This window comes from Agelaius phoeniceus, chromosome 17, assembly GCF_051311805.1.
Source record: "Agelaius phoeniceus isolate bAgePho1 chromosome 17, bAgePho1.hap1, whole genome shotgun sequence".
Classification (NCBI taxonomy): domain Eukaryota; kingdom Metazoa; phylum Chordata; class Aves; order Passeriformes; family Icteridae; genus Agelaius; species Agelaius phoeniceus.
Genome location: NC_135281.1, coordinates 1,989,799 through 2,133,376, shown reverse-complemented (window position 1 = coordinate 2,133,376; position 143,578 = coordinate 1,989,799). Strand labels below are relative to the sequence as shown.

The window sequence follows — 143,578 nt, the reverse complement described above, 5'->3', positions numbered from 1 at the left end:
CACCAATAAAACTGAACAAGGACATCAAAGTAAAACTATTTATCAATATAAATGAGTCCTCTGAGCTGCGTGTGTCTCGCTGAGGAGGCACACCTCCCCCTGAAACGCACACACTTTTACACCCTTCCCCAGCCAGTGGGGGTCCCTGTCCCCTTTCCCACTGGCTGGGTTTTCAATAACTCACATTCTTTCCAACCACCTACTGCGCTCAAACAACTCCTTTCCTCTCCCCTTTCTCTCCCTAGTGATAAGCTACATCTTTCCCTATGTGAAATAAGTGTACATTCTTAGGGCTGAAGAAAAACATTATTTTATCCCTCACAATCCACCCCCTTTTTATTTATCACCTTTTTGCTGAAGCCCTTGGTTTGGTTATCTGTCTGGCCGCTGCAGGCCAGTTCCTGTTTGTGAAATCTAATTCAAATGTAACAGTTACACTCCAGTCCTAGTATTTTTCAAACTCTTATTTGTGCTGAGCTATGCTTATTCCAAAGTTTTAAGTTTGCATTTCATGCTGAGGCCCATAGCTCTGGTCTAATGTGTGTAGAATAAGCTGTAGGTCTTCTTGTTACTCTCTTTTTTGATCCTGCCTCCTTAGAACCATAATCTTCTGGATTCTATTCTTTGTCTAGCATCATTTGTTTCAGGAGTTGGCAACCCTTCCTTCCTTCCCAGATAAGGTAATTCAAATAGTATTTCCTAAGGAGATACTCCCATATCTTTCCTGGGAGTGGTTCTAATTCTTAGTAATGCTAAAGGTAAACATTTGGTCCATGGTAGTTTAGCTTCTATCATTAATTTACTTATATGGGTTTCAGTTGCAGCATTCATCCTTTCAACACATCCCAAACTTTGGGGATGCCAAGGAGTGTGGAAGTTCCAATTTATATCTAAAGCCACACACAGAGTCTGTGAGATTTCGGAGGTGAAGTGCCCTTACTGGAGTATATACTCTTGATTACTCTATATCCAGGAATGATCAGTTCTAACAGAATTTTAGCCACCTTATAGGTGGTAGCAGTTGCAATGGGAAAAGCCTCTACCCAGTAAGATGACTGACTATTAGCAGTAGGTATCTCCATTGCTGTTCCTTGGGGAGTTCAGTACAATTTACCTGTATATTCTGAAAGGTCTAAGAGCCAAGGTCTTTTCCCCACTATGTGTTTTTCTCATCACTTTCTTATTTATCTTTTGACAAATCAAGTATTCTTCAGTCACATGTTTGGCTACCGTGTAAACTCACACACAGCAGTAAGTTCTTAAAAACTGATCACATACTGCTTGAGTTTTCCAGTGTGTTCCTTGGTATAGCTCAATTAATTTCTCTAGTAATGGCTTTATTCAATATTTGCCTCCCATCTGGTAATAGCCACATTACTTCCTGAGTCTTTAACTCCCATCTTCTGTAAGAATTCCTCTTCCACCTTAGTAAACAATGGGAATTTTAGATCTTTTTTTTTTTTTACTTTGCTGCTAGGTATTAAAGCAAGCATTTTGGTTTTTTTCCATGGTGGCTTCCTTAGCTAGTTCATTAGCCAACTGATTTCCCCTTATTTCCAGAGTCTCTTCTTTCTGATGCCCCATTACATGAACTACAATAATCTCCTCTGGCAAATCAAGAGTTTCCAGAACTTCTAAGACTACCTGCTCATGTAATAATTCCTTCCCTCTAGAGAAAATTAATCCATGCTCTTTCCAGATTTTTAATTTTTTATTTTTAATTAGTTCACCACAGGGTGAACTAATTAAAAATTAGTTATTAATTAATAATTTAATTTTTAATTAGTTCACCACAGGGAAAAGGAATCCTTCCTTTTTAACGCCAATTATTTTGGTCTGCTCAGTTCCTGCCTCACATCCTTGGGGCACCAACTGATGGTGGACTCACAACTGACATGAGTGTCAATCCCTTATTATCTAAAAACTCTGATACCTTTCCCCTGATTGACAGTGGGCTTGAATGACTGATGCCAAAGATGGTGGCAAGCATCTGCCCTTTATTATCCTACAGTAAAACTTTCATACCTTCTCTCTGTAAACTTCTCACGGCCAGTGCCATGCAATAATGACTTCTTCTCTCCATCCTACTTCTGACTTCCACCTTCTCTCCTTCCTACTTCCTCCACATGACTGGCCAACCCACATCCTTATTGAACATAGCTGCAACATTATTGGACATAGCTGCAACCTATTACCGGGCAAGGCTGTTTCCACTCTTTGGTAATTAGTACAGCTGGAAGTCATCAGGGGCAAGACTGCCTACAGCACTATGTCTATCTCTTACAATCCATTGTCCCACAGCTCCCCCTTTTTCTTTTAATTACAAAGTTGCGGCATCTCCAGAAAGACCTGTTCAAGTAAATTGACATTATGACACATTCATATATTTCACTTAGCCTAACAGTTATACAAATGTTTAGGCAACATGTCACAGTAAGAACATAAACCTAAGGGTTTTCGTAAACTAATGCCATGTTTACAATCTTCTGCAGGGCCCTTTCCAGAAGATAGCAAACACAGTACAGTCATCTTCTGTGTAATTTCCAATAACTCCTGAATATGTCTGTGAATTGACCTTGATTCATTCCCCAAATTCATACAGCATACATCATAATCTTCACACCTATGCCTATGGGATAATAACAAAAATTAACAGCTGCACGATTTTATGAAGTAACATGCAAAAAATAAGCTAGCAGCTATGCATTCCCATCACCCAAACATTTTTGCTATTCATACACCAGTCCCAATATTCAGAGGTTTAGGTACAGTCATAAGAGCTGCCTCTTGCACTGACAGTTGTACCTGAGCACGCATCCCCGTTTCCTGACAGCATCTAGGTGACAGCACTCATCCCTGGTTATCAGCCTTGGAGCAGCATTGTTGGCACAGCGTCCTGACTGGCTGCAGTGTACACACAGCCTGACAGCATGTTGCTTGCTGTTCACTTAGCACTGAATAGCCACGAGGCTGGTTGGGGTAATTTCCATTTAAATGCTCTCCTTGACTATATCAAAAACAACTCTTGGAAACTTGCATGACTGCAGCAACTTGCTTTGCAAGTTGCTCCACCTGATAGTTTGTCAAAACAGGCTCAGGTTGTGGATGAGATCTGCCAGCAGCTTCTGCCTGTGGGGAGCCTGTTCATCCATTGGTAGCCTCCACACAGCCTCCACCACAGCACTCTGCTGGCTGCAGAGCGCAGCCAGGAGCTGCTTGATGATGCAAGCACAGCTCCACCAGCTCTCCCTGGAGCCCAGCAGCACCAGCTCCATCCGCGGCAGCAGCGTTTGGAAGCAGCTCTCAGTCAGCTCCGTGCTGCCCTTGTAGAGACAGAGGGGGCTGCCTACAAAGGGAAGCTGCAGCAGCCAGCAGCCCTTCCTCAACAACCCACACAGGCTCCCGGGCGCCACCCCAAACCTCTGCAGGCCACACCTGCACAGGCGGAAGGGCCGCAAGGGCTCCACCATGGCCAGGCCAGTGCCGCTTCCCAAGACACTGGAATGTTGTCATCGATATCCGGGGGAAGAGAGCAACTTTCAGGCAATACTGACAGGATAGGACTCTTCACAGAAGGAGCAGTCATGAAGGGAGGAGACGACAAAGGGGACATGGCCACAGTGGGGGGGGTCAGCGGCTGGAATGGTGGCTGCAGCCAGGACTGGGGGAGCAGCAGCAGAGACAACAATAGCAATGAGTCCCAAACTAAATGCCATGTCATGAGCAACCCTGTAGCAGTTTCATCCTCCCTCACAGCTGCCTCCCACAACACATCCCTTATTATCTAAATTCTCATACCTTTCCTGTGATTGATGGAGGACTCAAATGATTGACCAAAGAGGGTGGCAAGTGTCAGCCCTTTATTATCCTACAGTAAAACTTTCATACCTTCTCTCTATAAACTTGTCATGGGCAGCTCCATGCAGCACTGACTGCTTGACTCCTTCCTACTGACTCCTTCCTGTGGGAAGCCCTGGGCAGGTGCTGTCGGGGTGATGACCCTCCCGAGAGCGATCCCCTCCCAGTCCGGACAACCAGCTCCCTCAGCCCACCTTGCACTCAGGCCCAGATGTAGCAAAGCACACATGACCAGAAGATGAAGGAGAGCTCTTGACACAAAGGATCCAACTGGGCTTTATTGAAGGAACAGAAAAGGGTCCAGGGAAGGTAGGGAGCGAGTGAGGTGAAAGGCAGGGCAGGCAAGAAGGTCCACAGCCACAGCTGAAGGGTTTCAGGGTCAAGAAGCCAAGGAGAGAGGGTGCTGATCTCTCTCTCGGAGCTGCAGGCACACAGGCTCAACAGGCTCAAGGCACTGAGAGCTCACAGCACCCCCAGCAAGGGAGGGGATTGGGTATATAACTGGGGAAGGGTAGGAGGGGTTAGGGTACAAACAAGCCAATAGAGTTGGGGGAATGGGGAGGAGCTAGGATGGGGTGACACAACAGCAACCAATGGGGAAAGGAGAGGGGAGTAGTTTGAGGCAGAGGCCAATGAGCATACAAGGGACACAGAACTTTCTAGAACAGGGGAATTACATATCTTTTGAGTGGCAGGGCTGTTTTACATAGAAGAAACAGAGGGCTCTGGGTAAAATCCAAGTCCCTCACCCTGAACTACATGGTAGAGTCTTCCCAAGGCATCCCTGCTTTGGTGTCTGGCCCATGACCTCCCACATCTCCCTCTTTCTTATTTATTAAAAATGCCTCACCTACCATCTTCTGGATGGCCTTTTTGAAGCACGCCATGGCTATCATAACAATGGCAATAATAATAAAAATCCAAACAAAGCTTTTCAAAACAGAGGCAGCCCGCTTGGGAATTCCGCAGCACCTGAAAAGTTTATCAACCCAGTCAGTTGTCTTCTTTTCTGTTTGAATGTCCTTAACTTGGTCTTGGAGCTCTTTTATGTTGGCTTGAATAGAAGTACTGCGTGTAGATAAATTGAAGCAGCAGAGCCCTGCGAAGTCTTCACACCCATGGCCATGGTCAAGCAGCAGAAAATCGATTGCTGCTCGATTCTGCAGCGTGGCATGCCTAGCAGTCTCTTTGTCCGCCAACAGATCAGGCACATTGAGAGCAGGTCACCCACACTTCCCATGGCCATGCAGAGATTGTCCTGCTGCAAAGACTTCGCTAAAGTGACCCAGACATTTTGTTTTGGTTGGGGGGCAATCCAACTGGTGGTCACTTGGATAATCATGAGGGCGCTGATGAAGACGACAGTGGTGACAACTCTTGCGCTGTTGTGAGGTGTCCCTGGGGCTACTGCAAAGGCGGCCATACTTCCCCACTCTCTCACTGGGTAGTGTTTCCTTTTGGCTGACAAGAACATACATCAGTTTGTTTAACTTAACATTCCTTCCATTATTTTTACTTTCTCAAACATCCCCCTGTAGTTCTCCAAATCTCCCCCTTCTTTTTTCAATGGGGTTTGGGGGAAAGAGGGGAAGTGGGGGAGGGAAGTGGGAAAGGAGGAGGGAGGGAGGTGGAAAAATGGAGGGATTGGGGGAAGAAGGAACAGGGATGGGGAGTTACTGGTAACAGGAAGGTAGGAAAGGTAAGGGTGTATCCTCATTAGAAGTTGATGTGAGGGCTGTCAGTGGGACATATCTGCGTGTTATCAGTGTCTGTGCAATGATGTTTGGGTAAGTCCATTTCATTTTTCTCAGTCTCCACGAGAAGGCAGCTTCAGGGGCATGGTGTGTGATTGAATTAACTTGGTGTCCGTCAGGAAGGCTATCTTCATGCGTGTGGTCAAGGTAAGGTTTTACAAATTTTCCAGGAATCCATCTGGGTCCGGTGCCTGTAGAAACACAAGCAAACCCTCTCCCCCATGTGATGAGGGGGTATGGGCCTTCAATAACTTTTGATTCAGGTTTCGGATGAGTAGAGGAGGTTTCTCTTTGAGATGTGCATGTGTCGTGTTGTGGAAATGCCTAAGAATTGGAGGATTGGGCTCTTTCTGGGAGCAGTTTATGAAGTTTAACACATAAAGCACTTTGCACATTCAATCATACTGTTGTTCTAGTAGTTTTTTGATTTCTTTGTGCACCCTTTCTACAATTGATTGCCCTGTTGGGTTGTGGTGGATGCCAGTGGTATGGGCAATCCCCCACTGCTGTGTAAATTCTCTAAAATTTTTTGATACAAAGACAGGACCATTGTCAGTCTTGATATTCCTGGGGATTCCTAGAGTTGCAAATGCCATATAAAGATGTTTAATAACATCCCTTAATTTTTTCCCCTGCATGGGGTGACATGAACACCGCTCCTGAAAAGGTGTCCACGGATACATGTATGTATTTCAACCTTCCGAATGGGGGATAATGAGTTATGTCCAATTGCCAGAATTCAAGGGCTCCAAGCCCCACGGATTGACACCCACTGGCATCGATGGTAACAAAAAGGACTGACAGGGCATGTTGCTATGATTGCTTTGGCCTGCTCTGTGGACATTTTAAATTGCCAGTGCAAAGCGGGGGCATTTTGATGATAAAAGCGATGGCTCAATTGAGCCTGTTGGAAGATGTTTGGTATGTTGTGTGAGGAAAGATCTGTATTTACCAGCATAGCTAGAAGGTCAGCTCTCCCGTTACCTTCGGTGATGGGGCCGGGTAAATCTATGTTTGACCTGACGTGCATGATATGGTATGGTTGTTCTCGGTGGGAGAGTAGCCAAATAAGTTCTGAGAGCAAGGTAAATAATTTTCTGTTTTGAACTTCTTTGAGCAGGGCATGTTCTGCCCGTTCAGCTATCCTGGCTACATAGGCCAAAATGTAACTAAATTCAGAGGCTGTTGAAATTTTCTGGATGTTCTCATGACCGCAGCAAGCTCCACGATCTGAGGGGAGCCTTCAACAACCTGGACATTGGACTCCCACTTTCCAGTGTCTGTCTTTCCAAGTGATCACTGACTTGTGGAACTTTCCTGACCCATCAGTGAACACTGTGAGAGCATTCTTGATCGGAGTTGTACTTCTAAATGTTTTTGGGGCCAAATGCAGAGAATCTTTGAACAGTCTGTGTTTTGGGTAATGGGTCGAAAGCTGACTGGGATAGCTATGTAATGCAATCTGAAAATGCTTGTTGGTTTGTAGTAAGCGTCTAATTGGTCTAGATTATATGGTAAAAAGATGCACGCTGGATCACACCCCACAATGGTCTGGAGGCAATACCGAGCTTTGAGTAACAGCTGAGTTACCAGTTCTTGGGGGGATGTCATAGTTTTCTGTGGCTGATGTAGAAGGAACAGCCATTCAATGACAAGCAGTGGGTCTTTGGAAACACTGTCCCATTGGAAAATGAGGGCATGGTAGTGCATGCCTTACCTAGGATTGCCACATTCAATGGAAGGACTGGTCCATGTGGTGGGCCTGACGGGTCGATACAGCAGCTGCAACCCTCTCCAGGGCTTGACGGGCTTCTGGTGTTAGGGCACGAGGAGAGGCGAGGTCGCGCAGTCGCTGCACAGAAGGTTGAAGAGAGGTGCCAGCTCCTTGGTGGTGAGGCCCAGAAGGGGCCGGATCCACGTGATAACTCCGCAGATCTGCTGCAGGTCCCACAGGGTGTATGGGTTGTCCTTGATAGTGAGACTTTGGGGCACGATGGTCCTTCCCATGATGTAGAATCCTAAGTATTTCCATGGGCTAGAAAGTTGCATTTTGTGTGACGCAATTTGAAACTCAGCGTCTTTGACAGCTGTCATTGTCTTTTCAAGTGCGGCCTTGAGGTATGTTTCCATAGGGGCACACATGAGGATATCATCCATGCAATGCAACTGCTTCAGGGAAAAGATTTCTCACTGGAGACAATACCTGCGCAACAAATGTCTGGCAGAACATGGGGCTGTTTTTCATGCCTTGTGGCACAGTGACTCAATGATAGCGCTTGTAGGGCTCTTTTCAGTTGATGGATGGTACCAAAAAGGCAAATATGGGAGCGTCCCCGGGAAACAGTGCAATGTTGAAAAAGCAGTCCTTGATGTCAAGGACTGCGAGCTGCCAGTCCCTTGGAAGCACAGAGGGGGAGGAGAGGCCAGTTTGCAGGGGGCCCATGTCTTCTATAATCTCATTTACCCTACTCAGATTCTGGAGCAGGCGCCATGTTTCTTTACCTGGCTTTTTAATAATGATAACTGGGGTGTTCCAGGGGCTATTTGATGGAACTATGTGCCCCAGGCGCAGCTGCTCCTCGACTAAATTGTTGAGCGTGTTTAACTTGTCTTCAGGAAGGGGCCACTGATCCACCCACACTGGATTGTTAGACTTCCAGATAAGTGGTGGGGTGGTGCACTCTGAAGTGGCCCAAGCTAAAAATTCCAGGTGGCATTGGGGATATCTAATCGGGTCCCCCATTGAGACAAAACATCTCTGCCAAACAAAGCAATGTTGCATGTGGTAACAAATGGCCTTACCAATGTGATTTGCTACTCAGGTCCATCTATGCTTACCAGATATCCAGATATTTGCTGCAGAGGGAGTTGACAGTTCCACCAGTGCTGGAGACTGTGCCACAAAGGGGCACCAACTCCCAGTCACGGGGCCACTTTGCTCTTGGGATGATGGTGACATCGGCTCCCATGTCTGCCATCAGTGTAAGATCGATATATTTGTCCTTTTGGGAGATGGTGGCTGGTATGTTTTGTCTCTCCCTGCTCGAATATGAGAATAGTAAACATCAAAGTTCTTAGAATCAGGATCTTGTCCAGGCAATATATACATTTGTGCAAAAGGAGAGTGCTTGCACAAGATGAATGGAGGAGAGGTACATGAGATAGCGACTGTAATTTCATTAAAAGGATCTACTGTAATAACTTCAGGAATAACGGTTATTTGATAAGGTGTATGTCATTGTCCCATTAAAGAAGTACTTAGAACAGTCGTGGTATGGAGGCTTCAGGTATCCTGCTGGGACTCTCACCAAATCTTCATCTGGTACTAAGAGATGCACTGAGCTGCAAAGAACTTGACACAAATTTTAATCTAATTGCTTTGTCCTTCTGAAGTATTTGAGCCCCTCCTTGTGACTCCGAGTCTTGGAAATGAACTGTCTGGGAACTGGGTCTCCTGGATGGTAGGGAGACCCTGTTGCTGCAGCCTGCCATTTGCTGTCATCACATGGGGCCAAGGCACGCTCTGCCATCCATTTCCAGGCAGCGTGGCAGCAAACAATTCTGGGGCGCACGAGGAGAGGTAACAGAGGATGAAATGCGGCTCTCAGACAGGGGATAGGGACAGTTGGCATACACGTGGCCAAACTGCTTGCACTTAAAACACTGGATGTTATTTAAAGTCACCATCGCTTCCCCCACCCCTTTACTCACAGCCACTGCCAAAGTCTGTTTGAGCAAAGTGGCCTTAGTACAAGCAGTGATCATTTGCACAATAGAAGGCTCAGGATCTTGAGCAAGAGCCCTAAGAACTTTGTTTGTGTCCAGGTTTGCATTGGACATAGCAAATTTTCTTAGCAACTCATCCCTAGCTTCAACATCGTCAATTTGTCCCTCGATAGCTTCATGAAGGCAGTCTATAAATTTTATAAAAGGCTCATCCACCTCTTGATGGTTTGCTAAAAAATTCTGGAGGGGGTGGAACTGTCCAGGATCTTTAAAAGTGCCATCTTAGCAGTGAACTTGATATCATTTAACACATCCACTGGCAAGGTGGCCTGGTCTTCAGGTCTGTCAAAGATCCCATCTCCAGAAAAGGCATTCAGAGCACCATCCCCCAGCCCATCCACTTGATGTTTTTCTACTAAAGGTGTCAAAAGTTTTTTCCACTATGCTTCGCATAGTAAAAACTCAATGAGAGACAGCAGGGCAGTCATGATGTATCTCAAATCATGGCAGATTAAGGTATGTCTGGTAAATGTCAAGTCCAGTAAATTTTTAAAATAAGGTGAGTTGCTCCCATAATCCTTGGCTGATTTTCTCAGCTCTTTAATTTCCATATAGGGAATTTGTTCCCAGTGCGTGTCACCATTTTGACTCAGAATGACAGGAGCAACCACCCGGTCGAGATCCCTCACCAGTTCTAAGTCACCGTCCCTAATGGTGATCCCTCTCTGATCTGCACCCAGCTTTCACCCAGCCTGGTGTTATGGCCAGGAGTGCCACTGTCCTCATCCTCCTTGGACAATAGGGCCGCGCGAGCTGGAGTGCAGGGGGTCTCTGACTGACTCGTGGTGGCTGGGGCCCCAGCAGGCCAAGATGGCCGGCTTCTGGTCAGGTCTACTTCCAGTTCCAATATCATGGGAACCAGAAGGGACAGGAGACTCAGGGATACAGCCTGATGGAAGGCTGGATCCACGCACTGGGGCGCGGCCCTCCTGAAAGCCAGAACCACCTATGGAAGACCCACCCAGGGGAGGAGTGGAAGGGATGGAAGGGGCGGAACCTGACGCATGAGATGTCTAGGCGCGGGACAGGGCGGGGCCCGACACAGGGGCAGAGCTCAACGTGATGGGAGGTACCAATGGAGGGGCAGAAGGACCAACGGGAGAAGAGCAAGCCCCATTTTGTGGGCTGAGGTGGTCAGCCATGCAGTCAGCGCCATTTTGGACAACTATTTTACACTTGCACAAACTGGGACTTGAACCGGGGACAGGGGTCTTGGGATCAGGGAGGCGGGTAGGGCTTGGACTGGGGGGGGCCAACCCCAGGCCAGGAAGTGGACTGAGTGGGACAGAAAGCAGCAGGGAGCAGGTGGCAGTCCTGTGCCCTTAAGCAGGATCTGTGTCCTGCCTCACTCATAAGAAAAAGGGGTCTAGGATTGGGTGGGGAGAACTGGGTGCCCCAACATTCCCTTTTTCTTTTACTAACTTAAGAATAGGATCAAATAAAGGATTAAATTTCCCCACTTTGTAATTCCTCTTAACTTGTTCTAGGTAAATACATTTCCCAATTTTTCCCCAGGAAGAAACCAAAAAGGCGTTTTCCTGAGAGGTCTCAGGGAAATGTTTGAACAAAAACTTACCAAAAGCTTTGACCTCCCTCTTAGAAAAAGAAATGTCCCCTAGGACCAGGATAGATTGAATTTGGAGATAGAACTCCTTCTGGGCAAGGGAAAGATATCCCCCCCATTGCCCCAACTGCTTCCCCCCACGAGGCAAAATGAAAACTTAAATGAGCCTGAGCAGGGTGCTCCTCCCTGAGACCCAGGTCACTCAGCATATCATGAAGGCTCAGGCAAAAGGAAAGGCACCTCGTGGGGTTGGTCGGCTCCTGCTGGTCCTCCTGGTTTGCCAAAAGCTCCCACCGGAGCTGCAAGCATGTCTTCTCTGGCGAAATCCAGTCGGCTGTCGACATGCCAGGTACAGCAGTCCTTGTACAATGAAGGTGCAGCTCTCCCTGGAGCTGAGTCCAAACAGTGCTTATATCCTGATGCAACAACTCACAGAGCCGCTGCGCCAAGGAGCAGCTCTCGGGGAACTAGACAGCTGCCCAGGTCCCTGTTCAGGTGCCAGCTGTGGGAAGCCCTGGGCAGGTGCTGTTGGGGTGATGACCCTCCCAAGAGCGATCCCCTCCCAGTCCGGACAACCAGCTCCCTCAGCCCACCTTGCACTCAGGCCCAGATGTAGCAAAGCACACATGACCAGAAGATGAAGGAGAGCTCTTGATACAAAGGATCCAACTGGGCTTTATTGAAGGAACAGAAAAGGGTCCAGGGAAGGTAGGGAGCGAGTGAGGTGAAAGGCAGGGCAGGCAAGAAGGTCCACAGCCACAGCTGAAGGGTTTCAGGGTCAAGAAGCCAAGGAGAGAGGGTGCTGATCTCTCTCTCGGGAGCTGCAGGCACACAGGCTCAAGGCACTGAGAGCTCACAGCACCTCTAGCAGGGGAGGGGATTGGGTATATAACTGGGGAAGGGTAGGAGGGGTTAGGGTACAAACAAGCCAATAGGGTTGGGGGAAAGGGGAGGAGCTAGGATGGGGTGACACAACAGCAACCAATGGGGAAAGGAGAGGGGAGTAGTTTGAGGCAGAGGCCAATGAGCATACAAGGGACACAGAACTTTCTAGAACAGGGGAATTACATATCATTTGAGTGGCAGGGCTGTTTTACATAGAAGAAACAGAAGGCTCTGGGTAAAATCCAAGTCCCTCACCCTGAACTACATGGTAGAGTCTTCCCAAGGCATCCCTGCTTTGGTGTCTGGCCCATGACCTCCCACACCTTCCCACTTCCTTCTTCTTCCACATGACCAGCCAACCCACTCTTTTATAACACACAGCCTTATTGGACATAGCTGCGACCTATTAAGGGCAAGGCTGTTTGCACTCTTTGGTAATTAGTACAGCTGGAACTCATCAGGGCAAGATTGCCTGCAGCACTATGTCTATTTATTGTCCCACAAACCATCAGTGTTCCTGTATTAGAAATGGGGGCCATATCTGAAAAGGGAAGTGGAAAGTTTTGAATATTCCTTCTTAATTGCTCTAATTCAGCAGACCGAGTTCTCTGTATTTTTTAAATCAAAGGAGCATGAAGACCTGACATCTCATTTCCTCCATGTGATCAGTCCCCCTCCCCTTCTAAAGCTATGGCCTTCAGTTCTCCATCTGGTGCATAGGGAGGGAGTGAATGACTTAAAGGGTCCCACATGTCCCTTTTTCTCTCCTCCTTACTCTCCTTAAGATTCCTAGCCACAAAGAGAGAACAGGTCCCTTTTGAACAGGAGGCATAATCACATTTGTCCTGATTGCAAGGTCTCTTGGCATTCATATACTAATTTAATGCCTTATAAATCTAATCCTCTGATGCCCCCTGTTTTGGTCAATGGGTCGGACCTAGCAGGTCCCCTAGTCCACTCAAACATACTATACTGTATAATTTTCTTTTTGTCTTTTCCTTGGCTGCAAGACATATCCATATGCCTCCAGCCCCTGAACATTCTCCTAAAACAACTGCCAGGAGGTATGCTCGGACTGAAGCCTTTTGACATCCTCTCCTTTCTTTTCATACTACTTACTAGGCTTATTTCCTATCTCTTAAGATTCTGCAGGACACCTTCCATCTGAATAGCTGGTTAGAGTCATAGGTACAATCAGAAGTTGGGGTAATTTGAACATGACAGGCTAGTCCATCTTCAGATTGCCCTGAAAGGATTCAGTTTTATTCTTTGGATCTGATTTGAAAGAGATGGGGCTCAGGAAAGCCAGAGATACAGGCCTGCCCATCGGTCCCTATCATTTTTTATCTGACAGAGGGGGTAACCTTTCATCCCATCTAGATTTCTGAGCTTTCAGAAAAAGTTTTAACAGACTATTTGCACACTCCACCACCACATTTCCCTCGGGACAGTGTATGAAAAACCCACTCAATACACTTGTTTCTGACCCAAACTGATACCAGGACACTGGTGACATGTTATCCATTATCACTTTGTATATTATCTGAAACAGGTGAAAAAGAGACCCCATTGCAGAGCCCTGACACCGCAGCTTTGACACTGTTTTTGCAGCCAGGTAGAGCTGAGGTAGTGCTTCCCCTTCGGTCAGTATGTACTAACACCTCCTGAGGGTCTTGAGAGCCCATGGAAGGACACCTAACAGGCTGAGTGGCAGCTGCAGCCTCAGAAACCTTCTTGCCCACCACAACAGAAGATCAAAGAGAACCCCCTGAAATCAGGGAGATTCAGAAGAGTGAAAATGCCTTTGTATGAGGGCCAAACCAACTCCACAGCTAAGCTGGGTGAGGAAGATGCCAGCAGAGCTGCTGACTCCCAGCAGAAGCTGGACAACACTGCTGACAGCCTCTTTAAAGCTGTCTTTGAGCAGCTGACCGCAGCAGAAGTGCAGAAGCTCCAAGAGCTGGTTGAGACTGTTGTGCACGAAGTCTTTGGGAGGCTCAGGGTTCCTCGGGATCACTATGTCAACTTTTTAAGGAGGGCTGCCCGGAGGATCAGAGGAATAGTTTTTGGCGGCTGTGTGAGAACAGAGACACCTCTAGACCACCACCAGGAAATAGAACTGGTGGCCAAGGAGCTTATAGCAACAGCATTGGAGATCTTGGGGGACTGTCTGGAGACCAAAGCTTCTGAGCCAGGGAGGGCAGCCAGGCAGAAGGAGCAGCCTGTTGATGGAGGAGCCGCCCAAGCAGACACATCCAAGGAAGCCGAAACAGACAGAGCACGGTTACACGCTTGCCTTGACAAACTCACCACACAAGTTGTTAAGAATGTTCGCTGCCTCTTGAAATCCATGATAGCTTCTCAGTTTGGAGGAGACTCCAGCTGTGAGTACACCGAAATCCTGAAGCTTCCCAAGGGTAAGGTGTCCAACAGACAGATGGAACCAGCAATCTCTGGATCATCTGATGAACAGAGCAAGAAAGCATTGGAATAAAGCTGCCTGCCTTAGGACCACAGCTCCTGACAGAGAGCTCTATGCCAAAACCATGGAGCCTGAGGATCCTGCAATGGTGAAGGAGAGCTTGGTGAGAGAAGCAAATCCAACAACCCCAGGGAAACTTTGGATATAAGGACCATGACAAAAACAATAGTTCAGTCTGAGCTCCTGCAGTTCTGCTCTGTAACTTCAGTGTGATATGTGGACAGACTCTAAAACTCAAAGACAAAGTGAGTTATAAAGTAGGTATGTATTTTCGGCTAGGCTCATGCAGGATACCTCCCCAAAGACATGCGCATCTCCCCATTCTCAGCGTTCTTTTTTATCTTCTAAAATGTTATATATACATTAGGTTTTGCAATACATAAATTCATATTCATTTCCTGGCTCCACCTTGTCCCGCTTCATATGTTAATTTTCTTATCAGTTAATTATCAGTCCCCTGTGCCTGCACTCTTGTCTCTGGTGGTCATCTTGGGTGTCACAGGGTAATGAAGTACTCTTCATCAGAGTTGACCTTTTCACCTCATCTTCTTGCACATGCTTGCTGATTCTTTGATCACAGTCCAAACCACAAGGATGGTTTGATCTACTTGGGGGTCCAGAGGAGCCTTGTTATCTTGGTAGCCTTGTAATTTTGTCCTGTTTGATGAATATCATCCTTCCCTTATCACACATCCCTGCATTCTTTCATGTTGCTCTTGCAGGTATACCCTGTCCTCCATATCCTTGTCTTCCCTTTACAGGCAGTTAGCACAGTAAAATGCAGCAAATATTAAACAATATTTCATCTAAGTATCTATTTCTAATCAATACCTCTCTAATTGCTAACCCCATGTCTCAAGTTCATTTCCCTGCAGGGATATCCACACATTCACAAAATCACTGTTTATTCCAGCTGACATGGAGATGCCAGATCCATCTCAGGATCCTTACTGCAATCCCAACACACTACAAGGATGAACTAGTGGGGAAGAGAGCTGAAGGAAGACTTTAGGTAATGGTGTGCAGGTCTTTCTCTGGCTCCAGTGAAATATTTTCAGGGAAAGCCTTGAACAACTGACACTTAACAACTCTGGAGAGTTCCCTTAAATGCAGCTCCAGGCCAAAAGCTGGGCATGGGGAGCTGCTTCTCCATGTTGAGGCAACGGGAGGCAACATGGGCTGGTTGGGATTTGGCATACAAAGGAATGCAGCAGGTGAGCAGAGTGATAAACCCAGCTGAGTTTTGTTCTGAGGGCTGAACAGCAGCTGCACTGCTGGTGCTTCAAGGATGCTTCCTGAGATGGAGGTTTCTGAAGAACAGCTTTTGTGGTGTTTGAAATAAGGGAATCATCTCCTCTCTGAACACCCAGCAGGTTGTTAGAGCAGAAGAGAGGCAGTTGTCAACTGTCTCAGAGACCATTCTGGAATTTCAGCAACTGTTTGGCAGACCAGAACATGAGAAGACAGGCCCAAAGGCAATGCTGAGCCCAGGAGGACTCATGAGCAGATTAAGTGGTGTTGTTAATAAAGTGTAGTGATTGGCTCATGCAAATGAGTAGGGGTTATTAAGTATGGTGGGAAGAAGCTCTGTTGAGGTTTGCAGTTCTTTTGACATGCAGTTTTGTTGCTTCAGTTAAGTTGTTTGGTTTTGAACCCTTTTTCTGTTCTCCCTCCAGTCCTCTCCTCCCCCTGTGGTTGCAGCCTGGTAACTGTCAGAGCTCTCAGAACATGTGGGGAGGGTGTGTGCTTGCCCCTTGCAAGAGGCAGCCGGGAGCGGGGGTCGCGCCTTGCAGGGAGCCTTGGCAGAGTAACACCTCACCCACAATCAAGGTCTGAGAGGGGCTCCACCAACGAAAAGGAACAGAGAACTGGCTGACAGACCTTATAAGGATGAAGCCACAGACCCTAGGAGGAGGCAGGTATACATATATGGGAAAAACCACAGCCTGTACGAGGTGCCAGGAGAACATATAAGGACTGCTTGCAAATATTAATGTATCTGATGCAACCTGTGACTGTCTATAAAAGGCAAAGACGCCATTTTGTGAGCTGAGCCTCTGGTGAGAAGAGACTGACTCACTATGCTCCCAGCTCTGTGTCCCCTTTGTTTTGTAACTTTAATGGGTTCTAATTAAATTTTATTTACTCATTTCTACCCGGGGTCTGAGTTGTCTGTAACACTATATCAGTTATCTGTAACACCAATCAGAAACTGCAGATACAGCTGAATGAAACTTGGTTAGGTACAGCTTCCCTCTCCCACCCATTACCCTGTCCTGTCTCACCAACAGGGATCTCTGATTCCATGCAGAGGAGAAGTGCCCAGAGATGGCAGAGGGGAAAAACAGCCAGCAGGAGATTTCTCCATCCAAGTGCCAGTGAAAGCTTTCTCTTGAGAAAGGTGCTGTGGCTGGCAGTGCCCTCTGGCTGTGCTAGGGCTGATCCCGTGCACAGCTGGTGCCTCTCAGGCCCCGTGTCTGTGCTAAGGAGCTGTAGCTGGATGCCTCAGCTCCATTCCCCCCAAACTCCAGGCCCTGCCAGAGCCTCCAGGCTATTGGCCTCTCTGGAGCAGGGCTGCACAGGCATCCCCTGTGCTTTGTCTCTCTTGAGTTGCTCACTCTGCACAAGGCCAAGGGCAAACACACTCTCCTGTCCCTCTGAACCCTTGCCCCTTTCATTCCTGCCTTTTTCTCTGCCTGGAAGTTTCCTTCATTTCTGTCAGCTTTGGAGCCTTTGTGGGCTTAGGGCCTGGCAAACACAGGCAGGTAGAGAAGACAGTGCTCTTGTTTCTGCAGGATGCACATCAGTTTGCCTTTCCTTTGCTTGTCCCCTACTTCCCCTTCCCTGCTGCAGCAATGTTGAGGGCAGAACACCAGAAGACCTCTCTAGAGGCCATTGCCCTGAAGGAAGAGACTGTGACTCTTTGTCACTCTCTGCCGAGGAAATTAGAAAACCTGCAGAAGGAAAGGAAAGATGTGCTGGTGAGATAGGCAGATGCCACAAAGTGCCATTTCCTTGCTATGTTTGGATCTTGTGTTCATAGTTCTAAGGAGCAGCTTTTTTCCAGTTAAACTTTTCCAATTGCATTCTTCAGAATAAAGAGAAGATGTTGTAGTCATGGCAAAGCCAGTTAATGCTCAGGCTGCTGATTTTCCTCCATGCTGGGGTCTTGTGCCCTAGAAGCTGTAGTTCTCAATGTCCTCACTGTCCCTCTTGACATTGCATGGTTTGGGGAATTCCTGGTGTCCAATCCCATGTTCAGATTTCTAAATATCTGGATCTGGAAGGAAGGGGGAGAATCCCAAGTTTGCTGTTAATAGAAAGGTGTTTGGCCTTGGCCATGGGAGAGCAACCAGTGGGGAGAGAGGAGAGGAAAGCCAAGTGCTGATCCCCATCAGTGTGGTGAAAAAAGGACAAGGAGACCTGCTCCTTTTTAACCCCTTTATTTATGAAATCAGCTCTGGGTGGGGGCCTGAGGGGTCGTGCACACCGCTGCTGCTCCCTATGGTGACGTGGAGGAGGAGGCAAACAGCTTTGCTATGTAGCAGAACCGGGGCTTCCATCCTCACGAGTGTGCCTAGGAAGACAGCTCCAAGTTCACTGTCTGAAGTCTTCATCCTGGTCCTGCTCCTGTAAGGTTATGGTGACAACCCAAAATCACACAGTTGGAATAGAGCAACAGTTCCTGAGCAGGACATGTCACTCAGTCTCTTACACCACAAGTTGGCTCATCTTTTTAGGGTGTTCTTCTCTCAAATTGTATGTTGTGTCTCGATTTACATGTTACACATGTGATGTCACCTTCTCTATGGCTAAAGCCATTCTGGGAAACAATGGAGGCAACACTCGATGGGAAAAAAAGCACAGGCAAGGGGCCGCTGGGTAAGGTGACCAACAACATTGACAGTTAACAGAATTAACACATTTAACTGGGTAATGAACATTTAACAACCAACAAACAGGGCAAACATTGATTTACTGAGTTATCCCATAATGTTGTTCATAACAATCAGGACGTGTGCCTGCAAGGGGAGAACTGGTCCTGAGTGGCAGCAGAGAATGACAGACTGATCTGGCCATTGCTGCTCCCAGAGAGGGCAGTGGGGCTCTGGGGCATGGAGCCATGGGAACTCTACACAGGAGAGGTGGAAAAGCACTGCTGTCAGCCCAGCCCCAGGGAATGAAAGGCTGTGGCTGTTTGCTCTTCCCTTCCTCCCTGATGGAGAGCACATCCTCGTGGCACTGCCTGAATCCTGCTTAGCGGGCACTTGAAATCCTGGCTGCAGTTCTGGCAGCTCCTCCCCAAAGGAGCCCTGGAGTGGAGCTGCAGGAGGTCAGGCAAGGGCAGAAGGGAAGCTGGGATGGGCTGAGTGAGCTGGGAAAGATGCAGCATCAAGGGGAGGGGGGCCCAGCAAAGCTCTGCAGCATGCTGAGAGGCTGAGAGAGAGGGGCAGTCTGTGCCTGCCCCTGCAGCAGGAGTCCAGATCTGGTATGAAAAGCAAAGTGAGAGAGGGAATGAGTGACCCTTTTTCTCCCTGCTTTGGCAGCATGAATGGGAATTGTACCAGCAGCAGGTGAGATATCTGGAAAAGAAGAATGAAATGAATGCACCTGACACACGAAGTCAGCAGGAAAACATCTATCAGTTGGACACTGAGAGGGAAGCCAGGCAGCACTAGTTGGAGCATCACACTGCTGCTTTAAAGGAATTGTGAGAAATAACTGCTCGCTTGGAAAACTTAAAAAGGTTTATTAAACCTTAACAAAAATACATCAAAGGACTACATAAGGAAAAAGCTGCCATTTTTTCTGGGAACTGCCCCTCATGCATACCAGGTGGCAGGTTCATCTTCAAGATGGATGCTCAGTCTTTTATACCCCTGGGGGTTGCATCAGCCAGCCCTGGCCCCTCCCAAGGTCTGCCAGCCAGCTCTTCTTTGCCATTCATCATTGGAGACTGCTTTCTTGTCACTGGATTGGAGATCAGGTGTTGCCATGCCACCCCCCTTAAGCACCAAGCTTGTCCATTCCCAACTGCCCCATGCAAGGGGCACATGTGCAGCCTTCTTTGTACCTGTCCTAGACAACCCCGGCTGTCTGATGGTAACAATACAGGGGGGAAAAAGGGAACTATGGGGAGAGCAGAGGACATCTGAAGTACAGTAACATTAACTATACATCACTAAAGCTTTTCTTAATATTCACACAATAGTTATCTTTTAATTACAAGAGCCAATCATTTCATTTTCTGTCTATAACAGAATGGACAGAGAAGGCTCAAACTGAATGAATGGCTGTCTTAGTCTCTTTTTTGCAGCAGGAACCTGGGACAGGAGACTAGAGCAGCTCAGAACAAGGGTGTCAGCCGCCACTTCTTGACCACTCCACCAGTGCTGCACTCGCAGCTGGCCATGGGAGCGGCAGCGCTGGCAGGACAGCGCTGAGCTGTGCAGGGAGCAGCCAGGAGCCCTCCTGTGCCTCAGCAGCTGCTCCCCCTCTGTAATACTCTTAATATGTGAATGCTGTAAATATATATAAATAATACCATACATGTAGTAATTTTAATTGTTGGGGTTTGTTCAGCAGCAGAAGTAGAAAACCTCAGCTCAAAGCTGTGGGAAACCCCTTTATAATCAGGTGAGCAAAAGGCTCACTCCCAAGATCCCTCTGTTCAGTTATGTAAATTGTTGCTAGAAAGTTCTGGGTTCTACTTGTTACTATTGGCTACTTTTTGCTGCAGAAATTGTAATATTCCTAATCGTTCTCTTCCATTGGATCATTCCCTCAGATCCCGCCTTAGCCCCCCCCCCATACTCAAGTGTATAAATATTTTTGCTCTACCTTGGAGCTTGATCCTTTCCAGTTTGTTCCTGATACAGTGCACACTGTCCTGTTTGTTGTTTTTGCCTTATTAAAGTTCTGTTTCCAAACAATCGGATCAGAGTAGTCTCTCTCCATAAAGTCACCAGAGCTGACTCCCGAGGAAGCCACCAGGGAGACCACCCAGGCAAGGGCCAGGGAGTTTCACTTAAGAGTACAATAAATGCAGTAATTTTGCAAAAATTTTTTAGCTGTAAATATACCAATACTTGTTAATAAATTTTCTTTTCTGGAAAAGATGAGACTTGCTTTTCACAGGGCCAATGAGGCTCTTGCCAGCTCTTTTGCCATTTTCCCTCCAGAGGCCAGAGCTGTTCCCTGTGATAAGAAATGGGAATTTGGGGTGGTACTGAACCAAGGGATGCAGAGAGGATGGCAGGGATGGGAGATGGGTGAAAGACTGAGCATTTTTTCCTTTCCCTTTTCTGTCTTTTTTTTCCCTTCTCCCTTTCCTGTTTTGCCCTCCAAGGCCCTGGCACTCTGCTGGGATGGCTGCCTTGCCACAGCCAGCTCCCGGGACAGCTCAGCTGCTCTGCACAGGCTGTCAGTGCCCAGCTCCAGCCCTGCCACAGCCTGAGGCCAGGGGTGTGGGGAGGGTGTCCTGGGCAGGGGGAGCTGCTCTGCACCCACCGGTGGCTGCACAGGGTTAGGCCTGTGGTTTCTGGCACCTACAAGTCAGTAGCATTGGGAGTCCTGGCTGGGCTAAACAGATCCTGAAAATGAAGTAGCTCCAGACCTTTGAGAGCCTGGATTTTTTGTTCCCTCTTTGGGCTGGGTCTGCATTTTTCCTTTCTTTCTCTTTTTTTGTTTGAAAATCCCCCTTGAATCAGTGAAGGCCATGAAGAGTGTGCTGATTTTTCTTGTCTTTTCTTGTCTTGTCTCTTTTTTCTCATATTTCTTTTTTTTTTTTTTTTGTCTTTCCTTCTTTTCTCTTTTTTTCTCCTTTTCCCCTTTCCATTTCCCTTTTTCCCTCTACTTGTGCACACTGCTGCATAGCAGCTGCAGGCTGGTTTTAGGGCTGGAAAGGGGCGTGGTTGCTGTGCCATCCTGGTGTTTATACTGGGCCATACTCGCAGGTATTCCAGCTTTTGGGCTCGAAGGGGGGTGGTTGCTGATCTATTCTGGTCAATATTGGTTTATATGGGTCCATAGTGGTAGATGCAGGGGGGACATTAGGGCTGGAAGGGAGGTGGTTCCTGGTTTATACTGGTGCCTACCGGTGGCTGCAGGACCAATATCAAAAGGATATTGGCAGGAGCAGTGTCCAAATGCCAATATCCTTTGGCCCCCTGGACATGAGGGCTTGGACAGCCAGGACAATCATCAGCATTAATTTCTGCTTCTTTGTTCAGCTAGCCTAGGTTGTGAGGTGCTTTTTCTGATGCCCTTAGTGAGCCACTTGAGTTTTGAAACAAGTTGTCCATGTCCTTTGTGCATCTGGTGCTCTCAGGACAGGGAGGAGTGGAAAGTTGTCCTTTACCTTTGCTCACAGCCTGTGCTGTGGCTGAGTGTGAGAAGCTGTGGCTGTAGCCTCTGACTGCTTTGTTCTGTTTGACTGGAGGTGGCAGAGTTGACATCTCAGCTGGCAGCCTCCCAAGAGTGCCAGGAAAGGACTGCACAGAGAGCCCAGCAAGATGTGAGGGAGGCCCAGGAAGAGTCCAGGCAGAAGCTGTTGGAGATTGAGCAGATCCAGAAGATGCTGGAGGAGGCAGAACATCAGAACAAGGAGCTGCAAGTGCATCTGGAGTACTTGGAGAGGGAAAGGAGTCGATTGGAAGAAATGGCTCAGCAAAATTCAGAATTGCAGGCTTCCTTGAAGGACCTAGAGTGGAAAAAAGCCCTGCAGAGGTTTGAATAAACCTCCTTGGGGGTTTGAGTTTAACTTGTCCCTTTTCCTTTCCTGCCTGCCTGGGGCACTCTGCTGCACCTTGCCCGGTTTCTTACAGGCAGAGCATGGCCTGGACTCTGCTCCAGCTCTCAGGCAGCCCTGTTGTTAAGGAAACTTCCCTGTCTGAGCATCCCCAAGGTACTCTGGCAGTCACACTCCCACTACCAGACTGTTCCTGCGGGGACCCAAATCCCCTTTGCAGTGGGTGGCTCAGGTGAGCTGAAGGAGGGGCCCCACTGACTCCTCGCACTCGCCCCACTCTCACACAGTCAGACCAGGTTTCCCACAGCAGAGTCTCACGTGTCTCATTCCACAAAACAATTCATTTGCGGTGCAAGAACACAGAAACAGCTTGAGCCGGTGCCTCCAGGGAGGGACTTTGAACCCCTGGGCTGTTATGCCTTGACAGTCTGAGCACAGCAAAGTCTCAGCTCTTCCTCCCAGGGCTTGGCATCTGCCCTGTCTCTGAGTGGCCGCTGACCTGGCCGTGCCACAGGTCCTCGGGCTCTTTGTCCTGCCAAGGGTCAGCAGGTCATGGGCTCTTCCCTCGAGCTCCTGCCAGCCAGAGCTCAGGCTGGAGCTGGCAGTGCAGCTGCACCCTGAGCTACCTGCACCAGGTGTATTCCTCAGCACCTGCACTGCACACAGCACTGAACTGCACACAGGGCCTCCTGCTCGGCCTCCGGGACCGCACGCTGGAGCTGCCGGAGCTGCCTGAGCCCTGCCCCAGGTGCGGGTGCTGTGAACACGCCGGGGGCTCACGGCCCCGGGGCTGAGCAGGACCTGGGGCACAGGGAAGCTGGGGCACAGCCGATGCTGCTCCTCCCCTGGCCAAGATGGAGAAGAGCTGCAGCTGGAGCGTGTGCCAGAAAGGGCTTTGGGAGCCCAGGAACACCGTCCCTGAGCTGCGCCCCTCGCTGTTTCCCAAGAGCCCCGTGGTGATCAATCACTGCACCTCCAACAGATTGCTCTGCCTGTCTCTTGCCTTTGTGCAAAGAGCGAGGCTGGCGGGGCTCTGCAGTGTAAAAGCTGCCCCAAGGAACCAGAGGGCACCAGAGAGCTGCTGGAGGAACGGGCACCAGAGATCTCACCAAATCCAGCCAAGAAGGGGTAGGAAGTGACAGTAGATGAGAATACAAAAACCAGGGCAGGGGTTACTGGGAAGGCAGCAGAGAGATGTCTGTGCTGAAGGGGATCCTGAGGAAAGGGGAGGAGAGGGCTTTCCCTCAGCCCATGCTTCTCTTCTGTTTCTCAAAACATGACCAAGGAATTTCATGTTGCCAGGTGTGACGGTGTCACAGGGGTTTTCAGATTGGGGAAGAGACGAGGATCTGACTCCATGTTTCAGAAAGCTTGATTTATGGTTTTATGATATATATTACATTAAACTACACTTAAAGAATGGAAGGTTTCATCAGAAGGCTAGCTAAGAATAGAATAGCAAAGAATGATAACAAAGGCTTCTGTCTCGGACAGAGAGTCCAAGCCAGCTGTGATTGGCCATTAATGAGAAACAGCTCTATGAGACCAATCACAGATGCACCTGTTGCATTCCACAGCAGCAGATAACCATTGTTTACATTTTGTTCCTGAGGCCTCTCAGCTTCTCAGGAGGAAAAATCCTAAAGAAATGATTTTTCATAAAAGATGTCTGCGACATGTCACCTTTTTTTATTTTAGTTAAATTAAAAAGAAAAGTGTTTGTAATTTTCGTCTGCTGTACCCATGCAGAGGAAAGAACAAACACTTGACAGGTTATCTGTTGCCAATCAAAACCTCAATCAAGTGCTGATGTGGAATGATCAGGGGAATTCTTCACCTGTAAAACATAAAATTCTATCATATCACTTAATCTTACAATATAAGAAAATGTAAAAACAATGCAAAGAAAGTTCAAGTCCGAACAGCTGAGTTTCAGGAAATGTCCATGGACTGAAGATGTTCCTCTTTGACATCTGTCAAAGTCCCTTTTGGTCCTGAAACAGGCTTGCAGAATCCTGAAACAAAGAACTACTAAAGAAAATCCATCAATAGTCATCAAAAATCCATTGACAGTCATCAAAAAAATTTTTAGAAAATTTCTGGAATGTCTTGGCCACAGCCCTTTATTGAACCACTTGGGCTGAGGTTAATTTTTGGCTCTTCAATGCTTTGAGCTGCTACTAGCTCTTCTAGCTCTTTCAACTTTTTTTTTTTTTTTTTTTTTTTTTTTTTTTTTTTTTTTTTTGCCCCGGAAAGAGCAGCAGCAGCAGAGGAGCCTGAGAGGAGGCCCTGGCCCTCTTGGAAGGATCAGGAACCCCAGACCTGGCCCACAGAACGGTGGTGACGGTGGAAGCAAAGCCCCCAAAGCCAACAGCCGGCCGGGCGGTGGCCCTGGCCCAGGTTACCGAGCCAGACAGCCCAGGCCCGGCCTGCGAGGCGGGCTCTGCGTTCTCACAATCCGGCACCCTGCTGCCAATGCCTGGGCAGCACGAGTGACCAAACGCTTCCTTCCATTAGCTCCACTGGTGAACACTGGCAGTTGGGAAACAGAAGCTTCCCCGAGTATCTTCTTCTCGGATCTGGGGATGTTGTGTCCCCACAGCAAGCGAGCGATGGTCGTTTTCTGCTGTTTCCCTTGCCTCTGCCATGCAAATGCAAAAGGTGTTCCTCCCTTCTGCCTCCCGGTACCACCCCCACCCCCTCCGGGCTGGGGACCAGAGGCAGAACTCCCGGGAGCCACCTCCCCCATGCCACTGGGACGTGCGAGGGACAGCAGGGATCTCTGCAACCCCCAAGGGGGAACCGGCCCACGAAAAACGCTGAGTTTGAAAGCAGGCAGCCGGGCCGCGCCCACATTCAGCTGTCGGGCCATGCTTCCTCCACTGAAGTAGAGGCCGATGCCCCCTTCCCCAGTCCCAGCTCCCCTGCAGGGGCAGCCCCGGGACAGCCTGAAAAACTTTGGGGGGGAAGCCATGCTGGATGCAGGAGATGCCATGGCAGCTGCTGCTGGGGGCGCCGGGACCGCAGGCGACTCTGATGAGCGTCCTGCAGGCTCGGTGTCATTTTCAGCATCATCTTGAACTGGGACTGGTTCAGCAGAAGGCGGCAGAACTGGAGGGAGTGCCACCCCTGCTGGGCCAGAGGCAGCAGCCGTGTCCACTCCGGGTTCTGGAAGCTGCAGCGTAGGCGCAGACAGCAAAACCAGCGAAGCCGACATGGGAGACAGTGGGACAGCTGGGGGGGGGCGGCGGGGCCGTGGGGTTGGCCCTTGGGGCATCCGGGATCGGCCACGCAGTCACAGACACTGAAACAGCCGGAGCCGCAGGCGGGGCTGCCCAGGGAGGCGGCCACACCCGCAGGGAGGGTTGGGGCAGGATCTGCGGTACTGGGCAGGGCGGGACCCGCGGGGTTGGCTGGGGGGGCGCAGCCCACTCAGATCCCCCCTGAGAGCAACGAAGGGGGGGAATAAACGGCTCCGTTTGAGCATGCTCCAAAGGCGCAGAAAAACCTTTCCTTTGGCTGTGGGCAAAACCTCACCACCCCCATGATTCAGGGGGGCTGGGAACCAGCAGTTCGTCTTCCTGCAGAGGGTCCTTTCTTTTGGGGCCCGGTGGGAACGGGGCTTGCCCCCTGCAATCGGCAGTCCACTGAAAGGAAGCTGCTTTCCGTTTCAAGACTGGGAAGAGCGTCCTGAATGATGGATGAATCCGAGGATATCCAAGTCCCCAGTCCATCTTCGAAAATGGATTCCATGCATTCCCACATGTACATATCAAGGGCATAGAGCACATTCATGAAAAACCCATGGAACTTTGCCCATCGGAAAAACTCATAGAAATGTCTCTTCACCATAGGAACTCTGTCCTCGTGACTCCATTGTTGCCAGAGGCCAATAAGTTTCTCATCTGAGGGGGAGAATGTAACCTCTGCCTCCATGGGCACCCTCTCCCACATGTGCAGACACATTCTGTGAAGGGCAGCATCATCAGGAAGGGAAGAGTCAACAGTACCTTTTAACTGGAGCCTCAGGGCTCCAGCAGGCTGCTTGGTGCTGCTAAGCTTTCCAGATATCTTCTCTGGAGGCTTTTCAAAAGGTTCTCTTTGTGGTCAGCCTTGACTGTGAACTCTGTCCAAATTCAGGATCTTCAGTTCTTCAGCTCCTGGCTAGAATCCACTTCTGTGGTCACTTGTGAGGTGACCATCAATGCCACACACTCGGGGTTTACCCAGCATAGCAATTTGCCTCTGGGGTCTCACCAAATGATGAATTCTCCAGTCACTCAGGGTCACCAATTGTGATGGTGTTCACAGGGGTTTTCAGATTGGGGAAGAGATGAGGATCTGACTCCATGTTTCAGAAGGCTTGATTTATTATTTTTTAATATATATTACATTAAAATAATACTAAAAGAATAGAAGAAAAGGTTTCATCAGAAGGCTAGCTAAGAATAGAATAGCAAAGAATGATAACAAAGGCTTCTGTCTCGGACAGAGAGTCCAAGCCAGCTGACTGTGATTGGCCATTAATTACAAACAAACCAACATGAGCCAATCCCAGATGCACCTGTTGCATTCCACAGCAGCAGATAACCATTGTTTACATTTTGTTCCTGAGGCCTCTCAGCTTCTCAGGAGGAAAAATCCTAAGAAAAGGCTTTTTCATAAAAGATGTCTGTGACAGCCAGGGATGGGCCAAATATGCAGTGTGCTGCAATTTCCCCAGTTGTGGCTGCTTGGCCATGACAAGGAAGAAGGTCTAAAAGGGGGAAAAGCAGCCCCCAAACTGGGCATCTTTGGAGAGGCAATTCCTCCCATTCCTTCCTGTTGGTGAGGAGGCTCTGCCTGACAGAATGACACAATAGGGGAGGGGGGAAGGGGCCTGTGGACAGAGGCTCTCACAGCAACTGCAGCCCTTCAATCAGAAAGGGCTGGGCAGCAGAGGAAAGCTGCAGGCTACCTGGAACACACAGAAGAACCACTTGTTTGTTCTCTTCATTGGTTTCTGGCAGCGTTCACAAATACTGCGTGGCACCTCTTTGCTGCTCTCTCCTGCCTCCTTCATACTCTGGGAAATGTCTCTTATAGCTTCACTGGCAATGTCCTTCTTTCAATCTGGACGACCCCTACATGCACCACCTGAACCTGCAATACAACTGCCTGCATGACCCCCACCTTCAGGACTACCACAAGCGCAAGGACATCCTGCGGATGCTGAAGAAACAGGGCTGTGTCACCAGAGAAAACAAGGTAGGTTTGGACATCAGGCTGATCAAGAGCAGCCCTCTTCAAGCAGGGCTCCCACAGCCCTTGCTGCAGCTGCTGCTGCCAGAGGACAGGGCTGTGCGTTGGTGTCCCTGGGAGCAGAAGCAGCGCCAACATCCCCCTGGCAAGCCCCAGTCCTGCCCTTCTCAGCCTGCCCCACGCTGCCTGTTCAGCCCTGGCTGGGGGCACAGCAGTGGCCCCAACACCAGGGTATGGGGGGAGGGCTTGGGGGCAGCTCCTCTCCCACTGGGCTCGGGCTGTTGTGGGGAAGGCCGACTGCATGGCTTGACAGTTTTTGGGGCATTCTGCCCTCACCCTCCATAGGTGATTTGCACTGTGAAGGAGTTCAACGAGTACAGGCAGTACCTGACCAGGACCAAAGTGCAGTCAGAGCAGATCTTGGGGCAGCAAGAGGTAGGCAAAGCGTTGTGTTCAGGGGCATGGGACTGTGCAGGGCGGTGCTGCTGGGCCGGGTGCTGTGGCGGGGAAAGGACTCCACGGCTGGGAGCTGAGCCAGCACAGGGCACTGAGCTGGGCACGGGCAGCAGGGCCACGTGCAGGCACACACCGTGCTGAGGGAAGCCCTTCTCCCCGGCCCTCATGGCCCTCGGGGCCTGGCTGAAGCAGAGGTCCGGCCTGGGCCTGTGGGAATCCTCAGCACGCAGGGGCTGAGTGCTTGTCCAGGCACCATGACCCACAAGCTGGTGTCACCTTTCAGGAAGGGTTTCTGCCACTTTTGGCCACATTAAAGGATGGCCCCAAACTGCTGGGAACCATTGACAGTTCCAGCTGGGCAGAGTGGCAGCTGTAGCCTCAGAAACCTTCCTGCCCACCTCCACAGATCAGCAAAGAGACCGCTCGGAAATCAGGGAGATTCAGAAGAGTGAAAATGCCTTTGTATGAGGGCCAAACCAACTCCACAGCTAAGCTGGGTGAGGAAGATGCCAGCAGAGCTGCTGACTCCCAGCAGAAGCCAGACAACACTGCTGACAGCCTCTTTAAAGCTGTCTTTGAGCAGCTGACCGCAGCAGAAGTCCAGAAGCTCCAAGAGCTGGTTGAGACTGTTGTGTACAAAGTCTTCGGGAGGCTAAAAGTTCCTTGGGGCCAGCACGTCAAACTTTTTAAGGAACGCCGCTCAGGGGATCAGAGGAAGTGTTTTCGTCAGCTCTGTGAGAACAGAGCCTGCAGAGACACCTCTAGACCACCACCAGGAAATAGAACTGGTGGCCAAGGAGCTTATAGCAACAGTGTTGGAGATCTTGGGGGACTGTCTGGAGACCAAAGCTTCTGAGCCAGGGAGGGCAGCCAGGCAGAAGGAGCAGCCTGTTGATGGAGGAGCCGCCCAAGCAGACACATCCACGGAAGCTGAAACAGACAGAGCACGGTTACACGCTTGCCTTGACAAACTCACCACACAAGTTGTTAAGAATGTTTGCTGCCTCTTGAAATCCATGATAGCTTCTCAGTTTGGAGGAGACTCCAGCTGTGAGTACACCGAAATCCTGAAGCTTCCCAAGGGTTAGATGTCCAAAAGACAGATGCAACCAGCAATCTCTGGAGCCACAGTATCTGAGCATGCATATTCCTTGGTTGTGATTTCAGTCCATTCTTATCATAACCTTCAGTTTTTGGGCCTTAGTCCACACTGTCTTCAGATGGTGAGTGCTGATAGTTGGCATATCTGTAGCAGGTGTCCTCATCATATGTTCATTGGATGTTATCCCATTCAAGCAGGCATTTTAACACAAGTATACTTATATCAGCTATTTCACTACTATATCTAAGCTTAATTAACAACAGAAATAAAAACTGTATTTTTATGTGAAAAATGACTGCTCACTTAAAAAATTTTAGAATATTTATTAAACCTTAGCAAAAAATACAACAAAAGGACTAAATAAGGAAAAACAGGCCTGGCAGCCCCGCCCCATGGCTGCCTTCCACGTGGCTCATTAACAAAATGGCTGCTCTACTTTTATACCTTTGCTGTTGCATCAGGTAACCTTAGCACCTCCCAATGTCTGTCGGTCAACTCTTCGTTGCCACCCATTGGTGGTTTATCACCGTCCGGGGGTCTCTGTACAAATCACAAATGGGACGGGGCTGATGTGGAACGTGCCTTGAGCTGTTTTATTTTTCAGCATCAGTCTCATTCCATGATTATGACAATGGGAAGATGCCACCAGCTCACATCCCAGGCAGCAGACAAAGAACTTAATGTTAAACTTACTTTATAAGTTTTTTGATCAATCACACAAAGCAAAAGCACATTGACAGTAGTTCTATCCAACCACTATAAGCACACATACCTTTGGTTAAACAATGCTTGCTTACTTTGAATACAATACCTGCTTGTAAGCCTTAAAGCACAATGCACAGAGCTCCATTATTAAGCTTCAAACTTCCTAATATCTTGCTAGATAAACCTCTCTGTAGCTTAGAGAGTTATTCTAGACAAGCATTAATACACAGACCATTGTTCTATTTGTCCTTGCTTTTCTACTTTTTAAATAATTTTTCTGCTGACCTATATCTCATGGCTGCTGCTTAGGTCTAATCACAGTTCTGCTGTCTCTGAGGCCTGCCTTTTGCAGCTTTCCCAAAACCCTCTAATTTTGTGGATTCCCACAATGGAGACTGCTTTCTTGCAACTTGATTGGAGGTCAGGTGTTGCCATGCCATGACTCTTAGTAACAAGCCTGCCCTCCCCCTATATGTCCCCACTACCAAGGCCATTATGGGGGACATATTACAACAACATCACAACACGCCTTTACATACACATAACATTTATCTCGTAATTGTGAGAGCCAACTATTACATTACTTATCTATAACAAACCCCTCTTTTTTCTATAAGTCATTTGGCTTGAACAATTAACTCTCATTTTTGATTCTGATAATCTACCCTTAGTTTTCAAAAAAAAAAAATTTACTAGCATCTGTTGGTGATGGTGAGGATAGTGGGAACAGGAGAAAATCTTTGGTTTCTTAGTGGTGAGTACAGAAGCCAACTTGGTCTTGCCATTTAGTCTCTGTTGTATTAAGAGACAGCTGAGGAATGATAGAGGTCTGGTATGGCTTTCTTGCCCCCATCTTGCCATGCCTACAGGGTTGCTACCCACAGCAGGGTTATAATCTTCTCAGAGGCCTACACAGGAGCCAATCCCATCTTGCCCTCTTAAGTGAACAACCCCAGTACTTCTCATTGTTCCTCATGTCCTTCCCTCAACAGAGACTTGTAATCTTCATCTGTTTAAAATAGGACAATTATATTATATACTAATACAATATAAATCCTCTGCTCAAAATGTTACTTAAACAGTTATCTAAATCATGCAGGGTAGCCCTGTGAGGCTTTCACTTGTCTTCCAGAAAGCACAGCAACAGGGGGATAATGTTAGTCCATCAGTCTACAAGAATGAGTAGGGAATCCAGGAGAAAAGAAAGCTGCTCCTCTGGGAATCCAGTGGGAAAAGGCTGGCTCTGGTGTTCCAAACCTCAGATTATATCCAGGTAGGAATGCTTGGCTCCTCCCTCTGGGCAGAGCATCTCACAATGGGATGATGTAATTTTATCTGTCATGTAGTGACACTCAATAGCCCATGAACAGAAGATATTTTCCAGAGGGAGGATTAGTTGTGGAAGAGATAAAGAAAGCTGCCCAATTAACAGAAGATAACTGCCCCAGGTCAAACAGATGGCAATAGAATACACACCCCCAGCCACATCTTGCATCACACATTTGCAAGTTCTAACAAATCTACAGCAAAATTAAGGCAAAAGGTAAGAATATAAATAGCAGCAGTTTAATGGGCTGGTTTGTAGGTATTCTTGTCTTCTCAGAATGGCTCAGTGGAAGCAGTTTATGATCTGTGTCAGTACCCAGTCTCTGGGGTTTTGCAGAACTTCTAGGATTTCTGCTCCTTTGGAGTTCTCTGGTGGGTGTACTCTCACTTTGCAGTCAGTGGTGGAGACTTAAGAGCACTTTTGATTCTTGATCTTGGAGTCAGGAGGCTACATTTTGTACTTCTGTTATATACTAAGTTGAACTCTAGATACTGAAATAGAGTGTACACACAGAGCTAGGGGCTACTCTGGTCAGGAGAGCTCAGTAGTGATACATCCACATTGACATACACACACACACGTTTTTTTTCTCAGGTCAGACAGCAACTGGATGCACAGAGCTGTGCATCCAGAGCTGAGTCTCTGGGCATGCTCAGCTCATGTGTGCACCCAGGATCTGCTCATGTGTGCAGAACTAGTACCCACACACACACACCTGTGCTTACTGGTATGGAGCCCTGGCGTACAGAGGTCCCTGTTAGCAGCACACTCTTGCACACACACACACACGGAGCTGTGCATGCTCTACTTGCATACACCAGCACACGTGTGCCACAGAGACACTCACACAGAGTCTCTGCTAATGCACACGTGCTCACAAACATGACACTTGTACATAGAAATTGTGTACATTAACACAAGCATATAAATCTGTGCACACTAATGTTGTTCTTCTATTATTTCTAGAGTCTCATATTGTTGTTATTAGATTTCCAAAGTCCATTCCTCTCTGATGTATTCTCATGGCTGCAGATCTTCGCTGCACGGACTCCTTCTTCTGCACGCTGTTCTCTCTCAGGCCAGGGCTCTTCCAAGGCTCTCCTTGACTGGCTTTCCCGCCCCCTTTTATCCCGGTCATCTTCATTGGTTACAGCCGCAGCCCAATTAAGGACATCGCAGCTGCAGCCCATCAAGGGCAACCGGGACCTCTGGGGCAAAGCCTCTATACACATATTCAAATGCATTTCCTCTACTATATTTCCCCCTTTGCTTTTACTTAACAGTTATACAGATGTTTAAACACAATACATTTTCTCATGACTCACAGGCCATGTTCAACACACATAGCTCCTTGCTCAAAGGTCATACTCTTTCACAGCTCCTTGACCCAAAGGCTATGTTCTGTCGCAGCTCTTGACCGCCACAGCTCTCGGCTGTCTTATCTTCTGCTAGTAACCACCGCAGCTCTTGGCTGTTCTGTCGCAGCTCCTGGCCACCACAGCTCTCGGCTGTCTTATGTTCTGTTAACTATCACGTCGGGGTCACCACTGGTTGTTCTTCTATTATTTCTAGAGTCTCATACTTTTACTTAAGTTAACAGTTATACAGATGTTTAAATACAATACATTTTCTCATGACTCACAGGCCACGTACAACCCACATAGCTCCTTGCTCAATACGTTCCGTCGCAGCTCTCGGCCGCCACAGCTCTCAGCTGTCTTACCTTCTGCTAGCTACCACCGCAGCTCTTGGCTGCCACAGCTCTCGGCTGTCTTATGTTGTCGCAGCTCTTGGCCACCACAGCTCTCAGCTGTCTTATGTTCTGCTAACTATCACGTTGGGGTCACCACTTGTTGTTCTTCTATTATTTCTAGAGTCCCATATTGTTGTTATTAGATTTCTAAAGTCCATACCTCCCCGGTGTATTCTCATGGCTGCAGATCTTCGCTGACTCCTTCTTCTGCACGCTGTTCTCTCTCAGGCCAGGGCTCCTCCAAGGCTCTCCCTGACTGGCTTACCCGCCCCCTTTTATCCCGGTCATCTTCATTGGTTACAGCTGCAGCCCAATTAAGGACATCGCAGCTGCAGCCCATCAAGGGCAACCGGGACCTCTGGGGCAAAGCCTCTTTACAGATATTCAAATACAAAACATTTCCTCTACTATACACTAATATGTGTAGTGTCATCAACACACATACCTTACACAGGGCAATGCTCAAACTTGTAGAGCCTGTGCACATTCACAAACAGAGGACTGTACACAAACTTAGTCACACCTGAGAGGGGGTAGTTTAACACACATGAACATAGTAGTGCACACAACACATGTACACCTTGGCACTTGTGTGTGCACCCAGGGCTGTGCACAATGGCACACACAGGTACCGTATGTGTAGACTCACACACCCTGCACATGGACACACACTGGCACTTATGTGCAAAGCACTCCCCAGAGTTCTTCTGGAAAGAGAGTAGTAGGACATCTACTGCCTGCTACCACCCCGCCACTTCTAGGCATTATTTTACCCTCTGTGCCTTTGGGGTGGGAACAGACAGTGTTGTCTTAAAGGAAAGGTCAAGGAAAGACTGTTGGATTTTTGCCTTCTGCCTCTTACTGAACAATGGCAGGAGGGCACAAAACTGAGCACTTTTTGTTATTCTGTCTTTCCTAGGGGCTTGATCAGCACAAAGGAGAGGATTAAAAGGTTTTATTAAGGATCACTGTTAGTGTATAGCACATATGGCATTCCTCACCCCTTACACAGCTACACTGTTGTGTTTTTGTTTTGTCAAGGGATCTTTCTTACCTTTTAACTTAAGGAGGAGGAGGTACTTGTGGAGGGGAGCTCACAGTTCATTCTAACTACAGTCTCTAGACAGAGCCTGCCTCTCTGATAGACTAACTGCAGGCTTGCCTGACAGAAGCTGCCTCCCTGATTGGAAGGAAGGAAGGAAGGAAGGAAGGAAGGAAGGAAGGAAGGAAGGAAGGAAGGAAGGAAGGAAGGAAAAGAAGGAAAGAAAGGAAAGAAAGGAAAGAAAGGAAAGAAAGGAAAGAAAGGAAAGAAGCTTTGCCTTTTTCTTGGAAAATAAATCATTAGCTGACACTCTTGGAACACCAGCGGAAGCAGCTCATGTGGTGCGGCGTTTGTGCAGCTTTAGGCCAACAGGAAAGAGGGGAAATCTGTGCGCCCCAGCTCCCCTTCTCATCACACTAGTGCCAGCACCTGCTGAGCTGTCCCACTGGGCACCACTGCCACTGGAACTCCTGAATCGCTGCAGGCAGCCCTGCACAGACAAGCCCCCAGTACTGGGGTCCCTACTAAGAGGCGTCGATCGCCTGTTGGGCGACCCGCAGCCATGTTCCCGTGCCTCTAAGCTGCCACCTGCTCTCCCTTCCTAATACCTTTTGGCTTGTTAGCATGGGGCAACTGCTGAAAAGCTGGCCACATGGCGCCGTGGCCCCGTGGCTTTTTATGCTGATGGATATTACAGGGAAGCTGCTGCAGTTTGGGTGCCCCCAGGTCAGCCCTGTTCCTCAGAAGCACCGTGCGTGAACTACGTCCTGCGCTGCTGCCACCCCCGCCTGGTGCTCTGCGGCAGCGCCGCCTCTGCTCCCCACTCCACAGCAGCGCCTGCTCCAGTCCCTGCTCGCTGTGGCGGTGGCTCCGCTCTGGCAAATGTCGCAGGAAGCTGGCACAGGCCCGCACTCTGCTGCCCCTGCTGTGCCCTGGCACAAGCAGCCGGTGTAGACTCGCTTTTCCCCTCGGCTTCCTTTGTGCCGGGGGTAAGGGAGACCCCGTCCAGCTTCTCCCCCGCTCCTGGGCACTCCACCCCCAGGTGAACCTGCTGGACTGCACCCCTTGGCACCACCAAGTCACCGTGGCTAGGCGCACGATGCTTTTCAGTCACTGCCCTTAGTGGTCACACTCCCTCCCACGCCTCAGCTGGAAAGCTCTGGAAGCTATTGCGCTGACCGCGCACCAGGAGCTCACCGTGCTGAGCGCGCCGCTGCTCTGTGTGGATCAGCCACGCAGCCTCCCCTGCCCCCCGCTGCCCGTGGGTTGAGAAAGCCGCCGTGGCAAGCGCCGTCTCTACTGAACAGTGGTTTTCAGCATCACTATAACACCCTCTAAATCCAGTGACCCTCAGTCTGATGTTTCCAGATGCTCTTGGGTCTCCATAACTCTAACATCTTTCTATCACATGCATCCCGCCAACCACAGGGTGCTCCTTCTACAGGATCCCTGCTTTCATCTTCTACGCATCCCACCTTAAATGTCTAACTGTCCACTTGTCCTTAAGCTCCAATGCACTCCCGGAACAGGTCCCATGTATGATTTGCCTGGAGCTAGCATTTGTACATCCCGATTACAAACAATTTGGCCAGAATAATTAAGAGGATCTTCTAAGTTCCGTATCTTCCTCAAGCACACTCCCAGAATTACATCACTCATGCTTCAAGCATACACACACCAGGACTCACAATCTTCTAGATCTGAAGTTTTCAGGGTTTTTTTCTCCCCCATTTACTTTTTTGTTGTTTAGTCCTCTGTTGTCCTGGGTGCTGACCTACAATCACCGATGGTCACAGAACTCGACGGAGCTGCTGAACTTGTAGCAGGGTGCACTTCTCCTTTGAGATCCCCTACAGCCATGGAGATGAAGTGTTGATCCAAGATAACTGCCATTGTGAAAAATGACTGCTCACTTTAAACATTTTAAAGGGTTTATTAAACCTTAACAAGAAATACAACAAAAGGACTAAATAAGGAAAAACAGGCCTGGGAGCCCTGCCCCATGGCCGCCTACCACGTGGCTCATTAACAAAATGGCTGCTCTACATTTTATACGTTTGGTGTTGCGTCAGGTAACCCTAGCACCTCCCAAAATCTGTTGGTTAACTCTTCATTACCATCCATTCGTGGAGACTGTGGGAGCTTGGCTTACCCATCCTGGAGACCAGGGGGCTCAGGTGGCCCTGGCAGCAGCATTGTGTGGGTGGTTGTCAAGAGGGGACCACACAGGCCAGCATCAGTCACAGCCTGTGTTAGCAGTCACCGGATGACATGTTACAGTGTCATGGCTCTGGTTGCTGGTGGGTGCAGTGTAACTGTAGGCACAAAGTTTGTGGTAATTGGGAATGGGGCTGTGGTGGAGCCTCATCCCTAATGGGCTCCAGCTGTGCAGGACAGGTGGCCAGTATTGAAGGTAATGAGACATGGAGTGCTGAGGTGTACTGACCAACCACAAAAGGGTAGAGAGAGCACACAGGTGCAATGCATGTAGGATGAAGGATATAAAAGGTTGAGGAACAAAAACTGAGGAACAAAAAAGGGCTGATGCTTGAAGCCTTTTTTGGTGTCAGTTGTACCTCCTACAGCAACATGTGACATAATGTCCTAGGGTGAATTTATGATGCTGAATTGTATCCCCATTTAGCCCAGAAATAAGTTTTGCACCTTTAAGACTACATCTGAGAATGAAGGGGGAAGAAGGAGAAGTGGTGGAATGTCTGAGGCTGTTGTATTCAAAAACATATAGATAAGAGCTTCAGCTTTTCTTCTCACAAACTGTGTTGTGTGCAGCACAGACAACAGGAGCTCTCCTTTGCTTTTTACTTGATTTTCTTAGCTGTTTTAGTTATTTAGTTTGTTTATTTTAGTTATTTTTTCTTAGCTGAGGCAGAGAAGTTCCCCAGACTGTGGCTTTTCTTTTTCTTGGAACTGATTGTCCCTGCTCTGGACTGAAAACCCAGAAAAACACCTGGAGCTCACACCTATGGCCCACCAGGACCCAGGACGTGGCATTTTCCAGTGCAGGAGGGACTGATAGGAGACTGAGAAGCCAAGCTACACCCCGTGAAAAGGACTTTCTGAATTTGCCATCTCTTCAGAACAGTGAGAGGTTTTATTAACATTATTCATTTCTTATGCTTGTGAATACTTTGCTTGTTATCGAAACAGTTTTTTTCCAGTTTCTCCAAGGAAATCTTTTCCTGAACCAGTAGGGGCCGCTTGAATCTGCTTTCTAGAGGGACCTCTTTGGAAGTTTCCTCCCAAATTTACCCTAAACCAGGACACATGCAGAGGCTTGGCTGAGGTAACTGAGTGATGCTGTGAGGCACAGCCCCAGTGCAGTGCAGCTTCACCCCAGGCTCCCACACAGCTTCACTGTGGGGTGGCCTCAAGATGAACAGACCAGCATCAGGATGTGCAGCTCTGTGCTGAGACAGATGGGGGACTGAAAGTGCCCTCTGAAACGGTCACACTCATCCTCAGGTCTTTATCCTGTCCTCTGTCATGAGGAAAATGATCAGCATTGCATTTGTATCTTTCCTTGCTAGTGCTCTGCCCTACCTACCCTTGTCCCAGGCTCTCCTGTGTTCCACCATTCCCAGAGGAACCTTGGCTTCCTCCTGCCCTGGTGGTTCCATCGTGTGGCATCAGTCACACAGCTGTGCCACAACAGCTGCATGGCTCAGCTCTGGGTCCGGCTGGCTGCGTCCATCAGCTCTGGTCAGTCCTTGGAGCCAGGTTGGCACATTATCATCCACTAGTCAAGCAATGCCCAGAGGCATTGCCCACAGAAAGCCCAGGCAGGTGGTTGTGTCAAAACACTCAGCACTTCCTGAGGGTTGCATGTGAAAGGACAGCAGAGCAGGGTGGGGGGACAAGGAAAGGGCCCAGTTTCATCTCCCACATGGAGAGGAGGGGACAAGACAGCAGCATCCCCCTTCAGAGACCTTTTGAGAACCTGCAGGAATGAGAAGCCAGGCTGTGCAGATCCAGCTGAATGCATAAACACAGCTGTGTAGGGATGAGCAGCGCTGCTGGGTGCCCCTGGGGAGAAGATACTCACCCTAATTTCCAACTCACTGGGAGCTAAGGGCAGAGTGGAAGAACAGAGAACAGCAAAGAACTGTCTGGAAAAGAGTAAGAGGAGAGATCCTGGAAGTGGTCAAACCTCAAAGACAACATCACATGGGAAGCAGCCCGGTGCAGCCGAGTGAAGGACTTGGGGATGCTGGTGGGAGAGAAGGTGGACACGTCCTGGCCATGTGTGCTGGCACCCAGAGCCCCCTCTGTGTCCTGGGCTGATCCCCCAGTGTGGGCAGCAGGAGTGGGGGGGTTGTGCCCCTCTGCCCCACTGAGGGGAGACCCCACCTGCAGAGCTGCCTCCAGCCCTGGGGCCCAGCCCAGGACAGATGTGGGGCTGTTGGAGCACATCTGCATCTCCTTTAGCACCTCCCAGGGGCTGACCAGGTACAGCCCCATCAGCTGCAGCACCCATCCTGCATGGGATGAGGGAGGTGCATGGGAGAGGACCCTCGCAGGGACTGGAGTTTAAATATCATGAGGCTGGTGCAAGGGGCAACATCCAGAGCTGCTCCAGCTGCCAGGACCAGCAGGGCAGCTGTTCTCACCTACTCTGCTGGGAGCTGTGCTCCACCTGGCTTCCAGCATCTTCCTGCAGTGCTCTGTTGGACCTGTCCCTCACACCAGCTCCTTTCCTGGATAGAGGATTCCCTGCAGGGGTAGGACAGGAACAGCACAGTGAACTGAAACTCGGGCAAGCCCTAAATCTTTTCAGTGCCCAAACCCTTTTCTGCTGGGCAGTGCAAAGGAAGAAGAGTGAGCTGAGGAGCAGGGAGACACTGACCAGCCCAAGGTCCATCAGCCTCTGCCTTTGCCTGGAGAAAAGTCTGATGGAGGACTCAAAATAAGCCACGATTTCCTGCACTGCTCAAAGCTTCCCTTAAAAACAAACTTTACAAATGCCTCCAACTCAAGTTTTTGTTCCCAGATGAGGAAGTTTAATCAAAGGACAAGAGACTCTACACAGGCAGGGCCAGGACAACCTAGTTTCCTGTCTCTGTCCAGTGCTCTGTTCTCTAAACCAATCTCCCCCCTTTGTCCCAGCCCCTCAGTCCCAACCAGCTGCTCTTTTAACCAGCTCAGAAGCCTGGCCACGTACACACACACACCAGTGAACATGGGGAACACACATCACATTTGATATACCAGAGACATTAACACAGACAAATGAGATGGGAACAGAACATTCCTACAAGACACAAATTGAATTTATGTTTATTTTATATATATATTTATATATATATATACCTTTGTATAGATTAAACTGGGGGGGATTTTATCATATACATTTTTTTTTGGTATTATACATGAGAAACAGGGACAGGAACATAGCAAATATAAATCAGTACATTCCTTCAGTGAACTCCTTGACACAGTGAGAGTGAAAAATTGCATGCAATGGGGAGACAGAGAGAAGGGAAATCAATTTTATTAGGAAAAAAAAAGTTTGAAACAAGATAATCTAGGTACAACTGTCAACAGAGGAGCAGCACTATAAATGGCAAACCTGTATAAATTAAAAGAAAATTCCACTCTGACATCTACTATGCTTTAAAGTGCAATGAAGCCTGATTTATTTACCTACAGAATACAGGAAAGTTTCCCCCTCTCCCCATTCCAATCTATCCCTAAAAAAAACCAAAACAAACAAACAAACCCAAACAAACAAACCAATAAAATAAATCTAAAGGATATACATTATCCACAGTCCTATAGAGACGCCTACATCTATTCAGTAGCACCAAGAATCTGATATGGGTGTAATTAAAATCAATTAAAACTCGGGAGCAATGGTAACATCTGTTAGCTGCTTCTGCAGACCTCCTGCCCTTTGTGAGTGCCTGGGGAGAGGTGGCTCTCCCTGTGCTGGGTGACAGTGGCCCAGCAGGTCTGGCAGCAGCAGAGCACACACAGCACAGCAAGAGCAGCGCGGGGACACGGGGACAAAGGGAGAGGCCCCAGCGGGGTCTGCAGGGCTGGCTGGGGGTGTCACACACCTGGGCGGGCGCCTGGGGGAGCGGGACTGACCTACACAGGGGAAGGGGTTGTGCGAGTCCAACACGCGCCACGAGCCTCTTTGGTGACAGGGAGGGAGGGAGGGAGGGAGAGGAGGGGGGTCAGCACAGCCCCCCCTGTGAGCCTCTGGCTGTGTTGTCCTCCGAGGCCAGGGGCCTCTGTGCCACAGTTCATCTGTCTCCACATGCCAACTGTCAGCAGCCCTCAGAAGCCAAAGGTCTCCTGGGAAGCATAGACCATGTAGAGGAAGCCATCCTCGTCCTTCTCCTGCTCGTAGATCTCCGAGATGGGGGTGGACACGCTGACCATGCTGTGCTGGTTCACCAGCAGGAAGAAGGCCTGGGTGGGGTTCAGCTGCAAGCGGCGCCTGTGGGGGCAAGGGCAGGAGGGGCAGGGTCAGGGTGGTGCCCTCAGTGCCAGCTCCTCCTCCCCAGCAATGCTGTTCCCTTGGGGCCAGGCCTGCACAGCCAGGGCCTCCTCGGGACCTGCTCCCACCACTCAGGACGTGGCATCCATGACTCCAGCTGAGCTGCCGGAGGCTCCAAGGCCTCCTGAGCCAGGATTCTGCAAAGCCCTTTTACTCCAAGTGCTGCTAGCAAGGGCAAAGCAGAGGGGCCTCTTCCCTCTGAGCTGAAGAATAAAAAGAGGGGATGGGACCCCTTCACTGCTCATGAGTGTCCCCTTGAGGGAGAGACCCCAGCCCTTGACAAGGTGCTCAGAACCTGCCCTCCCCTGCCCCCCACAACAGCCTGTACCACACCCAAGGATGCTGCGGCTGCCACGTCCCCACCCCTGCCCTCAGCAGCTGCCCCTGCCTCACCCTCACCCCAGCACCCTGCAGTGAGTGGCCTGTGGGGGAGGACAGGCTCTCAACATGCCAGCTGAGACCACCCCACTCACCGGATTATTTTGACCAATTCACTCATGTTGACATGGTCTGGGACAAGGAACTTGGTCTTATCCAGCACTGGCAGCTGTTTCTCCCCTTTGTAGCGTTCAATGATGACCTGGGGGAAAGTCAACATCAGGATTAGTCATGTTCATAGTGCCCCACACACTGGTCCCAAAGTCAGATACAAATCCAACTAGCATGGGTAGAAAAGCTGAGGTACAGCCTCACTTTGCTTCACTCTCACAGGAAACAAAACAAAAAAAGGACATGAGCAGTGAGCACCAGGCTGGCTGCAGAAGGCTCTTCATCCATCACCTGTACCTGAGCCAGGCAGTGAACAGTGTCCAGAACAATGAACTAAAGCACCAAGTGCTCTGCCTGGCTCAGAAACAGTGGGCACCACTGGACTGATACAGATTCTGTACTCTGGCATGCAGGACATCTGAAGAGGAGTGAAGTGTTTTAATATCACTTTCTGTCTCACCAAACCCACAGGTTTTGCTGGCTTGAGCTACAGACAGCTCATGATGCAGTTTCCTTCCTGCTGCCATTCAGCATCCCTCTGCCTGCTCAGGAGCAGCTGTGGATATTCCCAAGCAAGCAGTTTCCACAAGTCCCAGTGAAGCCACTCAGGCATTCCTTCAGAAAGGGGCGTTTGGATCTCACCAGTCCCACTCCTTATGTTAACAGCCAGACTCTGAGAAGGATCAGAAACCCAGGGCCACCCCAGCTGTGCACTGAGCTTCCCAGGCACTCCTGCATGGTGTCACCACAGGGACAACTCAGCCCAACCTCCTCTGCCAGACATCTTGCTTGGAAAAGTTCTAACCATCCCTACATTCTGAAATGGCTGAATGATGATTTCTGATCCATTTTCCTGCTATTATAGTTAATGATTTTCTTCTGTGAAGCTGTTTGCTGACAGCTACAATTGCTGTTCTAAACCTGCCTGGAAAGGTACCTTTGTATTATGAGAAACAAAGTGGCAGGAAGTTAAAATAGGGAATGTACTTCTAAGAAAAATGAAAATAAGTGAAGAATGTACAGCTTAGTATGTTCCCATTGTAGTGCTGCTCTCTCACATCTCTCCAGCAACCTGCTGATTTCCCCACAGAGAGACTCTTGGATATTCATCAGCCCATTATCCTCTCCCACCTGAGACTGAACAGTATTTTTCACTGTAAGGCAAGGAATTGCCAGAATTTATTTTCCCAGGTCCTTTCCAAAAATACTCGAGAGCTGCAAGTGGCTTTTGGCAGCAGAGGGACGGAGCAGGGTGCAGAGAGGAGGATCCCCAGGAGATGGCTCTGCGGAGCCAGAAGGACCAGGGAGCCTCTGGGAACACGGATTTCCCTTCCCTTTGATCCCTTGTTGGCACCTCAGCCTCTGCAGCAGCAGCAGTGGAACTCGTGCCAGGCTCCCCCAGAGCTGGATCAGACACCCCCGGCTGGAACAGAGCGGAGTCCCCGGGGAGCTGGGAATGGCCGAGGAGCCCCCAGGCGGCTCTGACAGGGCTGGGCTGCAGGCGCTCACCAGAGAGGGGGTGAGGTGCCCTGCTGGGGGCTCTGCACCAAAACGGCCCCTGCAGAGCCCACCCTTGTCGGGATCTCCAGCTTGTCAGAGTGACCCCGAGAAAAGCTGGAAAGTCTCTTTCCCCAGCCCAGCGCTTGAAGAAGGAGTCAGGGCTCTTCATTTCTCGGTCTCAAGGTTTATTGTATCTTATCTATAAAATTCTTTCTCCTGCCCTGCCGAGGTCCATCCAGCAGGGCAGTTCCAGGCACTCTGCCTGCCCCCAGGGTCTTTATACTAAAAACTACGTGTACAATGTTTACAATTACTTTCCAATACCTATCATCTATGTTAGACAGTGAGCTTCTACTCTAAACCAATCTCTAAGTGCCAACATCACAGCAGAAGATGGAGGCCAAGAAGAAGGAGGAGAAGAAAGGCTGGACATGCCCAGTTCCCTCCGTCTTGCCTCCTGAACCTCCATACCAGAAACCCCAAAATCTACTTTTCCACTCCATGATAACTTCACTATTATTCTTAAACTGTTGTGGCTTGCTGATCTTCATACAAGGTTGGTAATTTGCTCCACGGGTCATAATCAAACCCACAGGTGTTTTGGGCTCCGTGCCAGGGTTTCTGAGCCCCCTGGCAGGGTCCTGGCTGTCCTGGACTGCCAGAGGGATGTCCTGGGTTCCCACACACCCTGGACAAATCTCACCCAAGGGGAGCCCAACACCCGGGCTAGCAGCATGTGAACACCAGGTAGCCCTCCTGGGCAAAGGAGGATCTGATTAAAGAACCATTTTCTGCAACCAACTAAATCATGCATTGGGACATCCCCCACTGAGCTGTTAATGGCCTCCATCCCTTCAAGGAGGGCACAGGGAGGACAAGATGAGCAGAACCATCCTACAGCATTTAACTTGAATCTTGCAAGGACAGGTGAGAATTTTGGCTGTGGGGAGAGGAGTCCTGAGGGGCTGAGCACTCCAACACCACAGACAGGGATGCTGCTGAGAAACATACAGGCAGCAGTGGCCCCTCAGCTTTTTGGTTTGCATGGAGAAGCAGCTACACAGCAGCTGTTTGTGCATCCACCTTCACCTGCAGAGAGGGCCCTGCACACCTGGATGGTGCCTCAGTTCTCACAGGAGCAGGACCAGAGGCTGGTGTCTCTCATTACCAGCCAGTTCCATCCCAAGAGGAACCACCATTAGATTAATCCAAGAAGGGGATGCAATGGCTGTCCTGGCTCTTGGAGCAGCAGCTGCCTTGTGCCCTGAGCAGACACAGAGCCTCTCATGTAGAACAACTCCAAGAGTTTCTGTTCCCAGAACATGAGCTGCTATTTGGGTAACCCAGCTATGAGAACAGGTGGCCAATGGACAAAACGTTCTTGTCTAGCCCTGGAGGGAAAAGCATGATCAGATGCTAAAGTTACATCCCTGTGGCCCCAGGGAGGGTGTGCACAGCCACCTCCCAGCCCATATCCTCTTCCAAGCTGGTGCCTTGAGCCAGGGCTTCCTCAGCATGGGACACCTGCTCTTGCAGAGGGAACCACCACAGATCTCTGCAGAAATCATGAGTGGGCCCAGGTGGGGAGGGGAAACAGGGCAGAGCCTGAAGTCCTGGTCCTGCTGCAAAGGGGCTTGGACAGTGTTTATGAATACAGCCTTTGTCTGGAGAGATGGACAGGGAGTCTGGTAGGGAATATGGCCAGATGTGGGGGTCAACAGAGGCAAGGTCCAACCAGGAGTGAGGCTGGGAATGTATTCCCAGCAGGCACAGAGGCTCAAGTGTGTGTATGCAACACCTCCCTGACATCCACAGCCAGGCACAGACTGACACAGAGACCTCACACGAGCACAGCCTGCACCAGCCTCACTCTGTCCCCCTCTGGCAGAGCAGGGTGCAGGTGCTTTAGTGGCAGCAGACACAGCAGCCCTCAGTCAAAAGGTGCTCTGGTGTTGATCCATCCAGAGTCATGTCAGTGCTGGACACTGGATCTGCAGCTCCCCAGAAGAGCATTCCCAGGAGCCCAGAGAAGGTTGTCCCTTCCTCTGAGTCCATAATTTGGGCTTCCATCCACCCCTGTGCCAGGCCAGGGCATTATATGGGATCTCCCAGCTGCCACTGTCTCTCCATGCTCCTCTGTGGGTGCCCAGATGAACCCAACAGAGCCCAAATTCCCCCTCAGCCCTCCCTGCCAGCACGAGGGGTGGCCCTGCCCTCACTCCCTGACTCACCAGGTCTGCCTGAATTTAGCATTGCAGGGCTTTGGGAAAGGGTTTGGTCCATTGCTGCCCAGCACCAGCTGCTCCCCAGCAATTTCAGACTCTCTGAGGGTTCAGTCATCTCCAGGAAGGTCCCTGGGGCTGAGAGCAGGCAGGGACAGTGCAGGGAACACAGGCTCCCTGTCCTCTAACAGGTCAGAAATGATTTTGAAAACATATTGAGGCTGTGGATGGGGGTCCCAGTGGAAAGGCTGAAGTTCTCTGCTTGCTCTGACTGCCCAGGGAGGAACTGCCCTGCGAGGAGCAGCTGGAGATTTCTTCCCAGCGGAGCAGAGCGTGAGCAGCCCCTGCTGCCAACACAACCATCTCACCTTGCCTGCAGGTGTGCCTGTGGTCAGCAGCTTCTGCCAGAGCAGGCAGCTCTGGGGAATGCAGAGACAGCACAGGAGCCCCTGGCATGAACAGGGGTCCTGGCTCCTCCTGTCCTTATTGCACGTGCCAGGGGGGCAGCTGGGATGAGCCTTCCGTGAAACAGAAGCAAAGAACTCCACGTCAGTCCCTTCCTCAGCTTTCCCTGCAAGTTCACTCATGGAAACAGGAGAGATGAGCTCTTCCCTGGGCACACAGCCAGGCCATGCCCTCTCAAATCCTCCTGGCCCCCTCTCAAAGTCAAAGGGACTTGCCCAAGGACTCTGGCTGGAAACTGGAGATGTGGGAGGGCAGCAGGTGCTGCACAGCTTTGCTGTGGTTTCTGTCAGCAGTAAGGGTGTGACCTTGGCTCTCCCTCACTCCTCTGGGCTGGGGGCTCAAACTCCTCTGCTGATTCCAAGTGCCTCTCCAGGGAAGCCAATCCCTGGGAAAACACAGCTCCTGTCTTGCACAGATGACCAAGACCCTCCTACAGCCCATGAGCCTGCAGTGCTTGGACCATGGCAGTGCCCACAGCACCCTGCTGCACCAGGCTCTGATCCCTGCCCTGAAACCTGCCCTGGGAGAGAAGACACAGCACCAAGCTGGTGTTGGGCTCTAACAGGGACCAGACCTTTAGAGACAGCAGTGACAAAACACAGCTGGGCCCCACAAGCCTTCATGACCCTTCTCACCACCTGATTCTTTTTACCCCTCCAGCAAAACTTGCAAAACCTGTGGTGTTGACTCCAACACAAAGAGCCCTCCAGGCATGGGAGCTCTCCCACCATGTCTCAGTGATGCCACAGAACTCTGCCAGTGGATGCACAGCTCTGGCTCCTTCTGTCCATTCCCCAAGCAAAACACATTTGTATGCAGGCACCTGATACGTGCACATGTGTGCTTTTTATGTACAACTTATTTCCAGCCTGGCCTTACAGCCAGAGCCTGAATGCACTGCAGTTAGCTCTGCCACAGCTCTGGAGAAATGCAGAGCCAGTCTAATGCCATCAAAACCACGTTAAAAGCAGAGGTCAATCAATGTGTTGATGACCTGGAGCACTGGCCCAGGGTGCTGTGAGGGGCAGCCCTGCCCTGCTGAGCTGGAAACACGTGAACATCACATGAACACCACAGTGCTGGTGGGAGGAGAGGAGAAGAAAGAATTCTTCTGGCTAGAAAACACTGTGCTAAAAACAAAACAAGAGTGAGGCAGAAGTGGACTAAGATGGGCCAAGAGCAGTTTGAGACATTGAGTCTTGAAGGCCAAATGCTGATAGTCTACAATTTTAAGACAGGTTGATGTTCATCCAACAGTGAGAGGGAGCTGAACAAGGAATCCTGTCTTTTTGGTCATAGATGCTGTGATATAGCAAATAGTTAGCTGAGCAAGCCCCAAGTACATAATTTCATTGAATCATGAAATGGTTTGGGTTGGAAGGGACCTTAAAGGTGAGCAGGGACACCTGCAACTAGACCAGGCTGCTCCAAGCCCTGTCCAACCTGGTGTTGGACACTTCTAGGAACAGGATGTTCCTCTAAGTTCTCCATCTTCTCAGGAGAAGCAAATACTCAGGTAGGAACTCAAAAGCAGACTCACAGCCAAAGAACAACTCAGCATTTCAGGTGTGACATGGGCAGGAAGAACTGCAAGCTCATGGTGTCTCACCTGTGCCTGTCAACTACAGGTGCTGGGACAGCACAGAATGGGTCTGAATGATCCTAAAAGAGACTCTGTGCTTTCAGAGCAGTGAAGATCAGCCCACACATCTTTCTCTGGGCAGAGAAATCCTTACCAGGCTGTCCAGGAAAAATCAGGTAGCTACTACAGCCAAAACAAAAGCCATTTCAGAGTCTTCTCCTACTGCACTCGCCTGGAAATAGATTTGAGATGAAATCAGTCCCCTGTCTCCAGGGCAGCATGGAGCTTTAGAGCTGTGCTTTGCACTGCAGAGAACACCTCTGCTGCTGGGCAGCTGGCACACACTGGAGGCTCATGGGGACCATCCTGTGTCGATTCCAGGCAGCAAAGCTTTGCAAGCTCCATGGAGGCCACCCAGGAGCACAGAGGGGTCCTGAGAACAAAGCCTGACAAGAAAAGTGAGAACAATTCACTTACTGGGATCTTGTTTGGATGCTGCTCTCGGATCTGCTGCACTTCTTTACAACGATCCGCTGGAGGGAGAGAAGTGAAGAAATCAAGTTAGAAACACCTGTGGGGTAGGGCAGGCAGAACTGAGGGACCCACTCTGCAAGCCACAGCCTGACCCAGAGAGGGACATTTCCCAAGGAATGCACATTCTGCTCCCCAGCCCTTTTGAGCAAGGTGTGCCAGGTGTCAGCTCCAGTGACCAACCCTTCATGAGCTCCTACTGCCCCAGTCACCCCCGGGCTGGGACACTGCCTGCTAAAACTGGGCAGCACACCTGGAATCAGGAGAGTGAAAGGACACCATAAAGCTAACAAAATTAACTTAAATCCACCCTAAGCACATGCAGCTGCTGGCAGTGGGTGCAGGGCAGCAGCACAGCTCTGGGGGCTGTGCTCCTTGTGTCTCCTGGATGCCTCTCCCAGGGGGACAGTTTCCAGCTGGGGCTGGGTTCCAGCCATTTCCTCCTGCCTGTTGCTCACTCCCAAGCACTCTCTGGCACAGAGCCTGGCTCCACAAGAGCTGCACCTCACCAAGGAGGACTCCTGCCCTAGCACAGATCTGTGGAGCAGCTACAACAGCTCTTGGCCTGACATTTCCAGGCCTGGAGGCAGGAAGAAAACCTTAAGCAAGGAGATGACCCACATGCAGAAAGACTTTTCCTGCAGTTGTTCTCACGCTTTCTATTTCTATTCCATTTTCCTCCAGAGTTTATTGACACACACAACAGGCAGCAAAGCTTGTGCACTCTTCTAGTTTACAGGAGAATTCCCATACCCCTCACTACTTTACCAGAGGGCTCTCCTCTTTCCACAACCCAGAGCAGCAGAAAGCAGAGGAGAAGCAGTGCCAGGTGTGCTGCTCCCTCTGTGCATGCTCTTCCTGGACACCACAGAGCTGCCCTGCTCCTGGAACTGCCACTGCTCTGGGAGGTGCTCCACAGCCTGCACCTGAAATGCCCAGAAACCAAGCCAGGGGTGAAGGTCAGTGACTAAGCACTGCCTAGAAAGGAGGTCTGGGTATTGCAGGGTCTATACAGGACCGTCCTGCCACACCCAGCACAGCCCCAGCCCCAGCCCAGCTCCCCTCAGCAGCTCACACAGCCCCAGCTCCCCATGGCCCACTGGGAGAATGGAGGGCTGGATAAATGCATGAGTGTTTTCTCCTCAGAAACATTGATAATTTCTCCTCTGAGCACTCAATAAAACTTTATTGCTTATATGTTGAATTTGGCTAGATATGACTTTGGGAAGAAACTGGAGTTTCTTTAAAAACCACAAGACTACAAAATCACCAGATCATAGAAAGTTTTGAGCACCATTTCTGCCTCCTCTGAGAGGAAAATATCACTCTGCTAGGAACTGTTAGATCTTTTATTCTGTAGGACTCCATGGGCAAGCAACACAAAGCAAGATTATTTGGATTTCATGAAAAATTCAGGCATATTTATTTTGGGTTCTATGACTGAAGATGCAGCTTCTCATGTTTCCTTTTCATCCAATCCAGTGCTCCAGGGATCCAGAGTCATCCTTGTGATACAGCCAGTTTTCCCCTGAGGTACCAACCAGCCGGGGAGTGACTGAGACATCAGCAGCACCCGTGACACTGGTACAGAGGTGCCAGCAGCACCCAGCCCCCAGCTGCCCCCTCCCACAGAGCCCATTCCCACATGCTCCCTTGTGTCCAGGATGGAGCATCCAAAAGGCTGCAGATCCAGAGATCCACAGCTCAACTGCACAACACCAATCACCGTGAAATTGCAGCAGCTTAACTGCAGCCAGCTCAGACTTGTGGGTGTTAACAGAGCCTGCAGAGCTGTGTCCTCACATCTGGCCAGTCATCCTGGCTTCAGTGTCACCCTAGCCTGCTTCTCTCCATGCTATCATGTGCATGAGCTTCCTAAACACCACATGGTGCCCTGCAAGGTCACAGGACTGTGTGCACAGAAGCCCCAACAATGCAGGTAATTGTGAGAAGGGTCAGAGAAGGAATGTGCTGAAGGCATGTTATCATGGCTAGTAAATGAAGGTAATCTTGGAGCATCCAGCTAGCCCAGGATGCATGTGCCAAAGGCAGCCACATGCCAGACATCCCCCCCTGCTCCCTGGAGGCATCACCAGCTACAGCACAGGATGACAGAAGCTATCTCCATCTCCACCTCCATTTACACAGTGAGAACAGAGGTGCCTCCTGCCCATGACACTGACAAAGATGCCACACAGAGAGGAAGAGGGTCCATCATCACTCCAGCTACACATCAGTGCCTCAGGATCCCACCCCTGGGACCAGAGTCCTCTGTCCCCCATGGGGAGCAGATGGGGTGCCCTGGGCAGAGGGTGGCTGCTGCAGAAAGATCCTTCCAGGTCTTGCTGACTCTGTGCTCAGGAGGAATAAGGGCACAAGACACCAGTGACAGAGCTCTCAGCTACCCTCAAGTCTGCTGGGCCACAGTGGAAGCTCCCCTGTCCCACCCTTTAAAACCTGCCACATGCCCAGGACCTGCTCCCTTTGGCCAGCAGGCCCAGGGCATTCGCAGCCTTCCTGACCTCAGGGGAGCCTGTGGTGACACAGGGCAATGGCAGCAGGTGCTGCTTTACTCCAGGGGCTGCTGGATCCCTCCAGCAGGTCCATGGATTGCAACTACAAACACCTCAAGCACTGCACTTCTTCCTCTGCAACTGCTCACTTCAAAAACTCCATTCGGGAAGGCAGTTGGGAGCAATCCCACCTAAGGTGCTCATGTTCCTGAATCTACAGGCAGAAGTGTCCAGGCCACCTGAAGCACTCCTAAAGAGCACACTCTGTCCAATCCTAGCCTAGGAGAGCCAAGGAAGCAGGCTTGGCAATCAGGAATAGCTGCATCAATCCCTGGGTGATTCCTTTGCACACAGGAGTTCAGGCACGAGGGATCTCCAGCAGGAGACAGTGATGGTCACCCACACCCTCCTCAGCCTGGGGTGGGAGCCAGAGGTTGAGCCTGTGACTCATGGAAGCATCAACATCACACAGCAGGAGCAGCTGTACATACCAGCCTTAATTCAGTGTCTGTGCAGTGTAATCTAAGTCACAGGAATACAGAGAAAATGGTTAAAGGGCATTGCAGAGAAACCTGGCTGGAGGTGCCAGCCCAGCACTGGAGCCCCCACGGTGCTGAGGACAGGCAGGATCCCCCCACCCCAGCACCTGCAGTGTTTGCACTCTCACATTCACATACAACAGACCTGATCTTACAAGCTTTGTTCTCCTCCTGCAGCTCTCCCAAACTGTCCTGAAGTTGAGACTTTCCCCATCCCTGCAGCACCTGGCCACAGTTAATCCTTAGCCAATGTGCAGAGCAAACCAGAGCTGTTTACACAGCCCTGTCCCCATCCATGTTCTCCTCCTCTGGTCCCTCCTGGCTGCCAGGGCAGCAGGACACCAGCCCTGAGGGCAGGAGAGCATCAGCCCTGAGGGCAGCAGCTCAGGGGCTCCAGGCTCCTGCTGCTCCCACTGACCTGCACGAGAGGGAACAGCCCCATCCATCCCTGCTCCAGCTGTGGGCACCACATCTCTGCCATGAGGGAAGCCAGCCTTCTCCCCAGTGCCAGGATGGCAGATCTCAAGGTGGCAGCACGATAAAACCCACACAATTTTATTGGTTTTTCCCAGGGAAACTTCTCTGCTGGGGCCTATTGAAAGCCAGGAGTATTTTTGTAGCATTGCATATGCCGGGAAATTGCCTATTTCTCCTCCAACTGCTGTTTCAACTGTTAAGTACCAACAGCAAAGCTTGCAAATTGCCCAAAACACCAGAATCTTGGCTGTTTTCTTGACTGAGGTCCTTCCCAAGCTGTGCTCCAGAAGATGCGAGCACACGGTGTATCCCATGGCAATGCAGGATGAGATCATTACGGCACTTGAGGAGAACAGTGGAAAATTTTGAGGCACACTTTGCAAACATTAACCTTTATTATCAGCTGTGCCCAGGAGCCCTGGCCATGGGAGCCAGGTCCCTGCTGTGCTGGGTGCTGTGCAGGCACGGGATGAAAGGACAGTCCTGGATGCAAAAGAACCCCAGCAGACAAAAGATACAGATGGTGGGACAGAAGGAAAACACATGGCACGTCCTCCAACAGCGCTGTTGCATAAGGGGCACCATTTTCCAGGAGATTCTAGACTGGTGCTGCCCCAAGGCAGCAGATGGATGACAGGGAGAGGCCCTGCTGCCTGTGACCAGCAGGAATGCTGTCAGGAAAACACCAGTAAGAGCAAATACCACCTGGAAATGTCATCAGTGTGCAGATCAACAGCTCCTGAGCTGGGCAGGGCTGTGTGCAGAGAACAGAGACCAGAAATGCAGCCAGGAGCTGCTGCCTCTCTCCCTGTGTCCCTCAGCTCCAGAGTGTACAGACATCCCTGGCACCTCCAGCAGGCTGCTGGCCCTGTGGCTTCTCCCTGCCATCCACACAACACCCTGCCAGCCAGCCCAGACAGGGATCTGCCTAAGATTTGGGGCAGATGCAAAAATGAACATGTTTCTTCAAGAAGCTGCTGTGGTCAGTCCCAGGACAGAGTGCTGCTAGAGCATGGACTTCTCTCCCAAGAGATTTTCTGCCAGGAGAGGAGGAATTGGATGGTTTGAAATCAGGATATGTGTGGGATGAGCTGGCAAGTGCTGGAGACACAGGCCAGTTATGCAGGTCATTCCAGATGAACATCAATGACTATTTCTGTAATATCACACCACCCTAAGGCCAGACACCTCTAACCACCAGGAAACACCCAAATTGTGAGTGTGTATGGCTCACCCAGCAGCTGACCTGACCTGTCCTTGCCCAGTGCTCCTTCTCAGGCCAGTGGTGCTGCGGGAGCAGTGAGAGGAGATCCCCACATCCAGGAAGGAAGGAGGCTGTGCCCAGGGCAGGTGTCCTCAGCACCCCAGAGGGTGCTTGTCCCAGGCTACACAGGACAGCAGCACTGCAGACCTGACAGTGATTCTGACTGTCAGCTTTATTTTATTTGTCTGTCTGGAAAGCTGGGTGCTCCACACAGAAGAAATGACTCAGGACCAAACTTACACTGCCCTGAACCTAAAAGCTTTAAACTGATAAAAACATATCTCTGCATCACAGAATAGGTGGAGCCTGAAGCTCCACTGTCCCTGGACCTTACTACCAGCATAAACATGGAGCAGTGGATGCTCTGTCTTCATGACTCTCCATCCCATCACTACAGTTCCAATACCAGATGTGCAGTGTCTGGGAGGATTTTGGAGTGCCAGGTTCTTGGGGCCCTGTCACTGCAGAAGCATCTCAGCAGCCTTATTCACTTGCAAAAATTCCCAATCTTCCTGGCTCCAGAACAGAGCTTGAAAATGGATTTTAAGACACAAAGAGGAAACACCTTCATTTTTCTTAGCAGTTTAAAAGTGTAACAAGAGTATGATTTTGAGCCTGGCTCCAGGAATGAGCATTTGCATCTGGAAAATCATGATAAGGGCTCAGCTCGTGATCAAGCAGAGCCACACCACAACTGTGAACTCTAAATACATGTCAAGACACTTGTCCTCTGGTTGTACAGCACCACTGGAGTGACAGCACAAGGCAGAATGGCATTAAACTGACAGAGAGCAGGGTTAGATGCGATATTGGGAAGGAATCCCTGTGAGGGTGTTGGGGCCCTGGCACAGGTGCCCAGAGCAGCTGTGGCTGCCCCTGGATCCCTGGCAGTGCCCCAGGCCAGGCTGGATGGGGCTTGGAGCAGCCTGGGACAGTGGGAGGTGTCCCTGCCATGGCAGGGGTGGAATGGGATGGACTTTAAAGCCCCTTCCAAACAAAACCATTCTGGGATTCTGTGATCCACCCCTGCCTGGGCTGTGTATGATGAGCACTGGACCTCCAGTCATCCAAACAGCTTAAAACTCACAGCACCCTCTGGACATGAGGGGGAAATGGGCAGCACCTTCTGTGTCATGTCAGGACGGCAAACAGAGGATTTACATCACAGTTTCAGATAAGGAACTGCTTTTTTGCTCAACATTTAATCACAGGTTCACTATCCTTGGTAAAGGAACAGCAAGTTCCCTCTGTACCCTGGGGAGGCTGTGCCAGGGTTTCCCTCTGCCTGCTGTGTGACCTTCCACCTTCCCATCCATCCCCATCCATCTCCATGACAGCAGGAACACTCTCAGATTTCTCAGGACTACTCAGGCTACTTCAAACTGCTCAAAGAAAGCATTGGCACTGCTGGCAGGATGGTATTTTGGTGCAGCCCCTGTGCACCTGCAGGCACCAGGAGCCTCTGCCCAGCACAGTTCACTGCTGTGTGTGCACAGACAGGCCTGGACATGCACAGCTGCTCTGGGGACACATGCCAGACACCAGTCTTGAATTCATTCCTGCATTTTCTCTCACAGCCTTAAAGCACCTTCTGAGGACAAAAGGCAGCAAACAACAGCATGACAGAGCTGTTGGTGTTTACACACTGCCAGTCACCCACAGAATGTCACCCGAGCAGGTGACACACTGTGAGACCTCCCAAGTGACTCTCCTGGCTGTGATCCCTGCTGGGACTGACCACAGAAGGAACACCAAAGCCAAGGGACATGACTTATCCATGGCTCATGGCTACTCCATGGCAGAGGTGGTAAGGGCCTACCACCCTGACAGCCCCTGCATTCACCAGTCTCCACCCTTCTGGTTCAAAGGCAGATCTGAAGTTTTTATAGTGAAAAAAAAAATCAAGTAATGAACAAAACACACAGGTTTTATTATTCCTGGCTGCCAGTCAGGAACTTGTGTTATATAAAAGAATAATAATAAAAAAATCAAAATTTGTGGTCTACATGTCAGTTTGGCTTTTGTTCAGGAAGCCTGTTCAGTTCTCCAACGCTGATAATGACCCCCACATCCAGTCAAGTCACAGAATGTCCTCAGTAATTAATCCAAGACACAGGCAGCTAAGCAGCAGCTTGGAGCAGCATCCTCCTCTCAAGGAATCCCAGCTCTCAAAGCACAACTGCCAGAGCACAGACACCCAAGGGCCAGGGAGGGCTCACAGACCCAACCTCACATCAATATCCAGATGTTTTTCCAAGCCAACGAGCAGAACTGTTGTGATAAGCTCAGGATGGAGTGTGAGGCAGACAATTCAGGCCCTGCTGGTCTCTCAGTGGGTACAGGCACCGGGTGAGTCCCCAGGGACGCCGTTCCCCAGAGCCAAGAGGGGATTTGCTCCACACCCACCCCTGCCTTTCCTCTGAAGATGAGTGGCTCCCCAGAACCAAGGGCAGATCTCCCAGAGGATGGAACCTGGGATGGGAACACTCTGTCCACAGAGGCTGAGGTCAAACCTCTGTGTTTGTCCCAAGGCAGGGGCTCCAGCTGAGCCAGCAGACACACGTGGGTGTGTTCCTGCCTCTGTTCCTGCCAGACACGGGGACACGGGACCGAGGTGCTCTGGGTCACCCGGCTGGTCTGGGATCCAGGCCTGTGTCCATCACCACGCTGGTTTTGTGCTGCACTGAAGACACAGCTGGCAGCTGCTGCCAGCCCAATGCAAACCCAGCTCAGGAGCAGTGGGACAATGCTCCCAAGGACTCGTGTTCCTTTCGGGAAGTGCAACGGTGTCGTCAGGCTGCTGCACGCTCTCGGCACTGCCAGGACAGCCTGTTCCTCTGACACAGACCACAGCTTTGTTCTGGGAACTGTTTTGGACTCCTGTAACAGATCTGAACACGCCTCAGCCTCTGGGTTCAGCACATGGATGCAGAGGGTGCACATTTACCCCCTGCACCCACAGCAAGGAGGTTCTGCTGCCAAGGGCAGCCCACAGAGCTCACCTGCCCCCAGGGACTGCAGCTGAGGCCACGGCAGAGTCACTGCCCCGTGCCCTCCACACACCTCAGGTCAAACCCCTGCTGTTTCCCAGCCAGTCCCCTTCTCAAGTCCTCACAGTGATGAAGAGAAATCAGGAAAGTTTACTCAGGAGAGACCCAAGACCAAGCAGATGAACAAACATAAGGAATTCACAGAAAAATTCCAAAAATACAAGAAGGGGGAACACAAGCACTGAGGAAAGCAGAATCATCTTCACTGAGGAGCAGCAGCCCAAGACCTAAGGCAGCCACTTGCCATGAAACTGGAGCCTGGGTGCCTTTTGTAAACAGCCATAGCCCTGACTCTGCCTTTTCACTGCTTTTTTGGAACTGTTCCATTTCTGTAAAGTTTTGAAGCCTTAAAAATCAAGCCATTCTGAGGGTACAGAATCGCTGGAGATGTTTTCCACCAGCCCTCTCCAACTGCATTGTAAACAATCGCTTCCTGCTCCTGTTGTGTAATGATTCAAAGACAAAAACAAGCCGTATTTACTTTCTCCAACAGAGTAATTCCAGCCCTGACCCAAAGCAGCTGCGGGGGCTGCCAGGCCTCCTCCTCCTCCTGGCTCAGCTCTGCAGCCCAGTCAGCTGAGAGAGCAAAAGGGCAGAGGAAAGTACAGAGAAACAAGGAGCACTTGCAGTCGCCGGCACCAAACTCCCTCACCCCCTCTGTCCCTCCTGGGCTATTTTAATCCTGCTTTCTTTCAACTGCTCTGAGCCTCAGATTTTGTTTTCCTTCTGGCTCAAAGAAAGTCTGAGCAATCCACAAAGGCAAACCAGTCTCCTCTTAACCATAATAAGCTGATTCTCACCAGTTTAACAGTAGGTAGTTACTAAAGGGCTGATTTAGGACTTTGCTGGTTTTAAGACATTGCTTAGGAGAACACAGCAGGGTTCCAGCAAGGATCCCACGCTCCCAGGCTTCGGCTGGTTCTTGTTTGTGCGTGTTCCCTTGGCTTGGTCCTGTGGCAGGGGAGGGCTGGGTAAGCATTCAAGGCCAGAAGGGTTGTGCCAATAAAATACCAAATATTTACAGTTTCCAAGAGAGCAGCTAGGGCCTGGATCAGCAGTTTTCAGCAGGCAAAAGCTCCAATTTTAAAACTCATGTAGGAAACGCCCTCACCTGTGTTCGGACAGTCTCTGGCATAATATGAGGGTTTTTTATGGCATGAAAATACTGATTTCAGCATTATACAGCGAGTAAAGCTCAAATGCTACCCCTTCCCCAGGAATTTAACCTGCCAGAAACACACACCTCTCCCTGCGCCAGCTGGCAAAGGTCAAGGGAAACAGCAGTCGGTGTTTCCTCGGATTCCGCTATCGGGTCTGGAGATAAAAATCTGGCACTTTCTACAGTCACCTCCTCACCTTTTGAGCGTCCCCAGCACGCACCTCTGACAAAGGGGTGGGGAGGATGTGAGCACTGAGCCTCCACAACCATCACAGAGGGCGTGCGGCATCCTGCAACAACAACTGCCCCGAGGCCGCCGGGATGGGAGCGCGGGAGGCGATTTTTGGGGAGGTCTTTGTGTTCTGACAGCCAAAAGGGACCCCCGGCCACCACCCTCGTCCCAGGCATTCCACGGCCCCTTGCGGCCGCCACCGCGCCCCAGCGACGGCGGTGCCCGGGAGCAGCGGGGACACGGCGGGGATGACCCGGGCGCGGCGCGGCCCCCCCGGAGCGGGCCCGGCCGAGATGACAATGACATCACCGCGCGGCGGCTGCGGCACCGCCGCCCCCGGCCCGGGCCCCGCTGCTCCCGCGGCCGCGCCTGGCGGGACCCGCGGCGGCCGAGCCCCGGCCCGGGCGGGGCCGCCCCGCAGGGCAGCACGGCGGGGGCGGCGCAGGGCAGATCTCCACGTCCGTCCGTCCGTCCTCCCTCCCCTCTCTCCCGCGCGGCCGCTCCCGGCCGGTCCCGGCTCACCGAAGGTGCGGCGCTGCTTGAAGGGCCGGTCCGAGGGCATCGCGGCGGGACCGGGACGGCACCGGGACCGGGCGGCTCCGTCTGCGCTGGGGCTGCGGCGGAGCGGCGGTGACGTCACCGGGTACCGCCCATATGGGGCGGGGCTGCTCGGCCTGGGCCCCACCCACCCCCGCGACCCCGGAGCTCGCCCCGGACGGGCCCCGCAGCAACCCCGGGGCACGGACAGCACCGAGCCACCCCCGGGGCTACGGACAGCACCGAGCCACCCCCGGGGCACTGACAGCACCGAGCCACCCCCGGGGCACGGACAGCACCGAGCCACCCCCGGGGCTACGGACAGCACCGAGCCACCCCCGGGGCACTGACAGCACCGAGCCACCCCCGGGGCTACGGACAGCACCGAGCCACCCCCGGGGCTACGGACAGCACGGAGCCACCGCCGGGTTTGGGCCGTACAGCCCAGCCAGTGCCACCCCTGCCATGGGCACGGACACCTTCCACTGTCCCAGGCTGCTCCAAGCCCTGTCCCACCCGGCCTTGGACACTCCCAAGGATGGGACAGCCGCACCTTCTCTGGGCACCCTGTGCAAAGCCTCGCCATCCTCACAGGGAAGAATTCCTCCCCAAATCCAATCTGAATCTCACCTCTTTTAGTCTAAAACCATTCCCTCTTGTCCTATTACTATCTGCCCCTCTCTTTTTTATAAGCCCCAACATGGCAGAGAGCAGCTGGTGACACAAGGACGGCTGTGCCATAGGAACACCGTGGCAGAGCATCCCCATTTCCCAATGGGACATAATGGTTTATTCAGAGGTGGCCCCAAACACGAGCATTTTTTCCAGTTCTGATGGAGCAGAGCACCTGAGGGCCCTGCTTAAGGCAGCAGAAGTATCCCTGGGCTGGGATTTCCAGAGGTCCCCAAAGGACAGAGGTGTCCGTGACTCTGGCCTGCAGTGGCATCTTCTGGCTCAAACACCTCCCAAGTGCCACTGCCAGCTTTGGGCAGCAAATGTGGCTGTTGTGTGAAGGGTGCAGGAGAAGGAAGGATTGTGTGGGGATGAAGCCACAACAGCTCAGGCCACAGATTCCAGCCAACAAACCTGGACATAAACTACTCTCTCACGGATACTCCAAGATTTGTGATTCCCACATCTACCCCAATCATCTCGCCACTAACAAGCCCCTTGTTCTCCCTGCTGCATTCACAGCCATGGCTGTGCTGAATATATTAATGCCTGCAGCACAACTACAAATAGGGCAGCTATTTCTGGAGCTGGTAAATGAATCAAAAACAACTGCAAACAGAGCATCAGTGTTTCACCAGGTCCAATATCCCTCCTCACTGCATGCCACAACAGGAGCTGTATCATTTGGAGCAGTGTCTCGTTGTTACAGTGAATTGGCACAAAACAGGAGGGAACACAAAATATTAAAGGATTAAGTATAACCTTGGTAAAAAAAAAAAAAATACATGAAAGATGCAGCTTTGAAAGAACTGCTCCGATTATTGTGTCACCAATTTAAACAAATATATGTTTAGCAAGAATTGAAGATATTCTTGTTTCCTTTTTGAGTTTACCCAAGAAAGAAAACACTTTCATGGCCAATATAATGGATTTTCCTTGACCAAGCAGTAGTTAAACAAGCACACACTGGTGAGGAAGTATAAACTCTTCAGATTCACTTTCATAATTAAGATACAAGTAGAGATATTAATCTCTGATATAGGTCCTGTTAATCAGAGAATACTGAAGGTAAAGCAGGAATGTTGAATCAGACCTGGCAAGTGATGATCCTTACAGACTTCATCCTCAGCAAAGGGACTTGTTACTGTTGCTATAAAGTGTGAACCTCTTTTCCATGAGAGGAATGTGAAAGTCTTTCCAATTTAGTGATGTGGCCCCTGGTTTTATTCATGCAGACCTCATTGCAGGACTGGGGCCATAATTCCACAGAATATTATTCAGACACCTGGAAAGGGAGAAAAAACTCCATTTCCTAGGAGCTCTGGAGCTTCTCAGCATGTTAGTGTGCTTCCAGAAGTGGGATATGGATCAAATAAGTTTGATTTAATTTATCCACTTCTTCCTTCAGCCCTCAGCTTCCCGAACAATTCTGCACACATAAATGCCTCTCTTGCCTGGTCTTACTGATGTCACAGGCAAAACTCATCATTTAAGGAGGTGCATTTCAGATCCAAGCCCCCCTCTCCCTCAGTCAGTCAAAGGTTTAAGGCACCAGCAAGCTGTCCTAACATGACCTGGAATCATGAAGGAGCTTCCCACATGCCAGCATTGCACAGGGTAGCACCACTGATAAGGAGCACTCCTGGATCTTGTGAACCCACAGCAGTGAGGGAAATCTCCCTGAAGGAATCCTGTAATCCTGGCAAAGGAAGTGTATTGTTGCCAACAGAACTGTGTTGATGCTCAGGCTCCTGCTGGCCAGGGCAGTGTCCGAGCTCCTGCCCCTGCAGCCCCAGCTGCTTCTGCTTCTCCTGCAGCTGCTGGGTCCCAGGATTTGTGTAGCTCTGCTCACCTTAGTCCAGCCTCTCTTGGTGTGAGATCTTTGCCTTTGTCCCCTAGAGAAGTAGCTAAGACAAGATCAAACATAAATCACAGACTGGTTTGGCTTGGAAGGGACCTTAAATCAGTTTGGGAAGGACATTGAGATGCTCAAGTGTGTCCAGAGGAGCAATGAGGCTGGAGAGGGGCTGGGAACACAAACCCTGAGAGTGAGGAAGCCCTGAGGGAGCTGGGGGTGCTCAGCCTGGAGAAAAGGAGACTCAGGGCTGCCCTCATCACTCTCACAGCTCCTGAAAGGTGCCTGTGCTCAGCTGGGGCTGGGCTCTTTCTCCAGCAGCACTGACACAACCAGAGCACACAGCCTCGAGCTGCACCAAGGGAAATACAGGCTGGAGATTGGGAAAAAGTTTTTCATGGAAAGAGTGATAAAGTTCTGGAATGGCTGCCCAGGGAGGTGGTGGAGTCCCCATCCCTGGGTGTGTTTAACAAAGCCTGGATGTGGCACTGGGTGCCAGGGTTGAGTTGAGGGCTTGGGGCTGGGTTGGACTCAATGATCTTGCAGGTCTCTTCCAACCTGGGCATTCTGGGAATTCTGTAAATCTCATCCAGTCCCACCCCTGCCTGTTGCTATAGGACACAAAACAACACAAGCACACACCGCTGCTCTCAAGACAAAGGGAAGTTTATTTTCTGACTCCAACATTTATAATTTTCTAAAAGTGACTGGATTGGAGGGTGACAGTGCAACTTCTCCAATGACACTGGACAAACCAACAGTCTATCAAATTTCTCTTGTTCCATAAAAGAATGCAAAACAATAAGTTATTTACAGAAAGTGTATGAGAAAGTTTGCTACAAGAATGTAAACATCAGAAGGTTTAGAAAGTATTAAAAAATCAGGGCAACACCTGCCCACACTTTCCACTGTCCCAGCTTGCTCCAAGCCCTGTCCAGCCTGGCCTTGGACACTTCCAGGGATGGGGCAGCCACACTCCTCCATGTCCTGTATGTGAAGGACACTCATCAGCCACCTTAGGCAGGGGAGGAGTTTCCTGGGAGGGCTCTGGAGCCAACACAAATCCACAGAAGGTGTCTACGAGCTCAGCTTTTACAGTGTTACCTCCACTCCTCTGTCAAAGCCCTATCTCAGCAGAGGCAGCACATCCTGGGGCCTCAAGTGCTGCCCTTCCCAGCCCAGAGCCATGCCCCAAACTCCCTTTCATTACCTTGTTAATCCATCGGGGTTTGTTTTCCCAGCAGCAGATGTTTCCCCAGCCTTCAACAGAGATTCCCCAAAACCAAAACTGACTTTTCCAAGACAGCAAACCAGGCCAGTGTCCAGCCCCAGCACAGAGCAGCTCCAAGGTGCAGGTGGCACAGGCTGCCCAGGCCTCCTGTGATCCTGGCTACAAAAAAGGACTGGAACCAAAATGCTCAATTTTCTGCTCTTCCTCAGTTTGGCAGTAGTTTTACCATACAAATAACCAGGCTCAGAGTCACGAAGCACAGGACCAAAATCTGAGCTCCATCCATCCTTTTTTTTGACCCTGTTTATGATAAAGTAGGAAAGTGAAACCCTCCCCTAACTTTCATATATGGAAATTGCTGCCAGCTCTGTGACCCTCTAATGGTCCTGATCCAAATAAACTTTAGTTTAGTTTATTAGTTTAGTTACTATTTAGTTTAGTTACTTTGTTCCACAGTAACTAAATGGAAGCTGTTGTTCTTCAATTTCCTTCACCTCTTGCCAGTTTTAAAAAATAAATCTGAATTAATTTTGGGTGCTGGTGTAAAGGTGGCACTGCGTGGTCTAAGTAAGACCCTGCCCAGATGGATCTGACAAACTCCTTGACTCCAAACCCAGCTTAAGAGCCTTTCATTCAAATCCCCAAGTATATTTCATGCCAGGTTCTCTCAATCCTTGAGAAAAAAACCCCAAACCAACCCCCAACCCTCCAACCAACCAGCACACAGCGGGAGCTCAGTCATTTCACTGCAAGTTTATGATCTCAACATGACAGAAAAGGGCTGTGATCTTTGGTTTTGCAATAGGTTATTTATTACAGCTTGTTTTAACTAAAACCAACACTCAACACTCTGTCCCAAACTACTGGTAGGACAGCTGTCCTTAAGGAAGTGTCCAAAAGAATGCAGGACACTGCAGATTTTCCACTGTTCAGAGAAGTAGCACTGCCACCTACTCGGGAAAGCCAAAATCCATAAGCAGGTCACCACTTCCAAGGAAATATTTCTCTGGGTTACAAAGAACAGAGAGAGATCACTGAGGTCACTTTTTTTTTCTGCCTTGCCTCACTGTTCAGTTTTTACCCAGACTTCAGCTTGCTGGGTTATTGCAGATCACAGGCCTTATGTAAATTGCTGTGTGTCAGGAGCTGCTCCAAAGGCCAGGCAGGATCCAGACCCTATTCCCTGTTTTGATGGAATGGCTCAAAGCAGCTCATGAACAGCACCAACCAACACTGAGTCACAGGGGCAGCTGGGACACCCAGAGCACTGATGCTGCAGGGCTACAGACCCCAACAGGCATTTCTGACCTGCAGGGTCATGGCCAGCACCTAGAAGATCAGACACAGTCTGAAAATGCACGTCCAGGTCTGAAAATGCACAGAGAAAACCCCAAACATGCAGGTTACCCTGGCTGTTTGAGGCCCCACACAACCAGCCTTCCTGGGGCTCTGAAAGCCACAGGTGCCCAAGTCAACACCAACATTTTTACCAAAATCTCCAGAGCTGCACTTACTGTAGCACTCCCCAGCCCTGGCCTGTGTTGTTTGGTTTTTTTTTTTTTTTTTTTTGTTTTGTTTTGTTTTGGTTTTGGTTTTTTTGTTTGTTTTGGTTTGGTTTTTTTTGTTTTTGTTTGTTTTTTTCTGAAGAAAAAGTCCACCAAAACAACCCCTTGAGCATTTTGGAATAATCATGTGGGTTTTTTTTGGTTTTTTTTTTTTTTTTGGTCTTTAATGGCATCAATAAAAAACTACTAAAGGAAAACAGCAGATCAAACTGGCTACTGAGCTGTGACAGTGTGAGATCTCCTATGGGTGGGCTCAATGGCCTTCCTTAGCCATGAAAATTCTGTCTGGAGCAGAGGGAAAGTGGCAGGGAAACACTTCAACACAAGAGCCAATTGTGAGTGCACTGCACATGCCCTTGGGCCAAATCCTTGAGAGAAAGCAACAGACAAACAAAAACAGTTTGGTTCTGTTTTGGGAAGGTTCTGTTGTTTAGGAGAGTTCTGTTTTTTGAAGAAAAACTCAATCAATCATGAGAAAACTTAAAATCTTCAGAAGAAAAACACATAAGACAAAACCAGTTACTGGTGACACTTTTTAATTTCTAATGGTCAGATTTTTTTGAAGTAAAACCAACAGAGCAAGACAGAACTAGAGGACAGGAAGTCATATTTACAGCCACTCAAAACTAAGAGTGTAAAAGCAGAGCTCAGTGGTGAAAGAAGCACAGAAGCATACAAAGAATAGGTTTTTTGGTTATTATTAGAATTTTATTATATTATCTTAGCTATTAAAAGAATCTGTTGCATTTTTTACTGCCCAATTCCAACTCACCAGCTCCCACTCAAAATGACTTGTGATACAAAAAGCGACATTTTTTCTGTTTGTAGACAACAAAACCACCTGCTTTAATTCTCACAAACCTTACTGAAGAGTCACAGCACAGTTAACACTAATGCTCTATCTTTTACCATTAAATAAAAAATAAAACAGGGAAAATAAAACAGGCAAAGGGAAAAAAACAGACCGAATCAGTGTAATCATTCAGTTGGATTCTGGATGACAATCAGGAAATAGTCTTTATCTGGAGAGGAAAAAAAAAGGAAATTATTCTTTCACTGCTGGTATTTGTTCACAGAAACAGTAAATTCCAACATGTTTCATATCTCTCTGATGTGCTGTGGGAATTGCAGAGCCCTGACATTCATTCTCAATGAGCAAAACAGACTCCAAGTGTTAGGTCATTTATTTTATGGGTTTTACTGAGAAAAACTCTCAGCTTTAGAAACTGCACATTCCCAAGGCAGCTGAATTTAACCCAGTTAGTGCCAGGAAACTCAGTGACAGGCATGTGCCACACTGGTGCATGGTGGCCACTGCCCTTCTCTCACAGGCACGCTGGGGCTGCAGCTGGTTTTGCTGGAGCAATGCTTATTCCTCTTCCCATCCTTCCTGTGGAAACCTGAGGCTGCCTCAGCACGAACCAGAGCCTGTGTTAAGATCTGCCCTGACCCAAGCCTGCCATGGGGAACTGCCATCCACTGCTTGGCCTCTCCACCAGCCCCATCCCAGCAGGAAGCACACAGGGACAAGGCTGAATTCCTGCCACATGAGCGACCTGCACTCATCCCCCTGCTTCCCAGTTTGGAATTCAACAAAATACTGAGGATGCCTCCTGAAAAGAAGGTTGCTGCTGCTGTATACCATCACTCATGATTACAGCTACATACATTAGTAGCTACAGTGTGCTCTAATACTTTTCTCAGAACTGGAAAGTCAGGACTGTCTGGTTTTATCCCTCAGTCCACAGTTCTGCAAGGAAATTACTCCCAGAATGTATTTCTTTCCAAATCCTAGGGTTTTATACTGAAAAACAAAGCATGAGAGGGTGCAGCACCCTCTCAAGCATTATCTAATACTTTCTACTTTGATCTACACAAAATGAGGGAAGGGATTTGCCACATTCAAACATGGCAAAGGAAACTTAGGTCAATGATAAAGCTTTCAACTCTCCAGAAAGTAGAGCAGCTTCTTGGAGAGAAGGGATTATCCAATGTGAACACAAGCAGCAGGCAGACTCCTTCCAGGCTGACTGTGTCAGTTTTAAGTGAGAACAATCCAGCTGGATTCCCAGAGTGCTGCTCTCCCCCTGCTCTCTCCTACCTGGAGCAACCATGATTTCGTTTTTCTTGGAGCGGATGCGCAGGAAGGTGAGGTCGTTCTGGGGGTCGATGTCCCGCACGGTGCTCCTGGCCTTCATGATGAAGCTGTGCATGAGGCCGGCGTACTGAATGGTGGTGGCGTTGTCTATGGTGCTCTTGATGGGAATACCTGCAGGACAGGGACAGCAAGGCTCAGGGACAAACCCCCAGAACCAACCCTGCACTGGGCACCAGCGGCTCCAACCTCGGTTGCCACTGCACCAGGTCAGGGCTGTTCTCTTTGAAGGCAAGAGGAAAACATGAAGAAAAACAAAATAGGAAAAAGCTGAGATGTGGGACCACAGGTGTAGGTGAGAACTGATTACCTCTAGTAGCACCAGTGCTTTACTTTTTCATTTTCAGAGTTAAAACAGAAATAAATTAAACAAAAATAATCATCTGTAAAGGAGAGAAGAAATACCAAGGTTGGCAGTTTTTTCTCCTGACAGGGGACACTTTTTTTACTACAGAAAGGATCCCCTACACCAATTAAATGATATTGAGCTACACCAGGCTGGGATCAGTGATTATGGAGGACATCAGCTGCTGCATCACACAGCTCCAACATTCAGCCCTAAGAGGAGGTGCAGTCCTGGGAGGTCCCTGGTTCAGTGATAACCAGCCTGGAGGGCAGGCACACTGTTCAGCCAGAGCTTTACAGAGCTCCCTTACACTTCAGCCACCCATTAGATGTGTTTTCCTTCCAAAACCCAGTCAAACCCCAGCTCCAGGGTCAGAACACAGCAGCCAAGTACCAAATTCTGCTGGGCAGAACCAGGTGTCTGTTCCAGCAACTGCAGCTGCAGCACAGAGAGCACAAACCACTCAACTATCACAGAAAACCAGTGAGCAGGAGCCAAGGGGCATGATGTGATCCTCAGTATATTCACATGTAGCTGCTGTCATCTTTTCTAAGCATTACTTCTAGGAAATATTCAATTTTTGGGCTGCTCACAGTGTATTGAGAATGCTCTGAAGAAGTTGGTCTGTTGAACTTGTCAGAGACTCCACAAAGGGACAACTTGCTGATGAATTGCACAAGCACCAAACAGTGCTAAAGAACTGGAGCCTGCCAGGCCAGCAGGGTTTTGGATAGGCCCAGCAGCAAGATTTCCATCTTGTGAGAGCCTCAGTGTTACTGATGCAAGTTTTTACAGACTCAGTTTCAAACACTGCCATAACTCAAATATTACAATGCTTTTGCAAATTATCTTAATGTATTTCCTAAAATAATAATGTGAGCTTCCAGAAATTGGAAACCAATTTTCTTTTGCAGCCTGACTGACTACTGTCTGTCTCCTTGGGCTGCAGGGAGACAAAGCCAGACTCTAAGCTAAGTGCAAGTGGTACAAGCAGCAGCCCTCAAAAGGGGTTGCTGGAGTGAGTGATAGGTCAGAAAAGTGAGGCTGACACGGCACCTTCTGAATTAACCACGATGATTCCCTGCACTCCCTTCTGGCTCTGGATTCGCTTCAGTGTTTCCTCCACCTCAGCCTGCAAGACAAAGCACAAATCAATGCAGGGTTACAGGGTTACAGCTGCTTCTTGCCTCCCACCAAAGCTTTAGGATAACATGGCTGAACACAAAGCTGCATAAGGATGATTAAAAAGCCACTGCCTACACTGGTTTATACAGCCAAGTGCCTGTACTTTGGTGCCACCTTTTCTGCATGACCTTTCCAGTTATTTTCCATCTGCCTTCTTCACTCATTTGTGATTATCATCCTGGAACTCCCTCTCTCCTCCTCCCCAAGCCTCCTGCTGAAGGCTTGCAGCTGGAAGCTGCAGGCAGACTGCTACAATTTAGGTGTCAAACAAAAATCATCTTTGAAAATGGACATGGAATTTATGAAAAAAGTAGGAAAAAGAATACATTGTGGGTGCAAGATGACCTTCCCTTTTAGCAAATGAATGCCAAAAGCAATTACAAATAAGAGAAGTGAGAGGAAAAACAATGAATGAACACTCTTTGTTTGTAATTCGGATTTGTGCTGGGATGGCTGCAAGGCTGTAACCACTGCCAATAATTTACAACTTAAAAAAGGAAAAATATCAACACAGGCCAAGGCAATAGTCCTTTGTCTGATCTATAGAAACCATCAAAAGAGGTTTCAGTATCTTCTGCACAGCATTCCTGTTACAAGACACCCATCTAAATATAACTATGGCATCTGTAGTAGGGTGAGAAACCCTCGCACCTGAGCTGATTTCCACAGCTGGATGAGTATTTGGCATTTTTTATTCCCATTAAAGAAAACAGAAACAAGTAGCATCTTTCAGATCTTGCAAGGCAGAGTCCCTCAGAAAGGGTTTAGGAAAGGAGACCAGAATCACCTGAACCAGGTGAGACCTACAAGGGGCATTTGGCCAAGGCTGTGTTCCCTGGACACCCTGAACAGCCCTCTCCACCTCCTCCACAGCAAATGGGCACAAAGATCTCACACACCCTGTTCCCTGGGAAGAGACCTCATCCAACAACCAACACAACAAAACAAACACCAGCTCAGCCCCAGCAGCACCAGCACTTTGCTCAGGGTGCTGTTGGTAACACAGCCTGGGGCTCATAAGAGATGGGAGCCCCCAAGCTGGTCTTTATGAAGCAGAAGTTTTTCTGTGTGATCCAGCACAGAAAAATTCAAGTATTTTCAACAGAACTCTTGATTATTTCTGAATACTGGACTGTTCTCAAATGGAAGACAAGGGAAATTAAACGAAGAACAAATGAAAGGGTGTATAAATGCTGGGAAAAGATAGTGGAAAAATGTTAAATCTATTAAGAAATTAAGATCTGATTTCCTGCCTTCTTACTAGTACTATTTAAGTCCTGATTAAATACTTTCCTTCACAGGACCTTAACAAACCTTTTCAGATGCAAAGCAGCATCCATAAAGAAGGATATGAGTTCTTAATTTCCTCTTAACACCTTCAGCTGATCTAACTCACAGGTGGGTGATCTGCTCTGACAGTTCACTGCTGCTGATGGGGGAAGGTCCTGCTCCTCCAATTCCTCCACAAGCCAGTGCAGCTCACCAGACCAAAAAAATAGTACTGAGAACAAAATCACATATTTAATTCATGAAACACACAAACCCCATTTTAATGAAGGGCTGGATAACTGCAAGAGATAGCACATGGAGGCGGAGAGATGCACTCTAGAAAAGGAGAATAAACACTCCCTCAACACCATTTTGCTGCTAAATATCCTTTGCTATATGTACAACAGCAGCCTGTATCTTCCTGTTTTCATCTGGAATAACTAAACTGCTAGGTTTGCCTAAAAAATACATCTTATTAGATAATTTCAAGTTTCCCTCTGGAACTCTGGTCAGCATTTATTTCTTTACAAATTTTGATATACATTTGATCCCCAATTTCATCAACACGCTCTAGCCAGCCATACGTCTGAGCAGGGAGAAGCCTCCAATAAAATCACAACAGAACAAATACAGCCGCGGTTATTAAACATCCAAAACCAGTCTCTTTTTCCTGACTGCTTCCAGCTTTACAGCAGTGCCCTGGCAGCCGTGGGAAATGCAGGTTTCGCAGTGAGCGTTTCCCCGGCACGGGGCTGGGCTGGATCCGGCCTCTCCCCGCGGTGACTCAGGGCCGGGCAGAGCCAGGGCAGCCCCACCGAGGCAGCGCCGGGACCCGCAGCGCTCCCGGCCCGGTGCTGGGGGAACAGGCGGGACCGCCGGGCCCGCCCCGCACAAACACGGCCCCGCCCGGGAGCCCGACACAGAACCGGACACAAAACCGGACACAGAACCCAACACGAACCGAACCGAACCGAGCCGAACCGAGCCAAGCGCTCCCAGCCCCCGCAGTCCCCGCAGCGGGGTCTCGCCTTTACCCGGGCCCCGCCCGCGGGGCAGCGCCTGTGCCTGAGGGGAGCCGGGACCGGCACCGGGACCGGCACCGGGACCGCCCCGCCCTGCGCCGGCCGCAGGAGCCCCCAAGGCCCGGGGAGGTACAGAGACCCCCGAGGGCGGCACAGGGGCCCCACCCGGACTCCGGACCGGCCTCACCCACCATGATGGAGCCGCCTCCGCCCCGTGTCGGCCCTGGCGCTGCTCCGGAAGCGCTTGGAGCGCGGGGCGGGCCCGCTCCGAGACGCCGCCCCGAACCCTCCACCCCTCGGAGCCCGCACAAATCCCCCCAAGCTCCCGAGGCCGCTCCCGGGGACGCGGTGGTCCCTGAGCCCGCTTTAGGGACATCAGCGTGAAACCCCATCCTTCCAGTACCTGAAAGGGACTTAAGGAAAGATGGGACGAGTCTGTTTACAAGAGCCTGGAGTGACAGGACAAGTTGGGCTTGGTTCACATTGAAAGAGAGGAAGTTTAGATTAGAGATTAAGAAGAAATCCTTCCCTGTGAGGGTGGGGAGGCCCTGGCACAGGTTACCCAGAGAAGCTGTGGCTGCCCCTGGATCCCTGGAAGTGTCCAGGGCCGGGTTGGACTTGGGGCTTGGAGGCACCTGGGGCAGTGGGAGGTGCCCATGGCAGGGGGTGAAATGAGATGGCCTTTAAAGGTCCCTTCCCACCCAAACCATTCTGTGATTCCATGATAACCGGTGTAGGAAGTTCTTTTCCGCCAAATAGCCGCAAGCCGGAGCCCCCTGGGACAGGGGCAGAGCCACTCCAAGGCATGGTGCACCCTAAAGCCTGGGGACCTCCCTGCCACAGCCCCGGGGATCCGTGTCCCGAGGGTGAAGGTGGGTGCTGCCCCTGCCATGAGAAAGGGAGAGCTCTTTGCTCCCTTGGAGGAAGGACTGGGGATGTCCCACAGTCTGATGGCAAAACAAAATAACACATCCAAGAACTGCATCCCCATAACCCCAGCTCTGTTCTACACACACAACAGCAGCAGTTGGGACTTTCCCTCTGACCTCAGGCTCTGCTAGAAGTGAAAGAGTCCCAGAATAGCTTGGGACCTTTAAAGCCATCTCATGCCACCCCCCTGCCAGGGGCAGGGACACCTACCATTCCAGGTTGCTCCAAGCCCCATCCAAGCTGGCCTTAGACACTTCCAGGGATAGCCAAAGGTTCTCTGGGTGATTCGTGCCAGAGCCTCACGACCCTTACAGGGAAGAATTTCTTCCCAATATCCAATTTAAACCTACTCCCTATCAGTTTGAATGATCCTTCTTTTGGGACCACAATCCTGGAATCAGCAAACAGACACAGAGCTCACACTGAGCTCCCACAGCGGTCACAGAGAGATGGTATTGGGTGAAATGTAAAACGTGTCCTCATAAAGTGTTTTTAGATTTTTTTCCCCCCTCTGAAAGCCAGGATTTGACACAGCATGTAAGCTCACTGGCCTTTCCAATCTGTCAGTCTGCATTCTCCTTAGAGAAAACAAGATTTCTCCAATGAGCCCTGTCATTTGTGCACTGCTGGGCTGACAGGCTGAGAATCGAAATTGGATCAGGCATTGCCAGAGATCAGAAAAAAATCCTTCTTTAGGACCCAAGAGATATGGCCGTTTCCTCTTCTAGTGGCTGTTTACAGCTCTGAAACCTTATTCAGTTAAATTCTAATCTCTCTGACCAGTCCAGAAGCAAGTTTTACAGCTTGGCTACAAGAAGTCATTTTGTCATGGATTGATTTAATTTCTGGTCTATGCAATGGTAAGATTTGGGCAATAGTAAGGATGTGGTGGATAATTTGGGCAATAATAAGCCCATAGCTGCCATCAGACACACAACCAAACATGGGTTTGCTTAAACAACCATTCCCATCCTGCCATGAACAAAACCTTCAACACTCCCACCCAGGGCTGGTGCTGACATTAGCACCCTCATCATTAAAGTAAATAGAAAAAAAAATGGTGCAGCTGAGATGTACTTTTATCATATACTGCACCGTGATTAATTTTTGCCTTTTTAAAATAAACTTCAGATGTATGTGAAATACCCTTGCAGCTGTATTCATATAAAGCTGCTCGAAGCAGTGTCAAGTTTTGGGTTTACACAACTTACTAGGATGCTTTTAAATGGTTCCATTCAAAGTTTGGAGGAAGTGACTCCTCACCAACCTCCCCACTGCAGAAAAAGGCAGTTGTTATTGCACGTATTTGCCTGGCACAGAAAATCATCCTTGGGATTTGCTGCCCCTGACAAAACTGAGTTAACTGAGCCTGTGGGAACAGCTGGGAAAGTCAGCAGAGGGAGAACCCAGTGGGAAGGTCTGCATCAGGGAATATCACCCTCAGGGAAGGATGACCACTTTAGGGACCATTTGACCAAACTGGACAGAATCAAGTCCCTGAGACAGAATCACAAAATTAACTAGGTTAGTTTTGGTTAGAAGAGACCTTTGAGATCATCAAGTCCAGTACTATATGACCCTAAGACCTGATGGGATATCCCTGTGAGCACTGAGGGAACTGGAACCTCACTGCAAAGCCTATCTCAGTTACCTGGCAAAGCCTGTGGCCATCAGGAGAGGTCCTCACGACAGGAAGAATCTCAGTGCCACCTCCCCCCTTCAGGGAGGATCAGGGACACTACAAGGCTGGTTGGTCTCAACTGGAGCTTTGCCCCCTCCTTTGTGGCATTCTGCCACTCCAAACCCCTTGCAGTGTCATTCCTCATTGTTGGTATCCCTGCACCAGTGCTGCAATGAGATGTTACAGCTGTGGCTCCTGCAGAACCTCCCTTCACCCCATCTCCCTCAGGCCTCAGCAGCCTCACAGCCCCCAATGGCTCCTCAGGGCAGCATCCACAAGCACTAAAAATCCACAAATTGTGTCCAAAATCTCCTCTTCAAGAGCCAATGCAATCAACCAGGGTGGATGAGGTCTTGGGAAAGAACTGTTCTGAAGAATCCTAGTGGAGGGACAAGTCCAGGCAGCCTGACCCTCACCCCCAGGAACACTAGGACAATTCATTTCCACCTGGATATTCTGTCACACATAAGGAATAAGGACCAGACCACCAGCTCTTTAAGTAGTTTTATAAAAGTATTTGACTTACTGAGATACTGTTACAGTTACCTGAGTATTTGAAATTACAATGCAAGGAAATATCGACAATGAATTTCAGTACAGTATTTTACAATCCAGTGCTGCTGATCCCAGTTTCTACATGAGTTCACTAGAGCACATATACACAAACAGTGATTCTTGGAGAAAATTAAAAGACACCACAAAAAAGGGGGCTGGAGATACCAATATAACAGAGTTGAGATTACAAATCCAGTGCAGCATGTAGTAAAATAAAATTTTTAAAAAACCCAAAAAAAAACCCTAACCCCCAAACAATTTTTTATTTTTCTCAAAATAATAAAAAAGGTTGTTTTTTTTAAAGACAAGCAACTGGATTAAAAAACCCCAAACTTCCATACTAGATCAGATAAAGAATGTATTTACTGTGCATGTCATTAGTAAATGAACAGTTCCTGAGCTACTTGTAACAATAAGGCTTTGTTAATTCTCAGTATTTAATTTTCTCATGTCATTCTCATGAAGGAAAATTCTAAATAAAATTTCTTTTAATACTTAGTAATTAGGATCAACTGACACTTGCATATGAATGTACATTTGTGACATACTATGAATTTATGCAGCTCAGGTAGCTAAAACAGTTGAAACAATGGGAGACAAATTAATTAATCTCTGCTGAAAATCTCACTTGTAAATCCAATCCACAAAAACCTGTTATCTGGGATAGCAGCTGCTCTGGGCTCATCCCTGTATTGCTTCACCAGATCCCCAGAAAGAACTGAAAAGTGCACCAGTGGCTTGTATAATTCCTTTTACCTTATACACAACATGCTGTAAAAATTTAACAGATTTGTTAGTATTCACAAGTCAAATGCCTAAAGAATCTAAACTTGTGCCTTCAGAAATACTGTCAATGTAATGCTGTAAAGTTGCTTTAATTTTTTTCTATTTGGCCAAATCCGATTGTTTCACTGATTATTTTTCCCCCTCAATGAATTCTTTATTTGCAATATTTTAAAATCATATCTGGTGCTTGGAATATCCAGCCCCCTTTCTCCCATCCTGGTACAGCAGAAAAGACATATAAACATGCCATTTAAATTAAAGAAACAATGGAATAAGTGGAATCCTGGACATCAAAAATATATACAAGCAGGTATGTTTTTCCTGAACTAAACATTTCAACCATAAAAATATTCAACAGCCAAACCCTATAGAACTAGGGCTAAGGCTATTTCAATTATAACTACTCTTTATTTTAAAAATATAGGGCTGACAGCCTTTTGGGTGATATTTATACATGAACAATAGTTCTAGGTTCCCTACACGAATTGTAAAGCAATATGCAGAACATAGACTATTTTTCATAGCTTAACCTTGCATTATCTTGCTTAATTTAATCTCTCTTGTAAATATGTTAGATAACTACATTTCACTGTAAGAATTAATATAAACAGAAAATATATATAAGGCTTTTATTTTTTCTCATGAGCTGTATACTGTCATAGATCCAAATATTGTGGAAGTTGGCAGTTCTCCTCCCAGTTACACCTGAAGGTGAATTCTCACCATCAATGAAACTTTAAATGAGGGGCATTTCTGTATCATCAGCACCTCTCCCCAGGCCTTCCTTCAATTAAGCCTGACAAGTCCCACCCTCCTGCCTTCCCAAAGCATTTATCACTGAGCCCTGACACACTTGTGAAGTCAGCTAAAACGTGTAGTGTCTTGGTTCTTAGGCCTGAATCAGTTTTTCCCTCTTGCAGTTTAGATGGATAAGACAGCGGGAAAGAAATACTCTTTTCCAGACTGAATGTTCAGTGTTTCACTTTCCCACTGTCTTGTTTCAGCTCTGTCATCTGAAAGAGTCTTAAATGCAGCTCCTGCCCCAGTGCTCTGAGCTGCAGGTTTGCTTTAGTATGTGCTACATGTTATTTCAAGTGTCACGTCTCTCACTGTGGCTACAGCTCATTTCACTGGTGTCTGACTTCCTCCCTTCAGGCGAAGGGAAAGGGCTGACCAGACCCAAAAAGTGCATTCAGTCTAAAGGAGCAGTAAATGCAAAATGTTACTGTAAACCAGAAAAGAATTAACAGATTCTAAAAGGAAATAACAAATGTTAATTCAACAGGAACTCGCTACAAAAGTTACTAGCTGTAAGCAGCTTAGGGTGAATTAGCTTAGAAACCTCCCCAAAAACTTTAGTTTCAAACTTTATAGAACTATTTACTGACGCTCCAGCTTCCCAAAAACCTGTAATCCATGTCTGAACTTTCTAATCCTCTTGGCCTCAGCCAGTCTCACACATCAGTTCATCCACAGAAATGATGAGTAGGATCATTTTTTCAATCCAGTTGTTTTGTGCTTCTTCCTGACAGCCAAACGAACTCTTCGGAGCAAAGTGACTGCAACATGTAGGAAAAACACCGAGGGTAATGTCCATTAACACTGCTGACAAACAGCCTGCAAACAGGAACCTCAATGGAATCAGTGCAATCCCAGCTGGGCTTGTCTTTTGCAAAACAAATGAAGTACCACAGTGTTAATATTGATTTCAAAGTTAAAAGGTGTTACACAGCAAAAGCTCAGAACCCTTCAGAGGGCACAGAGCAGTGTTCCAACAACTTTGGGCAGGTGTCTCTTTTGCTGACAGGAGCAGGATTGGGATAAACCAAAGCGAAGCTATGCCCTGGATTTGTGCCACAGTTTGACATCCCCTTAACAGCAGCTTCAGTCCAGCTGGCACATGAGCAGACTCCAGGCAGGGAAAAACAGTCTGGCCACACTTGAGTTAGAAAAAGGAGCTTAAGGATTGGAGCTGCTCACAGCACGGAGGGGGATCCAGGCTGGCTCTGACACTGCTGTTAGGAGGCTTAGGATGCTGCTGCAGCATTGCAGCTACCAATGAACTTCCCAGTGCATCAGTAGCAAAAATGCTACTAAAAAGGAAAGACAAAACTATTGTTAAAAATCTGTCAGTCATTAAGGACACATTCTAATTAATGAATGGTAAAACAAAGCAGAGCCCAAAGCTGTATTAAACCTCTACTTCGGTCATTAGTTGCTTGAAGCCACATTGGATTGCGCATTTGATTTCTGAAAGTGCTCAGCAGAAATCCAGAGTTAAGGTGGATAACCTCAGGATAACATCCATTTATTTACACATTAGTACTGTTAAATAAATCCAAGTCATGTCTACTTTACAATGAAGTGTGCAACAAGCAGAAGAAGTGAAGCACATACATCGTGTTGGGTTCACATTCTTCAAGGTGCAAATTTTAGCTACTCTTGTCCAAATCCTTCTGTTTCTTCAATTGCAAATAACAGCTTTTCCTTCAACTGCTCATAATTTTTATATGGTGGAAGGTCTAAGCGATTGAAACTGCAAAATAAAAAAAAAAATTATGTACTGAGGAAGAATTCAATAGGAACAAAAAATCCATTATGAATATGGGTGATTAGAATTTTTGCTGTGGAGATTGATACTGGGATTTATACCCTGAGAAAAGCTGACTACTGATATAAATGTATTTCTGAGGGCAGAGGTTAGTATTCAAGTGCTGATACAGAGCCAGTTTTCATTAACTTTTCCTAGTTGGAGGAAAACCAACCTCTAGGTGGTTAATTAGAGTCATCGTTCAGATACAAAATTTTCAATTTGTGTGGTTTTGCCTACCCAAAGAAAAGAGGAGAAGTGACCTTTTCTCTGGAAGTGTGTGAATGTGGCTATTTTACTAAGGAGTGCAGTGATAACAAAAGATAGTCCCAATCTTCTTAGACACTACTGGTAATGACTTTAATTGTTCAGTAATATATTACACAAATCCATGAATTCCCAGTGGAATCTATTCCACGCCACAAGAGCTTTTCACAAGTTTAGCTATTATTCAACAACATAGTTCACTGGTGTAATTTGTGTTTGCTTTCACAGAGTCTCAACATTTCAGCATATTACCCATTTACTAAAATGTCACAGCAGACTGTGGTCACCAAAACCAGAGCAACAGCAATATTCTGATTTGTTATGTACTCACCAGGTATGACTTCTGGGTAACCAGTTTTCCTTTCCAACTTTTTCGATACAGAATTTTTGGGGTCCATTGCTCCCTGTAACAAATTCCAATAGACAAGGCATAGTCCAGCTACCTTTCTATCACTGTAACACACCTGAAGCATGCAAGGCTTAAATAAAGATAGGATTACACTTATTTGCACAGAGAAGGGACATTTGTCTCACTCTACAGCTCTGCCTGGATCAAAGTCTACATGTGGAGAAATGCAACAATCTGAAGTGATTTTAAAGTGCAATAAATAGGTGTAAACATTCCTTCCATCTCTTTCCATCATAGCTCAAGTATATGCATAGCTCACAAAACAGCATTTAACCTAAAACTCATTAAAAATGCCATAAATATATAATTAAGTTCTTTTTAGAAGTGTATCTCCTGCATTAGAAGGGTTATTAATACATACCCATGAGGTCAGCAAATCCTCCCACTGGCAATCTGCAAGTTCCAGTCACAAACTGCAAGAGTCTCATCCTCTTCTCATTATCTATTTCTTTCACAAACTGAAAAACAGTAATGGAAATAAACATTTAGGGATAGATTCAACCTTCAGATTTTTACATCATCACCATCCACGGATGAACAGTAATGTTGGGAACAGCTGGGTTAGCAGTAACAGTTTCTATTTCCATGCTGCAGGTGTGCTCAGTGTTCTGACCACTGTTCAATGAGCTGTGCTCTGTAACTTCTGCTGGTCTGAGAATAAAGAAAAATCTGCAAACCTGCCAGAACCACACAATCTGCCTGCTGGTCCTGGTGTAGTGCCTGTAGATGGTGTGTCTCTGCCAGTCATTCAGGTCAATTTCTTGCATTCCACAGAGGAGCACCTTTGGGGCAGAAAAAGGGAAATAAGCAGAGGAGTACAAATTTCCACTTTCCTTCTGTGACCTTGCACACAGCAAAAGAGAACAACTGGACCCCCACTTAGCAGCATCTGCAAAAACAGTGCACTTGGTTTTAATTTTAAACTTCATCCAAAACTTCTATAAACAACCACTGATGATGAAGTGGTTCAAAGACTGGTTCATGAAGTGTATTGGGAGAGGTTACAAATTAGAGAGCATCTCTGTTGTGAAAAATGGTGTAATTGTTTGCAATTTTAGGAATAAATTCTCCCCTGTGAGGATGGGGAGGCCCTGGCACAGGGTGCCCAGAGCAGCTGTGGCTGCCCCTGGATCCCTGGAAATGTCCAAGGCCAGGCTGGACAGGGCTTGGAGCAGCCTGGCATAGTGGAAGGTGTCTCTGCATATGGAAGGGGACTGGAACGAGATGATTTAAAATCCCAATCCAAACCATTCTGGGATTCTATTCAAGCCAGTTTATCTTTGCCTAGCCATATAATTCTTCACTAGGGATGGGATATTTTGTTTTGATGGCTTTACTTTTCAAACTGAACAGATTATTCAGAAAGTCTAATTTTGAGTGATCAAACCCAAACCAAGAACTTGGCCCAATCTATATGCAACCATCCATTGCATATCTGGCTTTATCTCTCAGTCTGTCAAGTTACTCATTCTTTGAACACAGGCAAATCAAAGAATCACAAAGTAAGAAATTTCTGCTGACAGAATCTTGGCATTTAGAAACATCTAAGTTGGCTGCAAAGAGCAAAGTTAAGGAAAACACATTAATCTAATACTATTCCATGAAGGTTCCCCCATATTCCCTATAAAACAGTTGTCAGCCTCAATGAGTTCTGCTCTTCAGATGTACTGACTGAAGTTTATTTTATGGGTAATGAGCTGGATCCAGCAATAGCCAAGCAATCCTTTACCTCCAGTTCCTTTGCATCAAAATACTGCAAATACTGTTGTGGCAGTATTTCATTGAAGCCTTCAAAGAAAGCCTGTGTCTGCTCCTCAACACCTCGGGACAGTCTCCATTCTGCCACTAGCCTGGAAAAGAACACCAAGATCATTGAAATGGTTCATGCTAACCCAAGTCCACATCTTTACCTATTTTGAGATGAACTGTAAGCTAAGTTAAAAAAAACATGGAAAGTCTGGAAAGTTCTGGGGATAGAGCACCATATAATTTTATCAGCAGCCTTTACTCTTTGCAAATGATTGCATTTTTTCTCTAAATTACCCTAAGTGTTCAACTGTTCTGCTACAGAAGTATTCTGGACTTGAAGAGGAGTCAGCATCTCTTCACTGATTACATTAATGAGAGCACAGCAGTCCTGAGGTGTTTGAAGATTTTGTCTGATATTCTCCCCAGAAATCTCAGTTGTTATCCATGACAAGGTAAAAAACAAGTCAAGTTGTACTGGTGAAGAGCAGCAGGACTGCCAGCTTACCAAGCAGTGACTATGTCCATTTGGAAAGTTCCATATTTGTTTCTGTTAATCATGAAACTTTGCTCTGTGGCAGAAACTCCACTCTCCATTAATAAAAGGGTGAAAAGCAGGCAGGAGACTCGGAGAACCTGAACCCAGGGAGAAGCAGATATTATGCTGAATTCAAACCTAAGCTATCAGGAGCACTGGATTCTAAAAGAGAGGTGGCTATTTCTCATTTCAGTCCTAGAAACTTGGGGGACTTAAAGCAGGACTTGGAGTAAGACAAAAGAATCTGAATGAAACTGTAAATCGAGCTCTCCCTGGGTTCCTAGGAACTAGAGAAGAATGATTTCCTGCAGATCCTCCCTCCTGCCAAATGCCAGTATGTTTCTGGTGCAAACACCACCTCTTTTGTGAATCACTGAAATGTCTGCAGATTTCTCATGCCATGAAAACAGAGCTCACTCCAACTCCCTCCCCTGCCCATGGAAAAGCCTTCACAGAACACATTGTAACAAAGAGGAAAATTCTCTGTGATTCAGTTTAGTTTGTGCCTGCAATGTGTGACAGCTTTTTTTGCAAGCACATCCTCCAAGCTTTTATGTTGAAGTTCACACCTTAAATCAGAGCTGCTGTATGGCTGCACACTGAGGAAGGAGGGGATATTTCAGGACAAAGCAGGTCACTGTTCACATGTTTATTCCTTAATCACTCTTAGGCTCCTTCACTCTTAATCTATTGCTTTAAAACATTTTGGTGCTGCAAGTATGATCCTTACTTTATGACAATACAACCTATGACATAATTCAAAACACTGTTACAACTACAAGACCAGTCCAGATAAAACTAATAGCAATTCCAAGTATCTTTGAAAAATAAGAATCTTCACAAAAATATCCAAAAATGTTCTCAAAAAAACCCCAACAAAAAACAACCCCTCAAAACCCCACATGAACCAGAAATGGCTGGCTAGAAGGTCAGCAGGCTATAAAGCAATATAATTACAGTAATAAACAGATGTAACATTTCATTAAATATATGACAGCCACAATTCTTGTCATGGTATTCTGCTAAACTGAGATAACTAGGAAAAAAGTGGACTTTCTTCTAACCATGATCATTAGGAGAAGCAGATTTTAGAAACTTATTTCTATCAATATTCCTCTTTCAAATATGGGATCCAAACACTTGCCACTTGTTGCCAGCATCAGCAGTTTCTCAGCAATGTTTTAGATGACACAGACAGTCTTTTGTTGCTAGAACTCAAAGAAAGAAAATGACAGAGTATTTTAGAGTCCTCACTTATTCTTACCTGATGTAGTCTTCTTTATTTTCTTCTGTGACCAGAATGTTGCTACCATTTGGCTTCAAATCATGGCTTTTGATTTCACCTAGTATTTCTTTATCAACAGAAAAAAACATTTCCAAGCCACATTCTTCAATGTCATTCTCTCTGGAAAGAAAAAAATACCTTTTTAAATAACTGTGTTGAGAACTTGCGCACAGCAGAGGAGATGAGTATGAAGAACCTAAAGGTAGAAGGTTTGGAGTTAAATAGTCAAGATAAGGAAATGCTCTTTACACAGTAATTATGGCTTTGCCAGAAATCCTGGAGTTTTTATGTTGATGTATGCTTTTGGAAAGTGAAGAACTGCCTGTATATACAGAGTTTTTGATGATGGTTTTCCTCCAAAATCAAGTGCAAAATCCAGATATTTATTCTGACTCATTACACAGCAATGCCAGTCTTGAAAACATAGCTGTGGTTTATTGAGCCCCATGATGCAACTGCACTTCTGAACTTCATCTTTCCAAAATACAGAGTACTGCATGAAACCTTGGGTGAGGAGGGAAGGCTTCAGATGAAAGGCTGATTTTATTTCATTATCCATCCCTTTTAAAATGAAAGCTACACGTTCTAGCTCAGTTTGGGCACCGAGATTTGGCAGGTGACCTCTAAAAGTCTCCTTCCAAACTCAGCCAATCTCTGAAATCCTCAAACTTGTGAGAATGACAAAAACAGCCCCCTGATACAAGTGCCAAGGAATGCTTCCTGCAAAGTTACAAAATTTGCTTTTTTGTGAGGAACAAAATTATGCCTGTCCTGACAGCCATGGCTCTTCTCCCCTGTAAATGTGCAGTGCTTTCCTCAGGGGTACCTCCAGCAGCACTACAGAAAAGCAGCCCCAGCTACACTGAAGTTTGGGTCTGGACTGAGAGGACTCTGCAGCCCTTGGAGGTCTGAAGCCTTTTCTCCAATTTTCACATCCTTAAGTGATTTTTCAAAGGGGCAAAGCCTTTTCTGCAATCCAGCCTAGATCCCTATCACTACAGAAATTGCTTTGAATTAAAATGAAGGCACATTATCAGCACATCCATGGAGTACAGAACATACTACTCTGAAAACCCAACAAAATTCCCATCTCAGTTCTTAAACATCTCATGCTGCTTTACCTGCTCCTCAGTATTTAATATGAACCTTCCAAGAATCACCACTACAGATGAAAATCTTGGCTTTTATATTAGTTTTGCATTTCAAAACCCCATCTATTCTCACACCTTCTATGAAGTTTTCAAACCATGTTTAAAACTATTCTTCATGTGATTTTTAAGTGGAATGTTTAGTCACAAGAAAGAACTAACTTTTCTGCAAAATTGTTTTTATTATAGCTGAAGAAAAAAAAATTACTCAGTTTGTCTTTTTCTTCTAATATATTTGTTAATATTTTTAACTGAAAGAAAAAAAAAATCTATGTTACTGAAACAAATGGTGCATATCAACCACAGATTAAAACATGGGACATCCTCCTATGACAAAATCAGTACAAAATTACAATGCTTTAGATCAAAGGGGTTTTAAAAATTATTTCTTAGATATATCTGTAACACATAATTCCAAAAGAACTGTGGTGTAGAAACTCCACATCCCTTTTACTTGCTAGTCTCTGGAGAGGAATTTGCAAGAGTGCAAGAGAAGGACTCCACAAGAACAGGGACAGAGAGGTGCCTGACCATGCAGACATGGAAGGCTGCAGGTAGGAATGGTCTGGAATCATTAAGCTTGGGGCAAAAATACCAGCACAGCTAGAACTTCTTTAAAGCATTAAATCTTCAATACCAACCTTGAGGTCAAATTGCAAGTGTGACTTGCAACAGAAGAATTGTGTGGTAGTAAATAATAAACTACATTTGTTAACTTCATCTTCTTGTGGCACTAAACATTTTGTTTTCTAACTAAACCAGTACTAGAGAAACATTAAATGGGTATTTCCTGATTTCTTTTAATCAGTTATCTGAAAAGTCTCAGTCAAATTTACTCAAGCCATTTTATTTGTAACCACATTCAACACTGCCAGATCTGTATGTCTACCTGGAATTAGTAACAGCCAATAAAAACACAACACAAGATGCTGCACGGAATATTCAATGAACCAGAAAGGCTCTGCATGAAGAAATCATTCTTTGTGTATCTAAACTCACAGTAAAAATTCCATACTGCTCTGCAATGTCAGATCATGTTCTTCTGTGGGGTTGTTAGTAATAGATTTACACCTACTTCCTGGCAGAAGTGAAAACCAAAAACATTGTATTGCTATTTCAAGAACAAAAAGTCAAACTCACTTTACCCAGATGAGAGAGTTGTAAAACTCTGGGTCAACAGATTCTAAATCCTTGAGTCCTACTGCCTTGTTTAGGATACGTTTATAGAATGGCAGAGAGAAACCAGTGTCAATGAACTTCCCATGGAACAAAGCCTGAGGAACACAAAAACAGACAAAATAATGCAAAGGATGCTTCAGTACTTAATATGACAACATTCTGTTCTCTGTGCCCATGAAATCAGCCAAAGAATTAAACCAACCTGAGTACCATCACTGCCAATATGTTGAAGTAGCTTATACCAACAGGAGTTGTAGCCAAAACACCTGATACTGTCAGCTCAAAAATGGAATTTTATCATTATCCATATGATGGCACAGTATTTACTTATAGGAAAATTACAAGACAGACCTGCTTCCTGCTTTAGGACTTACCATGGCAATGAACCTCCCGATGAATCTGAAGTATTTCAGGTGGTCTGGGTTGATGTAAGAGGCTGGGTTTATCTGTAAGCAGTAGTTATCTTTCCCTGCATATTCAAACAGGCAATACATGGGGTTCAAGACTTCGTGTGACAACAGAAAGAACCACTCCCTGAAATCACAGAAACAATAAAAACACATTTCAAAATAAATCACAGCAGAAATTACTGTAGCTAACTCATGTTGACTCAGGCCCTTGTTGGGCCTCCTTTCCCAGAGAGCAGCTGACCTACACTGACACCAGAGGGAAACTACAGCAAATTACAAATTAAAATGCAAAGTTGCAATGATACGCAACTGTCAGTGGCTTGGATAAAACCCACTCTTATCTAAATGAGCACATTACAAGTGTACCCCTGATCTAAACATCCAGGGCTGGGGAATGCCAATTAACATATGCACTTCTCATGTACATTCCAGTCAAGACATTGTATTTAAATGTAGATTTCTGTTCACTTTTTCAATAAACTCTACTTTGACATTAACAGTTGGGTCAAAGGGTCACTTTAGTTCAGTAAACTATATCTCTTTAATCATGGAGATGATTAAGTAACTCCTAATGCAAACTGAAAATCATTTTACATAGTTTTAAGACATGCAAACATCTTACAGAACTGCCTTCCTCAGATGTTCCAAGCTAAGGAATAAACTTCACTCCTATTGTGAAAGCACTGCAGTTAAGTACTCTGGGGAAGCTTCACATCCCCACTAGCAGAACAAGTTATTATCTGCCATTTCAGTGTAGTTTACCTTGCCACACCTCCATAATCTAAACCTTCTTCACCAGGGAAAATAACCCATAAACGTCTCCGGAGATCCTGAGGGCTGAAGCTCATTATCTTAGTGAAAGAAAAACAATCAATTATTTTTAAGAAAACAGCTATAAGCACTGGTTAGAATTATTACTATTTTCTAGCAAGCATTTAATAATTTGGAAAAATTTTAATCAGGGTCTACAGACTTTAACAAAACCTTAATATTTTAACCTTGGGTCTACAGAGATTAGTAAGAATTTCACTCCTAATAATGCAAATAGAATTAATAATTTTTGCTTTTTAAAAAAAAATTACTCATTTCAAGACAACCAGACTAAGATCAACTTAATATATTTTTTGTATGTAGACCATGGTAGTACAACACATTGTGAGGAAAAATGCATAAACATAAGCACAACACAAAAACATCCTGAGAATGGGGTGCTGCTCTGTCCCAGCAGTCTCCTCAAAATCAACTCAGATTTTAAATCATTCTGAGGAGGAAAATAAAAACCCAAAACCACCTTTGTCAGATAAATCAGTGCCAGAATGACATATATTAGCATGATCTTGTAAGTGTGAATGTAGCCTAACTATTAAATAAATATTTTTTGTTAGTCTAACTTAAATTAACATTAGCAAGACATCAAAGGTTCAAAAATGACATCTGAGAATAAATGTAGTAACACTACTTTTCATACCCATTACTCCCATGTTTTAACACAATACCTGCTGAAATGAGTCCTCAAACAATGTTTTCCTGCTCACTGTGATCTTTATGTGCTGTGGCATTGCAAGTTGCTGAAAGGAAATTTTTTAGATGTGAAGGGTACAATCACTTAAAGTTTCCACTACTCAGTTTGGACTGCTATTTGTTGTATATATTAAAAAGTACAGTTGAATTTCACCAATCAATATAAAACAAATCCAGCAATCAAGGTATCTGAATTGTAATTTAATCCAAGAATAAATTGGTTCCAATACTGCTATCTACAGTGACAAGAACACCTCCAGATGCTGCTCAGAGCAGGTTAAATATTGCACTCCTACAAGATACTGGAAAACATGAAGATCAATAACATGTCCCAGCTGAGGAAGCCTTTCTGCCCCAGAATTGATGAGACACATGAAGAACCTCTCCTATAAGAAAAGGCTGAAACAATTGGGATTGTTCCACCTGGAGAAACTTCAGGGTGAACTAACTGTGACCTTCCAGTACCTGGAAGGGACCAACAAGAAAAATGGAGAGAGACTATTGACAAAGGTCTGGACAGGACACAGGGAATGGCTTCCCACTGCCAGAGGCAGGGTTAGCAGGGATACTGGATATTGGGAAGGAATTCCCAGCACCTGTGAGGGTGGGCAGGCCCTGGCACAGGTGCCCAGAGCAGCTGTGGCTGCCCCTGGATCCCTGGTAGTGTCCAAGGCCAGGCTGGACAGGGCTTGGAGCAACCTGGGCTAGTGGAAGGTGTCCCTGCCCATGGCAGGAGGTTGGAATGAGATGATCTTTAAGGTCCTTTACAACTCAAAACCATTCTGTGATCCTATTAATTTAATAAAAAACTAGAATATTCAGGCTATACTGCACAAAATTTCAAGTGAAAAACGAGGCTCGTCTCTCCACTATTTTCAAAGGCTAATTGACTCTTGAAAACTGGAACATTTAAACCAAAAACTTTTTTCCCAAACATCAAGTTACTTCATCTCTCGATATAAGGAGCTCAGAGGACCAAGACAGACATGCTGGAATTTGATATTATGTTAGAGCACCCTATGTGCACCACAGCATATTCCTCAGTGCTTAGACATGTCTGTTGTGTTGCAAATGCCCTGCATTTTCTGCCAGAAGTGGGTATTCACATAGAAGGCAGATGTTGTATTAACTCTAAACTGTGCCTCCATATATTCCTGTATTAACAACAGCAAGACAACACTATTCAGAAACCCACCACTTTAAAAAAGTAGGGAAAGCAATGTTTTCCCTTATTCTAAAACATTTTAAAGCCAAAAGTTACATCACTTTAAAGCTTACATGAGATTATACATTTCCTGCATTTATTCCCTCCTAATTTAACTCGCCTTTAACCTTAGAGTAGTTTGATTCCCTTTACTGGAAGGCACTGAAGAAGGCATTAAAAGAGTGTAAGCAAAACCAAAAATGCAAGCAAATATTGCAAAAAAAAGAATCCATACCTGACACCAGAATCTGAAATAATGGACCTTGGCCTTGAAATCACGCACATAAGCTATCTGGGGTCCATTGTCTCTGCAAACAAAAGGACGAAAATAATGAATTTCCAAGTGTTTTTGTAACTGAAGTAAAAGCCTACAGATGTATTAGTTATACAGCTGTATGGTATAGCTGGCTATCTAGTCACATTTTTTGATTTTGGGGTGTAATTTCTTGTTTTTAACCTAAAAAGAAAAATCTTCCTTTGTAAACTGTGGAATGCTTAACAGTACATTTAAAACACTACCTGAACATTAAACTGTAAAAAATGATTCTAACAATAAAGAAGGGACGACAATCAATTAACTTGGGAGGTAAATTCTGGTTTCAACTTCATTCTGGTTCCTAAAAAAAATCAGAAAAAGAAAAGGTTGGGTCTTTTTTAAAGAGAGAAGGAAGGGATTTGGTCATCAACAAGACAGATGCAGCTCCTCCACTATTCTCAAATCTCACATATTACATGGCAAGAAGGATTCTGCAGTGTTTAGAACTCTGGCTTCTTCAGGGACTTTCAGTGAATGAAAAATCCCAGGTAATTAAGAAGCACTGCTCCATGTAAATCTTCCTACCTAATAATGTAGTAAGAAGCAAAAAATAAATATTTAAAAAATATTTTAAAAATTATGTGTGCTAAACTTGACTTTTGAAACCTTAGTAAAATGTTAAGAACACTTACAGAGCAGACTTGCCCGTGCGGGGATCTATGTATGTAGTGGTTCTTCTATTGTGATCCACAAAATAGGGAATTCCATCCACAGTAAATCGCATTTCCCAGCCCTCTGGCAAGGGCTTCTCATTTAACTGACTATGGATACAAGAAAATACATGGTAACTGATCAACTGAATCCATTATGTCAATGGTGTAATACCTGAGACAGTAAACATCTTGGAAAATCTAGAAAGTCTACAGATCGAGAAAGTTTCTCTTTGGTTTTATTTTAGCTTCCCTCCCCCGCCAAAATTTGAAGTCAACTCTCAATTAGATCAAAAGCATTATCTCATTTGCTTGCAATATCTTAAATAAAGGCAAGAAAAAACCTGAAGGGAAAAGCATAAGTAAGGTTTATTGTTTCCTTCACAAACAACAGAATTTTATCTTCTAACTATGAGGTTTTTACTCAAAAACTGATATAATTTTAATAAGCAGTTTTTGGTACCTCATGAATAATCACAGCAGCCAAAAATGTTTCAGAATGACAAAATTAAAAGAAAATGCCAATCCTGATCATGTAAAATTTTTTGCCAATTTTTTCCAACTCAGTTTTGCTGTATACAAAACTAGATCTCAATATATCTGGAAGATCTGAGTGGTATCATGGTGAAGTGCTCCCCAGTGGCTTCCCTCCATAAATACCATGTCCTGACTGTGCAGCCCAAACATTCTGTTGCTGGGCTGCTCCAAGAGTAATTTCTCTCCACAGCTGCAGAGGTGAGTGGCTACAGCTGTGACCCCACTCACACAGCCTTGGCTGTCCCCTTTCCCCTCCTTCAGGGAGGACAGGTGAAGCTGCTTCACCAAACAGACATTTTCAGCTCAAACAGCAGTTGGGATTGAACACCCTTCACCCTCAACTTCCTGCCTCCATTCCTTACCTCAAAGACTTTGCAGTGACAGAGCTCAAAATAAACAGAACTCTTGTGCTTCTAGTAGTGCCTCAAGTTCTCTGTCTCCTTTATTTCTCCTTTTTTAAAGAGATGTGAGGAAAGGTGCTACAGTTTTTTGGGTCATCTTCTTTCTGTTTCCTATCCATCCCCAGATGTGTCCAAGGCCAGGCTGGATGGGGCTTGGAGCACCCTGAGATGGTGGAAAGTGTCCCTGCCCATGGCAGGAGGGTGAAACAAGATGGGCTTTAAAGTCCCTTCCAACCCAAACCATTCTGTGATTCTGTGACTGTGTGGGAAACAACCAAAGTCTTACTCGAGACTCTGCACCATCCCATCATCATACAAAGGAAATCTTTTCTTCCTCTAATGACACAAATGTTTAGACAAATGTAATTGATTACTTGTGAAAAGCAGAAGCTTTTCTACTGGGGAATGAGTTCATTGCTTACTGTTGACCAAGGCTTTCCTGGTAGTTGTAGGATGACACAGTAATATTGTGACAGTTTCCATTTTGGCCAATATCTCAACTTTTTATTGAGCTCTCTGATGTTTGCATAGCACAATCCATGCCTCACCTGTGGGCAGCAATTCTTGGCTCACTCTACTCTCACTAACTTGGCTACATTTTAATTTAATTTACATTTTCATCATACATGCAGCTTCAACTGGTTTCTTACCCCTGACTCCTGGGGTCTTCCCACTGAGTGATTCGCGTGTTGTGATTGACAAAATACACTCTGCCATTGCTGTCAGTTCTTTTTTCTGAAAAGATGTAAAAGGAGAACAAATTCAATTCCCTCTTTAATATATTGTTGAGACTATATCAAATATACAATATAAATCACCAGACTCAGCCTCTCCTGCTCTCAGGTTTCTCTGTACCTCCTCTGACCCAACATATTTTCACTTTCATTGACGTTACTCCTTACTAGGTAATTTATTTTTCAATTGTAGGAGAAATTAATTGGAAACTGAAAGCTGTGAGCTGCTTTGTCCAAAGGAAACTTCAGCTGTTTCAAATATTGTGATGTGCCTGACAAGCAACACAAAAAGCAAACACAGAGGAGGGAACAGATATACACAGAAGTATCCAGAAGGTACAAAGGGGCTTCAAGTTCAATTTATAGCAGGGAATAAAACACAGTCAAATGCAGTTTCCAAGAAAACCCATTTATATTTTCTCTCAGATGAACCATGGGCATACACTGCCTATGAGAAATGCCCTCTGTACCATTCTGCAGCTCATCATACCATTTTTATTTAGTGCTGCAAGAGAAACAAATTACAAAAATGAATCCAAATCTGACTACCACAGCTCAAAAGCTTCAGTTTCCAAGAGAAGTCTGTAAGTAGGCATTTGCCTGTGAGCCTGACAGCAGCATTCCACATGATGTGGAGACTCAGTTTGCCATTTCCTGGACACTGCCAGCCTAGAGACCTTTCTGTGAAATGTTATATATAATGTGCCTAAGCACAAGGGTGGGGAATGACAATTTCATGGCATGAAGTTGCAGCAATACCAGGACTAAAAATCCAAATAGCTCTGTTTGAAAAGCAGATGAACCCAAAAACTCAGGTCCAACTCTGCCAAGTAATTACCTTCTCCAAATTCCACAAGAGAATTCTGAGAGCTTTGCTTACGTATCATAAAACTTGAATTTTTATATCTGCTTGATAGTCACACCAGAAAGCAGTTTTACACTTCTATTTTTATTACACCCTGCCAAAATTTGTATTAATTGTAAATTCTCAGCCCTGTAAAGTACAAGAACAAGTTTATTCCAGGGAGAGGGCCAAATCAAGAAGCAGTTAGTTGTCACTATAAAAAACATTTTCAGACCAACAAAACTCTTCAAGAGTTGTCTTGGAGAGAGAATTTAGCAGTTTGATTTAGAGAGGAATTGGAGCCTGATTTAGCAGGAACAGGATGGTGGGGGGAAATGAAAAAGTCTCAAAAGGATGACAGTGTTAAAGCAGCTATCACACTTGTTACCAGTGGAGTAAACCAGAATACTTTATAGTTTCTGAACCACTTTGAAATGGCATAGCCTAGTCAGGATTCTGTTTTAATAGCACATTTGATTAGATCTGATTTTAAAATATTTTAAATGTAGATTTTAATTTGCAAAATCTAGTTTAGAATAGCTGACAAATAATTTGGCAGAAGTATGCTTTAATGTTTAATTACATTGCATTACAAAACACATTCAAGTTAGTCTTACCCCATCCATGTGGCAGAGGGCCAAGAGGATCAAACTCTTTGTTCTGTGTGGATGAAAAATCCTGGTTCTGCAAGTCACATGAACAAATGAGGCATTAATGACTAGTCATTTGCTTTCCAGATGTTCTACCATAGCCATCCTGAATTATTGAAGTAAATGCATTTTTGTTAATGTTACACATAAGCAAGGATGCCAACTCTTTCTTTTCCTCCACAGAGAAGGCCCATTTTACTGACCTTGGCATGCTTAATTAACTACAGTGCCAAGAAATAATTATTCTTTGTTTAGTACCCCTGCCTAGGCAGGAGGAAATTAGTACAGTAGCACCCAAAGCAATCAGAACCTTCATTCCTGCACTCAGTACATTTCTCCCTACCACCACTTACAGGCTCCATTTTATTCTCACATGTGCAGCAAATCAGAACCTCCATCATTCTTGATGAGCATGAGTAGCATGAGTTGGAGTGATCTAATGTCTGCTATTCATCAGAGACAAATAATGGAGTAAAAATGCTGGAAGGATTCTTTTCAACTTCCCTGCTCTCCTAACATTCATTGTGCATAATTTATTTTACCCAGAGCAGAAATGCACTGCTTACCTCCCATGTGTTTGGCCAGGGTAATACAAGATACAATACAAATACACCAGCTTATTACTAAGCTGTAGTTTGAGCCAAAGGCTTTATCAATATTTTACATAAATTTTATCCAAGAATCCCTATATTGAGGTCACAACTAAACCCCATGTGCTGATTGGAAGGAGATGAACTAACATTACAATGCGCCCTCCCTGCCATGCTACACACAGAGACATTATCATAAACCATAACAGAGTCTGCTGCCTTTATGGGGAAAGGTGACCCACAGGCACGCCCAAACCCCAAAACCACCCTAACCTCAGTCACCCCAGTAGTCCTTACCCCATATATGAACCTCTGGTTGAACTGCTGCATGGCTCCCTGGAGCTGGCTGCGCTGGAGCTGCCACTGCTCGTAATTGCGGACGGACTCCAGCGTCGGCCGCTGCCACGTGGTCGTTCTGGTGAAGTGGTCGACGTAATAAATCCTGCCCATGTTGTCAACTCGGCGCTCCCAGCTGTGGGGGAAAAGACAAGCCCCCCAATTGCCAGCTGTCAACAGCTGGCAATTTAAGGCTCAGAGGCACTTGGAGGCCAGTGTGGTGGAAGGGAACAGAAAGCATGGGCTCACCAGTAGCTTTTTTCTCCTTGTAACCTCTGCTAAAACTATGCAAGAGCTAGACTTTTTTTATGAGAATCACTTTTATTTGTTGCATACTATACAAAATCAGACCCATGCAATTTATTGTATTTTCAGGGTTTTTTGAAATAGTTGTCAAGAGCTGTCTAGACCACTGTCCATACTGTGCTGGCATCACTGCAGTTTTCCCACCCAGCTGGTTTGTCCCAGAAGACAGCAAACCTTCTGACATTTTAAGCTATTCAACACAAGACTTCCTCACACTCTGATCTGGCAGAAAAGAAAGGTTTGGGCATGGGCTTTGGTGTTTTGCTTTGATTTTCTTTGGTGGTTTTTTTTTTTTGTTTTTTTTTTTTTTCTAGTTTTCAGTTCACATGAGATCAGTACTACTTACAGAACTTGAAAGAAAACATTCCTATTCTAAGTAAGCTTAAGCAATATACAAGTTCATCTGCTGAAAAAGTTCAAAATTACTTGAAACATGACAGGTGGGCTCCATTTATGAGACTGCCAGTTTTTGTTCTTTAATAACAAGTTCTCTTTACCATCCCATGTTTTCACTTTGTAATTCTTTATAGCGTGTGAACCATTTGAGGATGAAAAAGTGCAATAGAACAACTCTTGTGCTTTTCTTATACTGTTAAAAAATAAGAAACAGCAACTGTGAGCTAACATCACTAGCTGTTCTGATGCCAAGAACTGGAGACATTTAATAACGAAAGCTGGTTTCTATGTGCATAATAAACTGGCAGCTGGGAGCCCTGAGACAAGATCAAAGGCCTGCAAACAGTAACCTCAGGATAAGAGGTAACCAAGAGCATTGCTGCTCAAGCTGATAGTTACCTCAATGCCAAAATACTTTTCTGTGGTTTTTGTTCCCTTTTACTCTGGGGGGTGTCTACTGTCTTTAACTGAAATCTGTTTCTTGGTCAGTAAAGATGCACTTGCCTCATCTTTTGACAGGAAATTCAGATTTGGCTCTTTTTGACATTCAACTCTTTTCCATATGCATTCCTTGGAGACAACCCAGAGCAATTGGGTTCACATTTCTGTTTCCAAATATTTGTTCCAGCTTTAGAAAACTGTCAGGCAATTAATTCCTGAAAACCCCAGACATCTGAGATGATTGCATGGCTGATCCCGACTCACCTTGGAGGAAGAGGCTCTGGCCGATCCCATGTTGTTCTTTTTTCAACATGATCCACGTAGTACACTCGGCCATGCTGGTCTACTCTTTGCTCCCAGCTGAAAAGAGATCAAAAAGTTTAATCTTCCTCCAGATCAAACTACTCCAACCATGCATGTACAGCTTAAAGATGAGAAACATCTGTTTTCATAAAATGCTTATTTCTTAAAAAAAGTGCTTCAAACTAACCCTTGGCTCATGAAATGCACCAGAACAGTGTGCAACACACAATGGTACCATTCATATTAACAGTGATTCTATGCCAACTAAAATAAAGAAACCATTGTACATGACCACCTTTCTGGGAAACAGAAGCTCAAATTCATGCCTAGGTGTAAAATTTTAGCAAAACTTTGTATTCAATATCAAGTGTATCAATAACCTATTGAACAGAACCAACTACAGATAATAAACCCCTTTTAGAGTAGCATTAATCCAACATATGCACATTTTTCAGTGGTCATGTATATGCAGAGATCACCATAAGGGCATTGGTCACATTTTCTGCACATGCAGTATTTGGGATAATGACTTACCCCTGTATTTGCATCAAATGTAACATCACAGGGAGAAAAAAAAAAGCTATTTGCCATTTCTGTTGAATGAGAAAATGAATAAGGAACAACTGCTGTTTTCAAGACCACTTCTTTATTCAGAGCACTCCTACCTTTTGCTTCCAATACCTGCAAATCAAGGCAGGTAATTCACCAACTTCACCATTCACATTGGGAAGCTTTTGATTTCCCTCACTCTGAGAGTCCAGAAATGTTTTTCCTGCTGTTTTTTTAAAGTTGAGAGCTTTGAGGCAAGAGGTCAACCATCTGACAAATTCCATAGGTACCCAAAGTACAGCAGCATGTCCACGCTACTCAGGAGCTGCAGTATGAAATCCAAACCTTCAGGACTGCAATAGCAGCTTTTCTTCTACTTATCTGTACCAATATTTTCCTACCTGAGTTTATTTTAATTTGAAGACAATAAGCTGCCACACTATTTTAAACTTATGTTCCACTGACATGGGAACATATAAGTATCAGAATTCTTTCCTTGAATACTTGAATACGAAACAGTTATAAACCGTCCAAATTCATATTGGGGGATTTTTGTCAGGCAACAGAAGGCAGATATTATCTATGGTTTCTTACACCTACTGTAAGTAAAATAAAGTAAAACCAGAGAAGTCAGCACACATGGGGAGAAAGAAGGCATTAAACCCATACCCAGGTGGAAGAGGCCCTTGGCTGACTGTAGTAAGAGCCTGAGGTGAAGGATTTACTGGCTGGACTTGTCTGGACACTGGAGGAGTGGTGAGTGCAGGAGTGGCAGGAGCTGTGCTGGCGGCTGTTGCCCCCTCAGGGCTCTGCTCTGAAGGTGTATTTGAGGCTGTACCTGCCAGTGATCCTGCACTGGCCCCATCGCTTTCTGTGGATGTGGATGAAGGACCATTTGCACTTGCTAAGATGTCAGAAAGAGAAGAAAAAAAGCCTTTAACTGACATTTATCACCAATCTATTGTAGAAGTTACACATTACAAAAGCAAACCTGCCAGAACTGCTGTTTCCACAACCACATTTTGTAGCTCAAACAAAAACTGAACAGCAATTCTGTCTCACTGTAAAAATGCTTTAATCCAACAACTGCCATGAACAGCGTTTTGGTATTTCTGATAAATATTTACCTTGTCTGCATTCTGTAAACATTAAATGATGATAAAAACTACTTCTTTGTACCAATGAATTAATTCTTTTCCATTTATTATTTGGAATAATAATTTATATAATATAATATTATATATTATATAATAAATATATATAATAAATATAATATAATAATAATTAAGTGATTATAATCAAAATTTTCAAGAGGAGATTTGATATTGCATGGAAAGCAACAATCACAATGGAAGGGGAACACAGACATTCTTTAAATGTTTTCAGTTTTATCTTAATGCCATTTGGTGGGTGGGGTTAGAAGTTGAACACAGGTCAAGTCTCATTAATTAACTGCATTGGATTAATCTTTTAAAGTAATTACTGTATTGCAGGGCCCATCCAGATCCAGCATTTATCAATTGTAATAATGAGACTACAGAAACACTGCATTGTATGGGGGTAAAGGAATTACCTTAAAAATATCAAGTAACTTTTCAGAATTAGTGGCCTTCATGTAGTTTTTAATAGCTAGATTAAAAAAAACCTATGCATTTCAGCAGATAATGAATGTGTTTTAAGTGCTGCAGCTTCACAGAATCTAACTGCAATTGTAGAAACCAGTAACTTTTATCTCAGAATGCAGTATTATCAACTTGAGACAATTCTGTGAGCCTTCAGTGGATTTCATGTCACCCTCAGTGGATGCCTCAGTGCAGCAGCAGCACTCACTTGTGTTCTCCTGGTCCCAGCTCCACTCTCTGTAGCACCATCACTGACTGCCACCACCCCTGAGCAGACGTGGAAACAAGAAATTTCCAGTAATAATGACTAAACAACTTGTACCAAATGCAAGCTAAAAAATACTCCTTCAGAAGTGACCTGCCAAAGAATTTACCATCCAAAGTGCAGTTAAACATCAGGAGCAGAAACAGTTATGTTCACTCAAGGAATGCCCGGCCCAAGGACGTACCAGCGACCGACGGGGGTCTGCGGGGAGTGGGGGGCGGAGGCCTGGCAGGCCTGGGGGGTCTGGCAGGTTTGCAGGTCCCATTTGTGAGCAACGGAGAGTCACTGCCATTAACAGTCTTGTTTTCACTGGAAGCAGCATCCTCACAGTTTTCAAGGCCATTTGAGTTAGTCCTTTTGCAGGAAAAGACACAGAGAAGTGTTCTAGTAGTGCACGGTGACATGAAACTTTGCAAATCACAGAATCACGGAAGAGTTTGGGTTAGGACAGGCCTTAAAGATCATCTTGTTCCAGCCCTCTTCCACTAGACCAGGTTGCCCCAAGCCCCATCCAGCCTGGCCCGGGACACTTTCAGGGGGGTTGAAAAGACATGTGAAAGACACTAGAATGCAATAGTTACAACGAGGTGAGATTTGTAACACTCGCATTAATTCCAAGTATCTAGACATCTGTATAAACACACAGAGTTTATCTCCTGAGGTACTTGAAACCTCAGTTGATGGAACGGTGGTGAAATAGATGTATATAACATCTGTCATCAAAATCTCCTCTTTCATTTCCCAATTTGATACACTTGCCCTTAGGTCCAGGCTCTGGATTTTGCTGCTCAGCTATTTCTGCCCATGAGTCCCTAATGAGATGAGAGGCTAACACCTGAGAACAGCCTGTATGCCTTTATTCCACAGGGCTGGCATATGCTCAGAACATACAAAATGCTACAAATTTTTAGAAATCTTACTAATGCATACATATTATTTCCTCTAAACTCAATTCTGGAACAGGCTGGAGAATTTAGCACCAAAGTTTTAACTAGCAGCTATGAATATAAACTGCTCAACCTTACAAGACATAAGAAACTACATAGCAGTACTGACCCATGCTGTGCTGTTCACTTACACCTAGCAGAGTATTATTCTGATACATCTGTAGCTCCTTAAGCAGAGTTAGAGGTATCCACATCTTTAGTCAAAAGGATTTTATTTTCAGAATATGTTGGGCAAAACAAAAAGGCTGTCAACTAAAATTCTAGTGGATTTACAGGTCAAGCACATAAGACATCACAAATGAAGGAAGAGGTTACAGTTTCAACCCAGTACCTTGAAAATTACATTCCTTCAAATGTACACAAATTAAAACACAGTAGGTAAGGCTAAGTAAATCCCAAGTTGTAAAGGACCAAGTTGTTGATTTAAACTCAGTATCATGGTCAAACACACTTTTGCTCTATACTAGGCATGGTGTACGTAATTCATACTATACCAACTTCAAAATAAATGGGTCCAAATCATTAGTGACCTCAAATCTGTAGGAGGCTTAGCCCCACCTCTTCAACCATTCCCCCTTGTTCTTTCACATCATGCCCTTGTAGAATGTCACTTTCCTGATCATTTCCATGATCCTCACAATGACCACCAGAAGCCCCGTGGTTGATACCAAAACTGAATCATTATAATTATTATTGTTATTATTATATAATATTCAGGTATTCTGAATATCCAGGCATCTAAGAAATCATTCAAACACAAAAAGAAAACAGAAAAAAACCAAACTTTCAAGGGAAGACTTCAGACAACATAGCCAAGAACACAAACTACTGAAAAAAAGTGAAATTTAGCTTGGTTACTCCAGATGTCATCCAGAGTGTTGTGTTTTGTACAGATCCTTAAAATACTCTTAGTACTGGGAACTAATTAAAGTAACATGGTTAACATGGAACTAATTAAAGTAACATGGCTGGGCACACTCTTATCCTACCAGGCAGCAAGATTCATAATCCGATATCAGCCTTAGCACAATCTAACTGCCAGACAGATTTTGGGATCTTAACAAAGCTAAATATAATTCTGATACCTCCATACTATAAAACAAACCAGTGTAAAAACAACCAGTGCCATTTGTTTTGGGGTTTTTAAAATATATATTTTACCTTGGGTAATCACTGGGAGAAGGATGAGGAGCACAAAGGGAAAACACAAAAAGATCAGTCAGGTATGGAGGCAAAACTGCAGCCAGACAATGGAGCAGAGCAACAGCTCAGTATTTTTGTTTAGGGCATGCTCAGATCTTAACAGATACTGCTGCAGGGCATATTCATAAATTTTTCATTGTCTTCTTTACAAAACACACAATTCCTCTCTTTCAAAACTGTGAATATTAAAAGACAGAATAAAAAAAGAAAAAAAGAGAGAGAGGAGAAATGTCTTACCGTGTATCACTCCTTACTCTGGAGCTTTCACTCTGTGTAGGACCTTAAATACCAGGAAGAAAAAGACAACAGAAGCATAAGCAACACTCTGAATCATTTCCAAGGAAAGGAACAGCCTTTAATGCTCACACTTCTTTCAAGTGAGGAGGTGAGACACGATGTGCTGCTTATCTACTGGGTTTCAAAGCTGTATATATTTTGCATGTCTCTATTTGTGTGTGTGAATACAATTTTTTTAACCACTGCCACTGTAATACTTCCACCTTATGGAAGACATAACAGGACATCATTTGACTGTGTGAATATTCCCAAATAATCACGCTCTCTTTCTAGCAGTATAAAGCAGTGTTCATTCTTTTAAGTGGAGCTGGCTTTTCATACTCTCTCAGTGATGGCAGGCAGAGCAGAAAGGACAAAAACTTCACTGGAATCTCCTCTCTGGTTGGCTGGGGGCTTTGTTTACTGGACTCTCTAGCCCAGACCCTTCCCTTCTCTGTAAATTATTGAATATAAAGGCATTGAAGCAGGTACAAAATATGGCTGTACGCCAAAAGCATTGCAGCAGCTCAGCCTAGATTTGCAAATGTTTTGCAACTGCTTATTCAGACAGCTTAGAAATATTTGCCTTTTGTGCCAGCATTTGCAAACCTTGGATATGCAGCACAGAACTGCTCATTCATGTAGATAGCACCAATACTTTATTTCCATAGAGTTAAACAAATGTGATTAGTAAAGAAATCAGTTTTCAGTTCTGATAGGAACTGTGGACAGATCTAGGCCAAAGACAAGGATGTAGTCACAGAAAGGCTTAGGATAATGAGCTGTTAGTGGACTGTGCGTGGAAGGAATTAAATCCCAGCAAGAGAAATCTTAACTTAAAAGCAACTCCATAAACAATGTGCTTGCCTGAAGTGCCTTTAGCCTGTACAATGTGCTAGACTACTTTAACATCTAACTCCTTCCTTATGTGCTCCTGTCCCCTGATTATCTGGGAACCTTCTGCTGAGCCTGGGGCTTGCTGTGCTGTGCCCAACTCTGTACTCAGTTCCACTACCTGCATGGCTTTTCCCACCTTTTTCTAAGTGGCTGAACTTTGGGAAATCCAAGAAAGCACAGATGAAAATCAAGTATTGCATAAAAGGAAAATTTGGTACTGTCACTAGATACTTCTATCCCTTTACCTCAGCCCCACTCTGTAAGTCCCACAAAATCCCACCATCTGGCTTTTATTTATAAACAAAAGTCCACACAATCAGTCTGTGCAATTGATCCTTTTAACAAAATGCAAAGAAAATGGACTAAAAGCTCTAAGAAATATGGTTACAGAATTTGTGTATTAATTCCATTTTTCTATGATACTCAAGATGAAATTTCAAAGCAACTTCCTCTAGGACTTTAACAGCCCCCCCAGCCCAGAAACCTAGAACTTGCCAATTAAATGTCCAGCTGGTCACTACTGCAGACAGTGTCTCTTGCTGCTTTCTAGGAAAATAACTCTTACCTAGTTCTACTTCTCAATGTACAGCATTTCAGAAATGCTCCACTGTCCTGCTCCAAGGGAATTAAAATTACCTTTTTATTTTACTGCAATTAGATATTTTACATGTGTTCAAGTTTTCAGTTTAAAAGACTCTATACACCAACAAAACAGAAAGTGGATCCCTCTCTGCAGCTCTCCACAGGGAAATAAATCTATGAATACATTTAAATGAGCTATTTTAAGAAAAGTTAATATAAACTTATGTCTCCAGAAAGCAGAATACTTATTACTAGGATGATGATGAGATCAAACCAACTTTGCATTTTTCTGTTTATGACGTTATAAAATTCAGGGAAGCTAGAGACCTTCATGAACATTTGGGATCACTAGATAAAAGTTTGCAAAGTTCAGAAAATAAAGATGCTGATCTGGCTTTTGTTGCAATAAGGCTGAAGGTCTGCCCTGTGAACTATGACTCCACCTCAAAATGCAAGAGATTTCTGATCTCTATAAACAGAGAGTTACAGAAATTGCTGTTATTGTGCTTATTTCAAGACTGTGTTAAAGCTTCTCCAAAAATGGCTTTGCATAGCAGATATATGTAGATTTGGACTCAAAGGTACTTACTTCTTGTACTTGAGGCTTCCCCATTGGTGAGGAGCTCAGGGTCGACCTGCATCCCATCCAGACAGACTGACAGATCTCCCACCACTTCTGCTGGCTCCCTGTCACCGACGAGGTGCAACGTCACCACTACCTGCTCCACTGGAAAAGAACAAAGAACAAAGGGAGCTTATCTCACTGCATGAGAAAAAAGGGCCTTTTATTCAAGAAGCCAATTGCAAACCTCAGTGATCAAGGGGGGAAAAAACCCCAAACACCCCCCAGAATTACAGCTCTACCTCTCCATTATTTTTTTGTGTGGTAAAACTGAGCATTTTCATACATCATTAGAAAGTTATTGTTTCTACAAAAAGGGCAAAACTGGAGCATAATCTTGTTGCTGCCTAGAAAGGATTATCATGACAGCAGAGATTGACTCTCACACTTCCACAGCAATTAATGCATCTGCCCTCAATAGAGTTAGGAAGTGTAATTCACTTTAAGAGCAGATACAATTTCTGTCTTCTGACTAAAAAGCTTCACATTTACCTAATGACATCCAGATTCACATTCAGAATGTGAACATTTTCCATCATATCCCCAGACCAATGGTATATTCAGAGTTTTCAGTGAAACAGAACTGTAAATAAGCATTCTTGCTGAAATGTTTGAAACAAACCCCAGTGAGCTCCAACAGGTGCCTGGTGTCAGACAGCAAATGCACTGATGCACAGAGATTTTCACCCAGATTCAGCAGAACAGACACTGCCAGGAGAGCAGCTCTCACTGCTGTCAGCATTCTCCATCTGCAACACCCATGTGACAGTTGGGAAGCCAACACTTCCTTAAAGGACGGAACAAAAACAGGACAGCACAGAGCTCTGTGCTGCAGCCCCCTGAGTGCTGGAATGGGTCTGTAGAATTCTGTATTTCTCCTTCAAGCTGTCCAGGATGCAAATACTGCCCAAAGCCTAAATAAATCCGAGATTAATAATACAACATACCCCTATAGCACTATTTAGAACAAAAATAACTTTACACATTTCCTGTCTAGCACCAGAATGCCAACCACAGTTTGGATTTTTAAACTATATGAAAGAAACTCCTTTCTTTCACTCAGTCTTGCACACACTAGCAAAGAAAAAACATCTTGTTTTTTGGGACACCATGGCAGCCTGTGTATAACCAAAAAAGATGAAACTGAAAACGTAGTAGGAAGCTCATAAGAGCAACCAGGAGCACCCAAAGGAACCCTTAAGGGCCATTTCCAGAGGTGCACACAGCACTCATGCTCACTAACAGACAGTTCAGAGGCACCCTCCATCTCAGACTTACATTTCATACTGTTGGATTTCAGTGTCTCCTGAATATCCAGAGCAGCACTTCCCAGCAGGACGTCAGACTTCAATGTTTGATGGCTCCAGACTCGAAAGTTTAATTTACTTACAGGAGTGACAATTCTGAAAAGAAAAAGTTGAGCACTGTAAGGGCAATTGTTGGTGGGGAAGGGGGTGAACTGAGCCATCTACTTCCACTGTCACTAGAAGTAATTTAAAAACAAATAAATAATGGTGGTAACATCAAACCATTTCCAATTATCACATTCTCATGTCACCTGGATATGTCATGTCAATCAAGACTGTTGCAAGACAGTTCACAGACCAAATACATTTTTTATTATTACTATTTTAAGAGAAATATAGAAAAACTACCAGCATATACAACACAGTAAGTTCTGTGACAACAACTTCAAAGTAATTTCTAATACTGATTTCTTTTTCTATAAGGAATACTCTAACATTTATATAGTTTTAAATTATTTTCATTGTGAGTAATGGGTACAAATGACTGCTTATTTTCTCAGTGGATAATTTCAGCTGTATATGGTTGGTAAGTCCAGACTTTCACAGTCAGCCAATCCCTTGGGAAGATCCACCTAACAAACTCCACAGAGAGGAACCCCAAGAGAGTCTAGCCTCATTTGCACAAGCCACTATACTTTTCCTTTTTATCCTGAATCCAGATATAGGCAGCTGTGCCAATATATTTCATAAAAAACCAATTTACTTCACTTAGCTCCATGCAGCTTTAGTGTAATTTCCAATGCAGCTGATATATAGGGGGTGCCTGTGCTCAGCTCTTACTCAACAAGAGTAAAAATGGCACATCCATTATTGTGTGGATTTGCACAGCACAAATCACCAACATTCCCATTAAAAAACAGAAGAGAAAAAGGAAAGCTTCCAAAGGTCAAAGAAAATTCTGCTCTTCTACACTTACAAAGTGCAAGATTTTCTTTTTCTTAATATATCTCAGTGCAAAGCAAGGTAGTAAATAGTAGTAACTAAAACTTCACAACAATATAAAGTACAATAAAAGTACAGATACAAAAATGTTTTTCCTCAGGCAATGTTCCGGATGCTTCAAGAAGAATAATCTACAATTTAAGTACAAGCAAATCACAGAACCACTGAATGGTTTGCATTGAAGGGACATTACAGCCTGTCTCATTCCACCCCACTTTCTGCTATCTCAGATTGCTCCAAGCCTCATCCAGACTGGCCCTGAACACTCCCAGGGATAGGGCAGCCACAGCTCCTCTGGGCAAGCCCTGTGCCAGGGCCTCAGCACCCTCCCAGGGAAGAATTTCTTCCTTATATCCCATCCAGCATGCCCTTGTGAAAAGTCCCTGTCCAATGTGCAAGCACAGACTGATCTTTATCCCAGAGTTCCATGTGACATTAAGAGAAAACTAAATTTTATAGAACTTGTGTATCTTCTTTATTCACAACACAAATACTGGGCCAAGCAAATATCAACAGCTGTATTCATCTTGAATCTGATGTTAGTTTTGTACTAACAATTTGCAGGAATTGATAGGGAATTTTGGATTTATGCTTGAATTTAGAGGTGCACAAGAGAGCCAACTACCTGTGTTATGGCATGGTACACCACAGTGAGACACAAAGAACAGCTACACTTTTCAGCAACAGAACTTCTGAAAGCTGTAACTTTAAATATGACAACAAAAATGGGCATGGGACCATCAATTTTAATATCAACTTACTGTCCTTACTACTCACAGAATTAGAGCTTCTTTAATATGCCACACATAGCAATACAAAATATAAGCACAAGCAGCGTAATAGTTTGTAAATATCTATTTCAGACTGTACTATATTTACTCTAAAAATTATACAAATGTCACCACCTCATGCAACACTCAACTCCTTGCTTAAAATAAAAACATAATCTTCAAGCCCACTGTCAATTGCTTTAATCAAATAAATTGGAAAATAAAACCAAACCTACACTGTAAGATGCTGTTTCCACTTTGGACTATTTGTATTGTTGCATTTTTCTGTCTTCTTTGACTGTCCATCTACTGAGACTTCCACATAAGGGCTAGGTCCAAACCACTTATTCTTTTCTTTTAGCTTTGCTGAAATAACTGTTAAGAAAGAGAAAAACCAGTAATTCACTCAGAAAGATTTCAATTACAAATAGTATTTTTCAGTCAGGTGCTTCAGTATTCAAGTGTCACATCACGGATGCCTGATAGTAGGCTCAAGAATAAAACCACATTACATTAATAAAAACCCTCTTGTCCCTGCAAGTTGATATGGGAAAGAATTTGGAAGAGGAAGAGGAACACTCAAGAATAAAACCACATTACATGGATAAAAACCCTCCTGCATTCCAGCTCATTTACAATGCCACAGCTCACACAAACACCTAAAGCATGCAACAATACTTTTGCAACATCAGACACTTATTAATCATAACTAGTACAAGATCCACAGAAGTGCTTAGGTGTTGAAAGAGAAAATATCCTCCACAAGCGTCTCCTGTCTATCACCAGCCAAGAGAATTCCTGGAGTTTATTACACTGCTTGTTAAAAAGCTCAAAACATGATCTGCCTCTCATCAAGGCACTGTGGAAAATTGCCACAACTTCTCATGGACAGAACATCACTGAGAAAATGAATTTTGTGTAAAGTTTTCTGCAGCTAAGCAGATTTACTGAAAAGCTGAATCCAAACCCTGGGTTCCAGTAGCTACCTCCTGTTCTAACAACAACAAATCTGGGCAAGACTTGCAGCTCTAGAGCTTTAATTTTGGTGGGGAGGGGGTGTGGTGGGTGGGGTTTTTTTTGTGTTTGGATGTTTTTTAAAGCATTCAGTATTACTGACTGCAGCATTCCCATCTTTCCAAACACCACTGCTATGCTGCCTCCTTTATGATGCGTGTCTACCCTGATATTTGAGTCCCAGGTGTCTTGGATTCACTGGCAACACTGAACTCACAAAACAGTACTGAAGACAAAGATATTATCATTTCCAGTTGGCCCCTGAATTCACTGTTGTGGCAAAAAACAACTTGCTCTTCTGTGTGTTTGTCACCCACCACAGCCTCACTACATCCTTAAAAAGAAATGACTAATTCAGGCCCATCTGGCTAATCTCCCCAGATTCCCTTTATAGCCTATGCTCCTTTAGAGATTTAGAGAAGTAGCTTAGTATAAACTGCTCTGAAATGCTCACAAGGAAAACTCTTCCTCTGTGTATTACAGACATCTCACAGAATTTCACTCATTAATTTTCACAAACAGCTCCCCATCCTTCTCCTCCTGTCTCCAGTACTTCTATGCTATAGCACCTCATACCAGGACATCTCTAATTATCCCAAAGACCTGCCTTGGAGCAGCAGAAATCAGCAGATTTGTACCTACTTTCCAAGTTTGTTCTTACCCAGAGGCTCTGAAACTTCATTTAAAACTAATGAGGGCAGCAGAATGGAGATCTGAGGGTAGGACAGGAGGGAGGTAACACCAGCAACAGTTTGCTGCAAATCATGGCTGAACATCTACAGAAATTCAGACCTGAAATTTAAATACCTCAGTAATCTCAATTCTAAACACTGAGGCATTTATTCACTGTTCTTGTGCGAGTCTCAGGCCTTGGACAGCAGTCACCACTTCAATCCTTGGCTCTGCTCTCCATCCCTGAGTGCAGGAGGTACCTCTATGAAAACCTCTTCCAAATTCTCTCCAATATCAACCTGTAGGGGCAAGATTTCTCTACAGCCTCACAGCCTACTGAGGAAACACAAGCTTGTGACCTCAGAGGGACAGCTACAGCCTGTGTAACAGTGAGATCCAACCTCCTTCCTAGTCTAAAGCTTTTTATCTATTTTTGACCATTCTTTTCATCCCTACAATATTCCTTTTCTGAAACTGCTGCATATGCCCACAGGTCTTCACACTGAGGGTGCAACATTTACTCTTGATGCTTCTAAACAGAGACCTGCACAAACCCCTGATCTCCCATTCAGTTGTTTTGGTTTTTTTTGTTTTTGTTTTATTTTTTTTATGCCCCAGTTAAATTTCCAGAAAGCAGAAGTGAGAAAACTTTGATAATTAAGTTTCAACTGCTGCTCTGTTGGTAAGGCACTACAAAAAGCAAAGGCTGTAATGTAAATCCATCTCCAAACAATCCAGAGGTGTTCAATTACAGTGATATTCTCACCAACACTTTGATTAAATTTTTTATCCCCTTTTTAATCCATTTCAGTGGTGGCCATAAAAACATGTAACAAGGGAGAAGCCATAAGTCAACTTCAATGAACAGCAGAATCAGGAAAAAGTGTTGGATTTGATATTATGCCAGGATGAAGTAAGTGCAGGCAGTATCATAATACACTATTAAATTTCCAGGAGGACTGTCTGTACAATTAACAGCAACCAAAAAGAATGATTCCTTTCTTTTTACTTTTACACCAATATGTATCATTTCAAAATGCATTTTAGATAAAACCCAGAATAAAGCAGTTGCTAAGTAATGATGGCCTAACATCAATCCTGACTTCTCTTGGGTGCTTTAAAATGCAAAACTTCCTGAAATGCAACATAGTAAATTCTGTTTAATTGTGGAAAAACACTGTCACGTTTCTAAGCAGAAAAGACAGATAATTTCAGAAAGCTCACCAGTGATCTGAAGCTGCGATTTCATGGACAACCCACTGGCTGGTCCTGATCTGGACCCACTGCCAGCCATAATATGGGCTGGATCTTGAATCTGCATGAAGAGAGAATGCAAACATTTCAATACTCAGAAGCTCAAAAATTCATCTGGCTTTTGACATGTGGATACATTATAGTGCAAACAAACCCACCATACTTGGTTTTTGTCTAGTTCCTTTCAATTTCCCAAAGTACAGAAAATCCTTTACAAAGGGCTCAGTCTCTGTTACATGACCTGTAACTATTCAGGTTCTAGGCAAAAGAGGTCTTTTGATTATGTCACTTCAATCTGTGAATTAATGAGTGAATAATGTTCTAATTCCAAAGTTTGCTGTACCTCTTATGTCTAAAACATCTGCTTGTCCTGGTGTCATAAATCCTGGGTAGCTTTATCTTTCTGTGTCAAGTACTACTTTGTTTTTAAAAATAAACAAACACCACAATCCACAAGCATAGCAAAAAGACTGAAAATAAATTATTAAATTAAAAAGGGAATTTCAAATTTAGAGAAATTTTGTATCTTGTTTGATTTTATATCTTGTTTGATTTTACCTGGTCAGAGCAAGTCTACAGACAGAGGCTGTAACACTACAAAGCACTTAAATAAAAAAGGAAATGCATCACTTTTGAAAGAGAACAAGACAACTTCCAGTCACTGCACAACTTTTCTTTGCACACCCCAACCCTCACACCAAGGCTGGTCTGATCCTCCCAGCCAAAGGCAGCACAGGTTCCTCCTTGCAGTATTTGGTTTTGGGGGGGCAGACAAAGTGGACAGTGTGCATCACAGAGCTTCCAGAGAAATTAAATTGTGTACTATTACATTAAACACAGTCATCACTCCGGAAATACCCAGATACCCCTGTCACCTATTCATTTTTAAAACACATTTCACCTCAGCATCTCTTACCAACTCCACTGCAAAAGGAACAGCTTGCTGGATACAACTTCCAGAGCACTCCCTGCATCCCTGTCATGCCCTGTTCCCTCCTCCCACACCATCTCCCTGCTCAGAACCTACTGCAAACCATTTGTGCACCTCTCTGGGTGCCTCCTCTCATGGGGCTCAGCTGCTGTGGCCAGGGAGCTCCTCTGCAGCCCTGAGCTGCCACTGATGCTCTGCTTTGGGCAGCCACTGGAGAGGATCCCAATGCAGAGCAAACATCCCCTGCCAGCCCTCAAGCCCTTTTCTGCACACATGACTTCCAGCAAGGAAAGAAAAGTGTTATCTTAGGCTGCTGCTATCTGTATTGTGAGTCAAAAGGCTCCATTTATGAACCTGCAGCTGCTAACACCACAAGCAGTTTATCTAACCCCAAACATGTTCAGCCACGCCAAGTGTGAAAAACACCATTCACTTGTGTTAAAATTTTAGAAGTTTAATAGTAATAAAATAGTAATAAAAATTAGAACAATAAGAATTTGGACAATCCAAGTTAGGACAATAAAAGGCAACAAAAAAGCAAAGAATTATGGACATCTGGGTGCTTTTGCATTCTGCCACAAAAGAACTCCTTGCTAACAAAGGATTAACCCTTAAAAGCAATAGCCTATTGCATATTCATCTATCTCACATGATACAAATATTCCTTTCAAACTATGGGTATTTCTGCTTAACTTCAACTCCCCCCATCTTGTAAATCAAACGCTGAGGTTCCTTGAAGTCTGGGTTGTCCTGATAAGGAGGCAATAATTCTTCTCTTGGGATTTTTGGTGTCTTAGTGCTGTTATCTCTTTGTGAAGAATTTCTTGATTATCTTATCCATTCCTTGAGCTAGCTACAAAAAGCATCTTACACCACATAGTTTCTATTCTAATATTATATTATAGCCTCAAAACTATAGCTACCACATTACTTTAAAAGACATTAATACAGCACTACTTAAAAGAGACTAATAGAGCATAACTTCCCAACATAACACATATAGTATTCATTTTACTATTTGCATTTTTCACACCAAGGAAACCAGAATTTGTGCAAGGAGATCAGGTATGGCAACTTTCTTTTTGGAGGCTGTGATTTGAAGCAAATGTCTGTGACAGTGACTATGGGAATTGTAACCCCACAAGTGTTTGAAAGTTGTGAAATGGGTAATTTTTGCATCCTGCAGCTTGCTGATGCCAGTTTCCTATTGCAAAATGTGACCCCTCCAAAAAAGGTACTAATGACTTGCTCAAATAGTATTTGGTGTTATTAGTATAGTTCAATACTGTTACTAAATTTCAGATGTGAATCACACAAATTTAAATCATGCTAGAGTGAAAAAGATTTTTACCTAAGTTTTTAAAAAGCAGCCTAAATTTAAATGATTTAGAGGGCAATTTTTAATTCTGCTCCTGTGACTGGTTGTCCCAACCTCCCTGGGTATCCTTTATGCTGTATGAAAGCAATCAGATCACATCTAGACCAGCACATGCATGGTCTGAAGGAGTTCAGATTTACAAAAGAGCTGCCAGTTCCCACCTGGAGAAATAACACTGCACAGAATACACCTGGGATCCCTGAAGGGGATCCCTCTTTACTGAACTCCCACACTAAGCATTTACAGCATACAACACTCATTCAGAAGCACGTGTTAAAGCCAACTTTGATTTCTAACCCAGCAAATACACTCATTAAAATTATTTTAGTAACATTTGATCATTTTCATTGAGAACATGCAAAGAAAATCTAGCAGCTTAACCACATCTGAAATGAAAGTCCTGCAAACACCTGCTGAGCTAACACATGTGGAAGGATAAATGTCTATGATGGGAGACACGGCCTTCACCAACAACCAGCTTCAGGAAAATTCCAGGAATACACTGTCTGCCAAAACTTCTAAAAGAAAAGAAACTGTACTACACTTTGTTTAGTTCTCTCAGCTGCTAGAAAGTTTCTAATTATTTTTGAACAATAAAACTGAAGAGACTTATTTTATTGTACTCTTGCTAAAATCTAGAGGCTGTACACCTATGGTAAGCTCCATTAATTAACCAGGAAAAGCAGAGTTCCAGAGGAAGAAGAAGGAAGCAACAATTTACCTCTGCCCTGCACTTCAACATCCTTACCTCTCTTTCCATGTTTTCCAATATCTTGACTCCAGCTCCTCTTCTACTCCCCCTAAGTGCCCGCTGAGAAAGACTCCACAAGCAGAATAGCTGGTTCCATGCCAAGCTTCCAGCAAGGAATCATCACAGAAAACACACTGCAGCTTTTCTCACAGCTGGGCACTAATTTAAGTCCCTTCCCTACCATGCATGTATATATACTTTATCTGGATTTTTCACAACTCATAGAAATTTCATCAATTTCTCTACCTCCATCTCCATCAGTTTCTAGCTGGAATGAATTAGTAATTTAGAAAGTCTGTAGTGCAGCACATGGGAGAATGGGAAGAGAGCAGGTGGAATTATGTACACCTAATTCTGTTAGGAAACTAAGCTAAAAGATACTGATTAGCCAAAGAAGAATCTCTGGTGATTAATGAACTAGACTTAGAAAGAAGCAAAAGAGTGCAAAAGGCAGCAACGCTGTCAGTCACACATATTCAGCTATTGTCTATTTACATTTAATTTTTAACATTTTACTTGCCTTGATTTATGTAACAAATACACCAAACAGATTTTGTTTGTGTGTAAAAAACTACACTATTAAAAGCTGCAGATGATTTCAACTCGGAATCAGCCCAGGGCTACTTGTAAGCCTAATCACAAAATTAAAAAACCACTCCTCAGTCATTATTAAAATACTTCCATCTAGTTTTATTGTAATAGAAATCGTACTTAGGAATGTGAAAAGCAAATGTCTTTATAAATTCAATGTAATGCTACAAGCACTTTCACAAGTTGAAACTGCCATTCCAAAGCTGAGAATGCATGTTCAGGTTTTTTTCTGCAGTAGAAAATCAAACACATCTTCATGGATATTTAGGATTTTGTGTGGTTTGGGCTGGGTTTTGAGTTTTTTTGTTTTTTGTGGTTTTTTTTTTTTTTTTTTTTTTTTGTTGTTTTGTTGCTGTTGTTGTTGGTTGGTGTTTTGTTGTTCTGGTTTTGTTTTGTTTTAAATTATGGAAAACTCCTATTGCCATTTTTCTCCCAGATGCTGCAACTCACTTCCAAGAAACTGTCAGAATCTGTAATTTAGGAACATCAGCTGAAAGGTTTGAGAGCTGTGACAGAATGACTGGGGCAATGTAATGGATGTTCAGAGCATGATCAGGTAAGTGTGATTTTCTCAGAAACGAACAAGACAAATTATTTGGCATATAAAAAGATAGAATAGAGACAGAGTATCTTCTTGCAACTAAAAATAAACCATTGAAATAATTGTCTGAACTTCCTCGGTCGCTGCATACCTGCTCCAAGGGAGGTTTGGTTCTATAACATCCTACCATAACATGTAAATTATTAGATAAATTATACTCATCTTCATAATTGCATGCACCATTGTTGGTACTCAGGCAGGTTTGAACAAACACTGCTTAAAATAAACCTGCCTCACAGCAGGAACCTCGGACCATCCTTTTGGTTCCCGTTCTCTGAATCCCACCTGCAGTGCTTTCCCAGGAGCTTCCTCCCAGCCTGACCCAGTGCTGCTGGGGTATTTTCATCCAAGACAACAAATTTCCACCACAGTTTACAGTGTGAGGGGTAAAAGAAAGAGGAAAGGGCAACCCAAATGCTACACTGGGAGAAAGGAAGGCAGCAAAGGAGGATCTCAGTTATTTTTCTAAGAAATCACAAGAAAGCTGCTTTTATCCCCACCCTTTTTAGTGCTTCGTGGTTAAACCAAAGGAAGGGAAGAGCTGGGCAGGAGCTCCTCAAACCACAAAAATCAGGGAGTATAGACAGAAAAAAAATGCTATCAACAGATTGAGGGACCTTCAGTGTCACACCAATTTAACTTGGGTGACTTTATTCAGCACTGGAATTTATCTGGTAAGGAACCAGCTTACTGAAGAAGGTAATTTTGTTTTGTATTTATTTGAAAAGAGACACTGAGGTGAGAATGAAACCCTGTGACTGTATTCCACATGCATAGCTTTGGAAATATGTTGGCACATGCTCTTTATAATTTAAAAAATACTGAAATAATTGCACATTGTTGGCTGCTTTAAGTCTTATGTTTAGTAATTAATTTTAAGAATAGGCTAAGCTGCTCTTTGCAGGTGTTCCTATTCAAAGTGCATTTGCAATTTCAATGATGGAGAAAAAAAACCTGCATAATGAAAAAAATTCTATTAACATACCCAGTTATTTTAAAAATGGTTTTGAGAACCTCACTATGTAACAGGAATACAGACTTCTGGGAGAAACCATAAAATATACAAAATTTTGTTCAGAAAACTGCATGTAAAATGTAACATGCCCCCTTTATCAACAGGTACGTGATAAATACATGCACTTTTTTGTGTGGGAGAAATTATAGAAATGCTTCCTCTCCTTCTCCCCAAACACTGAAGCCTCTCTTTAACTGAAGGCATGCATACTGGGGAAGAGGTTTTTCTCTTTAATGTTAGCTATAACTACACAGTGAGAGGGAGTTTGGCAACTTACTTGCTTAGCAAATTTGCAGTTACTTTGGCTGTTCATCTTTAAAGTAAAATGTGGTTTGACAAAGCTGGTTTTAGTGGTTTACACATTTTTTGTCCCTAAAATAAGTTTTAAGGACGTGGACAGGTTTGCTCAAACAAGTCAAAAGACAGAAAGGAAGAAACTGCTGAATAATCAACCAGAGAGAAAAGAATAGACACAGATTATAAGAGTGTTGAGTACACGTTGGAAAGGGAAGCAATTATGAGGTTTGCATCACAGGATATTTATATAAGGAATGGATCAGAGAGGTTTAACACAGAATGCAGCTTGGCTCCCTTTGGCCATTACTTTGTGAGCAGCACTACATCCATCTACTTCACCAAGAAGTCTGGAGAATCCAAGCAGTCTGTGCCAGAATACAACTGCTGGAATTTCAAATGCCCAAATTGGTTTTTATACAAATGTCAGATACATGATGGGTCTGAAAACAGGCCATGGGCTGGATTACTGAGCTGTGTGGTCCTGTCTCTCCTGCCATCAGAGGCACAGCTCCCTGCAGCCTCCATGCTCAGGTTATCCAGGTACAAAGCCAACATCCACACAGCTGCTCTGAGAGAAACAAAGAGTGATCCTGACTGAAAGATAAGACTGGAGCCAATTCAACATACAGGCTAAAAATATGTTTGTGGGGAATACAGTTTAATCAGTTTGGGAAGCAAACCAACTGACATGACCTTCAGAGGCTGCAAGGAGGGACAAGCAAGATATATCAACCACAAAACAAATGAAAAAGAGGCGCCCAACTTCTGTCCTGGCTCTACAGTGGACTTATTAATGAGAAATCCTTGATGCTGAAGTAGAAGCCTAATCTACTATCCTGTCCTAAAATAGTATATTTTTTTCATATCTGATCCATATATACAATATATATGACCTACTGTACTCCTGGCTCAACACAGGAATCACTTTCTTGTTACAGCTCCGTACAGATGATCACCCCTTCCAAGGACAGTGGTATATCAAGAGTCAGAAGTTACATCTTCTCTAAATCAACAGGTGAGATCTCTAATTCCACAAGTGAGATTATCTGTATCTGTTCTCCAGAGCCACCATTCTGAACTTTTCTACTGAATCTTTTACTGCTATAAACAAACATACCTTATGGAGAATGTAATGAAGATGCTAAATTGAGATGAACAAAGTAGGGATGAAAACATGCATAAATCAGCTAAACAAGAGTTAAAATGGCTTTGATTGATAACAAAGGGCACTTCTTACAAGAATAAAACAGGAATGTTTGTGTCAAGGCCAGGATGCCTTCACTCTGATAAGACTCCAGCACAGATGCCTGACCAGCAAAACAGCCTGTGCTTCAAAGAGGAGAGTGCCAACAGGGTTATGTCACATCACATATGTCATTCCATTTCCTGTCAGCCCAACAGGAAAACAGACTGTAGCTTTAAAGAGATGGATATTCCAAATAAGGAAAAAAACAAGCAGCAGTAGCCTCCACTGAAGATTTATGGAAGCTGAAGTAAGCCAGATTCTGGAGCAAAGGACTAGCAAAAAACAACTCCTGACTCCCAGAGGATATAAAATATCCATATGTGAAGTGGTTTGTTATCACCAACAGGAACCTGGAGCACAATGAACAGTGACAGACACCATTAGTTCCATCCTCCCCAAAGCACAAAAGAGACACTGACTATCCCACCTCAACACCCAGAAATGTTCTGGTGTCTGAGAGTACACATGTGAGAGCATGAGTTAATGAAATGTGTGAGAGGGTGTAAGTAGTGTGAGATTTTAAAGATTAATATCACATTATCCCTGGTAAAGAGAGTGAGACTCTTTACCCTGTAAACTCATAGTGAATTTTGTTTAACTAACTTCCTGTGACCTCAGTGCAACATGAATGACGAGTGTGACACTATATTGATATACAACAATGGCATCAAAAAATGATTGTCACAAACAGATCTTAAATTACAGCAGCAAACACTAAGAAATTACATACTATCAACCTTAAATACCTTTTCTAGAAACAATTATTTAGGCAAAAGTAATCCTCAGCGCTGATTCCTTGTTCCGAAACACCTTCCACTTCAAGAGAGAACTGAGCATGGGAAACTCTTCTGAATCTGAAGTTTTTAAGTTGGAAATGTTGAAAAACATTCCTTCTGCCTACCAAAGCAAAGACATTGCCCAATGAAAGGCAGAATAACTCTGGAAACGTTGTGGGCAGACATCCAGTGATACTCACTTTAACTTTTCCCTGAATACCTGGGATCACCAGGTAGGGTTCCTTGTGCAAATGGCACAGGTTAGAAAAACTGGTCTATCAACTTCAGCCTGAGGAGAAAAATGCTTCCAACACTGCAGTCCAAATTCAACTGTCTTCAGGCCTCCCAAACGGGAGACTTACAGCAAAATTATAGAGAATTCAGTCATTAGCATTTCTCTGGAACAAGAAGCCTGCTTGTGAAACCTGCACCTCAGCAGAAATAGTTCACACCACTTTTTTCTACACACATGTAGCATTTGATTCTGAATAAAAGAATGGGGAAAAGACAATGTGTAAAGAAACAGAACTGCAATATAAAAAATTCCAAGAAAGACAAACATAATTTGACAGTTTTTCACGCTTTCAGTAGATCAGAATTTCCCCAACTACAAGCTGTTCTTAGACTAAAACTGTGGCAGGCAGGATAGAAGGGATAAAACTGGTATTGCCACCAACTCAGACAACTTCCCAATGGATTTCCTTCCTAATTAGGAGGATGTTAACTTTTACTAACTTTTAAGAAATGCTCAAAGAAGGGAAAAAAGGAAAAATGTACATGAACATCATATGCCTTCTGCTTCATTTCCAAAAGCCTGGCAAGAACAGACACTGCAGAGAGCTGCACAGGATAATTAAAACCATTTGTAAAAACAAAGAGATGGTCTATTTTTGTTTCAGCCATTTCCTTCTCATGGTACAATCCATTTCAAAGAGGACAACAATTCATATATACAAACCACTAAGCTAGAACTGGTTCACTGCTGTAATCTTCAAAATACAGCAATACTTAAACTGGCTGGTTCTTAAAGGCTGCCACTGGAAAACATCTATGAAACTTGGCATGCACAGTAACCCCAGTACAGAGAATTAAACTAGTATTAAGATGACAGAGGAGAAGGCAGTGAAACTGGAATAGTTGTAAGTCACTACCACAAACTCAAACAGATTTTTGAATTACTGGATTTACCCATATTAACTGGACATTAACTGGATTAACTCCTGTGTTTTACAAACAACTGCTTTTAGAAATTAATTTTGGCCTTTAAAATTCTTTGCAAAAAATCTTTGGTAATCACATCATTACAACACAATGCTGCACTGACTCAGAACTCTTTCATTCTAATGCTTCTATGATGAGGTTTCAGGAAAATTTCCTAGTGGGAGTTCATGACCAGAACAAAGTCACAATCTGTGGAGTGGAAAGGTAAGTAGTTACCTTGCTACCTGCACAACAAGACAAATTGCTTTTCATTCAAGAAACCAGATATTCAATCCTATTCCTTTATAGATGAGAGTTCCCAGGTGTTATCATGGGCTGGCAACACACAAGGTAAAAGCTCATTTATAGGGGTCTGTGCTCTTTTATCTAGCTCATGATGGGTAGAACTCTTTCCTAGGCCCCCTTTTCTGGAAGAGTTTTAACTCACTGCTGGCTGCCTTTTCTCAATGGACACTCCTAAAGGTGTGAGCACACAAGAGTTTCACTTATCAAACACACCTAATCATAATTGGTTGAGGAGGCAGTGATCACCTGGCAGCCAGCCATGGTTAACCCACCCCATTGCTCTGCTGTGACCATCACATTCTTACAGAATGGTTTCAACGAAGTTCAGCTTGCAAAACACAAATTAAATCCACAATCTGAAACCCACCAGGTGACAGTATTGTGAGCAGAGAGTTTATCCCCTTGAAAGGTTAAAGTCCTAGAATTGGGAATGATTTGACTATAGGGAACCAACTTCTCAGAATGAACAGTACTCTTCCTCCATAGGGAAATATCCTTTTGGCATCTCCAAAATCCCTCTGACCTTAAATATTCCTGTTACTAGGACTGTTAGATTGTTAGTCTAGATCTCTAACAAAAAAAAGGCTAAAGTTCTAGCAATCAGAGCTCTCATATCTTGTAGAAATAAATTACAGCTTCCCCTCTTAATTCTTCCACTTCCTTGCACTGTGAACCATGTCCTACATGGAGTTTTGAGGAAACAGAGGTTAAAGAAATATTCTGTGCTGTAGCTTTAGGGATATCCTTCCTCAGAAATAAGACAGACTGAAGCAATGTTATGAACAGCATGTATTTCCATAACAGGCAATAAAACATCTGTATTTCACTTTTAAAAAGTCACAACTGTTACATTTTGAGGTTTCTATAAAGAAAGGATCTAGAAAGTATAAACAGTATTTTTTCACTGGTAACCTTGGAAGAGAATTTTCTCCAGGGCAAAGCACACAGTGTGGCCAGACACTTCCAAGCAGTCACTGTTAAACTGCTCTGACATTAACCTGACCAGGTATTTGAGAACATTTAGTGCTTTCTGTAAACTGCAGCTGCTTGATAAACACAAAACCCTACAGCACACAGCCTCAGTTATGGCTCACCCAAGTAACATCCCACCCTGGCTGTAGGAATACATGTATCTGTTTTGTAATTCAGAAATCAGGTTTCCTAACTCACATTTTATCAGAAAGGACGACTTTGAGCCCAATGAAGCACTGAAGAGAAGTACCACGAGGTAGTTAACAAAACAGTTACCCAAAACAATAATATTTTGTTCCATCTGCCCTGTAAAAGCTTATTTAGCCCTATAGTCATATTTAGTTTCAGTTGGCTCAGAGGCAGAGAGGCTCCTACAAAGCAAGAATTCCAATCTTGAGCATCTCAGTCAAATATTCATGGTGCTGTTCACAACAGGTTATTTTAGACCTTACCATGACAGCAGGCAAAGGCATCTTCTGAAGAACTTTACCCAAAGTCCCTTCCTGCCTGTTGCTATGGGAAGGGGAAGGAAAGAATTTATCTGGAGGCCTCTGCTTATCACTGCTTCAGCTGCATGACACAGTAGTGAGAAGAGACAGTCACATAAATCCACAAGCTATAAGCTACTTATTCATGTTATTCAATTAATTTTTGATTAGGGCAATGAAATTATCTTAATGCGATCACTCAGAGGAAAAACATTAAGTAAAAATTTTACATTATTTCCCCTCCTTTAGGCAATTTTCTTACTTATAATCTATGAACTGATGACTGCCTGGAAGAGGTATTTCAACAGTTTTCCTGCAATCCAAGAAGTCAGGGAAGCAGTATGGAAAAAGAAAAAATTAACACTTATATATTTAAAACAAAGGCATTCATGGATTAAAACCATGAAACACATGAACAAAACTCGAAAAGATGAAAAGACACCAGAGTAAACCCCAAAATTTTGCCTGTTATGAAGCACCCAGATAATTAAGGAGAAAAAATACACAGAATAGGCACTGACTTTGAAGTCAGGGTACCTAATCTTGTGAAAATTTTCACTGAGGATGAGAAAAGCATGCTTGGTTTAAGTCTTGGAGATTTCTGAAAACAGTCTTAACAAGTGCCAAGCTACATTTATATCTTTACCTCTCAGAACCTTTCCATGCATTCCTGCTCTTCCCTATGTTGCGCGCTTAAGCAAAACATGATCTAAGAATGATCTGAAAATAACATAAATGAAAATGGGTTACTAAAAGACCATATGAGGATATCTTAAAACAAGAACACATTTCTAGGAATTCCTTTCAATTTCTTCATTTTATTTTTTTTTTTTTAATAGAAGCAAACAATAATTTGGGCTGGAAAGGGCCTCTGGGGGTAATCCTGTCCAACATCCTCCAAAACAAGGAACATCACTGTTAACCCAAGCTGCTCAATTGACTTGTAGAAATGTTCACTACACTCAACTAGGAGCAAAATACAAGTTATAATAAAGGCATCTTAACAGACATTTATGCTTGCAGATGCAATGACAAAAAAGTGAGTGGCTCTGAGGCTTTACACAAACACATACTAGGGCATGAATGTGCATAATGCCTTCCATCCTTAACATGTCAGCCATCAACATCTCCATACCACACTGCTGCTAAAACCTACCAAGGAAACTAAAACACATCAAAAATGAAATTGCAAAAAGATGCATTCCTTAGAGATTTTATTCTTCTTGATATTGGTGGTAAGAGATTGCTCACGGTCAAGATTGCTTACTTCTGTCAAAACTTCATACCACAAATCAAACAGCTTCTCTAAACCACAGGAAAAATCTAACAGTTAAAAAAACAGCCCAAACATTGTACATGACAAGATTTATTTTGCTACATGATTTAATTCTTAGAAGTGCAATCATTTTTTCAGTGTATGCTTGTACATTCATTTCAGATGGCTTTGAACTGAAAGACTGAGAAGGGTTTCCAAGCTAAGTCCTTTGGAAGGATTCTCCTGCTCAGTTTTTCAGCTACTCCTTTAACACCTTAGGATGTGTATTTCTCTGCAACTTTTATTAATACCAATCTATATAAATGCTTCACTTATTCTCAATTTAGGTGGGTTTTTTTTGTTTGTTTGTTTCTTCTTGAAGGCTTTCACTGCTGCCTCATTTTCAAAACTTGTTCATATAGTACACATTCAGAGAAAATTAAAATAAAAATAATACTAAAACCTGTATTTAAGAATAAGACGACTTCAGCTTATCCCAGCTAATTGCATTGTCACATGGCTTCTAAGCTTCACTGCAGGAATTACTTGCCAAAACAGATTCCTATTTTCTTACAGACCCATTTTCACCTCCTGCACTGTGATATTCTGAAAAACTCTGTGCCTACACCTTTCAGAATTACTGTAGTCAACCTGTCTCTTTTTTGCTGCAGCCCCTTTCACAATGGCATAGCCATTTCCAGTGACGGTCTCTGAACTCCCTCATGAGGATTTGCTGTGCCCACACCCACAAGCAGTGCAGTACAACAGGAATGGCACCAGACAGGAAGGTCTGCACACCTGAAACCCACATGGGATACGTTCTTGGAGTTTTAGTTTGACAGCTCCAGTGGGATCCCACAGTCCAACACGAGCAAGACCACAGCTTCCAGTTTAGTTTCATCCAAAAGCAACTCAGCTTCCTTGATCCAAGCAGATTTCACAAGTCAAATCAAGTGCAGTCTGTGAGAACGTTCAGTGGATTAATTTCCAAAGTGGACTCCTTGTCCAAATTAAAACAATTAAACCACTAATGAAGATTGTTTCTTTTCCTGCTCTCTCTGCTATGCATTCTGGCCATGAGGAAAACCTCCACAGGTCTCTCACATTCACTGACTCAAGTTCACTCTTTTTGCATTACTTCTGTTCTTCTTTAATTCCCTGCACACGGACATGAGTATTTTCTTGTTTGTCCTTGCTGGGCCCCTTTGTTTCTGAACTGCCACCTTTCATTCTATTCCATTCTGACAGCTTCAGAGGAGATTCTTTTTCAGAATATTTTCCTTTATAAAATTATAAAAAGAAAATCCCAAAGTTTCTCACTCTCCATCAGTGGGACAGATGTGCTTTTTCCCTTCTTCTGTGCAAAATCAAGGCTAGAAAATTGCTTCTACAAAACTACTAGGAAGTTTTAACTGCTGTGCTCTGGTCTAAGAAAAAACAGAGTATTTAGTCAAAGAGATTAAGATTACATTTAGACTGTATGTCTATTCAATACAAATGATGAATGCTGTAGGTAAAAAAAGGTCTGTCATAAAGCACAACATATTTGTGTCATCAAACAGGGTAACAGATTGTCTCCCTGAGGCCTAAGTGATGAGCCAAACTACAGAATTGCTTGTTTCATGTGGAAGGAGGAGTACCACTATCTGTGTAAGCACAAATGGTTTTTTACCACAAGCAGTATAAATTTCCAGAAGTATTCAGCATCTAGAAAGATGGTGAAGAACTGAAGTTTCTTCTCCTGTTTATTCTATGCATTAGAGAAAATCAGTGAAGTCCACTCTGTGCCACGCTGAAGTGAAAAGTCCAACTCCTATCAGTTGACTCTCCACATTCCTGGTACTGAAAAAAATCAAATGACACCCCTTTCTTTGAAATAGCAAGAAGGATGATCCAAGACAGACTGATCAGTGTCATCTCAAATCCAGGGAGGTCAGGGAGCAAATTCTCGTAGGAGCCATTCCAAAAATAATGTGGACAAGAAAGTGATTTGTATTAGTCAGCATGGCCCTATAAAGAGGAAATAATGTCTGACAGACCTGACAGCTTTCTTTGAGAAGATGACTTGGTAGCTGGGACAACACCATTTTCTACAACATCCTCACACAAGGGGATGAAGCAGGGCCAGGCAGGACTAGGGGGTAACTGCAAGCCTGGATGAAGGGCAAGGGTCCCAGGGCTGGGATCAGAGGTGCACTGCCCAGTTAGAACCCAGGCACTGGTGCTGGAGCCCAAGGGTACAGACTTGACCAGCACTGTTTAAGTTCCCCATTTATGACCTGCACCCAGCTCACCCTCAGCAAATATGCTGATGGAACAAAAATTCCACAAGGAGAAGTGCAGAGTTCTCTACATGGTGAAGAATAAACCCATGAACCAGTAAAGGCTGGGGGGCAGCTGGACAGACAACAACTCTGCAGAAGACACTGGTGCTGTTGTACATGAAGCAATGCTTCCTCACAGTAACAACAAATAAAAGGGTTGCTAGCGTCCTGGATTAGGAAAAAGCATCACTTGCAGCATGAGAAAGGTGATCATTCTCTTTCATTCTAATTCTAGAATTAGAACCACTCTTTAGATTCCCCAAATCAAGAGTGACACAGATGGACTGATGTGACACCAGCAAAGGGGTACAGAAACAATAAAGTGATTGGGAAGAGGCTGAGAAAGGTAGGATTGTTAAGCCTGGAAAGGAGAATGATCAGGAGGATCTAATCAGTGTGTATAAATACTTGAAGGGTTAAAAGGCTGAAGGCAGACTCTCCCTAGCAGTACTCGGGGATGGGACAATAGCCAGCAGGCACAAATTAAAATGCAGGAAATTCAGCCTAAAACCAGGGGATGGAGTAATTTATTTTTCTGTGGGGTGGTTGAAGAGCAGAGAACTTGTCAAGAGAGGTTAAATCACCTTTCTCAGAGCCATTCCAAACCTGACTGAACACATTACTGACCGCTCTAACAAGCCTCGCTCTAAGAAGATGAATTTGGATCAGGCCATGTCCAGGAGTCCCCGCCAACTTCAGGCATTCTGTGATTCTTTTGGTTCCCTAAAACAACCTCAGTAATTCCTGTTGTACCTGTCCTGTTTTTCTTTTTGAGTCTCTGTCCTGTAGCAGATTCCTCCTCTAAAGAGACATCTATCAAGCTGGTCCTGTAGACTATTTTTTTTTTCCAAACTGAGGATCCCTTTCAGTGCTCAGTTATTAATACAGCTTTACTAGTTTGAATAGAAAGACACAGATTGCATAAATCAGCATTGCACTTTCTTCAAGTTCAGTAATGTTCATCTTGAACATCAAGATTTTAATTTCTACAGCTTTTCCTATGTCCTACACTAAAATTCAGTGCACAAGTCTGCACCAGGTATTTCTTCTCACTTTTAACAACTACTTCCATTTCCCTTATTGCTGCTGTGTATTATAACAAACAATAGCAAGAGCAATATGGCTTGAGTGAATTTCCTACATGTCCAGCACTATGCAGACCCAAGTGTTAGCCAGCTCCAATTAATGACAATCAGGTTACATGAAACTGAAAAATATCCAAAAGTCAACTGGTTCAACTGTCCCAACATAAAGCTGTTACTGGACACTTTATATGCACACTGGTTTCCTGGTTTATTTTCTTTTGCCCTAATAAAAAACCTCACAAAAAATTCACATATCACTGCCTTGGGACCTGTGCTATCCCATCGTTATAAAAACAACATCAGTGATGAGAAAGTCATTAAATATCATGGGTGATACTGTGTTTATTCAAAAAGATATCATAATTTGTTCATGCTTTCATGTATTTCCTTCATGTTAACTTATATGGCTATTATTTACCCAAGCAGATCTGGACAGTTACCTGTATGTTGCTCCCTATCTCTCCCATGCTTCTTTAAAGCCGCTGTTCTGGTACTTTCAATCCAACTAATTACTCTCTTTTACCTAAAAAATATCCCATCTGTGACAAATTTAGGCTGGAGAGTCACTTAAAGGATCCTCTAACAGTTTTTAAAAGCTTCTCCTAAGTGTCTATATAAATTAGTCCAAACCTCAGTGGGAAAGACTGGCACTGAAGTTTCACTTATGATACTAAAACTAAACAAACATGATGCTGTCAAAATCCCCACAATGTCTACACAGGTAACTTGATTTTGGAGGTATAATATAGCTGCATAGCATAACATAGCTGCCTTTCCCATCAATGTGCTCTTCTACCACTTTAGCCTGATGATTTTCACACATCCACTGAATTTCCCTCATTTCCCAGTGCCTACATTTATCTTCCCTATCTCATTAGTACAGACATACCCACTCAGCATCACAGCTCACACTACTGCTTTAAGTTATTTTCCAATTAAAAAGGTGGAAATAGTCAACCTCCATGAGCAAATTTCAGAAACTACAGAACTTAATTTGATGCTTATGGGAAGAGATAAAAGACTGGTATCACTGGATATGTTAAGAGAACCACTTTAACTTATTTGACACATTATTTTGTGACTTGTCATCAGGAAAAAATCCATGGTTTTTGTATTACAGCTATTTTTAAAAATACTTCAAAGGCATTACTTTTGAAGTGTGTTCTGCCAGTTGATGGGGGCGGTTTAAAGGACAAACGCCAATGGAAAGAGTGGTCTTGTTTGACTATGAATATTAAGGCAACACAAAAGTAAAATAATACATTCAATAAAACTACACTCTTGGCTTTAGCAACAAGCAAAAAGAAGCAAGGTAATGCACCTAATAATTGCTGTATGAGAGACAGGATAATGATTTGGAAAGATACATCACCAATTGCCTAAATACTCCACCATCATCCAGAGCCCACAGTCACTGGGGAGCCCCGTTCTGCAGGAAGGACCTAGAGAACACTTGCTGGCAACTGGGAGAATCCCACGTGGTGCATCCACCCATGAGTGAGGTCTCCAAATTCCCTGAAAATGGGTTTTTATAGGCCCAAATCAGCAAGTCAAAGTGACCTGATGATATTTTTAGCACAGAAACTCCTGGATCCAATGGCACACTTCCCAAGCAGCAGGGGCCAGAGCTTGGCCAGAGCCCAGGCCTTGGCTGGGAGGGTTTTCCCCTAAAATACCCTACAAACAAACCTCTATTCATGGCAGTTGGGAAAGTTTCTTAAAATGATACATTTCTTGCAGATAACTACACAAGGTTATAGAGAGCTAGCATAAGCATCTGTGTTATTTATTTTTAGCTAAATAATACTGATTGTGTTAGTCACATAATGCCCAAGGTTCATCGTTTAAGTCAACTCTGGCTGAGGCCTGCTGCTCAGGCCTAAGCACATCAAAGTGTGAATAAGAAACATTTTCTTTGCTGTAAAATAACACAGTAAAACAAAATATGAGGCCACCACCTTCTGTTTCACCATCCAGCTTGCAGCTCTGGAACAAGTCCCTTCAGAAGCAGTTACACATTCAGTTATTAACAGAGGGCAGCACCTACAGAGGATTTCATAATCTCCGGCCATTAGTTTTACCTCTTATTTACAGCTCAGTGCTTGCTTCACATTATTTCCCCATTCCTTTCTCAGAGCTACATTTCATTATCAATGGTTCGTACACACACCTAAACAAACCTGCGAAAAGCTTTTAACTCTGGGGAATGAAAAAAATCCAAAAGCTTGACCATGCAATTACCCAATTACCTGTAGTGATTACTAAGAATGACAACTTCAGCAGCCATTACAGTTGTTGTACATGTTTATATGGTTGTAAAATTGTACAGCTGTAATGTTTTTAAAAGTAGCTTCTGGAAAGATTGTTGTCTAGCAGCAAAATGTCAACCCCGACCATCTCACCTGGAAGCCTAAAATGGAGCAGATGCAATTTCCAAAAGTGCAATGCTGATGTCTACATGAACCTTAACACAATTTTTCAGGATGTTCTGTGCAGGACTGTCCAGTACACAATGCACCTTGTTCTAAGTGTCCAATAGCACCAGTGAAGGTTTAATGAGCACAAAATTACCTCCCTGTGTGGGTATAGCAATGAAGAGAGCCCCCGACACAGCTCCACTCCTTTGCTCCCAAGAACACAGCTAAAAAGGCCTATGGAGCTTTCATGAGATATTGCCCATAAAAACTTGCTAAACAGATCATCACTGCAGGTACCTGAGCAATAAACGAAATCGAAACAGACTGCACAGCTCTGCAATTCAGCCTGGCAAGGCTCATCAAAGAAATGATGAATCATTCCCTACTACCAGCACCAACCACATATCTGAAATGTGCTGATGACTTCAAATCTCTTGAAAAAGAAAGCTCTTTGTCGCTTGCTGCTTGTACCTGCTTCAGCAAAGTAGAGGGTGTAAGACAGTTCCTGTTGATTGACTCAGCTGTGGGAACAAGAACTGCTGTAGACAACGCACTGAAATTCTCACAGATAAGGTATGACTACACATGCACTGCCCCTTAAGAAAAATAAGCTGCTTCTCTGAGTATTCTTGAACAGTAGAATCAAAGAAACTAGAAGTGGAAAGCCAGTACTTGGAACAAAATGAAGTGATATTGCTATGTGCAAAATTCAGCGTCAGCTGAAAATAAACGTTGCATTTTTCCAAACTAAATTATTTATTACTTAAGTAAATCCAAAAGATGCAATGGAAATTAGAATTTCAGGGAGGGGAGAAAGTATTGAGATTATTTAAGTCAACCCTGAGGTATCTGAAAGTCTGCTACGGGTCATTGTCTTTTCCAAAACCGCAAACTGCCGCAAGCAAAACCTTTAATTCCAGAGGAGTCATCTTCATGTTTTCTAATTTCACCAGAAGTCCAATACCTGCTCCTAGAAATTGTTTACTAGTGACCAGATGGCAACTGGTCAAAGTACAGCCATGGGTGGACAACAAAGGCATCTCAACCCTGCAAAATCTGACTGCTTGCTAAATTCCAGCTCATGCCTCTCTGTAAAATAAAACAGAAACTATAGGAGAAAGGTGGCCTAGAATTGTACCACTATTCCAATATTCTCAACACTTCCATTAAACTTGGGTTTTCTGAGGCTGCCGTAAGACTCCTTTAACCTTTATAAAAAGATAAAGCAGATGTCAGAAATCTTAATTCTTTCAACTAAAGTAATAAGTAAATTCCTTAAACAAAAGTTTCAGTCTTTACGGCCTAGATCTTCTATGTGAAAAACTGACAATTGCACATTAAATAAAAACAAAAGAACAAGATTATCTTCTAACAACAAACATCGACTGTATCCTTCAATTTCAAGGGACTTGCCTTATAGCTGGGATACAACTGGAAGCCCACAGGTTGGTGAAGAAGCACAGGACTGGCTCCTAAACCAAAACTTGCAAGTGAACCAGAGGTAACTGCACCACCCACACATGTCAGCAGTGCAGCTACTGAGCAGTGAAGATGGGGAATTATCCTCCTGCAGCTGCATACTGCCCAAGGAGTGGGCCCCCTTCCCCGTGACACTCCCCCGTCTCACAGTCCTTCCCTATCTTCGTGTCAATTCTAGTCATAAACTGACATTCAAGGACCTGTTTAATCCAGGAAATCTTCAGGAAAAAAACCCTGATAACTGTGAAACTGTGTATTTTTTAAAAACAAAATAGGCATACTTTGTATGCCCTGGCAAAATATTCTATGCGAGGAGAGTAATTTATTGTGAGCACATTATACCATATATCCACCCCTTCATGGCTTCCCTGGCCATACATCATGTGGAAAACCAAAATGGAACCCACACACTGGAGCAAAAGAACAGGCTCATAGGGTTAGAACACTGTGCAGTGACCACCTCAATCAGCAAAACATCCTTACAGATACAAACCTTGAGTCTGAACCATGTGAGGAGTACTGACAATTTTCTTCTAAATTCTGTTCAGACACTATGTAGTTTGCATTACTGTGTGTGAGATTAGAAGTCATGAAGGCAGAAATATAGAATATGAAGTATAGAGTTTACTATTTTTAAAACAGGAAGTGAAATTCCAAAAAGCAAAGAAATCCCAGCTGTGACACAGACTCTTAGAATAAATCTCATCCCTATTATTACTGTGTCTAAGTCCCCTCCTCTGTCACCTCCCACATCAGTCACCCCTAACTATGAATTTCACTTTGTTGGTGTCTTCTCCACTCAAACACAGAATGCACTGGGCAGCTTCCAGCCTTGAAACAAACAGGCATTAGTCTGAAAATATTTTCACCTCTAATATCCCCCTCAGGACAGTGTTATTTTGTCCACCTTGCAATACCCCTCAGGACAGTATTATTTTGTTCACATCACAGATGTGAAAGCAAGATGTTGCTTAAATGTTATTTTTTTCTTTAATAACTCAAACTCTCACTACTGCCTTAAATCTTGTAGTCCAGAGAGCCTCATGATGAGTGGAAAGGAAGGGAAAGCAGAAAAAAGTCATGAGATGCCATGCCACACCTCACAGGGCTATGTTTAAAACCTTTAAACCATGGAGAATATCAAATAAACCACCAGCAATGTCAACAGGTCTCCACATAGAGCAAATCCACCTGCCCAAACCAGATTTCAGAACAGGAGTTAAACATCCTGATTCAATGGGTGCACAGGAGAACAATGAGAACACCGCTGCCTCACGACAGCTTTTTCACTGACCTGAACTCAATTTGGTTCAGGCAAACATTTAATAAACGCAGCGTTGCTCTGGAAATTGGTCTTTTTAATACTCACAAAATGCCTCATTGGTATAAGGCAAAAAAAAGGTAATTTAAAATCTTACTGGTACACTCAATTTAACATGCACAATGTGGAACATGCCAATTACATGCAGGATTACTGCCTGTGGATCCTAAGTTTTCCTCTGTATCTTTGGGTGATGATCACTCAAATGGAATTAGAAATGTTACATGTGGTGAGTATTCCATCTGAAAACACAGGTGAGAGCTGTTTAGTTTGGGCAGCTATGGAAACTTCTTTCAGGTAGAGTGAGGTGATCAAAGTGTCTTCCTTCAGCATTTCCCTTCTCTTTACCATTACCATTATACACATTATTTCCCTTCAAACAGCTGGAAAAAGAAACTGCTCTGAAGGCTTCATCATTGAAGACATCACATGCACTGGGTCAATCACAGACATTTAAGAACCAAAGCAGCTTTGTGATCTTTGAACTGGCGTCTTTAATGTTCCTTCCAACCCAAACCATGCTGTGATCCAGATACAAAAAGCAAGTCAGTGTCACACAAGTCTCACTTTTTATCTTCTAAACTCACAAATTCTCCTTTCTCTCATTTCCTTTATAAAGTGCCCTTCACATGCAGGATTGCCCAGGAATTTTTAATCTGAACAGAAAGGAAAGGGTGTTTGAGGTAAAATCTGGTGAAAATATGCAGCTCACCACTTTCACAGAAGTTAGCAAGCCTGGTTAAAGATTAGCCCAAATACATTACCATTTTATGAACATTTTTATATATTGGTCAATACATTTCTTATCTAGTCTCTGAAATTATATACTTACAGCAGTAGAAAATACACATGTACATATACAAGGCACATACACTTGTAGAGACAAGCCTTAAGAGACATGAATCAACAGTGATCCACAGATCACTTAACTCAGGCTCTGATAAGCCAAAAGTAAAAGAAAAAACTTTAAGGATGAGGAATCCTTATCCAGAACAAACTTGCTCCATCTATCTGCTTTACAAATAGATGAAAAGAGCAACACTGACAGAGCAAAAACCTCAGGGTGTCAGAAAAGTAGAAGAGGAATATTCAGAGCAACAAGTCTTAATACATTCAAGTGTTTATGAAGCCAGCAGTGAATAAAATAAAAAACTGGATATCTGAGCATTCTAACTGTTAAGCAAGACTAGTGATTATTAATACACAATTAAAAGTTAGCTAGCACTGGGGACTGGGAAGGCACTAAGCATGGATACTGACCAAAAGCATGTTAAAAATTAACACAACCCACTCTTGTGTGTCTCAGTCCATCTCTTCAGCTTGCTTAGCATTGAGCTTTCCTTCACTTTTTCCACTGAATGAGGCAAGGTTAAAAAGGGTAGTAAAGTTATGAATTACTTGCCCAGGCAAAAGTTCCATCCCAATCACATGAAACTGAAGGGATCAAAGAGCCTATTTTATTTTTCTGAAAATTAACATGCTTCCAGTCACAAATTTTATATTCCTAATGGATATTTCACTATTAATGGCTATTTATTTGATGAATTAATGAATAAATCAGAAGCAGATTGCAGGCCTGTCTTACCATGTCTTTTTCTGTTTCAAGATCACCTTAATCTTTCACTTGATCTTTCTCTTCCTTAGTAATAAACTTCAAAAAGATTACTAGGTATCCAGTAAATACTTAGGAAAGAAAAAATATGTGTAAAGGCTACCACTGAAAGAAAATTAGACCTATAAAGAATAGAAAACTGAGAACATGAAGATTTTATACAGGCTGATAGCAACACTCCTCTTGAAAGTTCCAGTTTCCATATTATGGGCTACCAAATCCAGAACCTGCGACCTGTACATTTCAGGTAAAGAAAGGTAAGTCACCGAACTTTCACTTCCTGATTAGAAAGGTTCTACACAATCAAATTGGAACAATCCACCTGAAGAGCATTGGCCTTTTCCTGCTGAGCAACAGCACCATTTGAGTCTGAGCTCCAGCTTCAGAACCAATGGTGTAAATGCAAACATGACAGGAGTTCTGTGCCTGACTGAAACAATCGGCCTCTCCCAGCAGCAGAGAATAGCTTGGGCAGGTGGCTGCAAGGCAGGAACTTTAAAAAAAATTAAAAAAAAAAAAAAAAAAGAACAGCAACATACCGCCAAATTTGAAAAACTATTTGAATAACCAGCACAACAAGATGTGGTATCGTGTTTCCTCAGAGGGGAGAAAAAAAACCTGCTGTGCTTTGGTATAGTAAAAGCAGAAATTCCAGGCATAACTTGAGAGCTGGTCATATGAAACAGGGCCCTGGCTTCTTCAAAACACTCTTTCCCAGTTTGTTGTAATACTTTCATTCCTATTATGCGTAATTTGCAATTCTTATGAAGAAAAATATCAATCCTTCAGCTCCAGCAACTCTGCACTACAGTAAAACCTGAGTGTCAGTCACTTAGAGAAACTGAGCAAGTCTCTATTGCTTTAGTCTTCTAAGAGAAGGATGAAGAACCTTTCTCTCACCAAAATGTGCACTCAGAATTAGCTCAGCTAACAGTCCAACCAGGCCCAAGAAGGACTGCCTACAGTCTTTAAAAATACTCAAGTTACAAGACAGTAAAACTAAATATCTAGAATACTCCCAAGCTAGACTATAATCATGGCTTGTCTACTTCCCCTTTGAGGCAAGCACTCACTTCAAAATGCTTCTGCATCTGGGCAAAGTACAGCCACAGCAAGGAACTGTGGCCAACAGTCCTCTGGGTTATGCACACACCTTCACCTTCCTCAGTTGTGAGGGAATAAAGAAATTCTTGCAATTACATGTAAGTACAGCAGAATGACAAAAACTAGAACATTACATGAACATAACTGGACACCCAAACAGAAAAGCTTAAAAATAAACTCCCAGAAGTGTCATCATTACCATGTGCAAGGGGTTTTTCTTCTACTCTCAGCCTACAGACTCTTTTCCTTGCTTTTAAGAAGAAATCAAATTGGGTTTATTGCTTAAAAAGTACTTCACTATGGTTGAATATATTTGTCACTTTGTTTAAACAGCTTAAACTCACAAAAAATGTTTATTTAGATGCTATCATTGACTGATACTGATAATGCTGCTGACAAACATCTCTCTTTCACATGCTGTAAAACAGAATAAAATTACTTTGTAAATCTCTCATGAAACATTTTTCAAGCAGTCTGTGACAAACTCTCTGAAAAAAACCCATAAATTTAATCTCCTCAAGACAAACACCATGCTAGTTTACTGCCTTTCTTCCTATTACCTTATGCTGTAGTTTTCCCCAAACCATTTTGAAACTTAAAGAAATAAGGTAACTCATGTTTCAGGTTGGTTTCACAACAGAAGAAACAGAACTTTAAGAAAGGAGAGAAAATTGAGGGAAGAAAAAGAGGTGATGCTGCTTAACTAATAAATTCATATAAATAATCTTCTCTCAATCTCTCTTAAGCCCTAAAATAACTTTAATCTGTAAGAAGCTTTCAAAGTTAGCACTCAGAAGTCTCAGTTATTTTCCACTCTCAAATTATCTCTCACATCTACTGTTGTTGTTTTAAAGACAAGAAAACTCACTTTGGGTCTGAATGCTACATATTATTCCAAAGATCATTTGGAGGTGAATGCATTCAGTGCAGTGATTAAATGTCAGCTAAATCACAACTAAGAATGCAACTAGACACAGTCCACATTTAAACAGCTGTAGTGAATAGCAGGGTAATTGTAATGAAATTACAACTGCTTTGGACTTTCACTTCAAGAAAACAGAAAAGAATTTACTGTTTTTTCAAACAATACATTTTTAAGCATTAAAATCCTCAGAACCAAAGATGGCCTGTGATTCATGTTTCATTCTTAAATGCCTGTGCCTTTTCTCAGGTAAATACAAGCAACTGCTGGATCTACTGTCACTCCCTCAGCACAGAATGCCTTCTTTCAAATACCAGCCCAGATTTCTCTCCACTTCTCTTCAAAAAGGTTGACAGGCAGGGTAGCAGAGACCAAGCAAAACAATGAGAAATTCACGCCAATAAGCAGCAATATATTGGGAAAAGACAGTCTAAAATACGCTGGTTTCTGACTTCTTCATGTCTAACTAAGCTATAAAGGTAAGTTTTGCTGGGGGTATTTCCTCAAGCATCAAGGGTTAAGGTTGCCACAACACAGGTATCCCAAATGCTACACCTGCCCCTTTCTCTGCATCACACTCAGATCAGAAGGTCTTCTGATAACATCATAAATTACAGCAATTAAAACAAGCTGAATTCTCGATTATTAGAGCAAGTTAGAGAAACCCATCCTCGAACACCTTTGTCTGCTTTTATCTCGACAGCACTAGCACACAAGGTCAAAGAAAACCGGCGTGGGAGCGGAGGAGTTAACAGCCAGAACTTGTCCATGTTTCCAAAATAGAGCGGTGGCACCAACGATGCCATTCTGCCGTGTTTACAAGAGAGAACAGTTCGGGATAAACCTCTGGCTGTAGTCACGCTTTATCGCTAGGACACATTCCTTCAGCGTCCGACTGTACCCGGCCGAGATAAAGACACCGAAGCCCCGTACACCTGGAAGGAGCCCCGGGACAGGGGGGACACACACCGGGGAAGGAGGCTGTGCTGGAAGGGCTGCGGAAAGCACAGCCCTGAAGGGAGCGAGCCTGCGAGAGGGCGAAGGTTTAGGGGCAGATCCTGGCGACCAGGAACAGGGAGAGGCTGGCGGGGTCCGGCCGGGCAGGGACGCAACACTGCCGGGGACGGCTGAGGAAAGCCTCGGAACTGGAGGCACCGGGGTGCGGGCAGGTGCCCCCGGCAGCCGCGGAGAGGCGGCGGGGGCGGGCAGCGCGGGGGTCCCGGGATCGCCGCCCGCGTCCCGGGGAGGGAGCGGTGCTGCCCCGCTCCTGGAGCTGCCCCGCGGGGCCCGGGGGTACAGAGCGGCGGGTCCGCCCTCAGCGAGCCTCTCCGGATCCGGGCCCGACTGCGGGGTTCCCGCGCCCCCCGCAGGGTCCCCTCCCCAGCGCTACCCCCGTGCCCCCTCTCCACCCCCCGGCCCCGCTCCGCTCACCGGCCGCGGCTCCCCCGTCCCTCAGGTCCAAGATGGCAGCGCGGCCCGCCCGGCCTCCGGCAGCGACTTTGCTAAGTCGGGCGCGACGTGCGCAGGCGCCGAGTCCCCCGGCTGCGGCGGAAGGACCACAGCTCCCACCGTGCCCCGCGCCAAGCACTGCGCATGCTCAGCGCGGGCCACGGGAGCGAGCGGCAGGGACGGGAGGGGTGGGACCGTGAGGGGCTGTGAGGTGCAGGGTGACGAGCAGAGTTCCATATCCTCGGGAGCCAGCCTGGGGGCTGGGAGTGCTCATCCGGGGAAGAGAAGGCTCCAGGAACAACTAAGAGCGCCTTCCAGTGCCTAAAGGAGCTCCGAGGGAGCTGGAGAGGGACTTTGAACAAGGGCCTGGAGTGACAGAACAAGGGACAATGGCTTCCCGCTGCCAGAGGGCAGGATTAGATGGAATATTGAGAAGAAATTCTTCCCTCTAAGGGTGCTGAGGCCCTGGCACAGGTGCTCAGAGAAACTGTGGCTGCCCCTGGATCCCTGGAAATGTCCAAGGCAAGGTTGGACAGGGCTTGGAGCAGTCTGGGACAGTGGAAGGTGTCCCTGCCCATGGCAGGGGGTGGAATGAGATCTTTAAGTTCCCTTCCGGCCCAAATCCATTCCATGAATCTATGATTCTGTAAACAGACCATATATATATATATATGTGTGTGTGTGTGTGTGTGTGTGTGTGTGTGCACATACACTACAGTAAAAATCTTGGATCATCAAAGCAGCCCTGAGGGCTCACTGGTACAGGAACACCTTGAGGAACCCACGGCCCCCCCTGGCCCCACATTACTGCAGTGACAGCAGCCAAGGGAAATCTCTGAGAGCACAAAGGGACATCCTGGCTAACATGAGTCTGTAACAGTCAAGCAGCTGGGACATCACTGCTCTCACTGTGGGCTTTGGGACACAAAATAAAGCCCTTTGAAAATAAAATAACTTTTGTGATTTTAAAGTATTTGTTGCAGGTGCTTAAGCCACTAATATTATTTAACCTTTACATAAAATTTTTCTTGTTTCAAGTGTGTTTTTTCTTAACCTGAACGCACTATTGCATAAGTGAATTCATAGAAATTACAATACACTTCTTTTGACAGTGAGGAATGAGACAGTGTAGGCTCTGAAATCAGAGGAAATAATACTCAATATTCAGAGAGTAGGAGAATATCCTCAATAATTTTTCAGAAAAATTATACACTTTGCAAATGCAAAGTTTAGCATTTTCTTACAACTGGCAGGGATGTGAAAATCCATCTTGTCTTCCACACATAAACTCCAATAAGATCTCACAGCCACAATTAAGTGACTGTTTCTGTTGATAAGGCCTAAGCAAGAAAACAGCTCCTACTGTTTCCCTGACAGACCAACACATGTGTTTTGATGGCAATCAGCCACCTGTGGTTCCGACTGACCAAGGTACATGTGCACCTCACTTCAGGCACAGAAATCACTTTAATTCCAGAACAGAACAACGTGTGCTGCTCAGCTAGCGGCTGAGTATGGAAAAATCAGGAGCATGGGGCTTTGTCAGAGAGGTGGGAATACATGGGAAGCAAGTTTGGAGCCAAGGTTACAGCCCAGTATAAGGACAAGCAAATTGATCAGCTCATATAAGGTCTGGAGGGTTTTTTATTTTCTCTAAACATTTTCTATGCACCTTTAAGTCTTTATGTTCCTTTAGAGATATTTTACCAGGTACACATACATTTAAATTTCCATAGTTAATGTTCTATTCAAATTAATAATGATAAAAATAAGTTGTACAAGCCTTGCTTAACAGAGATTTCTGTCTCATGCATCACCTACATAAGCAGTGGTCTCTCATCCAGTTCCTGTCCTGGCCAGTGACGCTCTGGCTGACTGCAGCTGGAGTTCCACATCTGCCCAGCTGGGCATCCTTTGCTGTGGGTTTGTTGTCTCCCAGCTGGCACATAATGTTGGTGAAGATGAAACAGGAAAGTCTTATAAATATGATTGCCTGGCAAGAGATTTTGAGAATATGGAAACTATAAGCGAGACTGAAATGAAAGCAAGCTTTGAGATACCAAGCCTTAGTTATTCTGTTTTCCAGAACAACTGGAAAACAATGGCGTGGCCAGCTGAAGGTAATCCCCTTTTGATGGAACAACACCTTCTGCTTGCAGACAGGTCCAAGGGGCAGAGCAGACCCCACTAACTTGGCAGAAGGGGCCCAAAGAGGAGTTTTTAGGGTTTAAAATGTAACACAGTATGGTAATATAGTGATTCTTATAGGCTGTATGGAAATGCTATAGGATTTGTACCTTGTACTAGATTGGCTAGTGAAAATTAGAATATTCAGCAGAGAAGATTTATTGTATTGTAACAGGAACTTTGCTCTCTTTCCCTCTTGCCTTCATTCCTCTCTCTCTCTCTCTCTCTCTCTCTCTCTCTCTCTCTCTCTCTTTTGGGCTCCTCTCAGTCCTGCTCTGAGCTGTGGCTGGCAGCTCCCAGCAGGGCCCTGCCCCCAGGCCCTTTGCAATAAACCCCAAGTTCCAGCCCTGGCTGCAGAGATCTCTGGTCTCCGTCCATCCCGGCTGTCCTACCCCTGTCACTCCTACAACATAACGCTGTTTGGTTTTGCAGACTAGTTTTGCCTGTGGTTTGATTCCCAACAGTGGGATAATTGCACTGTACCCTTCTCCCCAGCCACCTGGGTTCATTTTACATTTAGCAGAGTTGGGTGTTTGCAGGAAGAAGCTGAATGCTGCCCCAAGGACACATCCCTGTAACCCCTGTGGAATCCAGTAGGTTTGCATGTACCCATCCCTAGGGCAGTGTGGCCATTTGCAGTCTCTTTTTGTGGTACTGGGTTTTGGTAAGTAAAGATTGCTAAAGCAGATGTGAATAACACTCAGTGTCTCTTTTTAAGAACATTACATCAGTTGTCCTCTGAGTTAATGTCTTCCCCCTCCTTTTTCCAACTGGCATTTCAGACAAAGTGCTTTTTTTCAACCTCAGCAGCCCTAATCTCTTTGTTTTCCAGCTTCTGATGCCTCCAGTCTAGTTCCATTTGTTCCATCTGCTCTGTAAAATTCATGAGAAAAAGAATGGATTCCAGGTGCAGACTACTGATCAGCTTGTGCTTGCCAGGACAAGAGGAACGCGGAGCAAGCCTCACATTCACACTCTTTCAGATATCATTTGCCATGGTAAAAATCATGGCCTGTCAGTGAACTGGAAAAACAAATAAATAATTAACACAGAATACGTGGTGAGTGAAGATGAATATAATTGAGTGGCAGAAGAACTATGTATCCAAGATTTACCTTTGGGGAGAGGAGTAGAATGCTTGATTATTGTCTTTTTTTCCTCCTATGCTTTTTATAACTACAAGATACTTAGGCAGGACGGAATTTTCTCTCTATTCCCTGTCATAGCTTTCTTTTGACAAGTACAAACCCCAACAGATAGGAAACCTTCCCACAACAGTGCAGGATGATCTTGTGCAAAGGCTTTTCAGGAAAACTGAATGCTTAGCAGCTTTCCACATTTGCTGGGTGAAGCTGTTCTTCTGGGAGATCATTTCTGAGAATTAATATTTAATAATTTTCATAATATTTTTCTTTTATTTCTCAGTCCAATCCAGACTGGTCAGTGGGATTTGTGCTTGTGGCAAAAATATGTGTAGCATTTATTCTTGGTTGGGCTATTGTAAGTAACAATATTCACATTCCTAATGGAAACTTATCCTGTTGTAACAGAACTGCCACACTCAGTGAGTGCTGTTGGTGCTGAGAGCTGACTAGAAAGCCACTGAGGATAAGGGTCTGTGTGGCAGAGTGGTGTAAATGACTCCCATGTTTGACCCTTTCATGTGGTAATAAAAATAATCCTGCAAGATCATTAAAATATTGGGATTCTATTTGATTTTTGAGCATAAGTCTGCAAATGGACATTGCTCTTTGATACCTCTGGGCTCTGGGTTCCCTCAGCTAAAGGGCTGGGACAAGACTGTGTAACAGAAGGACTGAACACTCTTATTATTCTCCTATCCCTAGAGTACAGGATTCCCACTCCTGAAATAGACCCTGCCTTCATTCCCTCAGTTTTCCCACTCTCAACCAACTCCATTGACCTCACACGAGACAAACCTTTCCAACATTACATAATTTCCTAAAGGTTGCACACCAAATCTCTTGTCAAACTTGGAATCAGGGCTGGATTTCTTAGCTCCTTGACAAGTGTAATGATTTTTTAGTTTAGTGGTGTTGGGATTTTTGTTGTTGTTTTTGCATTTGTTTTGGTTTGGTTTTTGTGTGAAGCACACAAAAATCCTGACAGAATCACTTAAATACAAAATAATTCAGGTAGGAAGGAACCTCTGGAGGTCTCTAGGTCCACCTCATGCTTGAACCAGAGCCAGCTTAGATAATGCAGCACAGGTAAGAGATAAATACCTTCAAGGCTGGAGATCGCACAACCTGTTCATGCCCTAGTCCAGTGTTTGATTCCCCTTAGTATATTTTATTTCCTTATGTTTATTTGTGATTTCACAGCTCTGCAAAGAATATAGCTCATCCTCCTCACACCTTCCCAGCAAGCAGTTTTAGGCAGCAGTAAGGCGCCCCTTCACCTTGTCTTCTCCAGGCTGAACAGATTCAGCTCTCTCAGCAGCTGCTCATGTGTCCTGTGCTCTGTCCCTGATAGCTTGGTGGCCTCCTCTGGACTCTGGTTCATCAGTGCCTAGACAGGACAGGCACCAGGGAGCTTAGGCTGGTGCCAGCACTCACAGGTGAGTTCTTATCACTGCAGAGTAAAAGGTGAGGTTCCTCACCCCGCTGGCTGCACTCTTGGTGACACAGCCCTGAATGTACTTCTTTGTCACAGGGCACTCAGTTGGGGTCCTACTCAACTTATTTGGACCACAGCACCTCTTCCACCAAATTGCTTTCAAGGCAGCATTTTGAATTTGAGTTACTTCCTCCCAGACCCAGAACTATCTTTGACACCTGCATTTGCCTTTGCTGAGTTTCCTGAGGGTGTTTTCCACCTTCCTGTAGGAACTCAGTCCCTATTGCTGATTAACTTGACAACATGAAGCTGGTGCTGGGGAGACCACAGTGGCCATGTCTCCATGGAGGCAGTTTTGGTAGTGTGGATGTTTACCTGTTTTGGGATAGACACAGCCCTGAGCAAGTATCACACAATGACTATGGAACAGTCATCAGGTGTCATCAGCACCAATTAGTGCCTAAGCAATTGTCAGTCTTTAACTATGGCTTAATGCTGCTGTCTGACTTAAGGCTGTGTAAAGTTGGTGATTTATAAATGCAGGAGTACTTAGTTTTCACATCCTTTTTCTGTACTGTTGTTAAAGCACTTTGTAAGTACTATAACATCAATCTTCTTATTCTTCTGGAGCATTTTGTTACTTGGGTAATTATTCCAGGAAGTGCTTTATATTTTAAAATCTGACTTCTTGTCTTAAAATTGTCATCCCTAGAAGGAGAAACTTTGTTGAGCTGCCTTGTAAGGAGAGTCTGAATTAATTTCACTCATGAAGATAATGGTGTAGTGTCAGAGTGTATCTATTTCTAATTGACTTTAAAATCAGAATTGACTAATTTGATTTAGGATTTAGAAAAAATACCAGTAGGAAAAGATAGATTACTTCCTGTTATCTGCAGAGAGAATTAATGAACCCTTCAGGTTGGTGAGAAACTATTATTATTTCCAAGCAATCTAATTAAAGGGTATAAAAAAGACATGCGGCTATTTAATTGTTTTATTACTCAATTGCTCTACAGTGCATAATCAGAGAAGTGGGAGGGAGTGATTAGGTGTCTTGAGAACGGAAATGACACAACCAAGATATATGTTTTGAAGGAAGGAGAAGCTACTGGGAAAACTGAACCTCTCTTACCCACTCAAAAGACTGAAGATTATTTTTCCCTGGGAGTGAAGAACATGACACTGTAAATGTGCTGCAGGTTTTTCAGAAGCAAACATGAGGTGTTGGTGCTGAGAAAGGTAAAATACACCAGGCAGTGCTTAACTGGTTGCTCTGTCCAGCTCTTGTCTCCACAGGGGCCTTGCAAGCAGGGTAAGCTGGGCCCATGGGAGGCACCACAGCAGATCTGCAGGGTGTCCACAGGCACCACTTGGATCCCAGTTACAGCTTTGCCCTCTGGATGATGCATTGAGGATGCACGATGGGAGCAGCCGTGCAGTGTCAGTGTGAGTTGGATGCCTGCTTCTGCCAGGCTCTTTGAGAAGAGTTTTTGACATGCAGATGTTTGTAGAGACAGAACTTTTTGTTTAGACCCAGGTTTATTTTGTTCCACCCTGATCACGTCCCTCATTTCTACAATTGTGACTTATCTACATCTGAAAGGCTGACTCATCCCCTGAGTGGTTTGCCTCCTTGCAAATCGCACTGGTATAAATCAGCTTGTATTTCAGAGAAGAACAGGTGCTGAAAAAAAGCCATGTAACATCAAAACTAATACAAAGGGAGGAGGTATGATTTAAATACCTGGAGCTTGATCCAAAGCCAAATAAAGCTAATGAACTGGTTTCCATTAATAACTCTTTAATAGTCCTTATCAGCTTTAGGGGTCTGTACCTTCCTTACCTTATGTAGCACCTTGTAACAGGATACCTGAATGTCCTTTGCTAAAAATTGAATCCTCACACAAGCTATCGATTCTGATGAGTTAGAGGTGGAGTTATGTATCTCACTACATCCCTCTGTCCCTTGCAGCTGCAGCATTACACCTGTGAGCTCTGAACAAAGCCTCTGGTCTTGGACTGACAGTGCAGGTTTGAGAGATCCCTGGCTGAGCAGAAATCTTTCTCATTCACTCAATTTCTTTTATCCAGCCTTTCTTATGCTCAGTGTGCAGTGAGTAACTGGGCACTGAATTGCAATCTGAGGGTGAGTAACAGCAGGGGCAGGAAGGTTGTTTTACCAGTCCCATCACATGCCATTAACATACCAGGTGCAGTGCTCATGATTTTCCAGACTGGATTAGGGGAGAATTTACTCGGTTAAACTTGCTCTGCAAGGCCCAGGGTTTGGTCCTCAGCAGATGTTCTGTGCATGCTTGCTACAACTGGAGAGAGAGGAGAAGATGGTGCACTTGACTTACCACCAACCCAGAGCCTGGGGCTCTCAAGGACTGAACCAGCCTCTTGTGTAATAGGCTGGCCCCAGGATTCCCATAAGGAACAAAATGTTCTGGTTTTCCTCTTGTTGAGGGTATAAGGAAAATAAGAGGCAAGAGGTAACAAAATTAGTCAAAGCTTCCCTTCACATCAGTTCATTTGTTGTCTTCTGGGTCTTGCTTCAGTTTCTGCCTGCACTGGTGTACACGCAACATGTTCAGGAGTAAATAATTTCTAGTGTTCTTGAAACAAAAACACAGCCACCTTTTAACCCTGGGACTAACTATGCTCCTCCCAAAAGGCATTAGCTCAATCATACCCAACTTTTGAATGCTGCTCATCCTCGTTCCCAGGGAAGCCAAATGAAGGCTCTCTCTGCCCTCTGTTGGGCAGTTCATGGTAGGAGGGGATGGTACCATTACAGCATTAGGATCTGGCGTGGTGCAGAAGCCTTTACTGAGGACAGGGTGGGAGAAAGTCTGCCGCAGTAAAACTGGAATGTGTAAAAATTATTATCACTGGGGCAAGTGGTATAATCATCATGATGCAAATGCTTGCTACACTAATAGAAACATTTCTGTGGATGGAAACTGTATTAACTGAACTGGATCCCAGCCATTCTGTACTGCTGGCTGGGGCCCTCACAAGTGTGAGGCTACAGACTTTGCTTAGAGCACATCACTGGTGTCTTCACTAGGCACTTTTTGACATTTGCTCTGGTGTGATCTAACTGGATCACCAAACATTCCATGTGTCCCTCTGCACAGGACAGCTGTGCTGGCTGGAACAGCAGTTAGACACCTTTCATCTGCATCATTCACCACGGGGATTCTTCTTCACTCCTCACCAAACCACTATGCAGGGTAGAACAACATTGATTTCCTAACCAGGGTCTCCTGAAGGCCACCACCGCAATATTGTAGTGCCTAAAAGGCAGAACTGAATTTGTGTTTGAAATGTGCATCTGAGTTTGTGGAAGGGTGAAATCATTGCAGTTTGCATGCAAGGGCAACCTGAGGTACAGAATATAACATTAAGTGATTTTTTTTCTCTGTGGATACCACTTTCAGACATACAGGGAGTATTTGTCAGAGTATTTGGCATTGTGCTACATTTATTGAGGTCAGTGATATACTCTGGACTTCGGTCCATGCAGCCTGACAGACATTGATCAAGAAATAGGAAAGAGCAGAGGACACTTGTCATGCACACCTAGAAAATGAGTATGATATAAAGGATCACTGCAAAACCTGTCCAAGGGGCTGAGGCAGCACCACAAGGGGATGATGTGCTGTGGGGGATAGAACCCTGTTCTCCATGTTCACACAGCACTGTGTTGTCAGACCATCCTTGCCACTCTTTGGTGTCCATCTTCTTCCTTCTGTGACAAATGAAATCCTGTGAACAACAGCCTCATTTTCTGTGTTTCTAATTCACACTCACACAGATCCTCCCAGTGTCCTGGCAGGTGAAAATCCTGTTGAACAAATTATTCTTTTTATAATAAAAATTCAGGTTGCGCAAAATCCTTCTCGTAATATTTATAGCATATCAATCGTCCCAGTCGAGCCACTAGGTGGTTTTGTATGGAGCACCTGTGTCAGTATCACCTGCATTACAGAGGCTAGACTGATCTTTTCCTCTTGGTCTTGTCATCCACAGCACTCCCTAGCCATACCAGTAAGCCCAGGTTTGTTTTTTTTTTCAATATACTTCTGAAGAAATGTCATATTCTTAATTTTAAAGCAGTGGGACTTTCCCCCCTGAGTTCTACAGCATTTCAGTGACTGTGAAATATGTAAATTTACATCCCAGAACTTCCCTCCTTTAACTACTGCACCAAATGAAACTGTCACAGGATATATAACATGAATAACATTCTGTTATTGTGTCATGGACTCTGTTGGGTTATAGGGTTTTGTACTCTTCTTTTTCCTGTCCTTTTTCACTACACCCTATTCTCTTCCTTTCATGACTATCTTATGCCACCTGGTGTCCCAAATTTACCAGCGACAGCAAAAATGAAAGGACCAGGGTGTATAGGAGCAGTAAAGGCATGAGATACTTACACGAAAATGTAATAAAATACTGTGTGCTGTGAGGTATTAATCTCCTAAATTAGAGGGTCAGGATGAACCACACAGCTAGAGAGGCTTCGCCTTAAGCATTCCTTATGCACTCAGAAGCCACTGAGAATGTTTTGTCACAGGAGTACCTTCACACCAAGTGGAGCTGATCTGTCCTCATTTAATAAAACAAGTGATTGTGAATGTAAGAGAAAGAACCTGTAAATGCCAAAGGAGAGCATGACCCAACACCACTGTTGGCAAAAAGATCATTTGCTGTAGTTTTTCCACTGCCTGTAGTGCATCCAGTGGAATCTGAGGAGCTGGCAGGGCCCCAGATCCCCTCCTCAAACTGTAGAGCAAATACCCCAGTAGCTACAGCTACCTGTAGCCAGGCCAGGCACAGAGCTCCAGCAGCATCCTTAAAACACAGACTACCTTGGCTGCCCAAAACTATTGCTGTGTTTTTTAAACATACCCAGAAAATTCTTGCAAACATTTCTCTGTTCCAGATACTTCCACCTTTGTACCGAAGCTGCAAAACGAACAATGCTCTGAGCCACAAAGGAGACAAGGGGAGACTGTGCTTATGAGCAAGAGCAAGGACAAATAACTTCTGCTGTGCTGTTGTCTCTACAACAAACTTTAATACTCTGGAATTACTCATTCAACCCACAGAGCTGCTTACAGGTATGTGACTGTGGTCACAAGGGTTTTCAGGATGAAGAAGAGACGAGAATGTTGACTCCATGATCAGAAGGCTTGATTTATTATTTTGTGATATATGTTACATTAAGACTATACTAAAAAGCAATAGAAAGGAGAGGTTTCTTGAGAAGCTAGCTAAGCTAAGAATAGAAAAGGAATGAATAACAAAGATCTGTGTCTCCGACAGAGCAAGAGCCAGCTCTGCCATGAGTGGTCAGGAAATCCCAACATCCACAGGAGACCAATCACGGGTCTACCTGTTGCATTCCACAGCAGCAGATAACCATTGTTTACTTTGGTTCCTGAAACTGCAGCTTCTCACAAGGAAAAATACTAAGAAAAGATTTTTCATGAAAGATGTCTGCGACACAGGTACCTCAGGGAAAGCTTTAAAGCAGAATAGTTGCTATAAATCCCTTCTGTCCTGCTAACTTGACAACACTCCCTCTTCCCCCAAATATTTTTGATCTTTATGTCCTTAGAAAAAGGATTTACACATAATGCAGGAATTATTCAGGAATCCAGATATGTGCAAGAGAAGAAGTCATGCAACTGTGATTATTCTTCAGCTGGGGTTTCACCATGTCCTCAAAGAAAATAGTCCAGACAGGACAGACATCATCCCTTGCAGCTCAAAAAACAGTGCTAAAAATGCCCATTTATTTTCAGTGCCTAAATCAAACACCTGGAGAATTGATCTGTTAGAAAAAGTCATGAAAGTAAACAGATTTCCTTCCAGTAGCCATGGAAGAGTGCAAAAGACATTCATAATTTTTCTAGCATTCATAACTTTTCTAGAATTTATCATTTTTTCCCAAGTCCTCTGCCCTGTATCTACAAATTCCCAAACACTCCACACAGTCAGATCTGTGCCTTCTGCCTTCAGCACCAGACATCCTGAGTGTCCCACAGAGGCGGCAAACAAAAGTCCACCCTGTCTCATTTATCACTTTCTTCAAGCTTTCTCCAAGCAAAGTCAAGGGCAAACAGGAGCACAAAACACAGAGAAGGACAAGAATTCTGACAGAAAATTGCAGCTTTAACTGAGGTATGGGCGAGGCAGGAGGAGTTATCCACTGTGTTCTCATTAGATTCATCCCCATTCATCTGCTGGGTACCACCTAGACAAGTAGAAGCTGTTCAGTGGAAAGAGGCTTTCGGGGACCACCAAAGAAAAAACAAAGACAGGCAAAGAAAACCCTGTGGGAACAAACCAGGAGCCTTTCACTGAAGACACACCTGGCTGCTTCCCCTGTAGAAGCAATTTGGATTTTATTTTCTTTTTCAGATCCAGAGCTAGGACAAGGCAGGAAAAAAACCCACCAGAAGTGGTGCTGAAAACCACAGCCCAGGAGAAGATTCTCAGGAAGAGCACAGTGACACTGGGGCCACCTCCATCGGATGACTCCATACTGCATTTACCCAGAGCAGTATCCATCCTGCCAAGGCTTTATCCCTTCTCTGAGCACCTCTGTTATATTTGGTGAGCAGTGTGGTGGCCCTGAAGAAGCTGTTTTTCAGCTGTTTCCAGTGAGCTCCCTGCTGAACATGCCAGGCTGAGGAGGGAGGGCTGTGCTCTGGCTGTGTGGGGACTAGAACAGGCTGGGCCATGCCCTTCTGTGTGGTGGGGGAGGACCAGAACAGCCACCCCACCCGTTTTCATTTTTGGCTGTTCATTATGGGAAGCCTAGACAATACCATAGTCCCCAAAACCTGCTCTAGGTGCTGCTCTGGGACAGGCAGTGCACCCAGACCCTGGCAGGTTCTGTATCCTCCTGAAAACATCTGTAAGTCCCAATACAGCTTAATTCAGAGTCGAAGTCTCTTTTTTCTAGGTAGGGTGGTGGTTTGACAGGAAATATGTTTTCTGGGATGCTGTGGTCAGGCCAATTCATGCTCAGATTTTAATATTGGCACCTAATGTGGCCATTGGGATATTGGGTCCGCCTCTGAGAACACGGGGTTAAAAGCAGGGCTCTCCCCTGGGAGCCTCTCTTGGGTTTCCGGCGGGAAAGAGTTCGGGTCTCTCCCCCAGCCCAGCTGCTGGCTGGGCGGGCGGAGGGGAAAAGCCATGTAGCCGGGAGAGGTAGGCCTGAGCCCGGGGGTGGAAGGGTGGAAGAGAGAGAGAGAGACACCGGGAGCCATCAGGCAGCCCCCCCGGGAGACAGAGAGAGAGAGAGAAAGAGAGAGAGAGAGCCGGTGCCTGGGACTGTAACCTTGAGACTTGATAAACGCGTGCCTGTGCCGGCAGCACGGCTGGGAAGGAGAAGAAGGGGGGGTGCAGCCGGCCGCTTGTAAGAGCTTTTAACCTCTTTTCAGACAATGAAGACTTTACAGAACATTGACTCTCCTAGAGGAGAGATAGAGTGGAAGATGAAGAAGGAAATGGGCAAGTGTGAGAGAGGTCTGGGCAAGTGAGAGATGTTGGAAGAATAGAGAAGAATCTTAGTGGGAAGAGATGATGGAGTGGCTTTTGCTGGACTCTTTTTGTACAGCCATGGACAGAACCATGTTCCTTGTGATACAGAGACTGCATCTAGGGGGAGGCAATGCCTCAGAACCAAGAGGGTTCAGTGTTGCTGCCCCTCGGGCCCAAGGGGTGAAATATGGGGGGGACAGATGTCCCAAAGTTGAGACTGTGCCTTTTTGGAGTGGGACGAAGCATCCTTAAAAGTTGACCCTAGAAGCAGCCCTGGTCCGTGTTCAGTGGTGAGAGGGCTGGACATGAAAGGAAGAGGTCACCATTGGCACAAGAAGGACTCCTTCTCCTCTTGATGAACTGAGGATTGAGTATTCTGAAGGGTGGTGCTGGACTGAGAGTCGATGATTTGGGGGATGTATTGTATTGGGAATTTGGTGGGGAGGAGGAGGAGATGTATTTGTGAAGTTTTCATTTTCCTTGTGTGGTTTTTTTCTTTTTTTTTCCCTTTCCCTTGTAGTTTAGTTAATAAATTTTTTTCCCTAAGTGGCAGCCTGCTTTGCTTATTCTGGGTCACATCTCACAGCAGAAACCAGGGAAAGGGTATTCTCATGGGGGCACTGGCATTGTGCCAGTGTCAAACCCTGACAGTACAAACCCAGAAAATAAAATGGCAGGAGCTCAAATCTTAGCAAATGCCACACGAACCTCTTCAAAACAAAAACTTCCCCAAGGGATGGATAAGGTTTTGTGCCACACTTGCCACTAACTTGCCACTCTGACTTCTTTCAAACAGAGTATCTTATATATGAAAGGTAAATCTTGGAAGCAATGCATGCCCTGACACCCAACACCAGGGAAAGGCAGGGAGCACCCAAAGGCAGCACCCTGAGACACAGTGCCATGTCACAAAGGGCCCTTGCACACCCTGCCACCTGCCCTGGGGCCGCCCCCAGCCCCCCCCAAAGTGGCCAAGGTTGGAAGGAATGCCTTGCCCCAAGTGTCTCAGACAGCCCGACAGGATCTTTAGGAACGGCTCAAACCATAAGCAAAGGCTGCCCTGCTCGGCAGGCTCAGGGCAGCAGGAGCCCCCGTGGCTGCTGACCCAGCCGTGGCGGGAAGGGCACGGGGCCTTCCACAGAAGCTGGCACGGCCTCCTCGGGACACGTCCTGCATGGTGGCCGTGCTAAGCGCGGCTGTGTGACAGAGACAAGGAGCGTGTGAGCCAGGGCACAAATGCTGCTCTGAGCCCTGGGGCCCAGGGAGCTCTGATATCAGCAGGTGTGGCAGAGTCCTTGCCAAGGCAGAGTCCCCCCAAGCCCCTGGCAGCGCTGGTGCCCATCTCCTGCCCCAGACACTTGTGCCTCCAGAGGGCTTCTCTGCCAGAGGGCAGCCAAAGCCGACTTTGTGCACTGGGGCCTGGGCTCCATCCTACAGGGGCTCTTGGTAGGAGCACCTGGAGCAACTGGTGGCAACGCTTGGTACGTGTCAGATGATGTTGCTCCTTCCTGGAATGATTTTTTCAAGGAAGGGATTAGTGGTAGCACAGAAAGACCAGCAGCTACAGAATTTCACAGGAGAAAGAGACTCCACCAAAACACTGTCATGTTTCCGTGTGCTTTTCTGTCTTTCTTGCACTCGGAAAGAGAAAGAATTGGCCCAGCCTCTGCTATTCAACGCTCCACTTACTGTGTGTCTTCCTGTGGCAGCTCATGTGCAAACACAACTGGCTGCCTGCTGAGCATGGCAAAGGACGGCCACAAACAGGGAGGTCCCCGGTGAACATCAAGACAGACACCTGGGGAAGTGCAGAGGATAGGGATAACTCTGGGAGGAGAAGCTGTTCTGGGTCTCTGATGATGCTGCCAGCCCCCTGAAGGAGCGGCCAGGACAAGTGCTGGAAGCAGCCATGTCCTGCTCTTTTCTGCTCTCAGATGCACACGGGACAGACTTGTTGCC

At 45.2% G+C, this 143,578-nt stretch overlaps 4 protein-coding genes and 1 long non-coding RNA gene across 8 annotated transcripts; 2 read left to right on the top strand and 3 right to left on the bottom strand.

The window, feature by feature from the left end:
* Positions 1–27,200: 27,200 nt before the first annotated feature.
* On the top strand, positions 27,201–28,662 carry LOC143695387 (uncharacterized). Its single transcript, XM_077187198.1, has 3 exons — positions 27,201–27,326; positions 27,666–27,755; positions 28,183–28,662. Exons 1-3 carry the CDS (start codon positions 27,207–27,209, stop codon positions 28,630–28,632), a joined length of 660 nt encoding a protein of 219 aa, XP_077043313.1. The 5' UTR covers positions 27,201–27,206; the 3' UTR covers positions 28,633–28,662.
* A 10,536-nt stretch (positions 28,663–39,198) lies between these two features.
* On the bottom strand, positions 39,199–56,910 carry MAP1LC3A (microtubule associated protein 1 light chain 3 alpha). Its single transcript, XM_054644440.2, has 4 exons — positions 56,774–56,910; positions 46,964–47,019; positions 40,702–40,808; positions 39,199–40,168 (listed from the first exon to the last, which is right to left on the bottom strand). Exons 1-4 carry the CDS (start codon positions 56,811–56,813, stop codon positions 40,006–40,008), a joined length of 366 nt encoding a protein of 121 aa, XP_054500415.1. The 5' UTR covers positions 56,814–56,910; the 3' UTR covers positions 39,199–40,005.
* A 5,720-nt stretch (positions 56,911–62,630) lies between these two features.
* DYNLRB1 (dynein light chain roadblock-type 1) lies at positions 62,631–68,479 on the bottom strand. Its single transcript, XM_054644646.2, is given in 5 exon segments — positions 62,631–63,133; positions 64,213–64,380; positions 65,669–65,744; positions 68,280–68,420; positions 68,423–68,479. Coding segments are annotated over 5 exon segments (471 nt in total). The 5' UTR covers positions 68,465–68,479; the 3' UTR covers positions 62,631–63,089.
* A 2,712-nt stretch (positions 68,480–71,191) lies between these two features.
* Positions 71,192–129,403, bottom strand: ITCH (itchy E3 ubiquitin protein ligase). Of its 4 annotated transcripts, none has more exons than XM_054644106.2 (25): positions 129,266–129,403; positions 103,734–103,824; positions 101,060–101,198; positions 99,083–99,207; positions 97,772–97,909; positions 95,665–95,707; positions 93,462–93,631; positions 92,060–92,294; positions 90,803–90,898; positions 89,357–89,531; positions 88,437–88,503; positions 86,892–86,976; positions 85,286–85,414; positions 84,573–84,645; positions 83,109–83,180; positions 82,375–82,463; positions 81,577–81,736; positions 81,164–81,297; positions 78,855–78,995; positions 77,036–77,156; positions 75,984–76,088; positions 75,668–75,764; positions 75,229–75,301; positions 74,438–74,576; positions 71,192–73,657 (listed from the first exon to the last, which is right to left on the bottom strand). In XM_054644106.2, exons 2-24 carry the CDS (start codon positions 103,801–103,803, stop codon positions 74,477–74,479), a joined length of 2,637 nt encoding a protein of 878 aa, XP_054500081.1. In that variant the 5' UTR covers positions 103,804–103,824; positions 129,266–129,403; the 3' UTR covers positions 71,192–73,657; positions 74,438–74,476. The 4 variants fall into 4 exon arrangements, with proteins under 4 accessions (XP_054500081.1, XP_054500082.1, XP_054500079.1 ...); XM_054644107.2 differs by having other exon boundaries at positions 71,192–73,599; XM_054644104.2 differs by having other exon boundaries at positions 71,192–74,576.
* A 5,972-nt stretch (positions 129,404–135,375) lies between these two features.
* On the top strand, positions 135,376–140,655 carry LOC143695392 (uncharacterized). The gene is made up of 3 exons (XR_013184530.1): positions 135,376–135,496; positions 139,005–139,182; positions 140,489–140,655. It is a non-coding gene; the product is annotated as an uncharacterized LOC143695392 (long non-coding RNA).
* The last annotated feature ends 2,923 nt before the right edge of the window (positions 140,656–143,578 follow it).

Bases quoted from the DNA above. Each gene is read 5' to 3' on its own strand.
- LOC143695387 (XM_077187198.1), top strand. From the start codon at position 27,207: ATGCACCACCTGAACCTGCAATACAACTGCCTGCATGACCCCCACCTT. The intron at 27,327-27,665 runs GTAGGTTTGGAC...CACCCTCCATAG, and splicing joins GTGTCACCAGAGAAAACAAG to GTGATTTGCACTGTGAAGGA. The intron at 27,756-28,182 runs GTAGGCAAAGCG...CCACCTCCACAG, and splicing joins AGATCTTGGGGCAGCAAGAG to ATCAGCAAAGAGACCGCTCG.
- ITCH (XM_054644104.2), bottom strand. From the start codon at position 103,803: ATGGCTGGCAGTGGGTCCAGATCAGGACCAGCCAGTGGGTTGTCCATG. The intron at 99,208-101,059 runs GTAGGTTTGGTT...TTTTCTTTTCAG, and splicing joins TGGAAACAGCATCTTACAGT to AATTGTCACTCCTGTAAGTA. The intron at 81,737-82,374 runs GTAAACTACACT...CTGTGATTTCAG, and splicing joins GATTATGGAGGTGTGGCAAG to GGAGTGGTTCTTTCTGTTGT.
- MAP1LC3A (XM_054644440.2), bottom strand. From the start codon at position 56,813: ATGCCCTCGGACCGGCCCTTCAAGCAGCGCCGCACCTTCG. The intron at 47,020-56,773 runs GTGAGCCGGGAC...CTCTCCCTCCAG, and splicing joins CAAGCAGCGCCGCACCTTCG to CGGATCGTTGTAAAGAAGTG. The intron at 40,169-40,701 runs GTGAGTGGGGTG...TTGCCCCCACAG, and splicing joins GAATTGGTCAAAATAATCCG to GCGCCGCTTGCAGCTGAACC.